Genomic DNA, 137,863 nt, shown 5'->3' with positions numbered 1-137,863 from the left:
GCAGCGATTTCTTTATTTCGTCCAAGGACAAACGAGTAGCAAAATTATGTAAAGAGGATGACAAAACGAAGAAGACGAGGGAGTTCTACACGCTACAGCCGTACATTTTCAACTTTATCCAGAAAGAAGAGGAAAACGTAAGGGACCCGATGGGCTGCACGATCTGAAACCTCTGGTAGCTTTTCTCAATATAAAATTAATAGGACTTGAGAGGAATCTCACATTTAGCACGCTGGGTTGACGGAACGGGGACCTCATAGATTCCGAACGGACAGGCGGTGGTGGTGGCTGTCATCAATTATCGCGGGCTCATCACGACTCTTCTAGGAAAGGAACTCGGAACTGTTTCAAACAGTTGCCCGAGTTCCTTTCCTCTTGTTCGTCGTGTAGGATATTTAATATCATGAATTTTTTAATAAAAATATACATAAAATCATTCTGCGTCTTCGTCTCCAACTACCCGAGTGAACAGTATTATTTCGTGTATCACAAAAGCTCGTCGATGACAATGATCAGACATAACCAGACCCTTTCTTATAGCCTCTTCACTATCAAAAGAGACTACCAAACCGAAGAAAACCATAAGGTTATAACCGCTAACCACCATCAATGGAAAATCGATGACCAGATCGTAAGGTTCGTGAACCGTCTAGGTGACAGTTCGTCAACCGTCTTATACTCTCCCACTTGATCCATACGCATACTTAATATATATCATTGATTATTGATATATCTTCAAGAATATTTTTCATAGATATAATATCCTTATACTCAAACAAAAAAGATTACATTACATGAATTGTGGCAGTAGGTCATTTAGAGCAAATATTACCTTCCACGTATTACAATGCAACTGTCTCATTTGAATGAGAACCTTATGCGGTATATTTCTTTATGAATGAACTTTCATAATGCTCATTCGGGATCATCTTATTTTATCATTCTCTAAACATTATGTACAACCAAATAAGAGAAGACACAAATGAACTTAATGGAGTTTTTCATTGACAAAATTGCGATACAAACATAAAGGAATCTCAATTATAGAAATTATTTAATAGAACTGAGTCTCATATGTTCAACATGTCCCTTATAAACAACAGGTGGTGGACCTTTTGTCAACGGATCAACGATCATTAATCTAGTCCTGATGTGTTCCACAACCACATTGTTTGTTTTGACATGTTCTCGAATAGCTAAAAACTTTATGTCAATATGCTTACTATGACTTCCGCTCTTATTGTTCTTGGCCAAAAACACTGCTGCGGAATTGTCGCAATAAATCCTTAATGGCTTATAAATTGTATTAACAATTTCAAACCCTGAAATAAAACTCTTCAACCATATTGCTTGTGATGACGCTGCAAAACATGTTACAAACTCTGCTTCAGTGGTAGAAGTAGCAATCAAATATTGTTTTGCACTTCTCCAAAAAATGGTACCTCCAGCTAATAAGAAGACGTATCCCGATGTTGACTTTCTCGAATCATGGCAACCAACAAAATCAGAGTCTAAATATTCAATCACTTCCAGATGATCAGATCATCTATATGTAAGTTTGTAGCATTTAGTCCCCTGAAGGTATCACATGACTTTCTTTTTAGCTTTCCAATGGTCCAAACCGGGATTAATTTAATATCTACCCAACATTCCCACTGCGTATGCTATGTCAGGTCTTGTGCAAACCTGAGCATACATTAAATTCCCAACTACGGAAGCATATAGTATATTGTTCATTTGTTCCCTCTCTAAATTATTTCGTGGACCTTGTTCCAAACTTAATTTGTTATCTTTGACAATAGGTGCAACACCAGATGTGCAATTATTTATACGATATCTCTAGAATTTTGTTGATATAGGCTTCTTGAGACAATCCTAATGTCCCTTGGGATCTGTCTCTATCAATCTTTTTGTCTATGACATAAGCAGTTTCGCCCATATCCTTCATATCAAATTTCATCAAGAGAAATCGTTTAGCCTCATGAAGTAATCCTAAATCACTTGAAGCAAGTAGAATATCATCTACATATAGGACTAAGAAAATTATTTTGCTCTCACTGACCTTATGGTATATACATTGATCCATGATATTCTCCGTAAAACCAAATGAAGAAATAACATCATGAAATTTTAAACACCACTAACGGGAGACTTGTTTTAGTCCATATATAAATTTCTTAAGCCTACAAACCAAATGATCATTCCCCTCTGAAATGAAACATTCAGGTTGTTTCATGTAAACCTCTTCTTCTAGGTCTCCATTAAGGAAAACCGTTTTCATATCCATTTGATGTAACTTCATATCAAAATGAGCTACTAATGCCATGATTATTCAAAATGAATCCTTCTTTGAAATAGGAGAGAAGGTATCGTAATTCCTTCTTGTTGAGTAAATCCTTTGGTTACAAGTTTTACCTTATATCTTTCAATATTGCCTAAAGAGTTTCTTTTGGTTTTAAAAACTCATTTACAACCAATGGCCTTCCCCCCTTTAGGCAATTCAACAAGATCTCAGACTTGGTTTTTAGTCATTGAATTCAACTCTTCCTTCATGGCATCATTCCATAATGTGGATTTTTGTCCACTCATGGCATGTGAAAATGTAATAGAATCATCTTCAGTACAAATGTCCATGTCAGTCTCTTAAAAGTATACTTCATATTCTGAAAAGATTGCAGGTTTCCTAACTCTTGAAGATTTTTTTAATGGTACTTCAACATTTTTAGGTTAAAAATGTGGAGTAATTTGATCTATAGGAGTATCCTTATGATGAGACGATTCTTCAACTATTGGTTGTACTGTAATAATTGAATCCTGATGATTATCATGAACAACAACCAATCCATGAAAAGTTGTAGAAGCAGGTTGAGAACTTGTATGCTCCTCAAAAACTAAGTTTTGAGGTTGGCTACTACCACTAATCTCATCATTCCCAAGGAACCTTGCATTATTAGATTCGACAATTCTTGTCGAACAAGATGGACAATAATATTTGTATCCCTTAGACTTTTTCGCATAGGCAATGAAATGTCTATTGATTGTTCTAAAGTCTAACTTTGTCTCATGTGGATTTAAAAGTTGAACTTCAATTGGATAGCCCCAAACATATACATGCCTTAAACTAGGTTTCCAAACTTTCCATAACTCAAATGACATTTTTATGAACCGCCTTGGTTGGAACTAGGGGTGGCTTCAAACCGATCCGGCTCGTGAGCGGCTCGAGTTCGGCTCGGTTCGATTCGTTATCTCTCGAGGTCCAAAATCGGCTCGTTTAAATTAACGAGCCGAGCTCGACCGAAGCCAGGTTTGGTTCGTTGGCTCGCGAACCAGCTTGAGGTGAGTCGGGATTGGGGTCGGGATCGGGGTCGGGATCGGGATCGGGATCGGGATTGAGAGCGAGAGCGAGGGGGGGGGGGGGGCAATTTTTTCCTCCCCTTTTCACCGTCGAGCTCCTCCCGTTGACTGTTGTCGCCGCCTCTATTGCCGTCGATAGCTGCTCGTCGACCGCCTCTGTGGCCTTCCGTTCGATTTCTTCCTCTCCTCGTTGTCGTGTTTTCTTCGCCGCCGCGTCCGTCGTCGTCGCCTCAGTTTTTTGTAAACATTTTTCTAATTGAAAATTCTTATTAAAAAATCATATAATTTTCTAAGTAAGATTTTCATGCCAAGATGGGGTATAAAATTGTATAGAAAATTTTTGAATAAGTATTTAACAGTTGATACTGTAATACTTTTAGCATGAAGTAATTTTCATTGCAATTTTGTGTTTGACATTTTATTTGATTAAAAATGCATTGATAAGTATAATAATATATTAGATTGATTATTAATTTTTATTTATTTCCCTAAAAGAGGCAATAAGAGGTCCATTTAACTTTCGTAAGAAAAATTTAAAATATTTCTTGTAATTTTCTAATAAGTCACTAATAGTAATAGGTTTTTATTTAAAGGATTTATAGTTTTTACTTGGGTGATTGTAAATTGATATTGATATTTCATTTAATTTTGTTGCGTTTGATTATTGTATGGAGTTTCTTCATAATGTTATGCAGTGTATGGAGTATTCAGACTATTTTATGGAGTGTATGGAGTGTATAAACAATTTCATGGAGTGTTTATGGAATGTATAGGCAATTTTATGGAGTGTTTATGGAGTGTTTATGTAGGTATTATGTATATAGATTATGCCCAATTTTAAGTAGAGGTCATGCCGAATTTTATATAGGTATTATATACATAGATTATGCTCAATTTTAAGTAGAGGTCATGCCCAATCTTATACATTTATTATATATATAGGTTATGCCCAATTTTATGTAGAGGTCATGCCCAATTTTATGTAAAATGTATACATAATTTTATATATAATTTTTTTTATATATATTTTTTGAAAAATTTTAAATGTATGTTGAAGCTCGAGCTCGGCTCGAACTCGGTTAAAATTTTTGAGGTCGAGCTCGATAACAATTTTAGGATCGAGACGAGGTTCGGCTCGAAGCTCGATTCAAAATATTTAAATCAACCTCGGCTCGAACATAGGCAGGTTCAGGCTCGGCTCGGCTCGATGCCACCCCTAGATGGAACCTATTGAGTACATAGACTGCAGTTTTGAGAACTTCACTCCACAAAGACAATGAGATGTTAGAGTTATTTATCATACTCCTTACCATGTCCATTAATGTTTGGTTTCTTCTTTAAGCCACACCATTTTGAGACGGTGAGCCAAACATTGTGTATTATGGCACAATACATTGTTCCTCAAGAAACCTTGCAAAAGGACCAGACAATTATCCTCTTTAAGTGTACCTTCCATAATATTCATGACATCTATCTGACCTCACGATTTTGATTTGTTTGCTTAATTATTTTTCTACTTCTGCTTTATAGACCTTAAAAGCACTTAGTGCTTCACTTCTATCATAAGCCATATAGAGATATATATATCGTGCATGGTCATCAATAAAGGTAATGAAATACTTCTGACCATTGAAACATGCATTATAAGGACTTGAAATATCAGTGTGTATGATTTCTAAGACATCAGAAGTCTTCCTGACACCTTTCTTGTACTTATCGGTTTACTTGCCTTTGATGCAATCCACACATGTACCAAAATCAGTAAAATCAAGAGCCTCAAGGACTTCATCATTAACTAATCTTTTAATTCTATCAATGGAGATATGACTTAATCTCTTGTGCCATAACATGGAGGATTTCTCATTTATAAGATTCTCTTAATGCCAACTTTAATACCATGTATAGTTGTAAGATTGCAATTACATGTAGGTTTAAAAGAAGTTTGAACAATCCTTCTTCCAAAATGTCATTTCCAACAAGAAAATAGTCTTTATACAAATGAAGGAAATTTCCAAGGAAATTAAAACTGAATCCAAAGGGTGAAAGTCTGGAAACTGAGATAAGGTTTCTAGAAAAAGATGGAACATAGAATGTCCTTTCAAGGTGTAAGACAAAGCTAGTATTTAGGACAAGTCTGAAAGTTCCAACCGCCTCCACATGTGAACCCATCTTGTTTCCTGAATAAATTGAGCATTCACTTGGCATCGGTTTTCGTTGGTTCAAGAAATCCTATATGGTGTTGGCAACATGGATTATAGTACCAGAATCAATCCACCAAGTGTTATAAGAAGCATGAGTCATATTAGATTCAAAACACACTAAGGAACACATTTGGGTTATCAGGGTGTTTGCTAATGCCTTATCGGAATTCTCAAACTTTTCCTGAATAGCATGAAGATAATCCTTGGCTTTGGCACATTCAGGAACAGATCCACGAATAGTCTTCTCAATATGAGACTTAATAAACATCACAATCGATTGGATCTCTCTCAAAGTTCAAATGATGTTTTCTCAATTTGGGTACTGGATTCAGTGGGTTTCAGAAGTTCATCAATTCTAAGTGCCAAGTCAAGATCCATGCACTTTAATGATAGGAGAAGTTTCTCCTTCCACTCAATATAATTTTCTCTATTTAGGGGAACAATAGAGGAATCAAATTTTGGGACAGACAAAGTTTGAAGAGCTGCAAAAAGTAGACAACAAGTTTACTAAACATGTAATGAAGCCAAATTCTGAATATTTACCCATGTAAATAATCCAAACAAATAAATCAACTGATCATTATAATATTTCCTGTGGGCTTAGATTATAAAACAGATACGATTTATGTCTCTTTATGATGGAACCAAGAAATTTGTTTGTAAAAGAATATTCTAGGCTGGTAGGGAATCTAGAAATTTTTTTTAAATATTTCTTTCCCATCCTGATTAATCACGTAAATATAACATTTACCCTATCAGGCGTTAAATTATTATATCCCCATGATTAATCATAATTTTTTATGCCATTAACTTTATGTGACTAAACTTAATGTCACGAGATATTTGTATAATTAAGAATGTTGTGGTAATTATTTAATTATCTAAATATGTACTAAAAATATGACATAAAAATAATTGACTAAAATGAATGTTAATTAATAATTCCTATATTTATTCAAATGTATACCAACAATGGAAAATTGTCGACGGATGGGTCACTTAGGGTTCAAGTCCTTGTTTGAGTTTTATGAGAGAAGAACATTTTATTTTCTTCGTGTAAAAATCCGACCACAGTTTTCATTTTTCCTGGCAATTTATCTATCAACCGAAGTTGCTTCTATTACGGTCCCAGATCTGACACATGGATTCTTTGGGAGGATCTACAATCTGCCACGGGTTATGGGTCTTCCAGGCATTACCTCAGGGATAATAGGAAGACATGGAGAAGACGAAAACGAAAGATCAAACCTAAGGGAAGCTTGAAAACCCTAAAGCTCGTTGAGGAGAACTATAAGCCTCTTTACTCTAGATTTAACCTAATTCTTAATACTTCAATGCTTCTGTTTCTCATTAGTCTTACCCCTTAAATAGGGTTCACCCGGTTAGGGTTTACAATAAAATATTCCAAAAATACCCTATGACCTAAAACTGAAATAAAATAAAGTAAATTAAATAAAACAACTAAAATAATAATATTATTGCATGCATAACATTACACCCCCCTGGAAGAACGAGCTTGTCCTCAAGCTCGAAAGTAGGGTTTCTATGTCGCATCTCCACCTATGCCCAATTAGCATCCACAATCGCTATGTTTGCTCTCTGGACGCCCAAAAACTGGTCCATTTCCTCTAGGATTTTTTTTTCAATTGTAGGAAGGCGTGCCGAACGTCGCTACATCTCGCCCTACAACAAAGTTGTCCTCCCTCAGTCCTAGACTGGTGTACAACAATCCCTCACGGCGGCCCCCCATTGGCGAAGTGGCACTGCCTAGCCATTGCCAGCATGGCAGCAATAACATCATGACCAGCCCCTTGGGAAGGAGTAGACTCAGCCCCACATACCCCCTCCAGTGGCTGCACCTGGACACACTCAGAGGCCTGAAACCATAACAGACAACAGGATCAGCACGGTGACGTGGTATGGTTGGGAGAACTGAATCGGCAAGTAACTTTACTGCACTAGGAAGACGGCATGGGTTTCCCTCATCCCCAACATCAGCAGAAACCCCAACATTGCATGAATCTAACCAGGTTGTCCTCAAAATTCCAGACAGCCCAAGTTGTTGTTCACTGTCCTGAATTACAGCGAACAACTCATCATACGTACAGTCCATGGTATTTGAGATCTCTACCGCTGCTATTGGAAGCAATTTCTGATGAAATTGGTTATGAAGTTCCAAAGTCATAGCGGAGTGATGAAAGGAGACCACCATGTTGCCTGCAACAGCAGCAGCAATTTGAAATTGCATCATTCTCTCACAAGACCCTAACCCATTAAGCACTGTATCAGCGGAAGGACCTTGGCCATAAAATAGTTGCTGTCCCAAACCTAGAGCACGAGCAGCAACTGTAGGTGGAATAGCAACTGCATCATCTTCATCCTCATCCCCATCAATATCCTCAAACTCGTCACCCTTCTGGCTTGCTTGTTCTTCTACAGCTGGAATATTTGTGGCGTTTTCTAAAAGTGTTTCGTACTGCTTTTTGCTATTGGCTATGAGGTCACTCACTTCATTTTCTGAAGGCATCCTTATCTGAATCACCTTTCCATCAGTGCCCAGTGCATCAAGCTTGGCACCTCCACCTAGCAATAAACATACATGTAAGTGCCTCTCGGGCCTTGTCCATGATCCTTCAACTTTGGAAACCTTTACTGTGACAACTAAGGATTGTAGGTCAGCAACATAATATGTGAAGACATATTCTCCTTTACTAAATCCATATCCATCCCCATCATCTTCAAAGAGACCTTCTGTTCTCCCAGTTTCATCTTGCAACTGTAGAGTGGGTAAGTCAGGATGTGGGTCATCAAAATCAAAACTCATCCAAATGCCCCTAGGAAACTGCTGTAGGAGTTGATGCGATCCTTTCTCAGGTGTAGTGCTGGAACATATTAAAAGTGGACTAAGTAGAAAGGAATTTTCAATTTTCCTCAAATTTGGATCTATTGGATCTGCAAAGAATGTAGGAGTTGGAACGGGATTACCCTTGGTATGCGCCATAAAAAAAAGAGTATATAAGTGTGGCAGGAAGCGGTAGCGTCTCAGTAATGCCAGATGACATACTTTTGCACATTCTTCTCCAAAAGACCAGGGCTCATCACTTTCAGAAATGCCCACAACAGAAAGGAAACAAAGCACCTAAGCCCATCCATCTTCCAAATAATTTAGGTGTTGCATTCGCAGCAAAACCACCAATATCGGGTCCTGATAATGGTTGACCACTGAGACACAACAAAAGTACCATGGATAAACTCATATGTAAGTGGTCCCAGTGTGACAGATTGTCTCTAGTCCATGTTGTAGCATACCTTTGTCTACCTACAAATCCAGCTCTAGTGAGAACAAAGGGACGCTTTTCACTTGTAACAATCTTCATTCCTTCATATGTTCACCTTGCCATCAACAAACCATAAACATTATGATGATGTGAGTGATCTTGAAAACCACCAAGATCAACATCTCCTCTGTGAACGTTACTCTCAAGCATTGTTTTAGTGACAGTCTTAAAAATAGCAGGCTCATTCATATCATTCCATATACCATCAACACCATTTGCAATGAAGTCTTTAACCAACTTTGCCCACCATGAACAAAATTTTTCTTGTGTAAAATCAGAGAAAACACCTTGTCCAGGCCATACTTCCCCAATATATGGTCAGCAGTCAGCTTGTTGAACCCACACATTATTCTCTGTACCACTATCATATACAAAATAACCTTCCTCATGTTTTATTCCTGGGTCCAACATCCAGATTGCTTTGAAGCCATCACTGCTAAGGTCATTCACCAAAGTCTCTTGGATCCAAATCACTGCTTAGCAACTTCAGGTACCCACCACCACAATCCAGCCTCTGCTCATGCTTAACAAAAAATTGAACATTTTTGTGCTCCTCCACAGAAAAACAAAGTCCCCCCCAAAAAATTTTCTGAGCCACACTGAGGTTCACGGCAACAGAAAAATAAAACAGCCACTATTCAATTTTTATTCTCCTTCCAGTAATCCCCCAAAAAAATGTCTCTTGCATTGCAGAGACTTCATCACACAGCAACACGAATTTGGTCTTCTGACCGCAAGATTGAATGGAAAAATGAGGTTGTCGAAACTTACCCCACCCAATTTGGAAATTGGGTTCCCTCTGTTTTGCCGAGAGGGGGATTGCCAGTGGGAAGTGGTGGCCGGAAGTCACATCCCACCGGACATGTTTCCAACGGCGCCGACGGAGCCTCCTCCGTGTCCGGTGGCGAATGGCAGCCCTTTGGGGTTTCACCGCTTGTGTCCCAGTCAAAATAGTCGCCGGAAGATATTCCTTCTCCAGTTCGGGATGGTGTTCTGCTTGCCGTGAGTCGTGTTGGTGTGATTTCGGATTTAAGGTCTCCCCCAATTTGACCAACGCCGACGATGTGGTAGCAGAAAACCCCCCCTATTTTCCCAAATCGTTGTTGTCGTTCGGCTTTGGATTTCCATGCGCGGAAATCTTGATTTTTTGTGATGCCAAGCGTCTCTGCTCATCCGGATCCGAGATTGTCCCCAAAACTTCCACAGAGGTTTCCGCTGGTAGACTGGACGAAGTGGTTAATTTGGTAGCCATTTTCCCGTCCGAGACTGTTTCTCGATCGACTACCTCTTGTTGCATCGTTGGAAAAAAATACTTCATCCAGTTCGTACGCCATTTTTGTATTCTTTCCGCTGCAATGCCTACTGCAGCCATTTCTCTGATTTGTCTCTGCATCGCCATCCATGGGTTTGCTTGGCTCATCGTCTTCCCGCTGTGATACCAGTTGTTACGGTCCCGGATCTGACACATGGATTCTTTGGGAGGATCTGCAATCTGCCACGGGTTATGGGTCTTCCAGGCATTACCGCAGGGATAATAGAAAGACATGGAGAAGACGAAAACGAAAGATCAAGCCTAAGGGAAGCTTGAAAACCCTAAAGCTCGTTATGGAGAACTCTAAGCATCTTTACTCTAGATTTAACCTAATTCTTAATACTTCAATGCTTCTGTTTCTCATTAGTCTTACCCCTTAAATAGGGTTCACCCGGTTAGGGTTTATAATAAAATATTCCAAAAATACTCCTATAAATAAAATATTCTAAAAATACCCTATGACCTAAAACTGAAATAAAATAAAATAAATTAAATAAAACAACTAAAATAATAATATTATTACGTGCATAATAGCTTCATGATTCGGAATTGTTCTTTAACTGTTTATTTTTAAGCAATTAAAAGGAAATAAAAAGTAAAGAACTTCGTTCGAAACTAAAAAACAAGGGGAGTTAGCGAAATATAAAATGAGAAAATGAAAATGAATATTTTTTTTATGAAAGTGCATTTTCATGTCTACGTGTTGAGAGAATTCCGTCACAAATACGATTCGTGTATTCTCCATGAGACAGATGCGAGGGCGATGGATAAAAGCAGAGGTTTGCCAAAGATCGATGAAATCGGGAGAGAGGGTGTGTCGGAAACGTCGAGACAGAGTAAATGAAAGTGAACCTACACTCGTTTTACACGGACTGAGTGAACTTTCACTTTCGCATCCACTAACAGACCCAAAAGTCTTCGGCTCTGTGAAGTGCCGGTGAGTAATTAAATACTAGTTTCTCCTGTCTGTACTCGCCTCTCCACCAGGCAAACGGGATTTTCTCTCTTCAGTGGGATTTTCTTCTTTGAAACTTCCTGGATTTGCTTTGAGTTATTGAGATTGCTGAGATGTTACCAGCTCGGCCACCTCTCTGCAAATCAGAGACTACTCCTGCTCTTCAGTTCAGCATTTGTATACGTACCCACGACAAAAATGGGGGGATCAAGCCGACCCAAGAGACACGATTCCGATCCCGGCGACAAACAGCTCGACCAATCCGAGCAGTTATCAGCAGCGGCGACCAAAGCGTAGGAGCGACCACCACCACCACCTTGTCCGGCTCCGGCGTATCCCGAACATCGCCATCGGATATCAATGTCAAGGTGGTGATCACAATCAGGAAAAAGATGAAGGAGAAACTGAATGACAAGATTGAGGAAAGCTGGGAGTCATTCGTTAATGGAATTGGTCAGGGGATCATGGTCCAGCTTGTCAGCGAGGAGATTGATCCAGGTTAATGTGCCAATAGTAAATAATAACTTATTCAAAGGATTCGTTTTGTCTCACTTTTTTGCGCTTAGAGGGTCTTCAAATTTCATCACTTTTTGTTTTCTGTAGCAATTAAATACAAATTCTTTTTCAGCTTTCAGTAGTTTATTGAAGATAGTTTGCTTTTCTGGAAGATACTGAATCACTGATTTGTTTGTTTCCGTTGCACACAAGTTTATTTTATCTGAAAATTTACTTCTTTTCTATTTTTCTTTTTCCTTCTAGCTTCACTCTCCTCGTCTGGTTTTCTGTCGGACCTTTTCTGTCAGCTAAAATTTATGTAATTCTTTGAATTTGTGAATTATGATATCTTATTTTAGTTGTAGGCTGTAGAATAACTTATCTTGCTGTTCTATTTCAGTAACCAAAGTAGGGAAAAAAAGCGCAGAAACTGCTGTCAGAGGTTGGTTTTCAACTTCACCAAACCATCGATATATTGTCATGTATACGGCAAATCTCACAGTTCCATCTGGTTTTGGTCGACCTGGGGCCATTATAGTCACTAATCTGCAACCCAAGGAGTTTTACTTAATGGAAATTGTATCATATGGCTTTAGTGACGGGCCAGTCTTCTTCCCTGCAAATTCATGGATCCACTCACGGAATGATAACCCTGACAGTAGGGTTATATACAGCAATCAGGTAAAAAGAAGGATGAGAAACACTTCGAATGTTTTCTACTCAAGAGATTATTATCAGTCCTGTTGCTGAGCTTCTTATTCCTGCTTTCTGTAGTCATATCTACCCTCCCAAACTCCAAGTGGTTTAAAAGAACTCCGTGCTGCTGAGCTGGTTAGCCTTCGTGGGAATGGAAGAGGTGAACGCAAAAAATTTGACAGAATTTATGATTATGCTTGTTATAATGACTTGGGCAATCCGGACAAGGATGAAGATCTTGCAAGGCCAGTTCTGGGTGGCGAAGAGCGGCCTTATCCTAGGCGGTGTCGTACTGGTAGACGTCCATGCAATTCAGGTTTGTAAAGTCTGATCTCATGAAACCCTCAATTTCATTCCTGTCTTTCATTGTGCAAAACAACTAAAGATTGTGAGGTAGCAAGTCAACAGTATGGGAGCTTTTTGTTCTCAACCATTAATGCCTTATTTGGTTACAATTTAAAGCGCTTTTGTTGCGTATTCTTGACCAACCAGCCTTGTAAATAGTGAAACAGGGCCTCAAAATTTTCCAGAGCTTACTTATTTCAATCTGTATCATTTTTGTATAGGTTCATATAATGTAATACATTTCAATTGTTTTCTCTCTTTCTTGAAGAAATTTCAAATTGATATGTTTAGACAAATATCATGTTCAAAGATATCTAGAGCTGATCACAGCTTTCTTCACAACTCTCTGTTTCTACTGTTTGCAGATCCTTTTTCAGAGAGTAGACTAAACAAGCCTCATCCAGTATATGTCCCTCGGGATGAAACATTTGAGGAAACCAAGCAGGCCACCTTCTCGGCTGGAGCCTTTAAAGCATTGCTCCATAATTTAGTGCCTTCTCTTGTTGCTGCCCTCTCCAGTTCTGACAATCCATTTCAGTGTTTCACTGAAATCGACCAACTGTACAAGGATGGTGTTGCTTTGAAGCTTGAAGAATCCAAGAATATTTTTAGCAACATGTTGCTGCCGGCCATGATGAAAAAAGTTGTCAGTGCAGGCGAAAGTATGCTCAAGTATGAAACTCCTGCCATAATATCAAGTATGCAACCTGGGCTTAGCTTTTAAATTTCAAATTTTTTTGTACTGCAATTTGAATTGTTTGGGGTTCACTGATCCACCCTTATTGGACATCAATTAATAGGAGATAGATTTGCATGGTTGCGTGACAATGAATTCGCCAGACAGACTTTGGCTGGTGTCAACCCAGTGAACATTGAGAGACTGCGGGTACTTAACTGTGATTTTTCTTTGTCAGTTGATCCATACTCTGCTTCTGCAAGTATTTGATCATTATTATGTTGCCTGGATTTTGCAGGAATTCCCAATTCGTAGCAAATTGGATCGTTCTGTTTCTGGATCTCCAGAGTCTGCTTTAACAAAGGAATGCATCGAGCAAGAATTGAATGGGATGAGTGTTGAAGAGGTACAACTTAATGCATGTCTAACATCATTTCTCTGTAATGCATACTGTTTGTATGTGTATCTGTGCCGAATCACCTTCTGGCCTTTAACTTTGTGATACATCGATGATGCATGCAGGCAATTCAGAATGGAAGGCTATACATTCTAGATTACCATGACTTGCTCCTGCCTTTTATCAAGAAGATGAATGCCTTGAAAGGGAGGAAGGCTTATGCTTCCAGGACAATCTTCTTCCTTCCACAAAACTCGGATTCTCTCAGGCCAATTGCTATTGAGCTCAGTCTTCCACCAACTCCTTCATCACCAGAGTCCAAACGCGTGTACACTCACGGCCATGATGCAACATCATACTGGACTTGGAAGCTCGCTAAGGCTCATGTTTGTTCAAACGATGTCGGGGTCCATCAGCTAGTCAACCACTGGTAACTGAACTCAAATAATCAAATATTGCCAATATGGTCTAGGGTACCCCTCCTGGACTGTCCATGACCCATAATTCGTTTGACTGACAATCTCAATACAATTTCTTCATCCAATGGACTTTCTGAAAATTGGCTACTTGTTTCTTCTCAGGTTGCGAACTCATGCTTGTATGGAGCCTTACATTATCGCCAGTCACAGACAGCTAAGCTGCATGCATCCTATCTACAAGTTGCTTCATCCACATATGCGGTACACCATGGAAATAAATGCTCTGGCACGACAGAGCTTGATAAACGGTGGGGGAATAATTGAGTCATGTTTCAGCCCAGGAAAGTATTCTTTGGAGGTGAGCTCTGCTGCATACAAGAGTAACTGGCGATTTGACATGGAGGCACTACCAACTGATCTGATTCGGAGGTAATCTTCCAGCTTACTGCCTGGATTGTGTTTGAAGAGCCAGTACCTAAACCCATCTTTTCATTAACAACGTATATCCATGTTTAGAGTTGCAAATAATCTTTTTCATTGCTTCAAAAAAATTGGCCCCAAAACAACACTGTTCTATTCATATACAGGGGAATGGCAGTGGAAGATCCTTCGAAGCCTGGCGGCGTGAGACTCCTGATACAGGACTACCCATACGCAGCAGATGGACTTCTCATCTGGGAAGCCATTAAAGACTGGGTGGAATTCTATGTGAACCGTTTCTACGAAGAACCCAACAGTGTGGCATCAGACCACGAGCTTCAAGCATGGTGGGACGAGATAAAAAACAAAGGACACCCCGATAAGAGGAACGAACCTTGGTGGCCTAAACTTAAGACCAAGGAAGATTTATCGGACATTTTAACCATCATGATCTGGACTGCATCTGGGCAGCATGCCGCCATTAACTTCGGCCAGTACCCATTTGGAGGGTACGTGCCAAATCGCCCAGCTCTGATGAGGAAGTTCATTCCACGGGAAGGCGAACCAGATTACGCCAAGTTTTTACAAAATCCGCAGCAGACTTTTCTATCTTCAATCGCAACCCAGCTCCAGGCGACCAAAGTGATGGCAGTGCAAGACACCCTGTCGACCCATGCGCCGGACGAAGAGTACCTGGGTCAGCTCCACCTAACGCACGCACGGTGGACTGATGATCAGGAAATTCAGCAGGCGTTCAAGAGGTTCTCTTCGAGATTGGAAGAAATAGAAGAGATTATAAATGAGAGGAATAGAGACACTCGTTTGAAGAATAGAACTGGGGCAGGTGTTCCTCCCTATGAGTTGCTTCTTCCTTCTTCGGGACCTGGGGTGACTGGCCGAGGGATACCAAACAGCATTTCCATTTGAAATTGTGGCAAGGTTGCTCAGAGATGTCTGTAGTCTCACTCGAACATCTCATCTCATCAAGGGTAAGTTTAATTTAGTGAAAAAAATATATATTAATTGTGAGCAAAAATTTTTTTTAGTAAACTGCGCAAAAAAAAAAAAAAAAAAAAAAAATCATTTGACAGTTTAAATCATTTAGTAAATAAATTGGAATGAACTATGACGCCCGCTGTCTTGGCATTCATGATTCATCCTCGGTTTTTTTGGTACAAGATACAGAAGATGAAGATGAGATCATCTCACGTTGTTTCACTTTAAATCATTAGTCAAGTAGGTTTGGCTTAATGCCATCCCTACTCACGGTTGCCCCTAGACACTCGCATATTTGCAACCAGGTAACCAACAGATAAAAAATGTTTAATCCCTTAGTTTTCAGCACTCTGGCTTGACCTAACCTCAGATATCTGTTCTCCAAGTCATCCCAACAGCAAATTCCATTGCATTGGCCATCATTGTCTTCAACTCTCCCTATTCACAGCTGCCCTACCCCTGCCTCCGGCGACGTTCCCCTCTCAGCGGCCTCACAGACTCTCTCCCTTTCCACAAATCTTCCCCCATCGACACCTCTACCACCCGCCCTCATCCAACTTTGATACCACCTTTCGCCTCTCCTACGCCAAATTCTTCAATCGCTCCGAATGTCTAATGGTGTCTCTCCGAAACCTGAGGCCTTCCCACTCCAATACCGGTTATGTGGCCTTTGTTCTCTCTCTTTTCCTTTTATCTCCCTGTTCTTTACTTCTCTTCTCTCCCTCCAATCCTCGCGCCACTTCTGTCGACATTTCCTGCCAAATCCATCTAACGAAACCCGCCATCTAACTAATATTAGCTGTGATTAATAGTATGTGGTTGCTCGCACCAACGAATTTCAAAATTCATCGAAAATTTTTTTCCTGTTTTTTCAATTTGAAATTGGGAGAAAACATTTTTCAGCCAAATATGAAATTTGTTGGGAAAGGCCTTTCCCAGCAAATTGCAAATGACTAGAAACCCAAAGTGATATTCTTTCTATCAATGGCACCAGATTTTTTATTTTCGGAAGGCGTTTTTTAGCACCGTAAAAAGCCCACACTAGGCTGGAGGATGTGCGGAGTACCTCCTGTATACTAATCACACTCCGAATAGGAAACTTCATCGGAGTTTATAGTTTCTACTGATTTACAGTAAAAGTGGATCTTCATTAATAGTAAGTCATGTTGGATTGCGAGTATGAGAGACTGACACGAAGGAAGAAGATGACTCCTCAGAGTAAGCTTCTTCGTTAACAACTAGGAAACTCAAATTAGGAAAGCAGGTCAGAGGTTCGTGGTTATAAGTATAGGTGACATCATCGGCTTCTTCCTCCATGTACAATCCATCTGTTCGGTACACAAATCATGGCTGCTTCAAAGTTTGGATTAGTTCCACTGTTGCTACTACTTGTCATCTCCTTCTCCAAGATCCCTCTCCCGGCTTGCAGTCGCCCTGCTCCGGGGCCTTGGCCTTCTCAAAGATATTCTCGCATTGACCTTCCTCCGGGAGTGACTGGCCCTGAGACCGCAGCTTTTGACACCGCGGGAGGCGGTCCTTACACCGGCGTCTCCGACGGAAGAATCCTCAAATTCGTCCCTAATAGCGGCTGGGTGGACTTCGCCACCACTACTCAGAACAGGTTCGTAGACTCGAAGATTCCGCGTGTTTTTTCCTTTCCTGTGGGTCGCGCACAGGCATCTGTACTTACGTACTGATGGGTTCCTTCTTTATCTTTGATCAGGACGAAGCAAGTTTGCGACGGGAACCATGATCCTCAACTGGAAGCGACGTGTGGAAGACCACTGGGTCTTCGGTTCAACAGCGATACTGGCCGTCTCTTCATCGCTGATGCCTATCACGGTCTTCTTGAGGTTGGACCCAGTGGTGGATTAGCCACCCAGGTTGCAAGAGAAGCTGAAGGGGAACACTTCCGCTTTACCAATGGCTTGGACATCGACCAACAGAACGGCATCGTTTACTTCACAGATTCAAGCACTCAGTACCAAAGATGGTATGTACAGTCTCCTCTTCCCCTCGCCACCATTAATCCCTTCCTCACTCTTTGTCGAGAAGAACTAACGAGCTTCCTTTATTACAGGGAGAACCAGTTGATCGCAGTAACAAGTGACAAGACGGGGAGATTGCTGTCGTACAACCCAAGAACGAGAGCCGTGAGGGTGTTACTCAGAGGCCTCGCCTTCGCCAATGGGGTGGCTCTCAGCGGAGACAACTCCTTCCTTCTTGTAGCCGAGACCAGCCTTTTCCGAATCGTCCGTTACTGGCTTTCCGGTCCCAGAGCAGGGACTCACGAAGTCTTCGTTAACGTGCCTGGATCTCCTGACAACCTCAAGAGAAACTCGAGAGGCGAGTTCTGGATCACCACCTCCTGGGGTTGGGAGCAGAAATGGGCGATGCCCTCGCCGCCCTCAACATTTGAGTCGTCTCCTACAGGCCGCATCGTTGCAATGAAGTTCAGTGAAGACGCAAGGCTTCTAGGGGTGATCGGCGACAATGATTTGGGAGGCATGGTGGAGGTCAGTGAAGTCGAAGAAAGAAATAATATGCTCTGGATTGGCTCCGTCGTCGTCCCTTACGTCGGACTAGTTACGCCCTAGAGATGAGAGTTGAAGTGTTCTTTGCTATCAGCAGCTGTAGCTTTTGATTTGATTTTGCTTTACTGCTTGTGTTTGTGAATATTAAAATTGAAGCGATTGATAAAGATTCAAATTCCAGTCTATTCGACTGGTCATTCATTCCATCGACTCAAATCTACCGAAATCAAATGTTCTTAGATTTATGCAACTAGCCTTTATGGGTAAACATTTCAACAATATTGATTGATTATTTGTGTCGATCATTCCACGCACATGAAGTTAATCGGTGATAACTCAGAGAATTCAATTTTACTTTCGTCTTCTTACCAGTTCTTCTGGAAAAAAATCGGAAGCCATTTTCCCTGTTTTCTTATAAGACTGGAGTTGATATATATAATTTGTTTCCTTATCAATGATAAGCAGACTTTAACCTTGCAAGTAGCATCCTAGAGAAAGCAAACCTAGCCATGGAACCAGCAAAAAAAGTAACGATGGACAAGGCTACGATGCTGGTGAAGAGGATAGAAATTCTGATTTCTTGCCACTTATCTCTCATATCAGATTATATTTGCTCTATCATAGAAATAGCTGCTTCTCTTATCTCTCTTCAATAAGCTGCCTCTTTTTGTTTAATTTATGACCACTGATTCCAATTTGTAAAGTGTAGACGTAGTAAATTGAGCTTGTCATGCACATCAGATTATGCTTTCACCTTCTCACTATTTTCTAGTTGCTTGGGATTGTAGGGTTTGGTGAATACACATAAACTGATATGGCCACATGAAGAAGACCACGAAGGTAGAGCCGGACATGGCTAAGGCCGTTGGGTAGTGGGATAGTGGTTTAACAGTTATTAATTAGTGTTTATTCAGTTAATTTTAATGGGTTAATCAGTTCTTTGATCGTGGGAGGTTATTTCCTTTTTCAGAGTCGTGGGTAGTTTCTTGTATATATAGCCGGGATGAAATGTAATAGAGATATATGTGATTAATCCTAAAATTTATCTTCCTTACTCCGTCTTATCCTTCTCCGTTCATATATTCTTCTTCATCTTAAATTTTTGTATTAGTGGTATCAGAGCTGTTACGACTCTGGGATTCCAATCTGTAAGTTCCTTCCTCTGTCTCTACGTCTCTCTCTGTCAACGCTCTTCAATTTTCCTAACTCTCCTTCCATTCTTCCCGTCTTTCCAAAACTCGGAATAATCTTCCCTAATTCTCCTTCCGCTCTTTCCGTTTTTCCAAACTGTTGTCGCTGCTTCCTTTCAAACCTCTCTGTTCCAAAATTTGTTTTTTTTTTGTTTTGGTGCCCTCCGACGCAGCTTCTCTTCCAAGTCGTATTGACCTCTGCAGTGAATCTTCCCTTCGATCTCGCTGTCAATAACCGTCGCCGAGAACAATTCCGAAAATCGAAGTTACAGCAGCCTTCCCTCTGTCGTTGGAAAGAAATTCCGAAATCAGAGAAAATCTCTGCTCGAGAAGAAATTTCGAAATCAGAGGAAATCTCTGTTCGGGAAGAACTTTCAAAATCAGAGGAAATCTCTGTTTGGGAAGAAAATTTGCAACCACCGACTTCCTCAACGCTGTCGTTGCCGCTGCTGGGACTCGAGCTCTGCGACTGAAGAGTCATCGCCTCTTCGCTGCTACCGTTGCTTCTGAGAATCAGACCCATAGATCTTCCTCAACGCTACCGAAATCGTCGTTGCCTCCTCGTTGTTGCCGTTGCCGTTACCGTTGTCAGTACTAGAGCTGGCCACAACCGAGATGCATCCAATTACAGAACTAAGGTACCGAAGCTGAGAACTTAGGTAAAAAAAAAAAATTATTGCTGATATTGGCGTTGCCGCAAACCAAAGCAAAAAAAAATAAAAATAAAAAAATCTCTGGTCTCAACCATGGATACTCGCAGCAAAACGCATGCAGAATTCCGCAACGAGGTCAATGAAATTTTGGCATGGCACGAGTCAAGTTTTGATTAGGTGAACACCACCTTAGAAACGATGTTAACCGAATTCCAAGCTCTTTGAGCCTTCCGCAGCCCAAACACTAGCTCTTCTGACATCAATCCCTTTGCACGTGATGAATCTTTTCACCCACATACTTCTCGTCCAAACACTCGAAATGACCATTCGCATCAAAACCTTAAGTTATCCTTCCCGAAATTTAACGAAGACGACCCAATTGGATGGATTTACAAGGCAGAACAATACTTTGACTTCAAAAACAATGCACCAGAAGTCCAGGTTCAGCTCGCCTCTTTCCACTTAGTAGGCGTCGCCCTGCAATGGCACAGGTGGTTAACGAAGTTTCGCTGACCACTCACATGGGAGGAGTTCACCAAAGTTGTACAACTTCAATTTGGTCCAACCGATTATGAGGACCCATCCGAAGCTCTGAATCTGCTTAAACAAACCACAACCGTAGCAGCTTATCAAGAAGTTTTTGAAAAGCTTTCTCACCAGGTGGACGGTCTGCCCGAAAGGTTCCTTATAGGTTGTTTTATTGCAGTACTGTGAGACGATATTCGCATAGATGTTAAGATTAAACAACCTCGCACCTTGGCAGATACAATAGGAGTAGCTCTGCTAATCAAGGAACGAAACCAGCTACAGAGGAGACCAAACTAGCAACTCCGGTCTCAGTCAACTTTTACACCAAAGGCCTCACCAAATTCAATCATTGGTGTGTTAGGACCTCCACCGACCCAGCGCATACACCAAAGCTCCAATCCTCATCCGACAACCTTCCGTTGTATCACTAACCAAGAAGCCCGAGAACTTCGAGAGAAGGGGTTATGCTATTATTATGACGAGAAGTTCGTTCCAGGCCGAACGACCACAATTATTTATGATCGAGGATTCACCCCATACGGGCATCAAAGATGTGGAGGACGATCAACCAGAACCAGACTCTCATGAAGTTTTACCTGAAATTTCTTTTCATGCTATTGCAGGTACCGAACACCCACAAACGTTACACGTCCTTGGAAAATTGAAAAACAAAAATGTAACGGTGTTGATAGATGGTGGCAGCACTCATAACTTCATTGATCAGGCCATTGTCTTGAAGTTTGGGTTACCGGTATTGCAAGATAAGAAACTCCAAGTCATGGTTGCTAATCGAGAGAAGAAAGAATGTATTGGCCAATGTCGAGTGCTCACTCTCACCATTCAAGGATTTTTCGTCACCACCAACTATTATATTCTTCCGGTCGCGGCATGCCAGTTGGTATTGGGAGTACAATGGCTTGCAACTCTTGGACCCATCCAGACAGACTACAAGCAGTTCACCATGCAATTCAACATGGCGGGAACCTTCCACACATTTCAAGGATTGAGACGGACTGGCATAGAAGCCTTAATCAACAAAGAATTCAATGGGTTACAAGGCACGGGAATATTTTTTCAAATAATTCCTTCAAACGGCGGCAACAACCAATCAACTTCTTACCCTCCTGAGATGGGCCGCCTACTCGCTCAATACTCTCAAGTGTTTGAAATACCATCCAACTTACCTCCAAGGCGCTCACATGACCATCATATTCCATTGCATCCGACAGCGGGACCAGTCAGTGTGCGGCCATATCAGTACCCTTATTACCAGAAAATTGAGATAGAGAAAATGGTAAAAGAGCTTTTGCACTCTGGTCTGATACGACCAAGCCACAGCTCATACTCGTCTCCAGTTCTGTTAGTAAAGAAAGCAGATGGCACTTGGCGATTTTGTGTGGATTACCGTGCTCTCAACGACATCACGGTTAAAGATAAGTATTCAATTCATATCATTGATGAATTATTAGATGAGCTTTACGGCGCGAAATTTTACTCTAAATTAGATTTACAGTCTGAATATCATCAATTTCACGTGCGAGAAGAAGATATTCCTAAAACCGCCTTTCGAACACAAGAAGGGCATTATGAGTTTGTGGTTATGCCATTTGGACTCACCAACGCCCCAGCAACCTTCAAAGGTCTCATGAATGATTTATTTCGTGTTTATCTCCGGCAATTTATTTTGGTTTTCTTTGATGATATCCTCGTATATTCGAAGTCATGGGAAAAACACCTTACACATCTGCAAATTGTTCTACAAATATTATCAACTAACAGTTTCTTTGCAAAGGAGTCGAAATGCCAATTCGGAGTTTCACAGGTCGACTACTTGGGTCATGTAATCTCTGAGCAAGGAGTATCGGTGGATCCAGCCAAAATTCAAGCTGTCTTGGAATGGCCAACACCAACTACAGCCAAAGGGGTCCGGGGGTTTCTCGGGTTAGCAAGTTACTACCGGAAATTTATCCACCATTTCGGAAGTATAGTTGCTCCTTTTACCCGTCTCTTGGGCAAGGATGAATTTCAATGGAATGATGACGTAAAGATAGCTTTCCAATTATTAAAAGAAGCATTGACGTCACCCCCAACTCTACGTCTTTCTGATTTTACTCAACGATTTGTCATTGAATGTGATGCCAGCGGAATAGGACTCGGTGCAATTCTGACTCAACATAATCAACCAGTGGCATATTTTAGCGAAGCATTAAAAGGTTCGGCCTTGGCACTGTCCACCTATGAGAAAGAAATGTTGGCAATTGTTAAAGCTATAAAAAAATGGCGACCATACTTGCTGGGGAAACCATTTACAGTCCGCACCAACCAACAGAGTCTCAAGTACTTACTGGAGCAACGAATTACTACACCAACACAGACTCGTTGGCTGCCCAAAATACTTGGATAGGATTATGAAATTGAGTATAAACGTGGGCCTGAAAATCAAGGTGCGGATTTTTTATCACGTGTAGCTGAATTCCATTTTTTATCTATTTCTCAACCACGTGCAGATTGGTAGCCAATGCTTCAAAAGGAAGTCCAACAGGATTCCTTTTATAAAGACTTATTACAGAAAGGGCCATCTCAAGCAAGACCCAAGTTACTCCAACGTGACGGTGTGTGGTTTATAAAAAACAATTTATTTGAGCCCCACCTCATTCTTGATTCCAAAGATCATGGCTGATTGCCATTCATTGCCTATAGGTGGGCACTTTGGGTTTCATAAAACTCTCTCCCGTATCAAACAGAGTTTCTTCTGGTCTAAAATGCGCCATAAGGTAAAGGATTTTTTGCAACAATGTGATATTTTCCAGCGGTTTAAAACCGATTGTATGAAACCCGCAGGAATGCCTCAACCATTACCCATACCGACTCAAATGTGGACTGATGTCTCGATGGATTTTATTTGAAGGGTTACCCTCTTCCCATGGGTATACTGTTATCATGGTAGTCGTCGTCCGATTGACAAAATATGCTCATTTCGTAGCATTGAAACACCCATTTACGATTGTCATAGTTGCCAAGGCATTTGTTGCCCAAGTGGTTCGCTTGCACGGAATTCCGCAATCAATCGTTAGTGATCGAGAGAAGGTGTTTATCAGCTCCTTTTGGCGAGCATTGTTCCAGCTGCAGGGAACCAAGTTATGTATGAGCTCAAACTACCATCCTCAAACTGACGGCCAAATGGAAGTTGTCAATCAAACTTTGGAACAATATTTACGTTGTTTTGCAGGGGACCAGTTTGCGGAAATGGATCGAATGGGTTCCCTGGGCCGAGTTCAGTTACAATACTTCCATTCACTCTTCTACCAAGATGACACCTTTTGAAGCTGTTTACCACCTCAAAGTTTACTGGCTTATATACCAGGCACTTCTCGTGTACAAGCAGTAGATGAGTACCTATGTGACCGCGATGTCATCCTACATGAACTACGATGTAACCTTCTATTGGCTCAAGAACGGATGAAATGTCAAGCAAACCAACACATACAAGAGGTATCATTCCTGGTGAGCGATTATGTGTATTTGAAACTCCAACCCTATAAACTGACTTCTGTGGTTTTTAGGGCCTCCATGAAGTTTGCCCCACGTTTCTTTGGGCCCTACAAAATTATTAAGAAGGTTGGTCCAGTGGCTTATAAACTGGCTTTTCCTCCTGGTTCTCAAATTCATGATGCGTTTCATGTCAGTTTGTTACGGAGGCATTTGGGTCGAGTTACTCCAACATCTACCCAACTTCCCCCTGTTTCAGACACGACAACGGTTCTTCCACAATCTGAGAAGGTCTTAGATCGACGTGTGATCCAAAAGGGTAAATATCGCCCAAAATCTGAAATCTTAGTGAATTGGGTGGGGGCACCGGCAGAAGATGCAACTTGGGAGAATGAATGGCGTTTCACCAAGTCCTATCCTGGTTTCATCCTTGTGGACAAGGATTCTTAAGGGGTGGGGAATGATATGGCCACATGAAGAAGACCATGAAGGTAGAGCCGGACATGGCTAAGGCCGTTGGGTAGTGGGTTAGTGGTTTAACAGTTATTAATTAGTATTTATTCAGTTAATTTTAATGGGTTAATCAGTTTTTGATCATGGGAGGTTATTTCCTTTTTCAGAGTCGTGGGTAGTTTCTTGTATGGCTATATATAGCCGAGATGAAGTGTAACAGAGATATATGTGATTAATCCTGAAATCTATCTTCCTTACTCTGTCTTCTTCTTCTCCGTTCATATATTCTTCTTCATCTTACATTTCTGTATCATAAACCACCTGAATATCAGTGTAAAATATACTTCTAAGTATCTACCAAAGTCTAAGTATGACAATGGTTCTGCAGTTATGTGTGTTTATTGTGGACTTTTCATGAAGTTTGCATGGATGGTGCACACACGCAACTACATGTTTCATGCTTGTCATGTCTCTAATGAGACAGCCGTTGGGCAAGGAAGGAGGGGTTAGGCTCTTGAATTAAATTTAGTTAAGAGTGTCTTTGGATTTACTTTTGGTTGCTAGATGAGATTCTGGCATCTGCATTTTCAATGCTTCATTACTTCATGGAGTATATAAATGTTTGAGAGAAGTGAGTTGTATCATGTGCATATATATATATATATAATGTGTGTGTACACACAATTACACACACGACTGATCCAATACAAAAAAACTATTTGGACATTTGGCATAGTCGCACAACTAATCCAATACGAAAAACTATTTGGACATTTGGGATAGTCCTTGATCATGATCGGACAACTGAAATATAGCCGTTTCACACCAATTCAATGCTTCATTGCTTCATGGAGTCTATAAATGTTTGAGAGAAGCGAGTTGTATCATGTGCATATATATATATACACACACACACACACACACACACATATATATATATATATATATATATATATATATATATATATATATATATATATACACACACATATATACACACACACATGACTGATCCAATATGAAAAGCTATTTAGACAATTGAGATAGTCATTAATCATGATAAGACGACTGCGATAGCCGTTGATCGGACGGTTGAGATAGTTGTTTCGCATGTTTTGCACCAAATAGATTTTCGTATTGGATCAACCCTTTATACACACACACACAGTTTGAGAGAAGCGAGTTGTATCATGTGCATGTATATATATATATATATATATACTTATCTTTTTTAGCCATTTCTAAAGTTGATGGAACTTGAGCTAGGGTGATCGTTAGAAAATATTTTTGGTAATTTTACCCTTATGTTATTTACCACTAGTGGTTAGACTACAATATAGGAAGTTATTTACCCTCATGTTTGTCTCTCTTTTACTTAAGTAATATAAAGTTTGAGGGGTCAAGTTCAACCCCTAACATGGAGTACCCTCTCTCACAATGTTTTTTCGTATCTATATTCAGTGTATTATAGATACATATATGGTTTCAATTTATCTGTATATGGTTTCAATTTATCTATATTGACAAAGACCAATATAGAGATGATATGTCAGCCAATACACTCAATATGTATCGGCTTTTGAGGTTGCCCAATATGTTCTAGGAATCTTATACGTGCATCACTGGCAAAACTTTCACATATGCAAGTGTTTTAATCTTGTGCTTTTTATCATATAAATGTTCATTAAATAGTTTAATAGGCAATGACTTTGTGAGTGAATAAGAGAGCATATGTTTAGATGATATGTGATGGATATAATTTTCTTTCCTCAGACTTTTTCTCTCATATAATTATACTTAGGGGGGGTAGTGCACTTTGAAAGTGAATTTCCTAGTGAAAGTGAATTATTTTTTTGTGTTAGTGTGCGCAATGGAAAGTATAGTAAAAAACTTTTTTTTTTGTTAGTGTATAGTGAAAAGTTTAGTGGAAAGTACATAAGAATTTATAATAAAATAATCTAATAAATTTATATTTTATAAGATATTTTTAATTTAACTTTCCTTTTAATAAGTTACGATAGATTTTAACTTGTCTGAATTAATAAATAATTAAAAATTTTAAGTTCATTTTATTTAATTAACTAAATATATAAAAATGTAATACATAAACAAATTTTATTTTTATAATATCCAAATTTTTAATCAAATTGTTACTGTTTAATATCTAAATTCTCACTCTTAAAATAGAAATTAAAAATATTATTAAAATCATAAATTTTTGTAAATAAAAAATAGGGTATTTTATTATAAAAATACTTTTAAATATTTATTTTTAAAATATAGTTTTATTTAACTACACTAAAATATATTTTTACTTTATTTTAATTAATAAATAATTTAAAAGTATTTATTTAATTAAATATATAAAAAATTGATTCGAAAAATCCGTACTTTTATAATATCCAAATTTTAATCAAATTGTTACTTTAAGATATCTAAATTCTCACTTTAAGATAGTTATTAAATATGTTATTAAAAATAAATAATTTATATAATTAAAAAGGGTATTTTATTATGTAATATTACTTAAGTGACATATTTAAAAAATATATATTTATTTAAGTGGATAAAAATAAAATGATAAAAAAAACTTACTTTTTTAATATCCAAATACTTAATCAAATTTTTATTTTTGTAATATATTTAAATTCTCACTCTGAATTTATAAATCAAATATAATATCAAAATCATAAATTTATATAAATAAAAAGAGTCTTATATTACATAAAATATTCTATAGATTTAATTTTATATGATTATTTTATTTTACTATTCTTTTGATAAACTAAGATAAATTTCAAATTTTTTAAATTATTAAAAAACTAAATATATTTTTTAATTTAATAAAATATATAAAATAAAATACTTAAACAAATATTTTATTTTATTTTATCCAAATGCAAGAGGCAGAATGAGCAGAACATGGAACTTCCCTTCCAGCGCATATACAAACGGAAACCACAAAAAACGACAATCTGAATATGGAAAACAGAGAACGAATGGAAAATGAAATAAATCAATTTTTTAGTACTTCACCTGTTACCCTTGTCTTCAGCGAGAACAGCTGTGAGAGAAACAGAGAAATAAGAGAGATTTGATAAGAACAAAACAAAACAAAAAGGAATAATTCCGTGAGAGAGGGGACCGAGCCCTTTCCCGTCGTCTTCTGGTGTACTAGTTAAGCTGATAAACCTGATCGGATCATTCGACTTTTTACCCATTTTTAACTCTTAAATCAGGTTAACTTAGAGACAAGACAGGTTAGTTAAACATGGTTCTGGGGATTCAATTTTATGATACTCGTTAAGGGAATGATGCAGGACTCGGATTATCGGGTTGCAACACTACTTTTTTAATAGACAGCCGTGAAGCAGTGGCTCTTCTCTGCCTGTCGTCTGCAATTCTAAATCTCCAACCGCTCATCCGTCTTCTCATCTCATGAGCTGAAGGTTCAAGCCCGGAAGGTGGAGTATTGATATGACAGTACTACCCTTCTTTTGGAGCATGTCCATTTGATTGATAGGAGAAGTGGCCTTTTTAATAGTAGGCGGCTACGGTTGGTGCACGTTATCAACTTCTGCTGCTTAGGAGGTACGACTTTTGTTTAAGATACATGATTTTTCGCGTCGATGGAAATTTCGTGTTAAAGATTTTGTGATCCATCTTGTTGTAGTCTCTTGTTGTTCCTGAGACTCTATCTGTGGTGCCGAAAACATATTTAAGAAAAAGTAGACTATTCTGTTGAATTTGTTTGTTTCCAGTTGCGAGTAGTAGATTTTTTGCTTCCTTGTGTATTTTCTCTTCAAAGAGTCCTTACTTCTTATTACCTATTGGCGCTTTAAGGTGGGTTTTAATCCTTTTGGGTGTTCAAATGTTCGAAATTCATGTTTTATTTATGTTTCTATTTTTTTGCGATTTTTCTCTTGTAGGCGGTTTCTTGTCGTATTTCTTACCAGAGTTTTCCGTAACACTGGATAGAAGATGAACAACGTTGAAGAGTTTAATAGCAAACCTCACTGCAGAGTTTTTTGCTTGTATAGGCTAAAATATGCATAACCTGACGAAGTGATTGTACAGGTTCATGCATTATCAATACCTCTTTCTTATCTCCATTAGTTCAAATGAACAAAAAATAAATAAGATCGATACCTCTTTCTACTTTCTAGTTTCCCTTTACTCAGCCCACACTTCTCTTGTTGATTTGAATGCATTCAGGATGCTTCATCAATAAATTAAATTTATAGTTGGTTTATGACATCTTTTTTTGCTCAGATACGTCAGGAAACAATTGGCGATGGCATCCTTTCGAGCTTTCTTGAACAGTCCCGTTGGTCCAAAAACAACCCATTTTTGGGGCCCTGTTGCAAACTGGGGCATCATTACTGCGGTATTACTATCCTTTCAGCTGTTTCTTAGAGTGCATAATCTTTGTATCATTATCGTGTTTTCTTCTCTTGCTGCATTGCTACTTTTGGATGAAGGACGGTCTAATGCATTATACATGACTAACTCCTGTATTTTTTTAGAAGTGCAAAAGATGAGTGTCGGCTCTCACCCTTCCATATGATACCTTTTACTAGACAACTCATCCATCTTGCATCCAAAATAAAGTATAGCTTCTCATTTATCCTGTCTATTGTTGAATATTTTGTTCTTTTAATCTAACAAACCATTGTTAAAAAAAGAATGATAATATTTCTCTTTCCCACGTCTGAGCTAAGAGTTCCTCTGTATCCTTCCTAACCTTTTCAACAAATTCACCTGCAACTGTATAATGTGTGGGAGAACCTGAAATGGTCATTCAATTTGTAAAAGTACTCTACACTTCTAAGGTTTGCTAGGGCCGAATATTCAATCCTTTCAAGCATTCAAATTCCACCATAAATTTGATTCTATGTGTTTCTGTTTCCTAAATTTTTTTGAGATAACATGTGGGACTATCTACCGAGGCAAGTTAAGAACATGGTGGTCTGTGTGCAGCAAAACCTGAAAAGAGGAAATTAGAATGAGCATCATGAAACAGCTAGTCCTGTCAAGAAAGAAGTTGTTGAGGTTGATCTCGCAGATTTGACATAGACCTGGTAACGACTGGTTAGAAAGGTTCTGTTTTGTTGGAGGAACTGGCAAGACGTAGAAGAAAGCAAAACAACATGGATAAACCTGGCAAGTAGCGACCTGAAAAAGGCAAACCTAGAATGGAACTAGCAACTGTCTGAGCAGAATGAATCATGAGTATGACTATGATGATGATGATGATGATGATGAAAATAGAAATTGTTTTTGCTTCTTAGAATCTCATATCAGATTATATTTGCTCTATCATAGCAATAGCTGCTTCTCTTTTCTCTCTTGAGTATCTTGCCTCTTTTTGTTTGATTTATGAATGCTGAATCCAATTTGTGACCCGTACACTTGGTGAATAGAACTTGTCACGCACTGAGGTTTTAGTGGCTGTTATCAAGATTAATTATATAGTTTTGTTTCTCCACATTTTAAGTGTATATAAAGATGGTGGTAGTTGATCATGCTTTCACCTTCTCACTATACACTTGGTGGATATAACTTAATCACGCATTGAGGTTTTATTGGCTGTAGCAAGATTACGTATATAGTGTTGTTTCTCCACATTTTAAGTGTATATAAAGTTGGTGTAGTTGATCATGCTTTCACCTTCTCACCCTTTGCTAGCTGCTTGGGCTTGCAGGGTTTGGTGGACACACAAAAACCGCCAGAACTAATATCTGGCAACATGACCGCAGGTTAAAATACCAGTGCGAAATATACTTCAGTAAATAATTGCTGAGGCTATATTGGAATCTAACTATGACAATTGTTCTGCAGTATTGTGTGTTTATTCTGGACTTTTCATGAGGTTTGCGTGGATGGTGCAACCACGCAACTACCTGCTTCTTGCTACTCATGTCTCCAATGAGACAGTACAACTCTATCAGCTACAACGCTGGGCAAGGAGTCAGGGGTAAGTCTCATGAATTAATTTAGTAAAGACTGTCTTCAGATGAAATTCTGGCACCTGCATTTTTTATGCTTCAGTGCTTCATGGAATCTCTATATGTTTGAGAGATAAGTGAGTTATATCAATCGTGTGCATATACATTTGCAAATATTTAGTGGAAATGTGTTTTTTGCGTTCATAAAGTTTTTGGAACCTGGGCCATGGTGACCGGCCGCTGCATAAACTAAAGCTATCCATGAAGGGGCATTATGATGACCCCTGTGAACCAACTTCAATGGAGAGCCTATGACTAACTGAAGTTGACACTACTATAAATATAGATAATGACTTTCTCCACCCTGAATGTCCACTTTGGGAATAGCTATTATTATTTTCTCTCTAAGTAGGGCAAGAATCCTGCCCTCTCCAACATCATGCAAAGAGAAGGCAAGGGTGTCTTCCCTGCCCTCCAAGGGGACACGCTGAGAGAGGGTGGAAGCCCCTCTACCAGCTCTACAAAGAAAGGCGGAGGGGGCTGTGTAAGCCTTAAACACGATTAATGAGAAAACCGTTTCTCATAAAAACGGTTAACAGGCTGTGCCCCTCCTTTCTCCCTATCTATCTGTAATTGAGAGGATGGGGCAAGTATAGACTCCCTAGCTCCCAACGGGCTTTTCTTTAAAATAACATCTGATGAATCATCAATGGATCAAAACCGGATTTGACTTCCAGTTGACCTGGTTTCAACTGGACTCAATCACTGTTAGAAAATACATTTGGGGGTACTTTAGTCATTTTACCCTCCAGGGGTATTTCTGTTATTTCACCACCTCTGTCGTTAAATTTCTTTATGTAATCTTGTTCTACATATTAAGTTATCTTAGTTGTTAAATTTTCATGTACATCGAATACATAGTTAGGGAGATATAAGGAGGATAAGGTTTATTAAGTGTATAAGGGCATTTCTGTAATTATATCCCAAATCAGTTATTTAAGAGAGCTCGGGATTGTGCATGACCCCAATGAGCCTGGCTCTTCTCAAATTCTCTCATCGGCAGCCAACAACTTTGGCTCCTGACAGTAAATCACGGTCACCTTTTGGTGACAAGTCAGATTTTATAATATTGATGTTCCCTGTTTAATTGTTACAAAGAGTTGTGATTGAAAAAAAAAAGAAATTCATTATCTTCATTAGTATAGACTGTGTTTTTATGTCTGCTCAAAAGTGTTTATTGATCAGTTCGTTCTTGATGTCTCGCCTACACATGGTTAGATCGAAGTACTGAGTACACATTACTACCCCTCGCCAAGTGCCTTGTGACATATGTATTGTTTATTTTTTCTGTAGTACGTTGTGATCTGAAGGATTATTTGTTGTCAAATTTCTTGATCTATCACAAGTGAATCTACAGGGACCAGAATATTGATTTCTCCTAATGGCATTGTATTATCTGGAAATGAAACTTGCATTATTTTTCACCTGTTTTGAAATATATTTCTCACTTTTGAAACAGTTACTTGAAGATGGAAGAATCTGAAAAGGAAAACAGTGACTCTTCCACCACCAGCTGAGAAGAAAATTTAATCACAAGTTATACAGTGTAAGCAACTAGCTTCTGAAAAGCCATTACCATGCAGTCCATTGTTCATTCCAGAATTTCAAACCTGGATTGCCTTTTGATATGCACTGAAATATTGTTGCTAAAACATGATTTTTATAAATTTGATGCTTGCATGATACCAGTGAGCAGTTAATGTTTGTGTAACCTTGACACCACATCACAATTGGAAGATCTTTTTCTTCGTCTTGGAAATTGCGGTGACCATTAGATCTAAAAAAAATTGTGTATTACAATTAAGATGGTAAATAGTAGATCGCTGGTAATGGGTACCAGCTACTGGCAATTCTTGTTTTCTGCTGGTGTCCTGTAAATGAGACCGACATAGGATATGTAATCAATCACAAATGGATCTATGGGAAGTTCGAATGCTTCAAAGGACAGTGTTTTCTACACATCCTTTCTTGTCAAGAGAACACATATGGAGGATGAAAAGGGTCTATGACATGTGGAAATTCTCCTATTCAGTTGCTGAATCTTTCCTGGTTACTTGCCATAGGTAAATAAAGTCCTTCATCCCATTGCTGAGGTGGGTTCATTGAAGTATAGGCAAAAGGGCATTGCCTTGTAAGAGACTGACACCCTTTCAGAATATGAAACCAAATCTTCAATTGATGGTACTTGAGTGCAACCTTCTGGAGAAGTTATATGTAGTTGCATCTTCAGAGATGACCAAATATCACTGATACACAAGACAAAGGCATCAGGTAGCACCACAAACTTTTACATACCCTTGTACTTAGTAGCAACTTAAACATGTAAACATAATAATTAAACGGAATTTGCAGACAGCCAGAATCTCTGGATAGCCGTTTGAGCTATCAATTTAACAACTAATACACAGGTTTGAGAAAAAATTTTAAAGTTTTAGCAACAGTAAATGTACAGCCTAAGAACAGAGCGGGATGGAACTCAAAACAAGAGCAACCAAAATATAAGAACTCCGCTGGATGTCTAATCCAAGTGATAAGCTTGTCTGTGTTAATAATGGCATCAATAAGCATTATATTATGAACTAACTTTTGTAATTCTAATAACTAGGATCATCATCATCTTCATATTCAGTCACCACAGCATCATTCAGCCTTCTATTTAGGAAATTCTGTCAGAATTAGATTTTCTTGTTCTTACACTATATATGTAACTAGTTGTTACTGAGAGCTAAAAGGGTGCTGGTTGGTTGGTCTGGTTCAATTATAAACTGGACAAGTTACAGGACTGGTTAAATCAGGTCCATTTAGAAAGGTGATCGCTCACCGGGCTCGACAAACCAGAAACTTGGACGAGATTTTTTTTATTTTTTGGCTCTCTCTACATAGTTTTAATTTCGACCAAAAAGCCGCTGAACGAGGAGGTCAGAGGTGGAGGTTGAAGCTCACAAAAGGAGGACGAGGAGGGACGAACTACGCTGGAGGTGGGGCACGATATTTTGAAACTGAAAGAGGGGAGAGGGGAGACATCTGTTTAAGGGCAGGTTCGTGGTTGAGTTGGAGTCGACAAGAAAAGGGCATTTTCATTTCAATGTTAGGAAAACAAAATTCAAGTCCCCTACTATTGATTATAGTTGGTTGATACATTGTAAATTTTTTAAGTCTCAAGTACCGAGTAATTGAAAAAAATTCAAAAAAAAAAAAATCATATGACAGTTTATATCTTTCAGTACATAAATTAGAATAATCAATGAAAATAACAAAAATGTTGCTAAACTGTTTTGGCATTCATTGGTTCATCCTTGTTTGTTTCATATAAGATATAAAAGGTACCATATCAAAATGAGTTACTAATGTTATGATTATCCAAAATAAATCTTTTTTTTGAAACAAGAGATAAGGTATCGTGATAATCAATTCATTCTTGTTGATTAAATTATGGTGGCTACAAGTTTTGCCGATAGCTTTCTCCCATTTAGGCACTCGAACAAGATTTTAAACTTGGGTTTTAGCTATTGAATCCAACTCTTTCTTCATGGCATCATTCTCTAATTTGGATTTATTTTCACTCACAACCTGTGAAAACATAATATGATCATCTTTAGTACGTACCAATGTCCATGTCAGATTCTTGAAATTACATTTCATACTTTGAAGAAATTGTAGGTTTCCTAACATTGAAGATCTTCTTAATGGTACTTCAACAGTTTTAGGTTGAGAATGTTGAGTAACTAGATTTATAGGAATATCCTCGTGATGATATTGTTCTTCAATTATTGGTTGTTACACTATGTATTGTTCCATAATACCTTGATCCTCGAGAAACCTTACAAATAGACCTGGTAATTGTCCTTTTTTTCGTGTACCTCCCATAATATTCACCAACTTTATCTGATTTCACGATCTTAATATATTTTCCTAATTGTTCCTCTACCTCTGCTTACCTTAAAAACATCTAGTGCTTCACTTTTATTATAAAACAAATAGAAATACATATATAATGTAAAGTCATCAATAAAAGTAATGAAATATTTCTAACTATTAAAACATGCATCATAAAGACATGAAAGACATTTTTTTTGTATTTTTTAGTTTGCTTTCACTTTATGCAATCCGCATAAATACCTAAAATCAGTAAAGTCAAGAACCTTAAAGACTCCATTTATTAATCTTTTAATTCTATCAATGAAGATATGATTTAATCTCTTGTGTCACAACATTGAGGATTTCTCATTTATAATACTAAGCTTATGCCAATATTTGATCCATGCACAGTTGTAAAACTACAATCGAGGGTAGAAGATAAAATGAGTTTAAACAACCCATCATCCAAAAGGCCATTTCCAACAAGCATATTGTCTTTATACAATTAAAGGAAATTTTCAAGAAAATTAAAACTTAATCCAAAAAAGTGAAAATCTGGAAATCCTTTAATTGATTCATCTATACCACCAGAGTTTTTTATTCTTGAAAGGCGTTTTTAGGCACAGTAAAAAGCCCACACTAGGCTGGAGGAACTAATCACATTCCGAATAGGAGACTTCACCGGAGTTTCTAGTTTTACTGATTTACAGTAAAAGTGAAACTTCATTCGAGTATCTCTTCATTTTTATAGTAAGTCGTGTTGGATTGCGAGTATGAGAGACTGACACGAAGGAAGAAGATGACTAGGAAACTCAAATTAGGAAAGCAGGTCAGAGGTTCGTGGTTATAAGTATAGGTGACATCATTGGCTTCTTCTCCATGTACAATCCATCTGTTCGGTACACAAATCATGGCTGCTTCAAAGTTTGGATTAGTTCCACTGTTGCTACTACTTGTCATCTCCTTCTCCAAGATCCCTCTCCCGGCTTGCAGTCGCCCTGCTCCGGGGCCTTGGCCTTCTCAAAGATATTCTCGCATTGACCTTCCTCCGGGAGTGACTGGCCCTGAGACCGCAGCTTTTGACACCGCAGGAGGCGGCCCTTACACCGGCGTCTCCGACGGAAGAATCCTCAAATTCGTCCCTAAGAACGGCTGGGTGGACTTCGCCACCACTACTCAGAACAGGTTCGTAGACTTGAAGATACCGCGTGTTTTTTCCTTTCCTGTGAGTCGCGCACGGCATCTGTACTTACGTACTGATGGGTTCTTTCTTTATCTTTGATCAGGACGAAGCAAGTTTGCGACCGGAACCATGATCCTCAACTGGAAGCGACGTGTGGAAGACCACTGGGTCTTCGGTTCAACAGCGCTACTGGCCGTCTTTTCATTGCTGATGCCTATCACGGTCTTCTTGAGGTTGGACCCGGTGGTGGATTAGCCACCCAGGTTGCAGGAGAAGCTGAAGGAGAACACTTTCGCTTTACCAATGGCTTGGACATCGACCAACAGAACGGCATCGTTTACTTCACAGATTCAAGCACTCAGTACCAAAGATGGTATGTACAGTCTCCTGTTCCCCTCGCCACCATTAATCCCTTCTTCCCTTTTTGTCGAGAAGAACTAACGAGCTTCCTTTATTACAGGGAGAACCAGTTGATCGCAGTAACAAGTGACAAGACGGGGAGATTGCTGTCGTACAACCCAAGAACGAGAGCCGTGAGGGTGTTACTCAGAGGCCTCGCCTTCGCCAATGGGGTGGCTCTCAGCGGAGACAACTCCTTCCTTCTTGTAGCCGAGACCAGCCTTTTCCGAGTCGTCCGTTACTGGCTTTCCGGTCCCAGAGCAGGGACTCACGAAGTCTTCGTTAACGTGCCTGGATCTCCTGACAATCTCAAGAGAAACTCGAGAGGCGAGTTCTGGATCACCACCTCCTGGGGTTGGGAGCAGAAATCGGCGATGCCCTCGCCGCCCTCAACATTTGAGTCGTCTCCGACTGGCCACATCGTTGCAATGAAGTTCAGTGAAGACGCAAGGCTTCTAGGGGTGATCGGCGACAATGATTTGGGAGGCATGGTGGAGGTCAGTGAAGTCGAAGAAAGAAACAATATGCTCTGGATTGGCTCCGTCGTCGTCCCATACGTCGGTCTAGTCAGGCCCTAGAGATGATAGGTAGAAGTAATTAGTGTTTTAAGAGTTAGAGAGTTGGCAAGTATTCTTTCTGCTATGAGCAGCTGTAGCTTTTGATTTGGTTTTGTTTTACTTGTGTTGTGAAGATTAAAATTGACGCGATTGATAAAGATTCAAATTCCAGTATCTTCGACTGGTCATTCGTTCCATCGATTCAATCTACGGAAATCAAAATCTTCTTAGATTTATGCAACCAGCCATCAGGGGTAAACATTTCAACAATATTGATTGATTATTTGTGTCGATCACTCCGCGGACATGAAGTTAATGGTTTATAACTCGGAGAATTCAATTTTAGTTTCATCTTCTTACCAGTTCTTATGGAAAAAGATCGGAAGCCATTTTCCCTGTTTTCTTATAAGACTGGAGTTGATATAATTTGTTGCCACATCAATGAGAAGCAGGCAAGTAGCATCGTAGAGAAAGCAAACCTAGCAATGGAACCAGCAAAAAGAGTAATGATGGACAAGGCTACGATGCTGGTGAAGAGGATAGAAATTCTGATTTCTTGCCACTGATCTCTCATATCAGATTATAATTAGTTCTATCATAGAAATTGCTGCTTCTCTTTTCTTTCTTCAATAGCTGCCTCTTTTTGTTTAATTTATGACGACTGATTCCAATTTGTAAATAGAGCTTGCCATGCATTGATTGTTTTACTGGCTCATCTCTCTCTTGAAATTCTCGGTTATATGTTTTCACCATTTCACTCAGGCACATAACACCTTGTCTATTCCTTTCACTGTCATTTGGTGGAGGCATCCTGCCTGCTGTTAATACTTTATAAAGTTGGTGATAATTGATAATGCTTTCACCTTCTTACTCATTTCTAGCTGCTTGTGGGTTTGTAGGGTTTGGTGAATACATAAAAACCACCTAAATATCAGTGTAAAATATACTTCTAAGTAGGGGTAGCATCGACCCGAGCCGAGCCCGAACCAGTTATCGAGATTGAGTCTAATAATTTTAATCGAATTTGAGCCGAGCTCGAGCTTCAAGATTCATTTAAATATTTTCAAAAAATTCATGTCTCGAATTCGTGCTCCAACATACTTTTAAAATTTTTCAAAAAATACATGTCAAATAAATTGTATATAAAATTATGCACATATTTTACATAAAATTGAGAATGACCTCTACTTAAAATTGGGCATAAGGGTAGCATCGAATGAACCTTGTTCAAGCCGAGCTTGATTTAAATATTTCGAACTCGAGCTCGAGCTTAACCTACATTTAATACTCTATATTAAATATATGTCAAATAAATTATAAATAAAATTATAAATACATTTAAAAAAAAGAATGATAGGGGAGGTTTAGGATTGAATTTTAATAATGAATTAAAACACACCAATATTAATTTTTTTTACTCCAAATGTTGTCTAGCTTATTTTGTAAATTTTGAATCTGGGCCATAAATTTACTATGGCCACCTTACTGCCCCTAGTTGAAAATTTATATTCTAGGAAAAACATTTATGATACATATTTCCAAAAAAAAACTTTAAATAAAATCCTATTACTATTAGTAACTTATTAAAAAATTACAAGAAATATTTTAAAATTTTCTCAGGAAAGTTAAGTGGACCTCTTATTGCCTCTTCTAGGGAAATAAATAAAAATTAATAATCAATCTAATATATTACTATACTTATTGATAAATTTTTAATCAAATAAAATGTCAAACACAAAATTGCAATGAAAATTGCCTCATGCTAAAAGTATTACAACATCAACTGTCAAATACTTATTCAAAAAATTTCTATACGGTTTTCTTGCCCATCTTGGCAGAAAAATCTTACTTAGAAAATTATATGATTTTTTAATAAGAATTTTCAATTAAACAAATATTTACAAAAAACATGAGACACTAATAGTCCCAAGAAACTTATTTCTACTAAAATGTATTTTCAATTTTTTCAAGAGCCATGAGGAAGGAGAGCTTAAGGTCAATCGAGACGACATGGAGGGAAGGGGATAATGGCGCCAGCGAGGACATGTCATTGGGGATGACGGCCGTGACAGCGACGGAAACAGAAGCAAAGGCAAGGGGAGGAAGAAATCGAACGGACGGCTACCAAGGTGGCGACAATAGCGGACGGGAGGGGCTCGGCGATGACGAGGGGAGGAAAAAAATTTCCTGCCCTCGCTCTCGCTCCCGCTCCCACGCTCTCGGTTCCAACTCGGCTCGTTAACGAGCCGGCACGAGAGCTGTCGAGCAGAACCTGGATTTGGTCGAGCTTGGCTCGTTAATTTAAATGAGCCGATCCTGGATCTCAAGCTAGACTCAAAATCCAGGGATACTGAATCGAACCGAGCTAAGCTCGAGTTGTTCGCGAGCTGGCTCGGTTCTAAGCCACCCTTACTTCTAAGTATCCACCAAAGTCTTAGTATGACAATGGTTTTGTAGTATTGTGTATTTATTCTAGACTTTTCATGAGGTTTGCATGGATGGTGCACCCATGCAACTACCTACTTCTTGCTTGTCATGTCTCTAATGAGACTGTGCAACTCTATTGGCTAAAGTCTCTTGGATTAACTTAGTTAAGACTGTCTTTGGCTTTACCTTTGGCTGCTAGATGAGATTATGGCATATGCAAGTTCAATGCTTCATTGCTTCATGGATTCTATAAATGTTCGAGTGAAGTGAGTTATATCATATCTATATCTATATATATATATATATATATATACACACACACATATATCTTTTTAAGTCATTTCTAAAGTTGATGGAACTTGAACCATGGTGATTGTTAGAAAATATTTTTAGGGGTATTTTGGTAATTTTACCCTTATGTTATTTATCCCCAGTGGTTAGACTACAGTATAAGAAGTTAATCTATAAGTCTATCTTTTTTTACTTAGTATATGACACTATATTCAGTGTATTACTGATACATGTACTATAGGGTATTTATGTCCTTTTTGTCCCTCTTTTACTTTTATACTATAAAGCTGAGAGATCAAGTTCAACCCCTAACATGGAGTTGTTATGAAAAATCGATGATGACAATAAAGTAATCGCGCATAACACAAAATTTACGTGGTTCGGAATATTGCCTACATCCACGGGTGCTGCAGAGGATTTTATTAAAATGGAAGAATCACAATACAATAGGGAGGCTTCTTAGTTACAGCTGCAGCATTGTCCCACAGTCTTTCACAACAACAACGAGTCCTACTGTCTCTCACAGAAATGACACTGTCTCTCACAACAACATCTTCATGCGAGTCCAAAGAATCTCTCTGTAGCGTCGAATTGCAAGAGAGTCTCAAGCTTCGCTCTGTTACAGCAACAACGAGAGTCCCACGGCCTCTCTCTTTCGACAACGGCGAGCCTTCTCGAGCCATCTCTCTTCCGGCAACGGCGAGCCTTCTCGAGCTCTTTCTCTCTTCTGTATTTGAGTCCCGAGCTTACTATGTTTCTCTTGCTCACTCTCTGTCAGTCCCAAAGAGAGAAATATTGACATAAATGAAAGGCCCTTCCTTTCTTTGATTTAGTGCAACACACGCAACAGAGAACATAAGAATGGTCCTCCGGGTCCCTTGGGCCCACCTCTCTGACAATGGCCCAGCTACTCAAGCGTTGTGGACCAAACTCCATAGTACTTAACAATTCTCCCACTTGGAGACAGGTACACCCATTGCATCGCCCCATTCCTCAAACATGATATCCTCTACCTCTACAATTCACTGCCCCTGTCTTCATGCTAGAAGACCAACTGAAGTTGAGCACAACTTCAGTTTTTCAAGTGTAACACCCTTTGTCAACATATCAGCAGGGTTCTTACGTCCACAAATTTTCTCAAGTAACAATTGTCCGTCATCTAACAATGATCGTATAAAATGATACCTGATCTGAATGTGCTTAGTCCTGGAATGAAATGTTGGGTTCTTGGCAAGGAATATGACATTTTGACTATCGCTGTAGAGAGTGCCCTTTTGATTCTTTTTGCCCAATTCCTCCAAGAAACCCTGTAGCCAGATCATCTCCTTTGTAGCTTCTGATACTGCAATGTACTCAGCTTCTGTAGTAGACAAAGAAACTGTTTTCTTTAGATTAGAACCTCATGAAATTGCAGTACCACCCAGAGTGTAAACAAACCCTGTGGTACTTTTTCCGCTATCAATATCTCCAGCTAGATCAACATTAACATAGCCCCTCACCTCTAAGCTCTCTCCTGAGAAACACAAGCACGTTTCTGAGGAGCCTTTTAAGTACCTCAAAATCCACTTCACTGCTTCCCAATGTTGTTTTCTTGGGTTACTCATGTATCTACTTCACTGCTCTAATACTCATGTATCATATCATATCATATCATATATATACACACACACACACACACATATACATATATCTTTTTAAGTCATTTCTAAAGTTAATGGAACTTGAGCCATGGTGATTGTTAGAAAATATTTTTAGGGGTATTTTGGTAATTTTATCCTTACGTTATTTATTTCCAGTGGTCAGACTACAGTATATGAAGTTAGTCTATAAGTCTATCTTTTTTCACTTAGTAGCCTCTCTTAGATTGCTTTCTCTCTCTCTCCTCTTTATCTCTTTTCTCCCGAATTTCAATATCATCCATTTACATGGTATTAGAGCTATATAGTTCAAGTTTAGGAAACTCTTTTCGCAATTTTTTTCTTCTCTCTTCTCGAGGTTCCATTTACATAAGAGGATTTTCTACTGATTAGATAAAAGGTTAGATCTTTTCCCCTCAATTTTTACTATAACCAGTTGGTTGATGGCCTCTATTGCCGATTGAATAATTTAATATACTACTTCTAACCATAGAGGGTCATCTAATGGTTCTATATTGAAAAAACTACCTATATCATCTATCATATACTTGAGTCATCCCTATATCGGTAGTCAAATAAACGCATTGCGTCAGCACTTTATGTCAGTGTACCTTTTTTTCTCATTTTCTTTTTATTATTAATTTAAGTTCTTTTATAATTTTAAAAATATTTTAAAACATAAATTTCAGGTTTTAAAAATCTTACACATTTCAATACCTTCTATTTAATATAATAAAATATAAATTTGTTTATTAATTAATTAAAAATATTTTCTAACGTAATTAATACCTTACATTATTGATTTAAAATGTTTAAATTTAAAAAAAATTATAACTTTTTTTTTAAAAAAATCTTATCGTTGGTACTTATTTTATTACCTTCTTTTTTATAATAACGAAATACAGAATTTATATTAATTAATTAAAAATTCATATTCTTACCTATTTAACACCTTTCATTATCAATTTAAGATTTTTTTTAATTTAAAAAATAGTTTGAAATTTTTTAGTTAAAAAAAATCTTATTTATTGGTATGTGTTTCATTACCTGCTATTTATTGTAATAAAATATTAATTTTTATATTATTTATTTATTTTTAAAATATAATTAACACCTTTCATTATCGATTTAAGATACTTTCTAATTTAAAAATATATTATAAAAATTATTTTAGTTTTATAAAATCTTATTTGTCTATACATGTTTTAATACCTTCTATTTATAATAATAGAATATAAAATTAGTATAGTAATTAATTAAAAAATCTTCTTCTAATCTGTTTATCACATTTTATAATTTAAAAAATTATTTTTAAAAAGTTATTTAAGGTTTTAAAAATATTATTTGTTGGAATAGTTTTCATTCCCTTCTATTTATTGAAATAATATAAAATTTTTGCATATTAATTATTAAAAAAATCATCTTCAAATCTGATTAACACCTTTACTTATCAATTTAAGATATTTTCAATTTAAAAAAATAGTTTTTAAAATCTTATATATCGATACATTATTATAAAGGTGTTAAATAGGAAAAATATGATTGTTTAATTAATATAAAAATTTTATATTTAGTTTTTTTATAAAAATAAGGTAATAAAATATGTACCAACAAATATTTTTTTGAAATTAATTTTTATTTGTTATTATAAAAAAGACGGTAAGAAAATATGTACCAACAAATAATTTTTTTTAAAATTAATTATTTTTTACAAAATATCGTATTAAATTAAATGATATCTTAAATCGATAGTGTATTAATTACATTAGATAAATATTTTTTAAATAATTAGTAGCTAAATTTTTTTATTATTTTAAATAGAAGGTAATGAAATATGTAAGATTTTTAAAACCTAAAAATAATGTTTTAAAAATATTTTTAAAGTTATAAAAGAACTTAAATCAGTAATAAAAGAAATAAAAGAGAAAAAAAGTATGCCCATATGGAGTGCTCATGCTGCCGTTGATAACGTTTCTTATGACACGTAGATGTAATGACGTGTTATGTGACATGCATTATGGATGTGACATGATGATGTAGCACTACATTCTCCGTCAAAGCTGATGTATTATTAATGCGTAATTTAGTAAAATTTCCTTCAGAAAAAGTAGACGGTTTGTTTCCGGTTGCTTCTGGTCCATAAGCGAGTGACAGATTTTTTGCTTCCTGGTGTATTTTCTCTTCAAAGAGTCCTCACGTCTTATTACTTTTGGCGCTTTAAGGTGGGTTTTAATCCTTTTGGGTGTTCAAATGTTTGAAATTCACGTTTTATTTATGTTTCTGTTTTTGCGATTTTGCGATTGTAGGCGGTTTCTTGTCGTATTTCTTACCAGAGTTTTCCGTAAAACTGGATTGAAGATGAACAACGTTGAAGAGTTTAATACCAAACATCACTGCAGAGTTTTTTGCTTGTATAGGCTTTATATGCATAACCTGACGAAGTGATTTGTACAGGTTCATGCATTATCAATACCTCTTTCTTATCTCCATTAGTTCAAAAAAAAAAAAAATCGATACCTCTTTCTGCTTTCTAGTTTCCCTTTACTCAGCTCACACTTCTCTTGTTGATTTGAACGCATTCAGGATGGTTCATCAATAAATTAAATCTATAGTTGGTTTATGACATCTTTTTTTGCTCAGATACGTCAGGAAACAGTTGGCGATGGTATCCTTTCGAGCTTTCTTGAACAGTCCCGTTGGTCCAAAAACAACCCATTTTTGGGGCCCTGTCGCAAACTGGGGCTTCATTGTTGCGGTATTAACTATCCTTTTAGCTGTTTTTTAGAGTGTATAATCTTTGTAACATTATCTTGTTTTCTTCTTTTGCTGCATTGCTACTTTTGGTAGAAGGATGGTCTAATGCATTATACATGACTAACTCCTGTGTTTTCTTAGAAGTGGAAAAGAGAGTGTCAGCTCTCACCCTTCCATATGATACCTTTTACTAGACAACTCATCTATCTTGCATCCAAAATAAAGTATAGCTTCTCATTTATCCTGTCTATTGTTGTATATTTTTGTTAGTTCTTTTAAACTGACAAACCTTCGTCAAAAAAAGAATGATATAATTTCTCTTTCCCACTTCTGAGCTAAGAGTTCCTCTGTATCCTTCCTAACCTTTTCAACAAATTCACCCGCAACTGTAGAATGTGTGGGAAAATCTTAAATGGTCATTCAATTTGTAAAAGTACTCTAACACTTCTAAGGTTTGCTAGCGCCGAACATTCCATCCTTTTAAGCCTTCAAATTCCACCACAAGTTTGATTCTATTCGTACTTCCGTTTCCTAAATTTTTTTGAGATAACACGTGGGACTATCTACCGAGGTTTACAGCATCTAAGTTAAGAACATTGGGGCCTGTGTGCAGAAAAACCTGAAAAGAGGAAATTAGAATCAGCATCATGAAACAGTTAGTCCTGTCACCCATAAACAAGAAAGAAGTTGTTGAGGTTGATCTCACAGATTTGACAAAGACCTGATAATGACTGGTTAGAAAGGTTCTGTTTTGTTGGAGGAACTGGCAAGACGTAGAAGAAAGCAAAACAACATGGATAAACCTACAATCGCAGGTTATCAGGGATATGTTCTCTCTTCTGTAATTTCTCTTGTTAATATAAACACATCTTTTAAAAAAAAAAAAAAACTGTCTGAGCATAATGAATCATGAGTAAGGCTATGATGATGATGATGATGAAAATAGAAATTGTTTTTTGCCTCTTAGAATTTTCCATATCAGATAATGTTTGCTCTATCATAGAAATAGCTGCTTCTCTTCTGTCCCTTGAGTATCCTTCCTCTTTTTACTTGATTTATGACTGATGAATCCAATTTGTGAGCCGTAACACTTGGTGAATAGAACTTGTCATGCACTGAGGTTTTGGTGGCTGTATCAAGATTAATTATTAGTGTTGTTTCTCCACATTTGAAGTGTATATAAAGATGGTGGTAGTTGATCATGCTTTCACCTTCTCACTATAAACTTGGTGGATATAATTTAGGCACGCACTGAGGTTTTACTGGCTGTGGCAAGATTACTTATTTAGTGTTTTTTCTCCACATTTTAAGTGTATATAAAGTTGGTGTAGTTGATGATGCTTTCACCTTCTCACTCTTTGCGCTTGGGCTTGCAGGGTTTGGTGGATACACAAAAACCGCCAGAACTAATATCTGGCAACATGACCACAGGTTAAAATATCAGTGTGAAATATACTTCTGTAAATAATTGCTGAGGCTATATTGGAATCTAACTATGACAATTGTTCTGCAGTATTGTGTGTTTATTCTGTACTTGTCATGAGGTTTGCGTGGATGGTGCAGCCACGCAACTACCTGCTTCTTGCTTCTCATGTCTCCAATGAGACGGTACAACTCTATCAGCTACAACGCTGGGCAAGGAGTCAGGGGTAAGTCTCGTGAATGAATTTAGTAAAGACTGTCTTTGCCTTTACTTTTGGCTCCAGATGAGATTCTGGCATCTGCATTTTTAATGCTTCAGTGCACATGGAATCTCTATATGTTTGAGAGATAAGTGAGTTAGATCAATCATGTGCATATACATTTGAAAATATTTAGTGGAAATGTGTTTTTTGCGGATTACTATGTACACCCTTTGGAGTCATTCATAAAGTTTTTGGAACCTGGGCCATGGTGACCGCAGCATAAACTAAAGCTATCCATGAAGGGGCATTATGATGACCCCTGTGAACCAACTTCAATGGAGAACCTATGACTGACTGCAGTTGACACTAATATACATATGGATAATGACTTTCTCCACCCTGAATGTCCACTTTGGGAATAGCTATTATTATTTTCTCTCTTAGTGAGGCAAGAACTTCTGCCCTCTCCAACGTCATGCAAAGAGAAGGCAAGGGTGTCTTCCCTGCCCTCCTTGGGGACATGCTGAGAGAGGGTGGAAGCCCCTCTACCAGCTCTAGAAAGAAAGACAGAGGGGGCTGTGCCCCTCCTTTCCCCCTATCTCTCTGTAATTGAGAGGATGGGGCAAGTATAGACTCACTGGTTCCCAACAGGCTTTTCTTTAAATATTTTTTTTTAAAATGACATCTAATGAATCATCAGTGGATCAACCGGGTTTGACTTCCAGTTGACCTGGTTTCAACTGGACTCAATCACTGTTAGAAAGTACATCCAGGGGTACTTTGGTCATTTTATCCTACAGGGTATTTTGGTTATTTTAGCACCTCTGTGGTTAAATTTCTTTATGTAATCTTGTTAGAACATGTTAAGTCATGTTTGTAGTTATATTTTCATGTACATATGATACATAGTTTGGGAGATATAAGGAGGATAAGGTTTATCAAGTGTATAGGGTCATTTCTGTAATTATCTGCCCGAATCAGTTATTTAGGGGGGGGGGGGGGGGGGGGGGGGGGGGTTAGTCAACAAACTGGAAATTTGATCTTCATCTTCATCTTCATCTCATGTATCTACATGATCTTCATCTTCAAAATGGGAAATTTGATCTTCATCTTCATCTTCATCTCATGTATCTACATGATCTTCATCTTCAAAATGGGTGTTAGTGTAGACAAGTTCATGATCGAAATCTTCGAAATAGGGTGTTAGTGTGGACAAGTTCATCTTCATCTTCATCTTCGAAATTTGAAACTATTAATTTTATTAATTATAAAAATAAGTTAATTAAACCAAGTGTTTGAGTTAACAATATTTTAATTACCACTATTAAATCACTAATACAATAGAGTAAATTAAAAATAAATATGATTACTGAATAAAAAATATTATATTAATAACATAAGATAGATTTTTTACATGGTATTAATTAATAATATATTTTCACAAAATTGAAAGTAATTAATTAATCAAATGCATACTTTAATTCTATTTTATTTACCAGAGACTTAAATATGAAGTTTAATATAGTAACAAAATTGATATAGTGCTGGGTTGCGTCAGGCGCTGAACCAGTGCCACATTAAGAGAGCTAAGGGTACAAGCCTTCTCTGGTTCTTCTCAAATTCTCTCTGTTTTTTTTTTTCTCGTTTCTCTCTTCTTCCTCCATCATATCTAAACTTTTACATTGTACTGGAGCCAGGTTCCGATCCTGGGACCTGTGGGTTATGGGTCCATCATGCTTCCACTGCGCCACTCTGATAATTATGGAGATCATGTCCCTCTTCCATTGGTGTATCAGTTGGCTTTACTCCCAACAAGTCGTACTCCTGAAGTATATTTGTTATATATTTGCGTTGTATCATTACAACTCCTTTACTTTTCTCCACTTCAATGCCCAAAAAATATTTCAACGGCCTCAAGTCTTTAGTTTGAACATGTGCAAACAAACGAGATTTGGTATCCTCTATGCTAGAAATATCACTCCCAGATAATATAATATCAACTACATAAATCAATTGCACCATGATTCCAAATGACCTCTTTATTACAAACAAAGAAAGACAACATCTTCATTACAAACAAAGAATGATCACTTTGACTTCTCAAAAATCCCATAGATATCACAACCTGGCTGAATTTTTAAAACCAAGCACACGGATTCTGCTTTAGCCCATAAATTGCCTTCTTGAGTTTGCATCCTCTATGTGTCTCTCCCAAAGTAACATATCCCGAAGGTTGCTTCATATACACCTTTTCTTTCAGATCACCATATAAGAAGGCATTTTTTTTATGTCTAGCTAACGTAGGGGCTACCCTTGATTCACTTCAACTGAGATAACAATACGAATAGACGATAAACGAGCAATAGACGAAAAAGTTTAAAACACATTAATGCCAAATGTTTGAATATAACCCTTTGCAACCAACCGAGTTTTATATTGCTCAATATAATCATTTGCATTACACTTGATGGTATAAATCCATCGTCAGCTAACAACTTTGGCTCTTAACAGTAAATCACTCAATCACCTTTTGGTGACTTAAGTCAGATTCTATGATATTGATTTTCCTGTTTAATTGTTACAAAGAGTCATGATTGAAAAAAAAAAAACTCTTTATCTTCGTTAGTATAGAATGTGTTTTTATGTCTGTTGAAAAGTGTTTATTGATCAGTTCGCTCTTGATATCTCGCCTACACATGGTTATATCGAAGTACTGAGTACACATTACTACCCCTAGCCAAGTGCCTTGTGACATTTGTATTGTTTATTTTTTCTGTAGTACGTTGTGATCTGAAGGATTATTTGTTGTCAAACATCTTGATCTATCACAAGTGAATCTACAGGGACCTGAATATTGATTTCTCCTAATGGCATTGTATTATCCGGAAATGAAACTTGCATTATTTTTCACCTGCTTTGAAATATATTTCTCACTTTTGAAACAGTTTCTTGAAGATGGAAGAATCTGAAAAGGAAAACAGTGACTCTTCCACCACCAGCTGAGAAGAAAATTTAATCCCAAGTTCATACTGTGTAAGCAACTAGCTTCTGAAAAACCATTACCATACAGTCCATTGTTCATTCCGGATTGCCTTCTGATATGCACTGAACTATTGTTGCTAAAACATGACTTTTATAAATTTGATGCTTGCATGATAGCAGTGAGCACTTAATGTTTGCGTAACCTTGACATCACATCACAATGTGGATGATCTTTTTCTTCGTCTATTAGTAAAAAGCAGGTTGCTTGTGGAAATTGTGGTAGCCATCACATCCTTCTCCCAGTCATCTATTTCTTAATTCGGATACGGAAAAAGCTACCATGACCCCTATCCTATCCGAAGAAGTGTGCTAGGCCATAGTTCTTCTTCTACTTGGTCCTTTTCTCTGTCATTTTTTCTTCTGTACATAATAAAAAGCTTAATTAAATAAATTCACGAATATTTTTCGCTGAGCTTAAAGCAAGATGAAGCAAAAAAAATTGAACTGGAAGCTACTTTGTCAATTTGTGTCCACCTACCCAACCTTCTGCTCGATTCGTGAAACGAAATTGCAGAGGTGTTATTTTGTTTCATTAACCATCTCAACAATCTCTGGAACTATTTACCTGAAAATATTTTAACTATAATTTTTATTTTCAATTTTATTCATATGAAACTTGCAAAGCGCTTACCTCAATCTTATTATCCTTGAAACTGGTATCACCCTTGATAACCAACTGGAATTGAAAGAAAAAGGGTAGAAGCTTCCCTATTAGATCACCATATGAAGGACCCTTTTCACCGTTTTCTATTATATGATTATAAGATTACTGTGGAGAATGGTGGGATGGCCCCACCTTATTTTTTTCCTATTGAGTCGGCCTCTTTCAGTTTTAGATATAAAAGAGATAAGGAAAGATAAAAGAGTAGGTGGAAGGAACAGCAGGAATGAAAAGTTGAGCAAAGATAGAAGAAGGAGAAAATGGGATGAAGAGATGGAGAGATATGGAGAGGAGAAAGGGAAGGAAAGGAAAGAAGAACAAAAGAAAGCGCAGCATCAGAAACAGTCACGAGAAAGAGCTACACAGAAGGGGGAAAGCAAACAAAGGGAGAAAAAGAAACATCTGTTTCACTGATGTAGTGTGCCATATAGTGCCACATCACGATTGGAGTTAGCGGTCCCCTCTAGGACAGCATCAGTGCAATGAGATATACCAGTCAGACTTGAGATCAATTTGAACAGCCCAGCAATTTCCAGATTAGTGCTAGGAGATATGCCAATCGGATTTTAGATCAGTTTGAACACTCAAACGATTTATTTGTCAAAATGCCAAACTTGTGCCGGTTAACAGCAAACCAGGGTTCAGAAACTTGACATAGCTTCTTCCAAGACCAATTAGATGATTAACCAATTTATGAAGAAAACCTATGCAGGAGCAGAGAGCCTGTGCTTTATATATCATTTCCTTTAAATAAATATAGACTTAGACCTTTAGCATTACTTATTATGATTAAGATCTCTGGTTTTTCAAGTTAACAAAGCTAAAAAAACACAGTTGAAGATTTTGAAGTTATCACCTTCTTCTATCCACAATCAACACAAGGATCGTTTTGTACCCAATAATAAAAAAAGAAAAAAGAAAAGAGACGAGAACCATGAAAGAAAATTAAGAGAATATCATTTAGCTCCAGCACCAAACCCAATTCATTGACAAATTTACTTCAAGCATAGATAAAAAAATCAACAACACTGTTTTGGAAGCCCACAAAAAGCCATTGTTCCAATCAAGAGAAGATCATTTCTCACCTTCTTCTTGTGCCTTGCCATACCGACGGTTAAACTTTGCAATTTGGCCAACGCTTTGGGCCATCTGACGCCTAGCTCTAAAATGGTAAACTTTACCTGTATGATGTATTCTTGTCATCATTACCTGAATCAATCTTCCACTTTGAGTCACATAAGAGATCCATTGCATTTGTGGGTGTATGCCTTTCCTCATCTCTATATCTGGTAAACCATGCAGCAGAAAACTATCAATATTATACTCCAGCAAAAGCCAGCTAGACGACAGCAGCAATGAATTCTACTTGTCCTTACAAAATTGACATGAGCAGCATAGCTCTTGATCACGGTGTCTCCAGATTAAGGAAAGGAAACTAGGGATGTCAACAATCATTTTTTTCTTCTTCAAGATAGTGTCTACTACAGATTGTTTGTAAAAGCAATGAACAACTAGACTTCATACATGCAGACATTAGTCTTTAGCCAAGAATTAAGTGAATGTATTCAGCAGAATCAGCAGTGAGATAAGAAATAACTCAGGCTGAGGTAGCAACCCTGAATCCAGGGCCCTCCTCAATAATTTTCTTTTTTGAAAGTTCAACTTGTATCTGGTAAACACATTATAAACTTATATGACAAGCACAAACAATCCAACTATATGAATCTAGGAAGCTGATAAAGAAAACAGTTATAAACTAGTGTAGTACATACTACAGAAATCACTGATAACACAATACTAAATATTGTAATGCATCAGAATGCTGGAAGGTTTAAATAGGTTATATTTAGTTATTTATTTTCTAGGAAAGTCGTTTCCCGTAGTTTTCAACGGTTTTTAAGGAGCAATGACATGATTGTAGTTTTTATTTTGTTGAAGTCATAAATAGGGGAGAGGCATCAAATACAAATACAAACCTTCGACCAACGCATCACTACGATGAACATATTAACATAAAAATGAAAATAAAAAAAATTCCAACTTTCGAGTTGAATATAGTCTATACCAGCTAGTTCTGATTCATGCGTAACCAAGTCACATTTTAAGCTCATTTTGACTATCTTAAAATACCACAAAAAAAAAAACAGAAGCAAACCTAAGAGCACCAAAACAGAAAGGTGGTTTAAGAGAGAGAGAGAGAGATCCGCCTAATTTCCTGCTAGGGAAGAACAAAACGGGGAAATGGAGAACAAGGGAGAGGGGGAGGCGCATTCCGCCCTCCCATTCCATCGCGGAGAGCGAGAGGCCGGGGAAGCTCCTTCCCCTTTCCCCTTTCCCTCACCGGGAAGCTCTGTCCGGCTGAAAGGTAAAGAAAAAAAAATGAAGCGACATGATAAGGGTGGGAGAGAAACGCACCTGGTGGGCAAAGAATTCGACTCGCAGGTAGCACGATTGCAGACTTGGGATGGGAGTGAGGCGGAGGATGGAGCGGCTTCGTCGCGAGGGGATTTCGAGAAAATAAAGCCGGGTGAATTTATAGTGAAATTACCAAAAAAATTTTTTAGAGAAAATAAGTATCTGTTAGGTATCTGTAAACGGACCCACCTTAGTTGTCAAGTACCACACTATGGTTGCATTTGGCATGGTTTTTTAAAGCTTAAAAGTAGCTTTTGGATTGAAGGGGCTACTTCTAGTTCTCAATAATATGTCACATAACACTTTTAATAGGTGACACATAGAAGCTTCAAATCAAGGCCTAAACTGCTCTTTAAGTGCTTCGGTGGACCGCAACCAACATGGCAAAGCTCTCTTCGCTCGACCGCCACGTTCCATGCTCTAGTCCAGCTCTGTCTCTACTTGGGTGACTCCAAGACAACAGTGCCGGTTTCTTTCAATCGGACGCTGAGAAAAAAAAAAAATCGTTTTTCTTTCCTCTCGCATTCGCCAATGGATTCCATCGACGCTCTCATTGCTCAGATTCAAGGCCTTTCGAGCAGTCCCGAGGACATCAACGCTTTACATACGCACTTAAATCATGCTGAAGAGCTTCTTCTTTCTCATGTGAATCGGTTAGCCAATTCTCTCGAGCAGCTAGATCCTTCCAAGCATTCTCTCGGATATTTGTATCTCCTGTAAGTTTCTCAAATTCTCTTTGGTACCATCCTCGTCGCCTCTCTTTCATGCTCAATGGTAGTTTTTGGTGCTATTCTGAGAATCGTGTTTTGGGTTTTATTACTCGGATCATTTGAGCCGTGTTATCTAATCATGTGCTCGTCTAACCGCTTGATTCTATCTGTCGTCTTTTTTGTTGTTTTCCATTTCTTGTTCGTGTCTAAGCGTGTGTCTCCTTAGGGTTCTAGGCTGGGGCTTTCTCACTGTTTATCAGTTTCTGTAAATAAAACACCTACAGATAGGCGGTTCTCTTCAATTATTTCCCATACTGCTTTTAAGTGATGGTTGTAGAGGGTTTTGGTTATTCGCAGAGTTACGTATGTCGCTAGGAAGTATTCTCCAGTAGGAGTTCTCCACATTGTTTGTAGGATATCAACGATGTTTAGACTTTTTATGCTTTGGTTAGTTTTACCCCTCAATTGAATATTTTACTGTTTAGACATGTACGATCTCTTTGAGTAGGCAGTTTAACCATGTTTCGGTTTTATATCTTCCAGTTGTTAAACTCTTGCTCCAAACATCATGGGAGGAAAAAGGAGTTTTAATTTAGAAATAAGAAACTTTTGTATCACCCATTATATGTACAATTGGCTGCAAACCAGTTAGAGGTTGTCCCTTTTGTATTCAAGTGTTCTAATATTATGTATACAATTAGTACATCTTGGACAGTTATGCATGTCGCAATCGTGAACAAAATGTAATACAACTTCAGTTTTCTCTTCCTAGTGTTTTCATGTTATCAGATTACAACAACAACAAGTATCATAAGATCAGCTTTACATGTTTTCTGAGCTTTGGAGTTAATATTTGTACTTGAGTGATTTTGGAGCTGGAAAGGGGTTGAGTTGAGCAACTTTTGGTTCCTTTTACTGCTTAGAGCTGGTTGTTTAAGCTGAGTTTTCGGCTTTGCTTTTGATCATGTATATGAGCAGCTGCATGATTTAGTCTCTCGTCTTATCGTACTTTTTTTTTTATTATTATTATTGTTATTATAAATGAATTATAGCATCTTATCATACTCAGAATTGCCTTAAATGATGCTTACGAACTGTAGTATAGTTAGCATTTGCATGTCACTGTTTCTGTAATGTTTTTGGTATATAACTGATGCAATGGGGTAATCGAGAAAATCAGTAGGATATTCTCTGTGTTGAAGAGAAGAAGTAAGATATTTCTAGTACTGACCTTGGTCCTTGTATCTTCTTTTTCTAGTGCCTCTAGATCTGGCATATGCTCATTTTCTTTGCATTTTTTATGTAATGAAAACATAGTGTGTACAAAAAAGGAAAAAAAATCTAGTATAGAGTGAACTCCAGGAACTTAGAATACAAATTTGGACATCTTGTGCTCCTTCAACCTAGACTGGAAGGTTCTCATTGTTGGGAAGTCATGATGCAAAATAACTACTAATTGGACAGCACTAGCAGTGCGGTTGATGGTTAACACCATTTGGAGTTGCAATAATTGTCAGTTGTTCTTTTCATAAACTGATTGGGTTGTTGAATCATCTGGCTAATTTGTTTGTCAGCATTCAGGGCCCACAGATATAGGCTTTTGAAATGTGCTCTTTTTGTTAAGATGATCATATAGTCATGCTTTTCTTCCTCTAAATGGAGACCTGCTTTTTGACAGAGAAGCATACACATCTGGTCCAATCTCGATGGAGCAAGCTGGTGAAATTGTTCGGTGTATTGCAAGATTTATCATGACCTGTGAGGCAGAGCAGATACGTTTGGCACCTGAAAAATGTATAAACTGTGTTTTTCAGTGACAAACATCAGATTTGTCTTACCCAAAATATAAGCCTCTTGTGCATGCCATGGTTCTGAAGTTTTCAGTTCGACTGATTTCTTCACTTTAAAAGAAAAAAAAACGTTCTCTTATTTACATGTTTTCTTTTCCCCTAAGAAAATCATACTTGACTTATACTTTGCAGTTATATCTGTCTGTAAGAGGTTGAAGGATCAAGTTATGCTTCTTCAAGTGCCCATTCAAGGCATTTCGCCTATGGGAGGGGCTGTTCGTAAACTCCAATCTTCACCAGAACATTTAACTTCTCTACACCCTGATTTTCTTCTTCTTTGTTTGCTGGCAAAGTGCTACAAAGCTGGTTTAAGTGTTTTGGAGGATGATATTATTGAGGTTGACCAGCCAAAGGACTTCTTTCTTTACTGCTATTATGGGTGAGTGGTTGATTATATCAGCTGCTTTCATCGAGCATGATAGTATGAACTCCATAACTTGGAGCTTAGCAATGTGTCATATCTGCTTGTCATTATTTATGATTTGATATCCATGGTTTCTCTAGCACTTTCATATTATTTTTTTTCTGTTGAGGGGGGGGGGGGGGGGGGGGGGTTGCAGATAAGCAGTCACCAGGTGGAAATTGATTCATATAACTCACGTTTTTAAAGGTTTAAGGTTTAATTACCTGTCTTTTTTTAATTCAGTTACTTATCTCTAACCATGGCATGAAAAAAGACATTCCCATCATCAAAATGATGTAATGACTCTTCTACAATATGTGCATAGGAAATAAGCATTTCATATGAGCCCAGTCAACTGTTGTGGGCTGACTTAATAATCATGTCTGAGAATATATTTTTCTATTCAATTAGGATTTATAAGTGGGTTTCACATCTATTGTGGGGCCTATAGTGAATCTGCAACTCATAGGCCCGTGTTATTGAGAACCGGCAGTATTGTTTATGGTATTTTATGATGGTAACTTTTTTTTTATCCCATGGCTAGAGTTGGCTGACAAAAATTAATACAAGGGTACATATGTATTGTTGGTGAATTTGCAGGATATGTAACTATTAGTCCGAAGCACCTAACATCTATGGGTATATGTCATATGTCAGGGTTATGTGGGTAATTCAGTCTTTCATTAATTACAGTTTCTTAAAGGTGAGTTATGTTTGAGAAAAAAACTGGCAGTGAATTGAGCAGCATTCAAGTAAATGAGGGATAATCCTGTCCAAAAAAAAGTGAATCAGAAATAAGGATATCTTTAAAGCCTTCATTGTCCTTACACTGCAAACTGTCTCGATACATGTCTAGGAAAAGGAGAACTGATTTCCATATGTATTTGATGACTTCAGCTCATTATGTTAAGTCATTCATCCTAAAACATATCCGAAGAGGTATTGCAAATATTGCCGAGTTCCTCATTTGGCTATATTAACTTGTTCCATCTTATTTTGAATGTTAGGAAATTCTTGTGTTTTTCTCTTAATTTTTTTCCATTGTAATGCACCTTAGGGAGTTTCATGTATTTTCTCTTGTCTGTTTTTTTTTTTTTTGAAAAAATTGGCTCCTTTATTATATGGGCAAGCTGAAATTGTTAAAGAATTTGTACAGTAGGTGATATCAATTCTTTTGCAACCAGGGGAAGGGATCTTCCAGCTCCAAGAGAGGGGCAGGAAACCTCCTCCTTAGCCAGTGAGTTCACAATGCTGTTAGCTTCTCCGAGAGTGTGCTGCCATTTCCCAGTAGTTTTTTCTCTTCTTTATAAAAGTTTGCTTCTCACTATCTTTATAAGAGAAAGAAAGAAGAAATTCATTCAATTTTAGCAACATTTCCTCTACTAGACTTGAGTCTAACTTTGTCAACAATAACATAAATTATTGGCGTCTAACCCATTGTATGATAAATGACAGCCATGCATTAATTTTGTGTCTTTAAGATGGTCATATTCTGAATCAGATTATTTTGCCCCCTAAGGGTATGTATGAGCTCTATTTGTTTTTACTTATATTTTCTGTTATAACTCAAAAAAATTCATTCTTAATTTGAAACAAGTTGCTATTTTAAGAAAAAAGATGGATCAGAGAAGCAGATGAAACCTGAACGACATTCTCCTGCTACTTTCATTGTCTAGGTCTTCCTAGGTGTCATATTTGGAAGCCTTTAGTGGAAAAAGAAATATCGTAAATTAGACAGTTTACAAAACTCAAGCAAGCAAAAAAAAAAAAAGATATTTGTGGAGGTTGATCAGTTACACTACTCTGCCTTAACTTTACTGAAAGTTGACTTTTAAACTAACTGAAGGTTGGGTGATGTCGTGCCCTTAGTAAACTATGTTCTGGTTGTAATCCCTGAATTAACCAAAATCTCTTCTCATAACAACTTTTTGTTTGTTAAATGAAATCCTTTGTTTTCAATGTACTGTAATTTCCTAATTAGGAGAATCTTATAGTTCTCGACTGTTCATTGCATTCTGTGATGTCAGCCATACTTTGTTGCTCTTTGGAGTTAGGAAGGCTACCCTAATTGGCACATAGAGCACAATAACACGTCATATTATAGTGCGCAGGCATCAAAAAGTAAAGTAAATACAGTTATTTGTCTATTAAGACCATTTGGAAAGCTCTGCGACTTTCAGTTACTTCAGATTAATGTATGGAAAACTCTTCTAGGCAGTTTATCACATTTAGTTTACTATATTCCAATCATGAAGATATGGAAGGAAAAAAATAAAAAATAAAAAATAAAAAGAATGATCCTAACCATATTTTTGTCTTATTTTTACAGGGGAATGATAAATGTAGGACTAAAGAATTTCCGTAAAGCCTTGGAGTATTTGCATAATGTCTGTGAACAAATTAAACTCGTTGGTTTCTCTTTCTTTTATCCACTATTCCTATATATCAACTGTCTATGGAATTAGATTAACAAAAGTAATTACGTTCACTTCAGGTTGTCACCGCACCCATGACATCTTTGAATGCTATTGCTATTGAAGCATATAAGAAATACATTCTCGTGTCACTTATTCATAATGGGCAGGTGTGTTTGATTCTTCTGTTGTTCTTTCACTTTCTTGGTTAGGGTCCAAAATGACTTTTAGAAAGGCTCATCTCTTGAAACACGCAAAGAAATTATTTGTTAGCACTTGTTTAAATGACATTTAATTGTACTGCAAACTGTATAGTTAGTTCTAGTTTAAAAGGTTTTAAGCCAAATATTTCTATGCTGTTTTCTGAGATCCATTTGTTTAGTTAGTAAAGTCTTGGAACTTTTTGGTACAGGTTCCTGCATTCCCTAAATATACATCTTCTGTGGCTCATAGGAATCTGAAGAGCTACTCCCAAGTAATTTTTGCAGAAAAAAAGTTGTTCAACATCCAGCTTACTGAAATTTCAAGTTGAACAATCAAGTAAATGCTTCTTTTTATTTTGCAGCCTTACATTGACTTGGCGACCAGCTATGCCACTGGTAAAATTTTGGAATTGGAGACTTGCTTTGAAGTGAATATGGAGAAATACAAAAGTGTGAGTGTTTTTCCCCGTCTTCTGCATTCATTTATTCATATGGTATGTTGCTCCAAGGGCACATTGTGGCTTTACAACTACGTTCTTTTTTCATCTGAACTACTGAAACTGGGTGGTAAATTGCTATATTTTTTATGACGGGCCTTGGATTATGTGTGTCTGAGTTTCTGGAAAAGTTAAAAACTTATTTTTTCATCTGAACTACTGAAATTGGGTGGTAAATTGCTATATTTTTTATGACGGGCCTTGGATTATGTGTGTCGAGTTTCTGGAAAAGTTAAAAACTTCATTGACTTAATGTAATTTGAGTACAATGAACCTCTATTTATAATAGAGGAAACGAGTAGAATACAATTACAATTAAATTACCCTTATCCCAATTACACTTAAAGTTAAACACTATAAGATAAGTCCTAGTACAATTGAACAACTGGACATAAATAGAAGACTAACATCACTAAAACACCTTTAATTGAGACTCTTCTGTGAGACCTCCTCCTATGAGACTCTTGTAAGACTCCACCATATTAATTCTGGCTTTGTGAGACTTGTTGTGAGACTCATGTAAGACTCTTTCATATTTTCTCTTCAATACTCCCCCTCAAACTGGAGTTTATAATTTCAACTTGTAATTAAAAGGATTCTTGGTCTACAATCTTCATTGGCTAAATTTTTTTCATAGGTGTTAAATCTTCATCATTTGTTTTCCCCCTTTCTTGAATATTTTGGTCACATAAAAATTACCACAACATGTGGAACAAAATACTTTTTTCTTGTACTTCTTCTTCTACTTCTCCCACTCAAGCTGGGGATAAAAAGAATATAAAGACCCAGCTTGGACAAAACACAATGTGGGAGAAAAAAATCACTTCTAGCCATACAGCAAAGCTTTATACACCAGCCAAAATGGTCATAGTTTGAAACACACTCTGCTTAATTTTAAAGGCGAAAAAACTGCCCAACTCTAGGGCTTAACAAAGAGACTACTTACTTTTTAAGGGCAGTTCAAACACAAATCACCTCTTGGGTAAATAATAAAAGACTTGACTCAAGCTGGATGTTGGGCACACTCCTATATTTTTTAGGTAGTGGGTCTATGTATTGCTCTAAAGTGATGATAACACAAGAAGATAAACTGAAGAAATACTAGATAAAATAACTTTAACCGGAAGGAGCAACTATGCAATACTTATACTTCTAAATGAATCTAGAATATGACCTTCTTTTTTTAAAAAAAAAAACTAGGGGAGACTATAATGGTAAAACTTAATAAATTTGACCTAATTTTTTTGGGGATGACCACAATTTTTGAAGTTGACGATGTGTAAGATATACAACCAAGTAACAAAAATCCAAAACTTGAAAACAATATCGAAGTAGGAAATTTTTGCATACCTTGAACAAGCACATCATGGAGTGATTAATTCTGGCCAAAACTCTCTAATTAGAGAGAGATTTGGCTAAAAAACTAAAATTCTAGGAGAAAAGGAAACTTAATTCACGCCAATACATGGAGAGATAATAGAAGAGAAAATAGGAAAAAGGAGAGATTTTTGGCAGACCTGACCTTTAGTACTTTTGATATCAATATATCCCTCAATATAGATCAGAATAAAAAATTGTTTGCTGTTTAAGAAACTAGACTCAAAGAGCTGTAATTTGAAAACTAATTTGACATAAAAAGCTTCATTCTTGAATATGTTATGACATCTTTATTTTCTTCATTCTGTAGCTTGACAGCTGCCGACTCTAATGTGAATATCTCCTTACACATAGATTAGATTCACATGAATTTTTCTCCTTTTGAAACTAGACTTCGACACCTTTCATTCATGTATTTATTTCCATAAAATACACTTCTTTTGAGAGAAATAATTTGATAGATTTCAGACTTCGTAATCTTGCCAAACTGAGTACTCTTTCTTCTTTGGTGAGCATGACCATTGACTCTTTCGATATTGATATCATTCTCTAGAAAACTCAGATTGAGAATTGGTTTAATAGGTAAAAAATAGACTTAAAGATCTATCTTTTGATAGATAATTCTCTATTCGAAAGTTGAAGCTTTCTGCTGCTACTCGTACCTCTTTTGCAATTTGACTTTTGTTGCTTCAAATATCGATTTCTCTTTGTTGAAAACTCTGACTGTCAAACTTTTGTTTGCGTTGGAAAGGAGACTCGAAGATCTTTTTGTGAATATGTAATTTACAATATGAAAAGTTCATTATGGAGGTGCGAACGCAAAGAAAACAACGGGTATTGGGACAAGAAAAGAAAGAAAAACTATAGAATGCGAACTTAAACTACTAGAGATGATGGATCAGAAAAGAATCACATTATCTTTGTGGGTTGACCGAGTCAACTCACATAATCCGCTCTGATACCATGTTGATTTTTTGGAAAACTGGACTCGATGTAAGTTAGGTACAATGTGCCTCTATTTATAATCGGGGAACCCAGTTACACCCAGAGTTAAACACTAAAAGATAAGGCCTAGCACAATTGAACATATGAACATAAATAGAAGACTAACATAACTAAAACACCTTAATTGAGACTCTTCTATGAGACTTCCTCCCATGAGACTCCTGTAAGACTCCACTATATTAATTTTGGCTTTGTGAGACTTCTTGTTGTGAGAATCATGTAAGACTTTTCCATATTTACTTTTCAACAATGTGGAATCTTCACAACATCATTGCTCAAGACAAACATTAAGACAAGGTTACAAGTCATACTATAGAAAGAGAACAATCTGGTTTGTCTTGTTTATGTGTTAAGGAATAGTTCCACATGGATTACTGAGTACAAAAATCTTGAGTTTATTAGCTAGAAAAGAGGTTCCTAAGTTGGCAAGTCATTTTTGGATGGGCCTTGGACCCAACTTAACATGGTATCAGAGCAAGTACTCATTTGTGGGCCTGCACCTAAAAACTATCTACTTGTAGAGCCACAAAAGATGGCCTACGCCTAAACTATCCACATGTAGAACCACAAAAGAAGGCCTATATCTAGCTGTCTACTCCTAAATTATCCACTTGTAGAGCCACAAAAGAGGGTCTACACATGAGGGGGAGTGTTAAGGAATAGTCCCACATGGGTTACTGAGTAGAAAGATCTTGAGTTTATTAGTTGGAAAAGAGGTTTCCTAAGTTGGTTAGTCATTTTGGGATGGGCCTTGGACCCAACTTAACAATATGCAAGTTGGAATTCAATATGGCAATGAACTTATCTCAGTATCTCTCCTCATAGCTGTTCAACCTAATACATATTTGAACTTTCATGTCATGCAAAATTAATAAAAGAAAAGATTTGATCATTGTAACTTTCATGACTGGATGTGACTCTTGTAAAGAACTCTCATTCCGACTCATGAAATTTTTCTGAGCACTCAGGTCAACAAAAAATTTGAAAAGTTTCTTGGCCACTGTGTACTCACTAAGTGTTTAGGGATGACAACCCGGCCTTTCATCCTGACTTGAGCCAGAGTCATTTTTTGATAAACCTGAGTTATAAATGGGTCAGACTTAGGTTTTATATACCTGAGCCAATTATTAATCAGGTTGGGTTCAGGTCTGAGGCCAGGATCGGATGGGTACCCGTTTAATTGCTCAAAATTGTATGAACTGGACAGTCTGTTCTGTTCTATATATTTGAATCGGGCCAAACTACCAATTCTTTTATTTTTCAATGCTTGAAGCAATTTGTATGCCAGTATTTTTTACAAAAATTCGTATTCTTATTTTTCATTATTTTCATAAATTTTTTATTTTATATTTTTTTAACTTTTAGATTTTTAAATGGCTTGATCCAAAGCCAACAAGAACCTGGATGGTTTGGGTTTGGGTCCACATTTCTGACCTGTTCAATGAGCTGGTCGTGTTTGGATTACCCATTTAACAACTAGTTCAAATCAATTTGAGCTGGATCTAACTGTTAAGTTACAGGAGAGTTGACATTTTATGTGGCTTCTGTTTTTTTATGTTTGTTAATTATTCCTGTCTGGCCAATTAATGGCAGGTACATTCATTTTCTCTTTTTCTCAACCAAGTGATGTTGGTCCGATTGACTTCAGCTCAGCTAAGCCTTCTTCTCTTATGGTGCTTATTTCTAGGCCTCAAATGAAATATACAGAAATGTACTATCTGGTTTATTAATAACCTTATCAAGGAGTTGGAGCGTAGGTTTTTATTGCCTTTCAATCACTTTTTTTTTTTTGAGAGGGCGTGGCGCGATTCAAAGTCGCGACCTGATGCTCCTGGTTGTAAAGAGAATACCATCAGACCACACGGCCTTAGGTGACTTTCAATCACTTTGATGCTGTAGATGGGAGTTTTTGGCCTCATCCTTGATGGGAAGTTTCATAGTTGGACCTTTAGGGTTTTTTAAGTTACGGACCTATTAATCCCAAACAATTTCATTAAAGTTGGGCCATTTCTTTCCAAATGTCTAGCTTGTAGTTAAGAGGCATCTTCTTAGCTAATAAGCACAATCTGAACTGAATCCTCTGTAGTCTTGTTTTATCACTGTCACTTATCTCACTCTCAGAAAGCTAGTTGGAGACGTGGAACACATGTACAACTATGGAATAGTAGGGCATATTTCCACCAAGGCTCCCTTTCATATCGTGCCAAAAACAGACTTCGCTCAAGACATGGAGAACATACACTAAACATAGGTCACATGGAACACACATTGGGTCGTTGAACAAACAAAAAGGGCTTTCATTCACTGTGATACTGTGTTTAAGTCGGACTGCTTCCTCCCGAATGACCAGTTGAAGTTAGGGGCCACTTGAACTAATAACCCACCTGATTTTTGCAAGCCTAAACTAAGTGGCACTATTCTCTGACATTTACTTCTCTTTTGCTCAGATTAGGGGTCATAATAGGATAAGTAAATGGGGAACCTGCCTTTCTTGCCTCTTTTAATGTGGAGATGCGTGGTGCTGCTTCACCTTGAAGGGTGGAGACTTGGTTTAGTGAAATCAGCCACCAGGGTTTGGTGTGGGGACAAGTTTCTGTCCAACCCGCGGGGACAGATCCCTGTGACAAAGAGTGAAACTGGGGGGGGAAGAGGAGGGAGGTAAGCCTCCCTGCCTTGTTTTCACTCATACAAAGAGTTCAACGCTGCTCCCTCCTTCCCTCTCTTGTAACAACAAAGCATCCGCAAGTTCAGAGGGGGAGGAACATTCCCCTTCCTCTACACTACTTTGTGCAAGCAGAAAGGGTGGAAAGGAGCTTCCCTCCCTTCCTTACTATGTGAATTCCCTCTGCTTGCTTCCTCTCTACAAGTGTGTGGAGAGGGAGGCAAGGAGAGCTCCCATGCTTCCTTGGCTCCCTTTGCACTTACCTTCTAACTCTCATCTCATGGACAGATGTGTGGAGATAGGGATGTCTTTCTCTTTTGAACAGGATGGGGGAGGCAATGTAGCTTTCTCCTCCTCTTTGCACGTGCTCAAATCAAGTAGGCTTCCTTATTCTCGCTTCACAGACTTGTACCTTTGCTGCTTTGCAGACATGTAGAGACGAGGGGAGGGAGTCTCCCTCTCCTTCTCCTATCTTGTCGTCTAGAAAAGAGGAGCTGGAGTAGAGAGGACAAAGCTCTCTCTCCATTCTGCAGTAAGTCACGGTTGGGGACACACATAGAGTGGGGTTGAGGATGTGGCAAGGCATCTTGAGGCACGGAAGGGTTAATTTCTCCACCCTGTTGCTAGGTGGGGTTAGGGGTGTAAATGGGTAACACACAAAACGAGTAATGTTACTCATTTCATTTAGCCTACATCTGTTATGTGGAGAAGCTATTTTGTTATTCAGTTGTTTACCCATTTACCCACAGTTAATCGGGTAAATAGGTAAATAAAAGGGTAAAGCAATTCTTAAAAAAATATTAAAAATCAAAGTATTCATAAAAACAAGTAATATTAATAAAAAGATAATGACAATAGACATAAAATTAAGTAATTCTTTCCTCCTCCCTTTACATAGTATCGTTTTTCTCCCTGATCTTTATATATAAAAAAAAAATTGTGAGAAAGAGGGGTGGGGCTTCCCCCTTCCCCTCATATGATAGAAGGGGGAAGGCCCACTCATTTTCTTTTCTCTCCGATTGGCCATCTGAAGGAGGATAGGTCCCACCTAGGGGTGGCTTCGAACCGAGCCAGCTCGCGAGCGGCTCGAGCTTGGCTCGGTTCCAGCTTGGTTCGATTCGGTATACCTGGATCTCGAGCCAAGTTCGAGATCCGGGATCGGCTTTTTTTAAATTAACAAGCCGAGCTCGACTGAATCAAGGTTCGACTCAAAAGCTCGCGAGCCGGCTCGTTAATTTAACGAGCAACGCGTGATTCGGGACCGAGGAGCGGGACCAAGAGCTGGAGCACTGAGCGGAGCGAGGGGGGAAAATTCTTCCTCCCCTCGTCACTGCCGAGCCCATCCCGTCCGTTGCTGTGGCCGGCTCTGTCATCGTCGACAGCTGCCTCACCGGCCTCCTTCTGCCTTTTTGTTGCCACCGATTCTGTGGCCGCCACTCGATTTCTTCCCCCTCGTCTGCCTTCGCCTTTGTTTCCATCGTCGCCCTCGCCTCCGTCGCAGCCGTTATCCCCGACAAAAGTTCCTCGCTGGCACCGCTAGATCGTCCCTCGTCCTCGGCTGAAACCAGAGGACAAGGAAAAATAATTTCCCTTCACGCAGAGACGAGTGTTAATTAGAAGGAGAGAAGAAAGAATGAGGCCGATTTTATCCACTTCCCGTCCTCGTACGACCTCTTGAGAAATCCGCCACTGCTCTTGAGTTCTCGACTAATGATAATAAACAAATATCAGGCGGGATGTGGGAACCATGGGGGAGTGTGTCCGAACGTTGCTGCCGTCCTCGTGCTATCTTACACGTTTCTCTTTAAAAATTCGACGTGTGTCAAAAAGCCCTCAGTGTCTTGTGGTCCGTCCAGCGAGAAAGTTTGTGTACCGGCCGAGACAAAACGAAACCGGATACGGGACGAGGCGACGGGGAGCCCAGCTGGCGGGTAGAGAGGACAAAAGGGGGGAGGGGCACATAGCCACGTCATCATTGTTGCTCAAGTGGATAGGTGAGTACCCAACTCCCAAAGAGATTGGACTTTTGGAGAATAGGACAGAGGGGATAGAAATATTGTAAAGAAATAAATGGAAGTAAAAATAAAGAGAGAAAAGGGAAAGGATAAGCATGAGAGGAGACAACAAAGAAAGGGACGGGAGAGGGGCGAAGGAGCCGACACGTGGGCGTCGGAAATCAGATTCCTGACATTTTATTTGATTAAAAATTTATATATAAGTATAGTAATATATTAGATTAATTATTAATTTTTATTTATTTCCCTAGAAGAGGCAATAAGAGGTCCATTTAACTTTCCTAAGAAAATTTTAAAATATTTCTTGTAATTTTCTAATAAGTCACTAATAGTAATAAGATTTTATTTAAAGGTTTTTTTTTTTTAGAAATATGTATCCTAGGAAAAATATTTCTAGTATTTCCTAGAATATAAATTTTCAACCAGGGGCACTAAGGAGGCCATAGTAAATTTATGGCCAGATTCAAAAATTACAAAAGAAGCTAGACAATATTTGGGGTAAAAAAGATTAATATTAGTGTGTTCTAATCCATTATCGAGATTCAATCCCGAACCTCCCCTATCATTCTTTTTATAAAATGTATGCATAATTTTATATATAATTTATTTGACATATATTTTATGTAGAGTATTAAATGTAGGTTAAGCTCAAACTCGGCTAGAGCTCGAGGTTGAACTCGGTTAAAATTATTAGAATCGAGCTCGATTACAATTTTAGGCTCGAGGCTAGGGTCAGTTCGAGCTCTAGTTTGAAATATTTAAATCAAGCTCGGTATGTTCGAGCTCAATTCAATTCGATGTCACCTTTATGCCCAATTTTAAGTAGAGGACATGCTCAATTTTATGTAGAGGTCATGCCTAATTTTATGTAAAATGTATGCCCAATTTTATGTAAAATGTATGCCCAATTTTATGTAAAATGTATGCATAATTTTATATATAATTTATTTAACATGTATTTTTTAAAAGTTTTAAATGTATGTTGGAGCTCGAACTCGAGACATGTATTTTTTAAAACGTTTTAAATGAATGTTGAAGCTCGAGTTTGGCTCGAACTCGGTTAAAATTCTTGGGCTCGAGTTCGATAACGATTTTAGGCTTGAGCCGAGCTCGATGCTACCCCTAGTCCCTCCCTTCTTTTTTTCCCTCCTGATCTTTTTGAAAGATTTGAGAGGGAGAGGGCAGTGCCTCCCCCATGTTGGTCTATGTGTCTGACAGGGGGTGACACCACCCTCCCTCTTTCAAACCTTGTATAAAAAAAATTCAAATATTATTTCATACATGACATATACTGAGTTGTAGAATAAAAGTTGGCAAGGAGGGCAATAAGATTAGTTAAGGGATTAAGGAGAGAATGCAATGGTTTTGTAAGTTTCCATACTATTGAATTAAAATTACAAAATTCTCCTATAATTTTTGTGGATAATCAGGTAATCTGTATGGCTTAACCATTATCCATTTCCATTTCATTTAATAAGAGGTAAATGGGTAAAATTACTCGAATCTTCTAGTCACTAAGGATTTTTGTTCCATATCCATTTGTAAGTGGACAAAACACACAGTAATTAGATAATTGGATAAAATTATCACCCTTGGGTGGTCTCAGCTTATCTGAACCCACCCTTTTGCCATCCCTATTTTAGACAACTAACTTGTGACAGAGATCACATGTCCAACTATAGAATGGTAGAACTCTTTTTACCCCATCGACAAACTATTGTGCTTATTATTTATAAAATATCCAAAAAATGTTATGGCCTATTTAGTTAACAAGATTAGTTAAATTACTATTTCAAAAAAGAAAAAATCAAGGTCTAGACAAAATTCAGCTAAATTGGTGAAGAAACATTTGAAGGTAGCTGATCAAGAAGGAAGCTACCAAAAGATAGAGCATAATTGAGGAGGACGAGTCATGTTGTGACCAACGTAGTTGGAGAGAAAGCTGTGATGATAGTGATGATGCGACACTAACAACTCAAATTTTCAACATTTTCTCGTTTCTTTAAACATTAGTCTTTTGCATCAGAAGCTCTGCACACTTTGGATGTAAAATGTGTATTTTTATTTGAAACTTCATCAGTCAGAGAGAAGAGAGAGAACTGATCAAGATAGGAGACGAGAATATTCATAAAAAGAAAATCTAGTAAGCAATGCCTGCTTTCTTCTAGTGCATGTTTACCTAAAAATGATGTCATCAGAAATGTAGGTGTCATAAGTTTAATCCATAATATCTGACAATTATAAGTTAAACTCATGTCTTTACTCATAAACATTCTAGATACTCGTTTAAATGGGTATATAAAAGCCAAAAATTGTTACATAGAGCACCAGATTTGCCTTGTTTAGGAGCCTTTGTCCTATTCATGTATGTGATCCATATGATCCATATGTATGTGAGTAAAAATGATTTTTTTTCTAATTCAGTAGTATGGCTTGAATAATGTCGTAGTTGTTTATAAGTGTCCATTTCCATTACAGGCTGATACAAAGCTGTATCAGCCAAATGCTACATTTCTGTGTACCACAGTGACTTGTGAACCTATACTGACGATAGTTGTTACTGGCTGTAATTTTACTCCTTGATGGAAGAATAATGGAGGCAAATTAAGAAAAAGAGAGAGGGAGGTGGGGGGCGCTTGTTTTCCTATTGTTTTTAACGTTATCATTACTAAATATAGATACTTTGATTTGCAATTCTTCTTTCAGTTTGGTAAGAGTTTATTCATAGGAATGAACTTGTCTGGCATTTCCTTGACAGAGCCAATCACAGTACTAAAAAAGGTGTTTTTTTTCATGCAGGACAATAATGTCGGACTGGTCAAGCAAGTTTTGTCATCTTTATCCAAACGTAATATCCAGAGATTGACTCAAACTTACTTGACCCTGTCACTTCAAGATATAGCAAACTCGGTTCAACTAGAACACTCTAAGCAGGCGGAGATGCATGTTCTTGAAATGGTATAATTACTCTTAAGAAGATCTCAGGTTACAACATATTTTGCATTTGAATTCACTTGTTCTCTTGTTAATTTTAGATTCAAGATGGGGAGATCTTTGCTACTATCAACCAAAAAGATGGGATGGTTAGTTTTCAAGAGGATCCCGAGCAATACAAATCCTGTGAGATGATTGAACACATTGACTCGTCAATACAAAGGTACAGAATTTTGTTTTAGCACCTGTTCATCTAAGCGTGAAATCTGTAATTTTAATTGAGGAGAACCTGCAGGGTAATGGCACTGGCAAAGAAACTGAGTGCAATTGACGAAGGTATTTCATGTGATCCCGCATATCTGGCTAAGGTGAGTGTGAGAAAACTATCATCATATCTCCCTCCTTGCAACTGACTGAATCTCAAATCTTGTATAATGGCTCCTGTACAGATTGGAAGAGAAAGACCAAGGTTCGACTTGGATGATTTCGATTCAGTGCCTCAGAAATTCTTGTGAAATGCTGTCGCGAGAGTATTTGAATGTGTACTATTCGTGTTGTGATGGAACAGACTTGTTCAATCACATCATCATATTTTAAGTAGATGAGCTGTAATTCCCATTTTTGGTTATTGATTATGTCACCCTTCTTGATTGTAGTGATTGTTCCATCCTTTTGGGAGTTCCTGCCCAAGCATTGGATCATCATTTCAAATGGTAATAGAGAGGAGGTGGGTACAACTGATCCTTTCACGTATGAATTTTGAAAATGGAATTGCATCTTGTTTCGTTTGCAGTTTTATGTCTAAATCACCAGAATCCTCATTTCTCTGGAGTAAGGAGAAGGAATGCCTTGGTAGTGATTGGCAATGTGTATCAAATATCTTTTACTCATTCAGAATGAAACGAGTGATATCAAGGGTAGTTGTTTATTAAATTAGGACCGTCCCTTCGTAGCATTAAAGAATGAAAAAATCTCCTCTCCAGCGACTCGCTCATTCCCGCTTCTCTGACCTTCTCTCTCTTCCGAACCTTCTTTCCTCCGGGCTGACAGATCTTGTCTCCCCGTTTCTTTCTCTGAAATTCCTCTCCCTTACCTTTGCTTTTGATAAATTATATGTTTACCGGGTTTCGGATATCCGGAGAGTTTAAAACCTGATCGGATTCGGAAATGCTTTACTCGGTGCGTTGAGCCCTTTGCTTTTTCTGCCTGCTCAGTTGTTCCCATGATGGGCTGGTTAGTGGTTACAAATTGCTGATTACCAGAAAAGAGGAAAGCAGAAAAACAGAACGGTGGACGAAGAAATGGCGCTGTACCTCACTCCTACACTATCTCTGCAACGTCAAGCTTAAAACCCTGGAGCCTCCGAATTCGCCCTTCAACGTCGGTGCTCTTCTCCCCAATTTGTCCTTCGCAGCTTCTGACAAGTTGCCGCAGTTTGCCGTCTCCAAATGGACATCCTGTTCGCGCAGACCCAAGCGGATCTGCGCTCCAACGATGCCCTCAGGCAATCTGGTGCCCTCCTTCTAGCGCTTCAGCAGTCAGCCGCCGGCAAAGACATTTCCTCCATCGCAAAATCTGCGTGCGAAGAGATCGTTGCGTCTCCCGCCTCTGCCGTTTGTAAGAAGTTAGCGTTCGATCTAATACGTTCCACCCGCCTCACCGCCGACCTCTGGGAGATTGTATGCACTGGAATCCGTACTGACTTCGACTTCCCTGACCCCGACGTAACCGCCGCCGCCGTCTCCATCCTTGCTGCCATTCCCTCCCACCGCCTCGGAAAACTCATCTCAGACTGCAACAAAGAGATCTCCAGCTGCTTCGACTCTCCTAGTGATAATCTCCGCTTCTCCATCACCGAAACCCTTGGTTCCATTCTCGCCAGAGATGATCTCGTAATTCTGTGCGAAAACAATGTTAATTTGCTGGATCGCGTCACAAATTGGTGGAAACGCATTGGGCAGAATATGTTGGATCGATCCGATGCTGTCTCCAAAGTTGCGTTTGAATCGGTTGGAAGGTTGTTTCAGGAGTTCGATTCGAAAAGAATGAGCAGGTTGGCTGGCGATAAGCTTATTGATAGTGAAAATTCTTTAGCTATAAAATCGAATTGGGTTGCTTATATTGTGGATTTTGTTTGGAAGAAGAGGAATGCTTTAATGGCAAGGTCTTTGGTTCTTCCGATAGAGAGTTTTCGGGTCACTGTTTTTCCTATCGTTTATGCAACTAAGACTGTGGCTTCAGGTGCTGTGGAGGTCTATCGGAAGCTCTCTAGGAGTAATAGCAGTATTGGTAGTGTGCTCAACTCGGACAGTGCGGAGAGATTTGTGGGCGTTTCTGATGTGGTTTCACATCTGGTGCCTTTCCTGGGTTCAGTAGACCCTGCATTGATATTTGAAGTCGGCATTAATATGTTGTCTTTAGCTGATGTTCCGGGAGGGAAACCTGAATGGGCTTCAGCATCCATCATTGCCATTCTTACGTTGTGGGACCGTCAAGAATTCTCCTCTGCCAGAGAAAGCATTGTGAGGGCTGTTGCCATGAATCTCCATCTTCTTGATCTTCATATGCAGGCAAGTGTTCCTTTGATTTTGCTGTTAAATGTTCATATTCTAAATGCTTTTTTAAAAAAAGCAAATTATTTGAGAAAGTTCATGGTCTAAATGTTGGTTGATATTTTGTTTCAAAACATTCAATTATTTCTTCGAAAAATAGTCAGTTACTTTCTGCCTTTACCTGCAGTTTTTGTTCTATCGTCCTATTTAAGTGATTCTATATTAATGATATGATGGCATATTCACTGGAACTTTTTTTTTTTAAACAACTTGGCTAGGTTCAGCAGTGGAAATAAGATTATGAAACATGTGATGCTTCATATATTTACACTCTTCTTTGCATCACCAGATGCACTCTGTTCCTTAAAATTTATGTTTCTGTCATATTCGTTTGATTACTATGAGATAGATGGAAATGGTTAGTAAAGACTTAAAGAAGCCCAACCTAACAAATGAATCTACCAAAATGATTGGCTGAATGTAGGACCAATATTCTCCTATAACATTCCTGTTAAATGCTTACATGGTGATGATTTATTTGATCACAGTACTTCACATTTTATTTGTCAATCAAGAATTAGGTTGATCATTAAAAAAATGGTTGAGGTACGTCTCCATCAATCCCAGAATGAAAAATATTAGGTAGGTAGAATGCAGACCTGTACTGGTCCTGCAAAGTAATTTGTTCTGTTTTTTGCTAAACTCTGTTCTCCTTTTTGGAATCTTCTATCTCATGGCATTGAAGTTATTTATCTAATGTTTGACTCATATTTACAAAAATAGGAAATGGAAATGACAGACAAAATGAGAAACAGAAATATAAGGGGTGGCCAAAAAAATATTTTGAATGTAGAGTTAAGAAATGATAGGAAACATTTGAGAAACTATTACGGAATTTAAAGGAAAGAATTAAAAAAATTGTAAGAAACAGGTAACAAATGAACTAGAACTTCCTATGAATTTGGTGACAAATGATTTAAATAAGGAGTTAGTAGTCAATTCTTATTGACAATAATTTCCCAATAAATTTATGAAAATTAGTTAATAATGATAAATTTCACTTTATAAAATAAATTATTTAGATAAAATAATTTTCTTTTTTATTCTTGACCTTTTATTAAGGAAATATATAAATATATTTTTTGATAAATTTTCAAATAGAATTCAATAAATTTAAGTACAGGTTTCTTAAAATTTTTGGAATTGTTTTCAAAACATTTTCTTAAAATATCTACAAGAGTTTTCTATAAAACTTGAGATAAGTTTTGGTTTAGTTTGTGAAATGAGTTTCCGAACCTTATGAAGCGTTTCCAGTAACTATGGTTAATGAACCATTCATGTTTTGAATCTGCTGCCACATTTCTATATTCTGTTTCCTTGACCTCCAACGTTTGCCGATTTGTTCTTCAAACAAAAAAAATGTTGTGGTTAAACTGTTAATCTTGTGTATTCTCTTGATCACTTACTAAGTTGATTAAAATTTTTATAAATGTATTTGGTTTCATGACAATGACCAATAAAAAATTTATGACGTTTTATCTGCATTCGATATTTATATACAATATTAGATGCTTTTACTTCTTTCTATTTCATTTTTTTTCTAATTGTAATTCTTTTTTGAGAGCATTTCTAAATGTAACTCTACTGTCCTATTTTGTCGTAATCTTATGCAATCAAGTATGATACCCACCTTTGTTCATAGCATTATGCCATTAAGACATAATGCACAAGTTTCAATGATTTGTTTGCAGGTGTCCTTATTTAAGAGGTTGCTTCTCATGGTTAGAAACCTTAGGGCAGAGTCTGACCGCATGCATACGCTAGCGTGTATCTGTCGTACAGCTCTTTGTGTTGATCTTTTTGCAAAAGAAAGTGTAAGGAGGGGTCAGAAGCCTCTCCCTGGTACTGACATCGCTGCACTTTTTGAAGATGTAAGAATTAAAGATGATCTTAACAGTGTGACAAGTAAAAGCTTGTTCAGGGAGGAACTGGTTGCTTCATTGGTTGAAAGTTGCTTTCAGTTATCTCTTCCTCTACCAGAACAACAGAATTCTGGTACTGAGAGTAGGGTTATTGGAGCTCTAGCTTATGGAACTGGATATGGTGCACTGAATTGGACTGAGCCAGCTTTGGAGGTGGTGGAAGTTTGTAGACCTTGTGTCAAATGGGACTGTGAAGGACGAACATATGCTATAGATTGCTACTTAAAGTTGTTGGTTAGGCTTTGCCATATTTATGATACGAGAGGAGGTGTAAAGCGGGTGAAGGATGGAGCTTCTCAGGATCAGATTTTGAATGAAACTAGGTTACAGAATTTGCAGCGCCTACTCATCAGAGATCTGCTTGAGGTCTGACTCCTAATTTTCCTGTCCATTTGATGTAATATGTCATGTTAAAAATGTTCTTCAATGGTGCTTCTTCATATGCTTGTTGCTGCTGCTTTTTTTTTCTCTTGAATAATTTATTGTGTTGGCATTTGGGTCATTGGTAATCTGAGATTTGCTTGTAAATAACATGAGTTCATTGACACGATATTGTAACATTGGTTTGCATTTGAATCTGCTGAATCATTTTGTTGGATGTTAAGTTCTGCTTATTTGGGATTGACCTAGACTATTAACTAGCTTTTCCTCAATCTTCATTATATAGACCTTCATCTGGAACTTGCTCAATTTAACAAGGAATCATGGTTTTTATTTCTCAGTTTCTTAGTACCCATTTCATTTTTTTACAACAATTGAAACCGAGTTCTATTTTTTTTTTTCTAAATAACAAGAACAATCTTCACTTTATAACCATGGAGGCTGTGTTTTAACGATCAGTTTTGACTTTTGGGCACTTTAATGTGACTAACACCTTTTAGTTAACAGCAATGAGACTTTTGTTTCTTTCTATGTTATAAAAAGACTTTTTTTTTTCTTTCATTTTTGTTTGAACATAAGAATTTAGCCATGTTTCTTCAGAAATCATGAGATATTATGTATTTTGGGCATCATATAGCAAATTTAAGCTTGAAAACAATATAATATTCATTCTCTTCTTGTATTTCCGTTCAAAAAAATATTTACTTATTTCCCTAAAAAATTTACTTTTTTCTTAGTTCTCTTTGTCCTTTATTTCCTTAGTTTTTCTCTGTTTTGTGTTTTAGGTTTGCATGTATTATATTGAGACAACCTTGTGTACTTTTTTAGGTGAATACACCAAGAATTTGTGCACGTCTGCTGTGGGCTGTGGCAGAGCACTTTGATCTTGAGGGTCTTGATCCCCTTCTGGCAGATGACCCAGAAGATCCATTGAATATTATTATCTCAAATGTTCACAAAGTGTTGTTCAGCATGGATTCATCAGCAACATCTACAAATCGACTTCAAGATGTGGAAGCAGTTCTTCTGTGTGCACAACGCTTAGGGTCACGACACCCCAGATCTGGTCAGCTACTGACTAAGGAGCTTGAAGAGTTCAGGAATAATAGCTTAGCTGATTCTGTGAGCAAGCATCAATGTCGTCTTATATTGCAGATAATCAAATACATCACAGCTCACACTGACAATAGGTAAGTATTATGTGTCATTCATCTGTGTTCTTTTGCCATTCCCAGCTTAGTAGGAGGTTTGCATAGTTCAAAGACAGATCAGATCTCACAAATTCTTCTGTTTGTAAATTTAAATTGCTTTTACGAATGGCATAAATTTCTTGAACCTATGGATCTGACCCAAAGCTGGCCTGAGAATATATATTATAGGTTGATGTGTGCCAACCTGCTGTCAGGTTCTTGTTGAATTTTTTTTTTCTCAGCATTGCTCCCCTCTAATGCATCCCCATTGGGATGTTTCCTGAAAAGGTTGGAAAACAGGGTAAGATTTGAGATCTTTAATGCTAGAGAGGAGGTTCGAGGTGCCAATATATACAAATACATAAAATATTGTACTGAGGTTTACTACTAGTGTACTTGCTTGTGCCAATATATACAAATACATAAAATATTGTACTGAGGTTTACTACTAGTGTACTTGCTTTTCTTCTCTTATGCTGGCATTTCTTTGAAGCCTTTTCCAATCTATGTCACACAAATCCCAATGCTAGAGTTCGTGCCATGAGATGCCATAAAGGTTTAGGCCAGTTGTCAACCTACCTTATTTAACCTTCTTTTAGCAGTTTTTGGGACAGATAGTTAAAATATTGACTGGAGCCACACCTGTTTTCTCTCATTTTATAATTCACTCATGTTAAATTGTCTCCATTCATTAGAATTCATGTAATATGATCTAGGTCTTGTCAGGTCTGTGTTAGGTAAAATCTAGGATTTGTGTAGTTCATGGGAACCAGATTCATTCCATTTCATTGCACCCTTAAACTCCACTTGTTGGATGTTTGTGCTGTTGACCTACAAATCTCAGTCCTCTACTTCCTTCTGTAGTATTTTCATGTACAAGCATTTTTAACTTTTCTAATAGCCCCTAATCATCAGGTGGGTTGGGGTTGGTGAAGCCAGAGGAGATTATCCATTTAGTCACCACAAACTTACTGTTCAGTTTTCAGAGGCATCTGCAGCACAGGATAGGAAGTTGGAGGGTTTGGTTCACAAAGCCATTCAGGAACTTTGGAGGCCAGATCCTAGTGAACTAACTCTTTTGCTAACAAAGGGTATTGACTCTACTTTCCTGAAGGTGCCTCCAACTGCAATCACTTTGTCTGGTAGCAGTGATCCTTGTTATGTTGAAGCTTATCATCTTTCAGATTCAAGTGATGCAAGGATTACTTTGCATTTAAAGGTTCGTCTTTCTTGTACAGAAAAACCATTATATTCTATTGTTTATCCTTATGTCTGTGAAACTGGTGATTAGATTCGTTTTTACATAAATTTTGAGTTTTTTTGTTAGATCTTTATATTATCATGTTGCAGTCGAGTGAATGTTTGTGCCTATAGTGTTAAGTATTTCTAACTCTGTTTTAGGGCATAACTGTGAAATGTCGCAAGTGTACTTCTTGGTCACTGCACCTTTTTGTTTAGCCACTATTTACTTTTTTGGATCATCTTTTTCTTAACAGCTTCTCTAGCTCATGACTGGTAATCTTTCTTTTTCAGGAACTTGCATTAGTTTTTCTCCTCTTTTGACTACCTTATTTTTCTCTTATTTCAGCCTAAAGTGGGCATTTTATCATATTTGGCTGTGCCTTGTGTAGGTCATGAACTTTACAAACTTCTTCATGTTAGTTCCTGACTTTGTTGGTTTACCCAATAAGAAATTTGTTTCTATCACTGTGCAGTACCCAATAAAGGGGAGTCGACTTTTTTCTTTCTGGAACTCGCAATAGTTGTCTGCTGCTCTTCTGTGTATCTTTACTCTTGCTTGTCTCATTGAATTAACATGATTTTTTTTCTTTTAATGGTTAATGAGAATTTTATTAAGATGAGGGGAGACATGAGATGCACCAAATACGTTAGTATGTCACAATGTGATTACAACTTAAGGACAGAAAGAAAAACAAGAGATTGGAATGAGAGTATAATGTTGAATTGGGATACAATTAGTGGTCATATAAAGCTAAATCAATGAGAGTAGCACTATCTTTGGCCAGTGAATCAGCAGGCATGTTTGCTGATGTCGGGGTGTGAGGCCATGTGATAGTGATGGAGTCAGCTATGTTCAGGTTTTCTTTAACAACATGCAGAAGACGCCATGGGGGTGTTGTATCCTTGGTGCGCCAGCTGATAACAGTAGTGGAGTCTTCTTTGACAATGGGTGGGGATCTGAAACTGATGACAGCAATTCAGTGTTCATGAAGGAGAGCACTAGCTTAGACAATGAGTGGAGAATTGAAACAATTCAGAGTCCACGTAGGAGACCACTGGCTTAGGCAATGAGGGAATTGGATGTGCTGAGGGGACTGGTGTCAAGGTTTCAGCACTTGAATCATGGAAAATCCCCCCATATCTAGCAGTTCTTGGGTTGCCAAGTGAGCAATGAGACAAAAGGAGTTTATTTCATAATGCATTATGCAGCAATGATGAAGAGTATGCACCAAAAAGAGTTTGCCAAGGTGGGGGAGGGGGGTAAAGGCACATTGTGGTGATGAGATTTCTGGAGGAGTTGGGAAGACAGGTTGATCTTGAATAGCTAACGGATACAGCACATTTTGTGGCAAAGGGACAGAGAATGGGTTGGTGATTGGCAGTCTCTTCAGCATTGTTATAGAGCCTGCAGGAGTTTATTATTGTGGTTCCTCTATGGTCTAGCTTGTTCGCAGCGAGTTCCTGTTTTTTCACAGCACGCCAGTTGAAAAACAAAGCATTTAGGGGTTGAGGAGCTTCCAGGTCATTGCAGGGGCAGTGTCCATAATGAATAGCATGAAATTGTCAAAGCCTTCTGGTGCACAATGAATTGTATAGGAAACTAGTTTAATGTTATTAATTAGTGTCTCCCATTAAGAAATTTTAATTTATGTTCTAACTGCTTTCATCTACCCAATATAAGGGAAAGTAAGCTTCCCTTTTCTATAACTTGCTATGGTAGTTGATACTCGTCCTCACTTTTTACTTTTCATCTTGTATCTACCTAAATGAGATTAGCTTTGTGATGAATTATACAGATGAATACATTTTAGTGCTGATATAGTTGGTGTTCCACATCAAGAATTTCTCTAATCTCTTTCTGCTACAAATAAGAGGGAAATTGTTATTTGACCTTGTCTGGGTGTTGACTATCTTCGTATCAATTCACTTCTTTCACCCACTGCTTCTACGTTGCATTCAAACAAAGCTTAGATGTCACTGTATTCATGTGTTATAAGTTGAAATGCATGCTAATCTAACCAGAGGTTCTTTTGCAGATTCTAAATTTGACAGAATTGGAACTCAATAGGGTTGATATTCGAGTGGGGCTGTCTGGTTCCCTATATTTCATGGATGGGTCTCCTCAGGCAGTGCGCCAATTGCGGAACCTTGTTTCTCAGGTTTTTTTTTTTTTCCAAGACTGCTGTACTTTGAAGAGCATATATCTTCCATAAGCCTGAGACTTATCATTGAAATATCTCTGAAGCAGTTTTGTACTTTCTGAAGATATTGAACATCCTCATAATTCATATAATCTTCCTATTGTCAGGATCCAGTACCTTGCAGCATGACTGTTGGAGTTTCCCATTTTGAAAGATGTGTTCTTTGGGTTCAAGTGCTGTATTATCCTTTCAGTGGGAGTGGTGGAACAGGTGACTTTGAGGGGGATTACGCTGAAGATGATCCTCAGATTCTGAGACAGAAACGAAGCTTGAGACCAGAATTGGGAGAGCCTGTGGTTTTGAGATGTCAGCCATATAAGATTCCTCTGACTGACCTTCTCCTGCCTCATAAGATATCACCAGTTGAGTACTTCCGCCTATGGCCTAGTTTACCTGCAATTGTGGAGTGTACAGGTTCATACATTTATGAAGGAAGTGGCTTTAAGGCCACGGCTGCACTGCAAAGTGGAGCATCTCCCTTTCTTAGTGGACTCAAAGCACTATTCTCCAAACCCTTCCATCGTGTGTGCTCACACATCCTCAGAACAGTAGCGGGATTCCAGGTTAGTTGTAACGTCTGCTTCAAGAGTCTTGGTGTGGATAAAAAACTGAATTCTTTTTGGCTTTACATGTTGATCTGAAGGCAAAATGATGGTTTTTGTGCAGACTTCTTGCTAAACATATATTTTGCTTATACAACATTTGCTCACTTATTCTATTAAAACAGCTTTGCTACAGTGCCAAAACATGGTACGGGGGCTTTCTTGGCATGATGATATTTGGTGCCAGTGAAGTGAGCAGAAACGTGGATCTGGGAGATGAGACGACTACAATGATGTGCAAATTTGTCGTTCGAGGCTCTGATGCTTCAATCATCAAGGAAATAGGATCGGACTTACAAGGGTGGTTAGACGATATCACTGACGGTGGAGTTGAATACATGCCTGAAGAAGAAGTAAAAGTAGCTGCTGCAGAGAGGCTGAAGATATCGATGGAACGAGTAGCATTGCTAAAAGCAGCTCAGCAACCACCCCAAGTCCCAAAGGAGGAGGAGGTGGAAGGGGATTCAGAAGAATCTGATGATGAAGAAGAAAAGGAGAAGAAAAAGAAGAAAGAGAAGGATGAAGAGGGTATATCGAAGGGTCCTTCCACATTATCTGCTCCGACTGCAGAGGAGGCGGAGCACCGTGCTCTTCAGGCAGCTGTGCTGCAAGAATGGCATATGTTGCGCAAGGAGAAATCTTTAAGGGTTCGTTGAGACTTCAGGTTAGAATCATTCTTTTGTATTTTTTTTTTTTTTTTTTTTGTAATTTAATGTTCTTTTCTTTGGAGGAATTAATGCGGTAATTGTGTAAATGTTGTTTTTTTTTTTGTTTCTGTTTTGAATCCTTATAGAGATGTTGTTGTATACATACTATACGAGAGAAGTTGCCTAACCATTGCCTTTGTTCATCAAGCTTTCATTCAGTAGGAAAAAAAAAAAAGAGCTTAAATTGATTAACTTTCTGTTAGATACTGAATGTTGTAATTTTTTTTTTCATAAAGAGGTTGATTTGAATCGAATTCTCATTTACCTTTTATAATAATACTTATACAAGGAACTCCAGGTAAAAAAGTTTTAAAATATTTCTTTTAAGTTATAGGATTCAGATCAAATTTACATCTTTGAAACTCCAAGAAATGCTTCACAAAATTCATATTTGTTTGTTGGGAGTACCCCCAGAATAAGCACTAAAAAATTAACACATTTCATTACCTTTAATTTAGAAAATATTAATTATTAAAAAATCTTCAAATATGATTAACACCTATGATTATCGATTCTAAGAAACTTTCAAATTTTAATTTTTTAAAAGAGGTTGAAAATGACATGGCCGATGATAGTTGATCGATCAAAGTTAAAAAAATTAAATTATGCAAATAATATCTTATGCAAATAAATTAAAAAATTGTTTATTTTTATTATTACGCAAAAAAACAAAATGGCTAATATCCTTAAATTCCAATGATGTTATCGAGCAATTGCTTCGAGTGCGGTGTTCAGTGGCTGAAGACCTCCTTCGGCCTCTTGGCACCCTCTGCTTGTCATCTGTTTGTTTAATTTCATGAGGCTAGTTGGCAAACCGATTGATTCCAAGCTGAGAGAGAACACAAAGAATGGCGTTAAATCACAATCGAGTCTCATCGGTTCTTGCGTTTTACGTTATAAATAATCGACTTGGACACATGCGAAGGGAACCTTGGCAATGGAATCAGGGCCGTCCTCGGGGGATTTTGCCACTTATATAGTATCTTCTCCTCTTCTCCTTCCAGTCGTTGATTCCATTTGGCTTTGCTTTGTTTCTCTTTCAATGGCGGATGGGTTTCCTCCCTCTGTGGATGCCCGCACCGGGTTCGATTCAGGAACTAAGATATACCACAGCCTCCGCCCTTTCCTGACTCTCCCGCCCCTCCACCTCCCTCTCTCCGCCGCCGACTATGCCATTTCTCTGCTCTGCCCGTCTCCGGCGACTCCTCTACCGGACAAACCTGCTTTCATTAACGCCAGCACCGGGGTCAGCCTCACCTACTCGGAATTCTTTCGCCGGGTTCGAACTCTCTCCTCCTCCTTACGATCCATCGCCTCCCTCTCCAAAGGCGACGTGGCTTACGTCCTTGCTCCCACCTCCCTCGAAATCCCCGTCCTTTACTTCTCTCTCCTCTCCCTCGGCGTCGTCATCTCCCCCGCCAACCCCCTCAGCACTGCCTCCGAAATTTCCCGTCAAATCGCGCTCTCCCGACCCAAGATCGCCTTCGCAACCTCGGGTACGGCGGTGAAACTTCCTTCCCTCCCTGTTATACTCCTCGACTCTCCCGAGTTTGACTCAATGATGCGTGTTACCCCAAATGGACCTTATCCTGAACCAACTCAACCTGTCCGCCAGTTCGATCCAGCGGCCATTCTCTACTCCTCCGGTACCACCGGCAATTTCAAAGGTGTATATCTCTCTCATCAATTTCCCCTTTGGTGGATTTTTCCTCTCGTGATATTTATTTTCTCTTTCATTTGGTTTGTGGAAGCGAAGGAGTTGTACTGACTCACCGGAATGTTATCGCGGTTACGGCCGGGGTGACTACCGTTCGGGAGTCCGGGGAGCGGTTGCCGGGAGCGAATCTTTTCACGGTGCCACTATTCCACGTTTTTGGTTTCCTTGTGAGTGCACGATCCATGGCGATGGGTGATACGGTGATTTTAATGGAGAGATTCGACTTCGCGATGATGTTGAAGGCTATTGAGAAGTATAAAGTGATGTACATGCCAGTGTCCCCACCCTTGGTGGTGGGAATGGTGAAGTCGCCGGAGGTGGACAAGTACGATCTGAGCTCTCTCCAGGCGGTGGGCTGCGGCGGTGCTCCGCTCGGGAAGGAGATGGCGGAGAAGTTTACCCAGAGGTTTCCCAAAGTCACCCTTGGTCAGGTGATTTGGTATTTCACACTTTCGTCCGTTGACTTTGTACTTACCTGTCTTACAGTGAGACGCATTTGAGATAGCAATTAAATATTGTGGCATGCTCGTCCTCTCCCCAGGCGTATGGCCTTACAGAGACTTCCGGTGGAGTTGCGAGAACAATGGGGCCTGCAGAAAGCTATCGTTATGGAACTGCCGGCCGTCTGGTTGAGAACACAGAAGCCAAGATCGTCGATGCCGAAACTGGGGAAGCTCTGCCGCCTGGAAAACAGGGGGAATTATGGGTCCGAGGGCCTCTCATCATGAAAGGTAATATGCTAGCTGACCATACTGGTAATCGTATTTTGCTCTTCAAAAGCCCTGATTTCTGATTAGTGTGCAATCTGCTTCCTGTCATACTTGACGAATGTGGTTGTGCTGCCCTTCCAATCAGGTTATGTGGGGGACGACGAAGCGACTGCTGCTACCTTGAATTCAGTGGGATGGCTGAAGACTGGTGATCTTTGTTACTTTGATCAGGACGGCTTCCTCTTCGTTGTGGATAGACTGAAGGAATTGATAAAGTACAAGGCCTACCAGGTTCGATATCATGGACAATGGCTTGTGATTGTTTTCTTATTCAAACTTTGTCCATATCAATTTGGATATATGTTTCAGGTTGCCCCAGCGGAGTTGGAAGCATTGCTTCAATCTCACCCACAAATCGCTGATGCTGCAGTAATTCCGTAAGCATTTGAACAATCTTTTTCAGTTACCGAGTATAAAAAACGGATAGAGCAAGTAGAGGACGGCATTGCTTATCGAAATGAACGAAGCTCAAATCATTTTATTGGGCACTTGTAGTTTCCAAAATCGTGTTGTCTTGACTTGGTTACCTTTCAGATACCCAGATGAAGAAGCAGGGCAGATACCCATGGCGTATGTGGTCAGACAACCAGGCAGCAGCCTCAATGGATCACAAGTCGCTGATTTTGTTGCAAAACAGGTAAATGATATTGGGATCCTCCATTTTGTTGAAACTTGAAAGCATTGCTTTCAACTCCGCCGATCGACGGTTCTTGATGCAGGTGGCTCCATACAAGAAAATACGCCGAGTTGCATTCATTAACGCAATACCGAAGTCTGCTGCAGGAAAGATCCTGAGGAGGGAACTCGTGAAAATTTCCCAGACGAGCTCTATCTCTAAATTATGAAACTAGACGGATCAGACCGGGCATCATATATATCTAAAGAATCCTGCATGGAGTGAAGATTGTTGGAGGGTACACTACTTGTCCTTGTACCGAAGTTTCAGTTTCTTGTTGTTTCAAAAGCTACAGAGTTGTATTTCTCCATCAATCTAGTAATCATTGGGGCGTAAAGCAGCAGGGAAATTTTGCACGCAAGGCTCTAGTTGAAAAATCACCGTAATAGTTAGTTGATCAAATTTTAAGGTGCAGTCTTATCACTCCGCTAGATTGAGCTAGAAATAGAGAATAAGTAACTCTAAGCACAAATTTGAAGATATATACAAGTGATTTACAAAGACACTATTTATAGGCCAAAGCTGGATAAGTCTCTTTATCCCTTGTTCATATCCTTAACCAATAAAAATTATTACTGAGCAAATCTCAAGTTTATTTAAATTCAAATAAGTCATTATCCTACATTCCTAAAATCGTTCAAAAATCCTATGCAAATTTATCTGGATAGGCCCCTAATTTCAAATTTCAAATTTTAAACCCATCTGCTAGCAATCTAGATAGATCTGCACACATGGGCCACCTTGGGCCAAGCAAGAAACACTGATTGCTCCCTCCGTTGTTTGGCAAAATGCAAGTCAATTGGGCTCCTCCCAATCTTGCTCGAAAATGTGTCAAATGACACAATAGTCTGAAATCTCGCCACAAACACTTCATCCGCTGCATTCCACGAACATGCCCCGTTCATGTTTGCAACCTCCCTCTACAGAGACAAGCTCTTTGACAAATCTTTCGGCATGAAATCTTTTTTTAGGATTTCCTCCTCTTTAACTGGCATGGATCGACCTTCAATCCATTGTTCGTCACCTGCCAAAGAAACAAGAAGATTGGACTCTCCACCTTTAAGACCCCTTTTAAGTTGGAGGGTTGAAAGCATAGCCATTTCCCTTTACAAAGTGTCCTACACTAGAATTATACAAGGTCCTTTGTCGTCCATAATCCCTATCAGTCACATATAGGGCATTACAAAGGCCTTGATTTTACAAAGGAAATCCACTTCAAAGATTACATTAAAATCGTCCAAAGGAGTTACAACAAAAATTAAAAATCCAACCCATTTTTCAACAATGACACGAACATGCTTGGCCACCCCAAGCAAGACTTTGGCTTCATAATTAGCTGACCTTTATTCGATTGTCTCCTATTTCCCACCTTAAACATAACGTCTTACTTCCTCCTCTGAGATATTGTGGGTTGCTCCCAAATCAACAAGAGTTTTCACCTTGCCATCATTTAGCAACACATCATGAAAAATTAGTTTAGGCCTTACTGATTTCTTGACCATTGCACGGATTGGGTTGAGCAACATCAACGAACCAATTCGACGTTCTTCAACATGTTGATCGTCACTTGATTGCCTTACTTCATTGTCCGCTTTGATAGCACTTAAAAACTTTTTTTTTACTTGTCCAATCCTTCACCAAGTGATCTTTTTCACAAAGAAAACAAATAATCTTTCGATTTTTAGGATTACTTTTTTTTGTGTAGTTCTTTTTCTTTTCTCTATTTTTATGGTTCCTTACGTCTTTCTTAGAAGTTTATCTCCAGGAAGACTTCTTCTTATGGTTCTCATTGTTCCCGTTTCCATCCATAGATGTGGCAGCATTATCATCAGATTTTCTCTCAAAATTTGTCAACTTCTCTACGGTGGCTAAAGCAGTTGCAAGTGTCTTCACCTCCCAATGTCTTAACTTTTGCTCAGCCCAAGGACGAAGTTCCGCAAGAAAAGAAAACAACCCATCCTCATCAGTCATGTTAGAAATGTTAGAAAAAGTAAAGGACTGAATACTCATGAATTGCTTCAATGCACTCAATTCTTTTCGAGCTAGGTAATCAACATCTTTAGGAAAGAAATGGTGCTTCAACTCGCACTTGAAATCTTCCCAAGTGTTAATAGAGTTTTCACCATCTTTGGCATCTTCTCCACCACAAGATAGCGAAATCCATGAGAAACATAGATGGGGTACTAACATTTATGTTGGCAAATAGGACCCAAGCCCACACGACCAAGGAAGACTCACATATTCAAGTGTATTAGAAGATGGGTCAAAGCCCATTAGATCAAAGAAGACCCATGTATCCAAAAGATATAGAAGAGGGGCTCAAGGCCCACAGATCAAAGAGAAGGCCCATAAGCCCACATACAATGATAACAGGATGGTAAATGAAGAATCTCATAGAGATGACATTGATGTAATTAGGTTGAAGTTCCAGGGTTAAAACCCTTAACCCTAAACCCTAAGTTCAGGGGTATTATTGTAATACAGTAGTTTGGTTAATCTATAAATCGAACTTTAAGGTATTATTGTAATACAGGAGTTTGGTTAATCTATAAATTGAGCTTTGAGGGTATTATTGTAATACAGTAATTTGGTTAATCTATAAATTGAGCTTTAGGGGAAGGGTTAGGATCATCAAGTCCATAACTCTTCTCTTAAATCAGGACTCATAACTATGGTTTTCAAGATTCTAGAATTCTATTATATTTCTTTCGTTGTAGATGTTTGTTTTTTTTTTTCATAATTTTTTTGAAACTTAGTTTTTTTTATTTTTGTTGGTCATTTTTTTTGCTGCCCAGCATCACAGTGCCTTCCCATACTGCCCAGGAGCCTTCCTCCAGGTCGCGAACTTACCATTTTGCGGACCTCTCTACACGATCTTGTGCGTACCATTAGTGGCTTATAGAAAAAAGATTGAGCTACCATGAGCTAGTTATTCGTCTGCTTGCAAACATGATGAATGAAAACAAATTAAAGATAACCTACGGCTTTTGTATTGTGATTCAGTCCATCAGAATAAGCGTACGGGGGCGACACCCGGTCCACAATGGGTTGCAAATCTGCACCTCGATTGGCGTGCAGGCTCAGAAATGGTGCCACTCTGCAAGGAGCAAACCAGGCTCTGAACAGACTCTAAACAAAAATCATGCGTACTTGTTACTCAGTTGAAAAGTCCGTCCCAGGAACCAGGCAACGCGAATTGGCCGTCCGACGAGAGACACCTTGTTTCCTCTCTGCCGGCACTGATGCAACCAACGACGGTGAAGCGGAATCCAAGTTCCAAACAAAGCCCATCACAGGCAATTTCTTTCGAAGCACGTCTGTCGGTATTGCTATATGCTCTCGCGGTTGTCCCGCTCTGTTCGGAAGTGTGTGGGGAACAAGGAGCCATCGGCTCTCTGCTATTAAGCTGGTCAACAAAAGATTTCGTGTAAAATTCTTTATTTTCGATATGAAAAAATATATTCAGAATACGTTTACATATAAGGGAACGAATCCCGTTTGAAATTAAAATTACAAATCCGTTATTGTCGGATCATGACCAGTTAATCTCGAATCGTAAGACCCGTTAAGTTCGGATCTTCAACACTCCCCCTCAAGTTGGAATATATTTTAATGATACCCAACTTGCCGAGTAATGCCTCAAATTGGGACGAACTCAACGCCTTAGTAAATAAGTTTACAGTTTGGTCGTTGGTTCGTATGTGGGCTGTCTTAATCATCCTTGCTTGAATCTTTTCACAAACTAAGTGACAATCGATTTTCATGTGCTTGGTTCGCTCATGGAAGACCGGATTTGAAGCGATGTGTAGAACAACTTGGTTGTCACAATACAACATGGTTGGTTGAGTATGTGTGATTTTCAAGTCTTTTAAAATGTTTTTCAGCCAGGTAATTTCGCAACATGTAGCAGTCATGGAACGATATTCTGCCTCGGCAGTTGATCGAGCCACCGTTGTTTGCTTTTTTGTTTTCCACGAAATGGGTGATTGTCCAAGAAATATACAATACCCTATTACTGACCTTCTTGTGTCCCTGCAACGAGCCCAATCTACATCGCAAAATACATTTAATTGGAATGTACTTGTAGAGGATAATAGAATACCCTGTCCTAGAGTTTGTTTCAGGTATCGAAGAACTCTATGTGTTGCCTCAAGTTGTGGTGTACATGGTTTTTCCATAAATTGGCTTAAAACATGGACAACATAGACCATATCTGGCCTAGTGATGGTCAAGTAGATCAATCTTCCCACAAGACGCCTATATGATGAGGGATCATTTAGGAGTTTACCATCGGATTGTGTAATAACCAAATTTTGATCCATTGGGAACCTCGTAGGTTTTGCTCCTAGAAATCCAACATCTTCTAATATCTCCAATGCATATTTCCTTTGGGAGAGGGTAATCCCCTTTGAAGACCTTGCTACATCTATACCCAAGAAGTATTTGAGCTGACCAAGATCCTTAAGTTTGAATTGCTTGGATAATAACTGTTTCACATCTTCAATATGTTGCAGATTGTTACCTCCCAAAATCACGTCATCAACGTATACAACTATTGCTGTAAAACTGCCTTTATGGGATTGGACGAATAAAGAATAATCTGCCTTTGACTGATGAAACCCAGCAATCTTGAGGGCTGTGGAAAACTTCAAAAACCACTGTCTAGAAGCTTGTTTCAAGTCGTATAGGGCCTTGTTTAGTTTGCACACTCGAGTCTCCCCCTTTCGTCCAAAACCAGGTGGTAGTGACATATAGACATTTTCATCAAGATCACCATGTAGGAACGCATTGTTGACATCGAGTTGGTGAAGATGCCATTCTTGAATAGCAGAAACACTGAGTAGGACACAGACAGTAACCAGCTTGGCAATTGGGGCGAACGTCTCTTGATAGTCAAGTCCTTCAATCTGGTTGTATCTTTTGGCGACTAGGCGAGCTTTGTAACGTTCAACGGTGCCATCAGATTTTAGCTTGACTTTGTATACCCATTTACATCTAATGGGTTTCTTTCCAGGTGGAAGAGATGTGAGCGTCCATGTGTGGTTAGCCTGGAGGGCTTGAATTTCATCATGCATTGCTTGACACCATTTAGGATCCTTCATGGCCTGTAAGAAACTAGTTGGTTCTTGTGTAATGGTTATTGAAGTGGTAAAAATTTTATGAGATGGGGATAACCGGGCATAAGAAAGAACGTGAGAGAGGTCATAAGCTGTACCTGATGTGGTGACCAAGTTGGAGGCAGAAGATTGTTCAGGTCGTGACGGTAGGGTTGCTTCCACATGAAAATCCTAAAGGAAACTAGGTCGCTTAATGGGCCTAGTAGAGGGGCGACGAGTAGGAGGTGGTATGGTAGTAGAGAAGGTATTTGGGGGGGAAAAATATGATCAACATGGGAAATGTCAAGATTTGGTGACGGAGGAGGTGTGTCTGATAAAGGTATGTCTGGTAGAGCGTCATCATAAATAGCAGACATTGTAGGAGGATGAAACATGATACTCTTATTTGCAGCGAAAAAATGTTTAAGAGGGAATTCATTTTCAAAGAAGGTAACATCTCGGGAGATAAATACTTTATTGAGTTGGAGATCATCAACCCTATATCCCTTTTGTCCATAAGGGTACCCAAGAAAAATGCAACGAATGGCACGTGCATCAAATTTGGATGGTTTGTGGGCGTGAGAAGAGGCAAAACATAAACATCCAAAAACTCGTAAATGAGAGTAAGTGGGGATAATATGAAATAATTGTTCATAAGGTGTTTTACCTTGCAAGACTGGGGTAGGTGTCCGATTTATGAGATAAGCAGCTGTTAAAATGGCATCTCCCCAAAATCGTTTAAGAAGGTGTGCTTAAAAAATTAAGGCTCTGGACATGTTTAGAAGGTGTCGATGTTTGCGTTCGGCTATCCCGTTTTTTTGTGGGGTGTGAACACAACTGGTTTGGTGGATAATGCCTTTGGACAAGTAGTAAGTGGCAAGAGTGAATTCAAGGCCATTATCACTACGCACAATTTTCACCTTGGAAGCAAATTGGGTTTCTACCATACTAATAAAATTAGTTAGGTGAGTTTGAGTTTCAGATTTGTGACGCATCAAATAAATTCATGTGCATCTAGTAAAGTCATCAACTATAGTAAGGAAATATCGGACCCCAGAAATTGATGCAATATGGTAACCCCCCCAGATATCAACATGCAATTTTTCAAAAGATGATGTGCTAGAAATTGTGCTCAAAGGAAATGACAATCTAGTTTGTTTAGCCAAGGGGCAAACTAGACAATTGTTTGAACTACAAGAATTTTTATTCAAAAATGGAAATGAGACAGATACTTGATGTGATGGATGTCTGAGACATTGATGCCAAATACCAGATGGAGAATGTACGGAATAACATGATGATGGTTTTGGACGATCAAGGTAGTAGAGACCCTGCCGTTCAGTTCCCGTCCCAATCATCTTCCCCGAGCCTAGGTCCTGTATGGCAAAAAAATGGGTGAGGAACACTGTGATGCAAAGAGAATGATGAAGAAGCTTGCTGATAGAAATGAGGTTTAATTGGAAAATTGGGACACATAAAACATTGTGAAGAACCAAACTAGAAGAGAAAACGACTTGACCAACATGCATGACATTAGAATGAGAACCATCTGGTAATTCCACTATTTTGTTCGTAACAACTTGCCAAGATGTAAGCAATGTATGACAGCAAACAATATGGTCAGTGGCACCACTATCTAGGATCCATGTGGCTTGCTTATTGGGAGAGGAGAAGTAAAGTGCTTCACCTAAAAGTTCGTCATGAGTAGAGGAATTACCCACATGATTTGCCATTGATGGCTTGTTATGACTGAGCATTTGTTATATTTGTTGGCATTGTTCCTGAGTAAAAGGAAAGGAGTTGGATATGTTCTTCTTCTCTATGGGCTTAGTGGATTCTGCAAACTTGAGTCTTCGATAGAAATCAACGGTGTGACCCTTCAAATTGCAATAAGTGCATTTCAAATGTGCCCGCCAATTTCCAGCATGGTGACCGTCTTTGTGACATTTTGTACAGGTGGAGAAGCCACCTTTCTTGAATGAATTTCTGACAGTGAAAGTTGCTGCCTCAGGTTGAATGATGCTCCGTTTATCAGATACATCTTTTTGTCGTTCATGTCTGAGTACTAGAGAATAAACCTTGCCAATCTTAGGCAAAGAGTCCATTATCAATATTTGTCCACGTACAGTAGTAAAAGATTCACTTAATTCTATGAGAAACTTGATGATTTTCTGTGTTTCTCGATAGGATAGTTCTTCTTTCATAGAGCCACAACGACAGTGTGAGATAGGACAAATAGAATCTCTCTCATCCCACAGTTCTTTGAGTTTTGTAAAATATGAGTTAACAGACATATTATTCTGTACGCAATCATGTATTTCATTCTCAATGTGAAATAATTGGACGTTGTTTACCTGAGAAAAGCGGTCGCACAACTCATTCCAAATTGTTTGTGCTCCATCACAATAAAATACGCTTGCTGCAATATCTCTAGAGATTGAACTCAATAACCAAGTTTTGACAAAATTATCAAAACGAATCCACTGTTGTAATTCATTGTCGGTATTGTTGTCTGGTCGTTGGAGAGATCCATCAACAAAATCAAATTTGTTTTTTACTGTGAGGGCCACAGTCATGGAATGACGCCATGTGTTGTAATTATCCTCAGTGAGAAGTTGCGGTACGAGAACCAACCCAGGCTAATCTGAATGGTGAAGATACAGTGGGTGATTCGGATTAGTAAAATTGGATGTCATACTAGCGATATCCTTGTTAGAAGCTGGTGTGCGCCGACTGGGACTCTAGCTTCGGCTCGGGACTTCCAGCTAGACTCCTTAGGTCCGAGTTGACTCGGCAGAAAACTGGTTCCGCTCGGCTCAGTATATTGGCTCGGCTTGGCTCGGCTCGGCTCAAGCTTTGGCTCGGACCATAAAGCTTTGATTTAATTCAACGCATCAGCTATAAATATTTTTCTCGTTTCTGCAGACAGAGAGCGAGGGAAAATAAATCAGCCGTCGAAAGGCGCAGTAGCGGGACGGCGCAAGACGTCGGAGAGCGGTTTGCGAGCGTAGTCTGCGGCAGAGGAAGGCCGGAAGGCGGTGGCGGGGACGGCGCAATGGCCGGATCTGGGAGACCTTTGGTGGAGAATAAAAGAGCTCATGTTGCGTCTCTTGAAGATCGTCGCAAGTTTATCTCCGTACGTCGAACGAGGGTTTGGGCATCGACGGAAACGTCGTCGAAATCGGAAGCGGCAACGAGACAGACGGGAAAAAAAATAGAAAGAGCGATCTCAAGATCGTCGCTCTGATACCATGTAAAATTCTTTCTTTCCGATATGAAAAAATACATTCAGAATACGTTTACATATAAGGGAACAAATCCCGTTTGAAATTAAAATTAAAGATCTGTAATTATCGGATCATGACCAGTTAATCTCGGATCGTAAGACCCGTTAAGTTCGGATCTTCAACACTTCGGAAACTCTTTTCTGCTTCCATTGGATTTCCATACCGAGATACAAAATCCGTTAGCTTCCAAAAAATTTTATCTTCCTTCTTGGATTGATTTTATTGATGTTTATTCGGATGAGTTTATTTTGGAAGCCGTATTACTCTGCTCCGTAAATTCGGTTGGAGCTTGATTAGCTTACTTCCCGGGATTTTTGTCGCTATCTCAGGTTTTTCGGCGTCATGGGAAGAAGACACTGTTGGAAAATTTGATTTTCCTAACTTAACAAACAAACTTAATCAAGCGCCGGTTAAGCGCTTTCCGACCCAACCTGGACTGGTTCGGGTCAATCTGACTCGGGCCACTTATGTTTTCTACCTCGATATACATGTCTGGTCCAAAACTGATACATATTTCTGCCACGACTCGGATATATTGATCTATTATTTGACTTAGTGCGACTCGATAAATTTTTCTCTGGCTAGATTATTCTTTGGAAGAATTGACGGATTATTCCTTGATCTGCATATTATTTGATAGATATATGTGTATTAGATTATTTCATGGGTCAATTTTACAAGGATTATTTTGGTTCGTGTTATATGGGCCCAAACCCATTACAATTGTTGTTATTATGTCTCATTGGATGAGACATTATTATTGAAGAAGAGGTGGCCTCAGTATATGTTACATCAACGTGACAAAGGAGCTTATTACTATATTCACTACCCGTAAGGACATCTATGTTATTTCACCGTGATGGAAGAGTTTATTACTAACTCTATGTTATACCCCCATGAATTGACATTTATTACTCCTACCACTTGAGAGTCATTGTCCTATGTAGGGACACGATGATGGAGTTTTTTTATTACACTTTTGAACAACGTATAGATCCACTACCTACATTGAAAGGAGTGTGCCGAACATCTAGCATGAGTTATTTGACTGGATTAAAGAGCAATGTCATACGACTTGAAGTGATTTTACTCTCACTTTTCTTATGCCAATTGGGCCTCCTGAACTAGAGCACTAGCGTGAGGGGGAGTGTTGGAAGATGTGCCACATTATATAAAAAAAAAGATTTTATACATCATATGTAGCAAGGTGGGAGTTTATGCTATTCTCTCACTCCCAGCTTGAGGGGGAGTGTTGGAAGATAGGGCCCAAGCTCACACGACCAAGGAAGACTTACATATTCAAGTATATTAGAAGATGGGCTCAAACCCATAAGACCAAGGAAGACCCATGTATACAAGAGATATAGAAGACGAGTTCAAGGCCCACAGATCAAAGAGAAGGCCCATAGACCCACATACAATGATGGCAGGATGGTAAATAAAGAGTCATTTCATAGAGATGGCATTGATGTAATTAGGTTGAAGTTCCAGGGTTAAAATCCTAAACCCTAAGTGTAGGGGTATTATTGTAATATGGTAGTTTGGTTAATCTATAAATTGAGTTTTAGGGGAAGGGTTAGGATCATCAAGTCCATAACCTCTTCTCCTCCAGTTTTCTCCCAATGGTGTCTCTCTCATTTTTCTCCATGACCTAAATTCATGGAGTCCTGAAAATCAACAATCTACTTTCTCGTCCATAAGATTTAAAAGTTTGAAGTATTGCTCAATTTCCCATAAGTTCTTGATCGCCTTCAAATCTTGTATGCCCCCGTATTGTTTAGGCTCAGAAACCTTGATCTTCATGTGTGTAGGAACCCTTTGTCCAGTTAAAATGGCTCGCTTGAGAATTGCCATCCTCGTTCACATCTCTTCCAACTCCATTCGCATCTCGTTAAGATCGTTGTGGGTATCCCCGCCTTTAAAATTACAATGACGACATGCACAATGTTCTCTAGCCCTTGAACAACTTCAAGGTTACGTTCTCGAAAGTCCACCATCTTTTGAATCTTCTCCTCCTAACTCGAGCATTGGTGCTCCACCTTCTCAAGCCTAGATTCAAATAAAATTAAACGAGATTTCGTTTCAAAGACTTTCTTCTAACCTTTCTTTGGTTGAACCTCCAACACCAATTTCGAGGAAACCAAGGTTGGAACGTCTCAGTTCAGATACCAACTGTGAGAACTGAACCTTTGCTCTGATACCAACTGTCACGCTGCTAGATCAAACTAGAAAAAGCTCCTAGTCCCTTAACGTGTGACCTAACTTACTTCAGGTGAAAAGTAAGCAGTCGCACCGTCCTACCTATTTAAAGTTTGAGAATAGGTCGAGGGCGTTGCGCCCCCGATGCCTCTAATCATTGGCTTTACCCGATAGAACTCGCACGCTATCCTGAGGGAAACTTCGGAGGGAACCAGCTACTAGATGGTTCGATTAGTCTTTCTCCCCTATACCCAAGTCAGACGAACGATTTGCACGTCAGTATCGCGGCGGGCCTCCACCAGAGTTTCCTCTGGCTTCGCCCCGCTCAGGCATAGTTCACCATCTTTCGGGTCCCGACAGGTATGCTCACACTCGAACCCTTCTCAGAAGATCTAGGTCGGTCGACGGTGCAACCCGCTAGGGGGATCCCGCCAGTCAGCTTCCTTGCGCCCTACGGGTTTGGTCACCCGCTGACTCGCACACATGTCAGACTCTTTGGTCCGCGTTTCAAGACGGGTCGAATGGGGAGCCCGCAGGCCGACGCCGAGAGCACGCAAGCGCCTAGAGGGCGCGTCCGATCGGACGCGTGCCACCCACCTCGGTCACAGAGACGACGTATCCGCAGGCGGGATCAACCGCCTGGGCTTGGGTCGCCCCCGTGACCCGCGACGGTCCATGCCCCGAGTCGAGCGGCGGACCGGCTCTCGCCGTCCCGCATACGACCGAGGCGCATCGCCGGCCCCCATCCGCTTCCCTCCCGACAATTTCAAGCACTCTTTGACTCTCTTTTCAAAGTCCTTTTCATCTTTCCCTCGCGGTACTTGTTCGCTATCGGTCTCTTGCCGCTATTTAGCCTTGGACGGAATTTACCGCCCTATTTGGGCTGCATTCCCAAACAACCCGACTCGCCGACAACGCCTCGTGATGCGACAGGGTAGGAATTTGAAAATATTTACAAAGTAATTTACAAGGCCCTATTTATAGGCCAAAAAGGGATAAACAACCTTATCCCTTATTCAAACTCTAACCAATGAGAAATTACCACCTAAGCAATTGTAAATCTCAAATTTATTCAAATTTAAATAAGTCATTATCCCACATGCCTAAAATTCCTCAAAAATCATATTCCCCAACTTCAAATTTTGAATTTTAAACCCATTAGCCAGCCATCTGGATAGACCCACGTGCATGGGCCACCCTGGGTCGTGTGTATGCCTGGGATGTGCGTAGAGCCACGCATATGTGTATCAACTATCATGTCTTTCCAAAATTGAAACGTATTAAATGCCATGAATTGGTTAGCACTGACACATCCACCGTTTTATCTACTGGTATCACATGATTTTGTCCATCTCTACCTTATTAATTTAATTTACCATTAAGAAAGTGTAATATCTGAGTTAAATAATTATTGGATTAAAAATTAAGTTAAACTAAGTAACACAAAAAATCAATATCTTTTTTTCTTTCTCTCCAATGGTATCTCATGCTATGATGGCCATTTTCTTCTTCCAAATGTACGATTTCTTACAATTTTTATTGTTTGAATAGGCCTCCAACTTTAAATTTTGAATTTTGAATCTATCAGCCAACCATCTGGATAGATTCGGGTGCATGGGCCACCCTGGGCCGCGCGCTCGCGTATCAACTGTCATGTCTTTCCAAGATTGAAACGTATTAAATGCCATGAATTGGTTAGCATTGACACACCCACCCTATGATATGTTGGTATCACATGATTTTGTCCATCTCTACCTTATTAATTTAATTTACCGTTAAGAAATTGTAGCATCTAAGTTAAACTAAGTAACACAAAAAATCAATATCTTTTTTTCTTTCTCTCCAATGGTATCTCATGCTATGATGGCCATTTTCTTCTTCCAAATGTACGATTTCTTACAATTTTTATTGTTTGAATAAGCCTCCAACTTTAAATATTTAATTTTGAATCCATTAGCCAACCATCTGGATAGACTCGGGTGCATGGGCCACCCTGGGCTGCGCGCTCGCGTATCAACTGTCATGTCTTTCCAAGATTGAAACGTATTAAATGCCATGAATTGGTTAGCATTGACACACCCACCCTATGATATGTTGGTATCACATGATTTTGTCCATCTCTACCTTATTAATTTAATTTACCGTTAAGAAATTGTATCATCTAAGTTAAACTAAATAACACAAAAAATCAATATCTTTTTTTCTTTCTCTCTAATGGTATCTCATGCTATGATGGCCATTTTCTTCTTCCAAATGTATGATTTCTTACAATTTTTATTATTTGAATAGGCCTCCAACTTTAAATTTTGAATTTTGAATCCATCAGCCAACCATCTGGATAGACCCGAGTGCATGGGCAACCCTGGGCCGCGCGCTCGCGTATCAACTGTCATGTCTTTCCAAGATTGAAACGTATTAAATGTCATGAATTGGTTAACATTGACACAACCATCCTTTGAAATGTTGGTATCACATGATTTTGTCCATCTCTACCTTATTAATTTAATTTACCATTAAGAAATTGTAGCATCTAACGTCAAACTAAGTAACACAAAAAATCAATATCCTTTTTTCTTTCTCTCCAATGGTATCTCATGCTATGATGGTCATTTTCTTCTTCCAAATGTACGATTTCTTACAATTTTTATTTTTATTTTGGACCACTTCATTTTCCTTTATAGGAGATAAATAAAATGATAGCCATTTAATCACTCCCCATATATTCACCGTTATCCAAAGAAGATAAATTGTTTGTTATCTTTTTATGCAATGTTTGGGAAGAATTAACAAAAACACAATGTATTAGAGAAAAAAAAGATTAATTAATATTATATGCTTGTTATTTAAGTATGTACATAGCAATAATTGAACACTCAAATATAAAAATAGATATATGCATAAATTTCAATAATAAAACATCAAAATAAATTTAACATATGATTTTTTAAAATAAATTTTAAAATTAAAACAAAAATAAATAAATAACTAAACATAAAAGCAATAGTATTGCATCAAATACTCAGTAAGTGATGTATAAAAGGGATAACTTAATTTTTGAAAGTATTAAATAATTAAATTATATAAAAATAAAATTATTTCTAAAACCTATAATCTATTGGTCTCAAGACCCATCGAGATAAATTTAATGATAATAAATACTCAAATTATTAAAGATGTATATCATGATTGAACCATTACGAAAAAACCATTTGACCGGACGACTGAGATAATTGTTTTATCAGATGGTTAAGATAGCCGTTGATCATGATCAAATGACTGAGATAGCCCTTTCGCATGTTTTACACCAAAATGGTTTTTCATATTGGTTTAACAGGTACCAAAAATCGAACATCAGTTAAAAGTGGAAAAGACTCAGTTTGGGGCTCAAATCGGTCCACGAGTTTTTTTGTTTTTCTTCCCTCAGCTTAGTAATTAAGAAGAAGCTCTGGAAGCCTGCAACAAGGCGCGACTCTTCTTCAGTTCGCGATGCCTGTCTGATTCAAAACCTGTGGCGAAGATAAAATCCTAGACCTTCCCTAGCAACTTCCACATTTTCCCTTTATAATTTCTTCGTCAACATCTGTCACGTCTTCTGCTCTGCCACAATTTTCGTCTCCAATTCTAATGGCGGAAGCGGACTCTCCTCCTCGCTCGGTGGATCCTCGAAGTGGGTTCGACTCTCGGACCAAAATTTTCCACAGCCTCCGTCCGTCCGTTCCTCTCCCTCCTCTTGACCTTCCTCTCTCCGCCGCCGACCATGCCATTTCTCTCCTCTCCCCGTCGCCCGCGACTTCATACCCTGACAAGCTCGCTTTCATCAACTCCACTACCGGCATCTGTCTCTCCTTCTCGGAGTTCATCACTCAGTTTCGTAATCTAGTCACCTCCCTTCAGACCTCCACCTCCCTCTCCAAAGGCGACGTGGCTTTTATCCTCGCACCCACCTCCCTCCAAATCCCCGTCCTTTATTTCTCGCTCCTCTCCCTCGGCATCGTCATTTCTCCCGCTAATCCTCTCAGCACTCCCACAGAAATTTCCCACCAATTGAATCTCTCCCGTCCCAAGATCGCATTCGCCACCTCCGCCACCGCATCCAAGCTTTCTTCTCTCCCTGTCATCCTCCTCGACTCTCCCGAGTTTCTCTCCATGATGATTGGCACGGATCGCAGGCCCATTGCTCCTAAAATTGTACACCAGCTCGATCCTGCAGCCATTCTGTACTCCTCCGGCACCACCGGAAGCGTCAAAGGTGTATATGAATTTTCCCTTTTTTTTTAGTAATATTGTTGTTATCTGTTCAAATCTTCGGTTGACGACGAGTTCTATACCTGGAACTAAATTTTGAGGCCTATTTCGTAGCAAAGGCGTGCTTCTGACTCACCGGAACATGATTGCCATCACGGCCGGACTGCACGGCCTTCGCCAGTTGGACGGGGAGGTGCCGGGGGTGAGCCTTTTCACGGTGCCATTGTTTCACGTGTTTGGGCTCTTTATGTGTGTGAGAGCGGTAGCGACGGAGGAAACTGTGGTTCTGTTGGAAAAGTTCGATTTCGTAAGTATGTTGAAGGCGATCGAGACGTACAAGGTGACTTACATGCCGGTTTCGCCGCCCTTGGTGGTGGCCATGGCGAAGTCGCCTGAGGTGGATAAGTATGACCTGAGCTCCCTGATTGGAGTGGGATGCGGTGGGGCGCCTCTCAGCAAGGAAGTGACTGAGAAATTCTCCAGAAGGTTTCCTAACGTTATGGTTGCTCAGGTGATTTCTCTCTTCCCCATCCATCTCGTCGGTATCGGGATTATCGATATGAGTGATTTCAGCAGTTCTCATACGTGTATCGAGGCTTCAACACTTGAATTTGGTCTTCTCGAATCTCGATTCGGAGTAGACTGACTCGAGGAATTTCTGGTTAGAGAATTCTGTCGATTGATCTGTAAATTAGCCAGCTAAAGTATGAAAGTTTCAGACCATCAAGGCCTGGTCCAGTGCTCCATTCCTATCAGTCAGCTTCTTACTCATCTATTCTGTCCAGGGGTATGGTTTGACAGAAACTTGTGGCGTCGTCAGTAGAACGGCAGGACCTGAAGAGATCCAACGCTATGGGTCTACAGGACGTTTGGCCGAGAACCTTGAAGCCAAGATAGTGGATCCTGAAACAGGTGAACCTCTGCCGCCTGGAAAACAGGGGGAATTGTGGCTGAGAGGACCTAGCATCATGAGAGGTAATGACTCTACACTTATCTGATCTTATATCTGCTATAGTGAATTGGACCTTACATGTAAAGGCCTTAACTGCAGGTTATGTTGGAGATGATGAGTCCACTGCTGCTACTTTGAACTCAGAAGGCTGGTTGAAGACTGGTGACCTTTGCTATGTTGACGAGGATGGTTTCCTTTATATTGTGGATAGACTAAAAGAATTGATAAAATACAAAGCATACCAGGTAGTTAAAGCAAGAAGAAAAGATTTAGATCTTCTGATTTGTTTGCTTTTATTCACATTTACCAAAGGTAATTTGCCTACGTTTTGCAGGTTCCCCCTGCAGAATTAGAGGCATTACTTCAATCTCATCCTGAAATTGCTGATGCTGCTGTGATTCCGTATGTTATGATCTGCTGATTATCTTTGCTTACATTTTCAGTTTTTAAGTCTAAAAGGCTACCATAACAAGGGTGGAAACATTTTTAGTGACAAAAATAAAAAAATGAGATAGATTTTGGCTCCTGCTGATCAAGGTCAGGATTACTTGAGAGAGTTCATGCATATTGTTTGGACTTAATTATATACTCTCTTTTTTCATGGTAATTCTAGTCTATGAGGAACTCAAAATAGTAGAAAAGTTGCCAAGAAATCTAGAATTGTACTAGAAGGCCTATTCGATTCGTGCAATTTGGTGCTTTTTTCTCTCCTTGGCTTTTCCATAATGAGAATCTTGAGCGGTACAATCCTTTTAAGTCAGTATTGAGGGATCTAAAGCTTAGATCTCATATAGATTTGTCTTTGATGCAGGTATCCTGATGAAGAAGCAGGGCAGATACCCATGGCTTATGTGGTCAGACAACCAGGCAGCGACCTTAACGAATCACAAATCATTGATTATATTGCAAAACAGGCATGTATAGTCGCTTTTTTTTTATTGCAAACCAAGCATGTCTGTCATGGATGTCTTGTCACAGAATGCCTACGCCAAATTTCATCTTCCAAACTTGAAATAATCTGAAAACGAACCATACAAGGGAAGCACTGAAATAGCTTCACCAAATCTCACCTTCCAAACATAAGAAACAGTCTGAAAACGGTGCCACACTCATTTTAGCTCGGCAAACTACCATCTAAGATGAGATCCCTCTTGTGTTCTGTTGTTATTTTAAAAGGGTCAGAACAGGCCAGTGGAGTGATGCCAAGGATGATCAGTTAATGAAGCAAAAGACACTTTAAATCAAGTATTGATTGTTGTTATTCGTATCCAGATTATATTCTGGAAATGGGAGTGGAAGTCTTGGAAATCTTTCATGCCAGATGTTCTAGAGTGCCAAAAAAAAGAGAAATTTCCTTCTGGTTCCAACATAATTCAGTTTATTGATTACATCTGTCAACATGAACTCTTAACAAACCATTGTTTTTGCAGGTGGCTCCATACAAGAAAATAAGGCGGGTTGCGTTTATAAATGCAATACCAAAATCACCTGCAGGGAAGATCTTGAGAAAGGAGCTAATTAAGCATTCTGGCACCGGATCTCTGTCCAAATTATGATCATTGTTGATTTTTCAAATCAGTAAAGCTACTGAAAAATCCTTCTCAATAACTTAAATGTTTTGATTTGTTTCCTCTCAAAATTGTCTGTTCATAAATAAGTGGTTGGGTGGGAGACCTAATTTTCAGCCTGAAATCCGAAGAGAAAAATGAAAATGGAAGGCGCGCTTAGCTTTCCTTAGTTTGCATACTAGGGATCAAATTCAGTTAAACAAACTTAAATGGTTGTTCCAATCCAATTTTGATTTGGGTAAGAGCATTTCTGGAGCTGAATGAACAAAATGAAAGTTCAGATGCTGGGAAAATAAAATCTGCAAAGTCCTTTGATCCTTACCTGGGGTCTGATCTTCTGCTCACATAAAATCAACGCTGGAGAATTATGGTCCAAGGCAAAGGGCGGGCCGATTTTTGTTCTTGCTACTGTCTATTAACAGCCACCTCTTCCGATCAAAAGAAATATTCGCTTCCCCAACCCTTTTTTCTACTGTGGACAAGTGTTGGGTTTACGATTCCAAGTCCAGAGATCCAAAATGGTTGATACGAGTCCAGAGGTCGTCGTTCCGCTGCCTGCAGCATAAGACTGAAATCGTATGGGTAAGACTAGCTCTGGCTGCTTCCTCCTGCTTTAGAGTCAGGAACGAGTTCGTGTCTCTTTTACTTTGTGAATTCTCTTTGAAAAAAAAAACAAAGAACTTCCTTACTAAGGAAGATGAAACTAAGATTAGATGCATTCAGTGTCGTCATCTTCCCCATTTAAAAAGACAATATAAACAAAGTAATCATCTCGCGTCTATGAACGTAGCAGACGAAGTAGAGCAGAGGAACAATGACTCGATACACAGAGTGCCCTCGCACATTTGTGATCTGAACAAAAAAGCCTACCAGCCACAGCTTGTGTCCTTCGTGATCGAAAATCAGCTTCCTCTGCGGCTTCTGCTGAAGTTGGTTGCTACCCAAACTGGGGAAGAAGAGGTGATCAAATCTTCAGTTTCTTAGTTTGTGCATTTGTATCGACTGACATTGATTCATCTTTAATTAGTTTCTTTTGATCGATTCATGATCTTCTTCTGCAATTTCATGCACGGGTGCAGAGTGAGGATTAGAAAATCCAAGTGAATACCAAGATCCTGAATTTTTAGCCGCGAAATGCTGGATCCTCCCATAGTTAATTGTCTTCACGTTCTGGACTTGTTCAGAACGAGCATGATCCAGGAGCCGCTGCCTCCCCGTTCGGGAGTCCCCAAGGGCGTGGGGATTCCTATCAGTTAGTCGTTGCTCAGGAGTAACGAGTACCAGACCTACTACTCCAACTCGCTCGGGATCATTAGATCAGCGACGGAGCTTCACGAAACCGGGGTCCGCTTCAAGAAGAGCAAAACCGACTGCCTCATGTACATCACATTCCGCAACGGGGTGCTTCGTCTCCCTCCGATCTCCGTCAACGACGAGACGGAGTGCAGCCTTCTCAACCTCATGGCCCTGGAGCGACTCCACAACGGGACGGGCTATGAGATAACCTCTTACGTCTTCTTCATGGACAACATCCTCGACTCGCCCAGAGACGTGAACCTCCTCCGGTACCGAGGTATCCTAAAGAGGGCGCTGGGGAGCGACGAAGCTCTGGCGAAGCTCTTCAACAGACTGTCCAAGGACATAGCACCAGATATCGACCCCAATTTTCCATTGTTGATGATTCATCGTGACCTGAACAAGTACTGCAAGAACAGCTGGAACAAGTGGAAGGCGAATCTCAGGCACAACTATTTGTTTAATCCCTGGGTAACGTCGTCGGTCGCCGCAGCCGTTCTTCTGCTGCTTCTCGGAATATCTCAGACCGTATACACTATCCTTGGCTACCACAAGCCACCGGGCTGACGTAAATGGATTCTCTTCATTTCCTGAACGCCGTAAGCTATTTCATGGGCAGATTTCGTGGGGTGGTCGATGATTTTTAAATTTCTGTGGTTTCAGAAGTCTGCAAAGCGAGAAAGAACTGTAGGGATTACAGGTTCAAAGAATGGAAATACAAAAAATTTCTTGTTCAATCAGAGTACACAGATTCATGCAAACGCTTGCATGGATTCAGTGCTAATCCATGAACAGAGTATTTGACCTCTGACCTATTGTAAATGTTGAAGCAACTGAGATCAAAACTGCATCATAACAGACGAGGGGAGGGGATGAAAATATGCAAAGACGGCTCTAGTTCATGGTTTCCTCGGAAGGGATTGGGTTTGTCCATTATTTGGATTTAAATTCAAATCCATATCATTAGGAAAGGGAGGTGGTCTAATTAGATGTCCTTCACAATTGTATGTCAATTATCAAAATTAGAGTTTGATTACTGAGATCCCCCGACCAAGATTAAATTAAAAGAGAAGGTCACCAGAGATGTCACCTAAGCATCGTCTGAGTGCTACATAAGCAAAGAAGTTGGCATATGGTACCGTAAGAGAACTCCACCCGAGCAAACAAGGTCACACTTAGGCGACACATGGTGGTGTAAGAAAGTTTTACCTAAAAGAAAAATGTGACATTATTTCAAATGGATAAGATGAGGTTCTACACTCTTAGAGATAGTCTTATCATGCGTCTATCTCCCCTTGTTTGTGTACCTATAATCAATAGAAGCATCTTTTAGGTGCGAGGAGGACCTTTTGGAAGAAGAAAATTGTTGAAAAATTCTCCAAATCTTTTGTGAGAAAGCTTTAAGTCTATCAAATTCGTAGCAGTAGACAATTATCTTTACCACTACTTTGTTACTATCCTTGGAGTTGTCACATACAATACGGGATCAAAACCTTCTTATCAAACACCTAGTGGACACTAGCTACAAAACTGAAGGTAGTCAACCAAGGAAGTTCTGATACATCAAAGTTAGAATCAAGTTCATCTTAGAGATTGGATTTTACCTTACTTGAAACCTTGTAACTTTCCTTGTTATGTAAAATCATCATCTATCTTCACCCTCGAACTCTACATGTAAGGGGAGAAAAAGAAAAAGAATACCATGTAAAGCACCGAGTCCCTGCTGCAAATACATCAAAGCATTGCCCTTGAAGTATTCAAATTCACCTTCGATCAAACATATTCCACTTATGAACAAGTCTACAGTCATGAATTTTACAAGAATTTAAGCAAAAAGAAGAATATACAGAAGAATCCATTTGCAGCACCACCGATACATTTACAAAAAGAATCAACTCATACCACAACCACTCATTTTCTCGTTCCACAAGAATTTAAAAGAATTTTTACTAGGTAGCAAAAGAAGGAAGAACGGCAAAAAAAAAAAAAAAAACAACAACAACAACAACCTGTGCACCGAAAGCCTGCAATGATCAGTCAAGGTCTCAATAGAGTTTTATTCTTTTCACGATGGGACTTCTGCAGATGGGGCACAATTGGAGATCCGGTCCACACTCGGAGCATGTCTGTACAACAAACAAGTTACAAATGCTTAATGTTTTATCCATAAACCAACTTCTCAAAAGGAGGACAATTAGGGAGGGAAGAGTGCAAAGAGTACCTGATGCCCACACCCAAAAGCCATATCTTTGGGGTTAGAAAGGCAGATGGGGCAATCCTGCATGAATGATTCAAGGTAATCATGTTCAGTCCAACTGACAAATAATAATAGCCATGACAAGTAAAAAAAGTACTAAAAAGTGAAATAATATGCAAAAACCAAATTAAACAAGAAACAAGACGGGATAGACCAACCTGGTTATTCCCTGCAGAACTTGCAGGAGCAGTGCCAACAGGCGTGTATGGATTATAAGGAGGTGCACTTTTCTGGAAACTGCTCGATTGAGAAAACCTTTGTGCTGTAGAAGGTATTCCATTATTTCTGAGTTGTGGGGGAAGAGGGACTCTCTCTGGAGATTCCCCTCTTGAACGTCTGCAACAAGTACTCAGAAAAATAAACAGTAATAAGTATGTGTTCGAAAGAAAGTTTAAAGTATGAGAAAAATATCCACAAACTCTTAAATTTATCCAGGAGAGTATTCAGATACTTTAAAGTCAATGGAAGAGAAAAATAAACTTCAAGGTAAAAATGAGACACATTAAAGAACCCAGAAAATGGAGTAAAGTATATACCCTAATAACTTAAGTTCTATTGTTGCTTTATACTGTGAAGGAATTTCCATCAGGGCTGACAGTGCAAACTCCGTCTCTTTCTTTGACCGGGGGACATTCTTTGACATGATCTCTGTGAAATTCACAAACTGCACAGACAATAAAATTTTCTTACATTAACATTATTTTCGAACAATATGTCCCAACATTTTTTATTTTTTTTGAAGACAATATATCCCAGCAAGTTGTTGAGAGAGCCGAAAGTGAACCCATGAAATTCCAGTTGTTGCAGGGAATATCCATTAAATAAGTTTTCAACTTTCAGTGGCCAGCCCAGGATCAAGGACCTAGATCATCCATGTTGGCATGAAAGGCCTGAGATAGGCACTTCAGCTGATTATTACCATGAGATTGTGAAACAAGAATTTATACCTGAAAATTGTCAAATGCTCTAGATGGTATATTATCATCAAATTCCCTCATCGTGTCCCAAGGGCCGTCCCCAACACCAACAACTATGATTGAGAGCGGATAGTTACTGCAAGATTACAAAAATGTTAGGAAACAGTAATTACAGACAAATATTGACCAAGTGAAGCTACCAACCTGGCTTTCACAATTGCATCAATAGTATCTTTTTCTTGGGGGCTCAAATGATGAGGTGGTGTATCGATACTTCTTGTAACCTGGGCACCGAAGAAGATAATAGAAGCATTAGCTTTACAGAAATAGATGGAACAAGGAGATGTATGTGTTTGGTGGTAGATTTCTTTTTCTTTTTTGAATGTTGAACCTCATATAACTAGGTCAGACTTGAACCAAAGACCTCACGCTAAAAACCTTGCCATATGGCTTCTGAATGAAAGGACCAATACATGCAGGTAGATATCTATCTCTATCATTTATGTATCGGCAAGCATTTTGTAGGGATGCATTCAAAATACCATAAGATAATTGAGCTCAAACATTGTTTGTCAACCTAATTCAGCACATGATACATATTTATGAAGTAATGTTTGACTGCAAAACTAATCTCGAGTGTTTGTTGGTGGCATAGAAAAAAAACTGCTCTCACGAAGATGATGGGAAACAAAACCTAAGACATTATCTGTCGAAAACAAAAAAAGCACCTGTCCATCTGCAATTATTAACAGAACATGGTACTGTCCACCACTTTGTTCAACAATTGTTATCGCCATTTCAATTATAGGAGCAAATGATGTAGGTCCTGCAACATGCAAAAGTCCATTCGAAGTCATAATTACGTAACTTGCTAGAAATAGTACAAGCCATAAAATAACAGTGCCAAACACTAATTGGTAATTTAAAAATAAATTAAAAGAAAATGATGATAATAGTAATAATAATACTGATGATGATGATAAATAATGACAATAAGAATAAATAATCACAATAACAAAAAAACTAACAACAAATATGTCCAAAAGAATAGTAGTAGTAGATAACAGAACAAGCTTAGGAGAAACCTGCTAGCCGGAGTTGTGGGACGATTTCTCTATAGCATGCCAAAGCTTCCTCAAAACCATTACACGACCTCTCATCTGGGTAAAAACTGAAGACATCTTTATCATGTGTATATGCTGCCACAGGAAAAATTTATTGTTTAAAATTCAGCCGCAACAATAACCTGGAATATATCTTGTAGTCTCTCTACTAGATAATAACCTACCATCACCAAAACCAAAACAAGGGATCAAATTATCCTCATCAAAAGCAGATAAAGTGCCACCTATAATAGAGATTGCCTGTTCATAAGGGTTCTGATGCTCTCCAATGTGGTGCAAGCTCCGGTTGTTAAATGATCTTTTACCTGATTTTAAGAATATACCACAAACACTTAAACAAGGTCAACAGAAGAAAATTTAATTGCTACAGAAAAGAGTATGGAATCTCTATCAATTGATGGCTAACCTGTCCACTCATTGCTCTTTGTGAAATCAATACCAACAATGAGATTTGAAGACTCAAGCCCTGCATGGGCAAGAGCCTCTGTTACCTGTTGAAGAAATGAGTTATTCTCACAATCTCATGATCAACCAAAAGCTGGGCTGTGGAATTATTCATCAAATCTATGCTTCAGAAACATCACAGCACTGTATAATGATCATACTCTTCATATATAAAATAAAAAAACTTTACTGATGAGAATAAACAAGTATACTTAATGCCAAAAATCAAGGAATGATTGAAACAATCACCCTTTCGATCAACATTGAGACTAAACAATCCCTCTGTATTTTGATATAATATGACAACTACCAGGTGACAACCCTTTGACAAATCCCAGTCAACTTGACACCCTTTCTATCCTGAAAGTTAAAGCATAAGATTAATGAATTGCAAATGCAACTTGCTTGTTAGACATAAAATCAGTAGCATAGCCGCAAATCACCCAATTATCACTTCGCCAATCAACCAATTATCACTTCTACAGCTTTAACCATCCTTTTAACAATAGACATGGAACACAAATCCTCATATGTGTAAGACTTCAGTCAAGACTACCCATTCACCCACATAATAAAGGAACAAATAAGGATAAAAGCTGCCAATTACCCAACTATCACTTCTACAGCTTTACCCATCCATTTATCAAGAAGTGTGGAAAATAAATCCTCATCCATGTAAAGCTTCAGTCAAAAATACCTATTCACCCACATGGTAATAGAACATATATGAATATATGACTTGAGATCAAGCATGTTAGTTTTGTAATTTTACTTTTCTACATAGATGGAAGATTAAAATAAAAGCATGTTTATCTAAATATGACATATTTATAATTTTACACATTATTCATATAGAAACTAGTCGTTTGTTTCACAAGTTTCTCCCGCTGAGTGTTATTCTGCAGTTCTTTTATAATTTTGTTATTTTATAGGTTATCTTGCCCTTTCACTACCCAATTATTTTGCATGTAAACTGTAAATATATGCATAAGAAAACACCCATTACCGTTCACAGTTTGGGGAATATGTAATATTGGTAATTGGAACTGGCAAAAGAATTATTCCAGCTGGTCTCTATTGTTACCTGTTTACAAACCTAAGTGTAGAAATCATTGAGCAGAGACTTGCTTTTAAAATCCACTAGTTTGGCAATTTCCTTCCTTTGTATGTAACTGAATGCTCCTTATTGTATCCCTTCACCTTTTGTTTATTTCATTATACTCTATGTTGTGAAGTTGGGTCCAAAACCAACACTAAAATGACTAGCCAAGTTAAGAAACCTCTTTTCCAGCTAACAAACCCAAGATCTTTCTACTCTTTGGTCTACGTGGGACTATTCTCTGACATATCTTTTCAGAAATTTGAGTGCAGCAATTAAAAAAGAGTAGAAAAGCTGCAACGAAACAAACATTCTTTGCTAGATGGTTTAAATTTTTACATGAAGAAGATGTGGCATCAATATAATGGTCACTCACTTAATGTTCACAAGTATTATCAACTATTATGTCGTCTTAGACAATATGACATTAAAGAAAATACCATGCCTCTTGCTGAAACTAGTTTGTTGTTCCTCCGACCAGTTACCAACACATCTTCATGTCAAGTAGACACCTCCAACCTCCAACCTCTATCACAACCCCTTCTCTTGGCGAGTTCGGTCCCATTTCCTTGAGAAGCTTGGCATTAGCCATTACATTCCTGAAAATTTTGATGAAATGTGCAAGCTCCATGCAGGGCTTCGAATCGCTGAATTTGGCAAGGTCCTCCTCTCAGTCTGCCTCACTCACATCCTTTGGGGACTCTAATCAGAGAGGAATGGCAGACGCTTCAGAGTTTGTAGATTTCTGGATGCCATCATTGATAGTATCTTCATATCAATCCTGGCTTGGGTCAACATCCAACTTATTTTTGAAAGCCTTCAAGGGGGTCTTCTCAGGAATAATTGGAGAGTGATTGCTCAGATGTCCTCCCCTTGCCACCTTTTAGGGAACTCTTGCCGTTGCGGATTCCACAACAACTGAAATCCAGGCGCTCCATCATGGCCTCCTCATTTTCCGATCCTTATCCAACAATCAGCTTTGGGTTGAGGGCAACTTCAAGGCGGTCATTAGCTGGTATTCCAAACCAATTGATCCCCTATGGTGTGACTGGCATGTTTTTCATGAAATCTTGGATGTTTTTTCCTCTCTTTCCTGTATTTGGAGTCATGTATCGAGGTCAACAAATCATCTTACCGACTCCATTGCTAAAAAAATTGATTTTCCCTCCAATATCTCATTGTAACTGAAACTGTCCCTGATGTTTTTTCTTTTACCATCGGGCCTTGAAATAAAAACCGCCATACTCCAAAAAAATACAAAAAACTGTGGTAGGCACCTTGTTGTAAAAATTGATCGAAATTCAAAATCAGGTTGCTCTAATTGGTTAAAATTGTCCAGCTCACTCTTTACATTTATTTGGTCTTAGAATATATCTGTTTTTTTTTCTAAAGTATTCCACCCATAATCATCATTTCTTTTCATTCATTCATGATTATAAATAGATCAAGCAACTGATAATCCTAATTATTCAAGTACTCACTATGCATTAGGATAAACTTGGAATTTTTTGCCTGAAAACAAGAGTTAATTTGACTCACAAATTATTTCTATTTTTTCGCAAAAGGGACAACGTTAAAATTTTTAAGCATTAACCAACTAAAGTATCTCCCTCTTACCATTAACTTGACTGACAACATGACTCTAAAGCAAATTCCATGTCACTTGCTGAAACTAGTTTGTTACTTCTCCAACCTATTACAAAAACATCACCATGTCTACTTTGGCAGCAATTGCACTTCCAATAATCTCTATGGCAGGAACCTTGTCATAGAAACTGATCAAAATTTAAAATTGATCAGCTCCCTCTATACATTAATTGATGTTGAATATGACTGCTGTTCTTTTGTAAATTAGTACTCCTATAATCATCATTTCTGTGCATTTCTTCATGATCATGGGTACACAAGCAACTAGCAATCCTAACAGTGTAAGTACCCGCAGTCCATTAGCAGAAACATTGAATTCTTTGCCTGAAAACAAGAGTTAATTTGACTTATAAGTGATTTCTATAGATAAATATCAGTAATAGTTTTTCAAAAAAAGGACGACATCAAAAATTTTAAGAGAAATTTCTGCTTCTCTTGTAATTAACTTGTACGACTTGTTATGAATGGATTCGTTTCCTCTTCCAAAAGCTACTGATGGATTTGACACTTCCAAAGAATCTGTATTCCATTCTTAAGTAGCTTAAAAAGCTGTAAGAGTTGTGTCAAGTCCTTCATGTCCACTAAATTAACCCAGAATTCTCTATCGCATGTTAATGGTTGAAGCCACGTGTAGAAGGACTATGACAGAGAGTAGACGGAGATAAGGCAGGAGAAAGGATAAGAATCAACTTTAAATTTTTTTATTTTTTATTTTAAAAGAAGAACGGAATCTTCAATTACGAGAAAGGCCGTAAACGAGAGGTCATCAACCATCGCCTACATGAGATTCTCCAATTATTTAAATAAAAGTATCGAACAAAGTAATCCATTTAATTAAAATAACGCCAAAAAATTAGTAAAGAGGGAAATTTAAAGGAAAAAACCGCGAACCTGATCCAAGGAATTGTAATTATCAGCAATCCTGGAATACCTCCTGTCCAGACGGCGAGTTGGTTGGACATTTGGAGGAGGATAACCTTGAGGTGGTTGAGATGCATAACTCTGGGAAGAAGGATTAGGAGATTGGGAGTAATTTTGGCCCCAGGAATCACCGTGGTTCTGATACGAAGAATATGAAGATTGCGAGCAGCTTTGCCCACAAGGTGAAGAAGATCTCGAGAAACTCCTCTTCGAATTTCCAGCCCCCATGAACACGTAAAATTTTGTTGATATTCTTCAATGTTCAACCTCTAATGACCACAAACGAGATTCAACAATCCAACAAGTCAGAAAGAAGCGCACTGGCTGCAAAACAAAACTCCAGCAAAAAAAAACAACAACTTGAAACATATATACAGCATCCATATTAGACTTGACAACGCCCAACGACAATTCAAATTTCAAAGAAAAACGATTTCAACCTGAATCAAAGCGAGCCGACTTAAGAGAAGATTCCCCCGACTAATACAAAATACCGACCGACAAGGCTTTAAAATCCTCCGCCAAAGCGGCTTCGAAGTTAATTGCCAAATGTCAGACGGAGACAGAACAGCGCACAAAGATAAGAAGCAAATGTGAACACGCGACCCTTTAAAAATAGAAGAAAGAGAGGGAGCGAGGGAAACTGGGAAGAAGAAGTGCAGTCAAAAACAACAACCCATTTCTCGTACCAAGATGGAGATGGTAGGAAAACTTCATTATCTCCATAAAACCGCGGCGAGAGACTGGGGAAAGATATCGCTAGACAGTTGCGATGTCTCAGCAGTACAGATGGAGAAAGGGGATAAAAAGTGGGATAGCTTTTTTTCTGTAATTTATAAAGGCAGACTCAAGGAAACTTCCGCCGGGAATCCAAGCCCAAACGATTCGGGATATGTCAGATGCGACTCAATTCATTCCGGAATTCCGGATGCGGACCGTAGAAGGATCAAACTCAGTAGGCTCAGACCCTTGTCTCGAATTTCTGGTTCCGGCTGTGGATCCGCCAGGTCCCTTACGGCCGCCCTGAACTGGTGTCGGTCGGATCGCTTGTCGTATCTGTTTCAAGGAGATGCTAAAAGCGGCGGCTCAGCATGCAGAGAAAGCACGTAAACGAGGGAATCTTTTAGTTTTAGCGACTCTTTTGAAAAGGACGGCAGATTTATCTATTAAAGCAGTTAACCCAGAAGAAAGGCCTTCAACACCGGCCGCTTGGCTCACCTACCATCGCTCAATCATACGGACCACTCCCCATGCCAGAACGAAGAAGCTTCTCTTGTTTTTCCAATTTCGATTTTGGATAACAGAGAAGATCCTTTTTGTTTCTACTTAATTAGGGATGATATTGAGAAATCATGGATGCAATGGGAGGGTAAATCTATAACTCAGTGTTATCCTCCTCAGATGGTGTAAATCTGAAATTCTCCCAGCCCGATCATTGAGTTGGGAAGCAGGTCGGAAAATCAAAAAGCCCCATTGACTAAAACAATTGGTGAGAAAATGTAATAAGTGCATAAGGGAGTTTTCAACTCTCAATGCATTAAGAGGGATCGGAGAATGATGGAAGATAAGGCCCCCTGAGGTGTTTTGGAGAAAGTCTAAGATTCCCATGCGCACTAAGGATTAAAACTTTGTTGAAGTTAATGGCAACAAATTGATTTCTTACTTAGAACCACATTGAAAAGAACGAAGGAGATAGGGATTCTGGTCAATTTTGCCTCTCTGGTATGACCGAGTTGGCCTACACCAACAACCGCAAAAGGGGTAAGTGGCTTCCTTGGTTTAGCAGGTTACTACCGAAAGTTTATTCGTAATTTTGGGTGTATAGCCGCTCCTTTTAACTGACTTTTGACCAAAGATGGATTTCAATGGAATGAGGCAACAGAGATGGCCTTCAAATAATTGAAAGAGGTATTTACTTCACCACCAATTCTATGCCTTCCCAATTTTTCGCAAAGATTTGTGATTGAATGTGATGTAAGTGGAATTGGCCTCGGTGCAATCCTTACCCAATACAATAGACCAGTGGCATATTTTAGTGAAGCACTGAAATGTTTAGCCTGATGTAAGCAGAATTAGTCTCAGTGCAATCCTTACCCAATACAATAGACCAGTGGCATATTTTAGTGAAGCATTGAAATGTTTGGCTTTGGCATTGTCCACCTATGAGAAGGAAATATTGGCCATTGTCAAGGCAATCAAGAAATAGCGTCCATATTTGCTTGGGAAACCATTTACAATCAGCACCTACCAAAAAAGTCTTTAAAACCTATTGGAGCAACGGATTATTACACCAACACAAACATGATGGCTGCCAAAGATACTTTGTTACAATTATGAAATTGAGTATAAACAAGACCCTGAAGGTGAAGATTCTTTATCACGTGTTGTTGAATTCTAATTTTTATCAATTTCTATACTACATGTCGATTGGTGGCCAATGCTTCAAAAGGAAGTCCAACAAGACTCATTTTATGAAGAATTGATAAAGAAAAGCTCCTCCCAATCAAATCACAAGTTGCTCCAACGAGATAGAGTGTGGTTCTTTTATTTGAGCCTCACTTCACCCTTGATTCCAAAGTTACTAACTGATTGCCATTCGTCACCAATTGGTGGGCATTTTGGGTTTCACAAAACCCTCTCCTGTATCAAACATAGTTTTTTTTTGTCTAATATGTGGTGGATGGTGAAGAAATTCTTGCAACAATATGACGTCAATCAACTGTTCAAAATCGATTGTATGAAGCCAACGAGGTTGCTTCAGCCACTTCCAGTCCCTACTCAAATGTGGATCAATGTCTTGTGGACTTTATTGAATTACCATCTTCTCATGGATATACTACTCTCATGGTAGTTGTAGATTGATCAACGAAATATGCTCACTTCATCGCTTTGAAACACCTGTTTACTACTGTAACTATTGCCAATGTGGTTCGACTAGACGGTATTATGACATTAATTGCTAGCGATCGGAACGAGGTGTTTATTAGCTTCTTTTGGAGAACATTGTTCCAGTTGTAGAGAACCAAGTTGTGTATGAGCTCGAGTTATCATCTCCAATTTGACGACCAAACAGGAGTTGTAATTCAAACTTTGGAGCAATATTTATGATGTTTTGCAGTTGACCAGCCGTAGAAATGGCTCGAATGGATTCCCTAGGCCAAGTTCAGCTACAACATATCCACTCACTCCTCTACCAATAAGACACCCTTTGAAGTTGTTTACGACATTCTACCTCCAAGTCTGTTGGCGTATGTACTTGGCACTTCTTGCGTCCAAGCATTAGATGAATACTTGCATGACCAAGATGCCATTTTGTGTGAGCTGTGACACAACCTTCTGTTGGCTTGAGATCAGATGAAATGTCAAGCGGACCAACACTGGCATGAGGCTTCGTTTGTTGTGGAAGATTATATGTATTTGAAACTAGAACACTATAGACAAACTTTTGTGACTTTTCAGGCCTCCATAAAGCTTGCCCTGCTTTTCTTTGGTCCTCAAAAATCCATTGAGAAAGTTGGTCATGTGGCTTATAGATTGGCTTTGCCTCTTGGTTATCAAATTCAAGATGTGTTTCATGTCAGTTTGTTAGGGAAAAATTTGAGACCAGTCACTCCCACACTTTCTCCTGTCTCGAATACTTCAACCGTCTTTCCACAACCCAAAGTCGTCTTAGATCGACGTGTGATCCATAAAGGTAAACACTGTCCAAAGTCTGAAATCTTAGTGAAATAGATAGGTGTACAAACAGAAGATACAACCTAGGAGAATGAGTGATGGTTTACTAAGTACTATCCTGATTTCATTCTTGTGGACAAGGATCCTTAAGCAGGGAGGAATGATACGAGCCATTTCACATACAGGACATGCACACACAAAACCATGAAGGGGCAGTGGCAAGGAGTGGCAACGTTTGGCTCAGTTTAATTTGTTTAGTCTTTGTTTGTTGAATCTATTATAGAATAAACTTTGGATGGCATAGTGGGTGCTATTCTTTTTCCGATATTTCAGCAATTCCTGTTCTTTAGCATTTATGATAGATAGTATAAAGTAATTCAATAAAGATATACAATTATTCACCCAATAGTTTTTTCCTTCTAGTTCTTCAAATTCCCTTATTTTCCTTGTTCCAAATTCATTTGTATCACACAAAATCTTTTGCTGCCTGTCCAATCGTAGTACCTTCAGGTAGTGAGATTCCCGAGGAAATTTGCCAATCCAATCCTACAATCCCTTCCCTCACTTTGGCATAAAGTATCTGCCAAATCGCTCACTGATTTTATTTGTACAACTTTTGCCTCTCCAGGTACCATGAGTCATGGAGCCGTAGATTAAAGGGTCAGATCAATCACTTTCTATTCCAAGATAAAAAAGACTAAGAATGGTTGAAAAGATCACGAAAGTAAACCAAATTCTATTCCAGCCATGAGAACAAGTTATGAATAAAAGAATAAAACATGATCCAGAGTCGTATTTAACCTGTTAGAGGCTTCACTTTGCGCTTGTGGCCCATACTGTTTACAAGATCTTTGCGAGTACACACTGGGAACATATTTATTTTAAGAACACCCAATTGCCGGAGCACGTATGGAAAACTTAGTTGATCTCTTGATGTAAACCGAACCACTTCATTAAACCAGAGACATGTAAACAGATTTGTCGATGGGGTATGCTCCCTTACAATGATAGAAGCTTCAGCTAGAGCTGCATAAACACGTTCCAACTTTTAGTTTTCCTATGGAGGTAAAACAGATAAGTGTAACAGAATAAGAAAAAACAATCCATCAGAAACATTTTTAACCCAAGATAGTCTGGGAAACTGTCCATTCTAGGACCTCTGATTAGTAAAAGAGATGAAAAGAGTAATACAACTGTTTTTCCTTTATAAAATGCCCAGAGAATGTCAGGTTTAACTGCAAAGAACTAATCTACTAAACCTTGTGTGTGTGTGTGTGTGTGAGAGAGAGAGCGAGAGAGAAAGAGAGAGAGAGAGACCTCTCTTGCCACGATATCTCTTGTCATCAGGAAAACCATCTCTGCGATATTGAGTCAACTGGATCTCAACTTCTTCAGGAGTTGCTTTGTGCTTTCTAACAATTGCATTTCCTTCATTGTACACATCACTACGGGCCCCATGTTCTGAGATTGCAAAGACAGAGTTTGTACGCCACAAAAGTGCTTCTAGAACACCCATTGGATCTCTTCGTAACTGGGATTTGGAATCCACCCAGATGGAATACCTTGCTTGAGGGAAGAGTCGATGGCTCAAGAGCTGATACGAACAGAAGAATGAAATATTGTAGTGGATGTTTCTTTTGAAACCATAATAGAGTCTCTATGGATTCTAAAATAGTATTCAAGACGCAGAAGTATGTAAACATGAATAAGAAATTCCAAAATAGCAGCACAGAATCTTTGCTTACCTTGGGAATTTTTCCATTTAGACGTTGGTCTGTGAAAGGAAGATCTCTCACAACTACAATGCGCCATTTACCAATCATTCGGTCCGCTCCAATTCTTTTTCCCTGTGCTTCCTGAGCTGATTTAGTTATTTCATCCCAAAACGCAACATAGCAAACCTGCATGACATACCTAATCATAAACATATAAGAAATCAACAGGATGACAAAGCTAAAAGATTCTTGGACCTTCATGTACGACAACTACCTTACTAAGTGATTCCTCCACCATTCCAATTGGTTGATACAGATCATCTCCACCACCAAATGCGCAAGTTGAGACAACAGCTTCACAAGTTCGCATAAAATGCTTGTCTTCCTCAGAGATCCTAAACCCTCCATTTTCACTGTAGAAACCACAATGCACCGCAGCAGTTTCACTCACCTGAAAACAGTCATTTTGCCCAAAAGACAAAATAAAATGAATTGAATAGGCAGATAAGAAAGAAGCAACCCATAACCAGTACTTGTTTATTCCATAATTAAGAACTTAATATGAATGCAGAAATGACCTTAAAACTTTCTTGTCTCTCAATAAACGTCTGGTTTCCAGTGAATTTGTTGAATCTTGTGCCATCTGTGTATTCTTGCAATGCATTGCCACTGCCACCAATACGAGTTTCATCAAAATCTCCTTTGTATATGATCCTTCTAATAGGGGAGTCAGGTGCTACAATAGGAGGGAACTCTAGATGCCGGAGCTCTTCTGCGGGGAGTAGCTTCAAGCAAGCTGATACCCAGGAAAAAAGTCTCAATTCATGAAGAACAAAATAAACCAGAACTCGTTATGACATTAGAAAAAATTATTAAGTCAACAAGAATACATGGGAAAAAGTGTAATTAGATTCACAGAATGTTTCTAGACCTCGTGCAGAAAACCATTTTTTCATATCAATTGAAAACCATCAGAGACACTGATATATGAACCATAGTGCATTTCTCGACCAGAACCCGTTATGACATTAGAAGAAAGTATTAGGTCAACAAGAATGTGGAGTTAAGTTACAAGGGAAAAAGTGTAATTAGATTCACAGAAGTGTTCTAGACCTCGTGCAGGACACCATTTTTGCATATCAATTGAAAACCATCAGAGACACTGATATATGAACCATGGTGCATTTCTCAACTTTAAAAACAAAATAGAAAGCAATCTCTAAGACTTTTGAAACCCATTCCTTCCATTGCAAGGAAAGACAAAAGAGCACATAGTAGAGCATGTCATATCCCATCAACTTTTTGAAGACGATGCACATCCATTAATGGCAGCCCCATGTATGAGGTACTATTAAAACCTATGCCATGAAAATTTTCATCAAATTGAAAAAAAAATCAGGAGTCCCTGGCTAGCTAACATATATGAAAAATGGAAAATCTATAACCTCAATTAAAATTGAGCCCAACCAAGAAGAATATCTGGTCCAGGGAAAATATTACAAAAGGGAAAAGACGAATATAAGTAATTCTTATCTCTGATCTTTTCCATTAGCTAGATGTGCCAACAGCTTATCCATAACAAAAGACACCACTCATTGAGAACAGAAAAGCTAGGAGAGTTCACAACTAATTGAATTGTTAAGAAATAAATCATGATTAATGCTGTGGACACAGTCACTGTTAAAGTTGGTTCCAGTTCCACCCTTAGATGACTAACCAAAGTTAGGATGCATTGCCCTGTTAATAATCATACCACTTTTCCTGACTTTAACTTACGTGAGATATTCCCCTCTAATACCCCTCGAGTGGCTAGCTTTAAACAAATGACCAATGTGCCTGAGGCATAGAAACATAAATGTGGTACATACCAAAGAGGGTACAAACTAAACGAGGCATAAAGTACAGCCAAAAGCAGAGATGCATTGTTTTGAAACAATGCTAAAGTTGGGTTTGGGTTCATCTCTTACTGACTAGCCAAACCTAAGAGTTTTTTCCTAACTAATAACCACAAAATTTTCACTGAATTTAACTTATGTGAGCTCATCACTACTAACAGTTACAACAGAAATTTTCAAAACTTCATTTTTCTCAATGAGAAAGAAGAGCTGGTGCTCTGAAATCAAATTTCAACATGTTGAGAAAGTAGCAAACAACTCAAAATCCCACTAGTCCCATTGCTATACTCGAAACATTGGTTATGACTGCAAATGCATTTACTATGTATGGCCACATCTTAATTAGCTTTTTAACCTTATCCACAATATCTCAATGATAATGACAAAAGGAAAAATTTTCAAGGAAGACAAAAAATTCTCATAATCCTAACCTCAGCTTTCAAACAAACTCTTAAGGGAAGCCTTATGCATCACAAAACTGATAACGACTTCCAACACACTCACATTAATAAAACATTTACCATGGAATTTGGTCCAGTTTGTCAGCCACAAAACCCTACCTGGTATTTATTTTGTGTGGAAAAAAAATGGGCAATTTGTTGCACTAGACATAAGTCCTCCTAAGCTAGTGAAAGGCTGCATTCTTTCAGATCAAAAGAGGAGAAATGAGCAGGTTAAGCGTCCACAGGAAGCTAAAGAGATGCAGTGAGCTCATTTGGCAGACCAGGTACATATAGTGCTGTCTTTTGGGTACAATATATAGCCCTAAAAATGGTTCTCTGCAAGACAAGATTGTAAGTTTTTTTGGAAAGTCGAAAATAGCTCCCTGTGAAAGCCCTATTCCAAAATTGGGTCAACAAATGCTGACCATGATTCCCAGGAGGACTTCTTAAACTCAGCCAGTCCTTATCATGAACATAGTGATTCTACCCATAATGGTCATCGACCTTGGTCTTCAACACACTCCGTCTGCTACTTTTTCATCTATTGAAGTCCATCATACTTCAGACTCATCATACGCCAAATTAAAGCAGGATCCATGGAGGATCAAAAGCATCTATGCGTTACAGAAGCACATAAACTAACTCGAAAACAACAACCGTTGAGTCACGACATGGTCAAACTCATGTGACTAGCAACATATATGGCTTACGTAAACTGAACAGTCAGAAACTGAGCGTATTAGTTTCAAACTCCAGCTCACTTTTCTAATTGCAAGAGCAATACACAAGAGCTATTATCTTTTTTCCTTTTCAATTAAGAGTCATTCTGAATCAGATGGCTAACATGAATACTTGCATTGTCCTCCAGACAAATGAAGCAAAGAAAGAACATGCTTACCATGACTTGACAACAAACCGCCTACCTTCAAGCTACTTAACCGCAAATAATTCTAAAGGGAAAAGCACATGAACACGGGTCACAGTCACTCGTAATCGAAAATTATAAACAGTTCATTGACAAAACAAACTGAAACTCACTTTTGAGTAGTCGGGATAAACTAAAACGATCATAAGAACCTAGAAATGCAATAACAGAACTGAGAAGAGATTTTACGTTCTCTAACACCGCTCACAACTCTGGTCACCTGATCAAGCCGATTGAGATTGCTTGGCTTTTCTGTTCCGCCAGCGACACTCAAATTGGTCAATTCACTTCCAACATCCAAGTCCGCCTTCCTCTCTTCCGTGGGCTTTACCCCAGTTCGTGGGAGCTGGAAGAGAATCAACGCCATGACAGAGAGGAAGAGCAATACCGACCACCATTTCTGCCCTATTCGGCGTATTTGCCTGAAAGTTTCGTTCTTGGCACGAAATCCTAGCCTCCTGCGTCTCCGCCTGACCCGCACTCTCATCCTCCCGATCAGATCATCAGAATCGTCATCCGAGACGGAGATCGAGAAGTTGTTATACATTGATGACGAAAATTACGATCCGAGCAAAGAAAGGCAGGCTAACGGGAAAACGCTTCGAGTGCTGAAACGAGTAATCACAAGAATGCTCGATCAGGTTCAGAAGAAGCGCTACGAAAACAAAAACGAATCTTGTGGCTCTGATGCTCTTGTATCTTTCAATTCCCTGAGCGACATCACCGATCTGGAGGAAATGCCGTCGTTATATTTACGACTATTTCAAGTTGCTCGAGCCCAACTCGCCTAACATTGAACTCCAGGTCGAGCCCAACTCGCCTAAAATTGAACTCCAGGTCGAGTCCAAAAATATTTATTAGTTCGAGTAAGCGAGTTCCAACTTATATTTAAATTTTTTTAAATAAAATAAAAAATAAAAAAATAAAGAGAATATTATCAAATAGATTATTAATATACCTAAAGAAATCAATAATATTTATTTTATTGATAGAAGGACCCAAAAGAGTTAAACAGGAATTAGAATTGATGAGAATAATTAAAATAAATAATATTTCATAAAAAAAAATTATATTAACGAGTTAACTCACGAGATAACAAATCGAGTTTAGAAAATCTTGAGTTTGGCATATTATACTTAACGAGTCATATTTCAAGTTTGAGTTCGAGCTGAACTCTAAATAAAAACTGAATTCAGCTCAAGACTTGATCTATCTCGAGATGGTTTGGTTCGGTGTCACCTATAGATATAGTTCAGAGTGTAAAGTGCCCTTGAGGTGGGTCCGTATCAAGTGATCGTGGATCTTTATCTGCTGGTTATGGTGGGCCCACCACTGATTTTTAACTTCTCGTTGCTATTGGGCATTCTGGTCATTTGCTGGCTCTCCTCATGTAGCTGTAAGAACTCGTGCTCCCACCTATCTCTGTCAGTGCTTCGAAAGAGGATCAGGGAGAAGATAGAGTGAAGAAAAAAGGTTCCGGAGTTTCGTTTCCGTAAATTTCTGTGGCTTCTAATGGAAGCACTGGGTTTGCCCTGTGTCAGTACTTCCGGTACTTTCCGGACTTTGCAACGGACAGCAAACACGAAGATAAGCTTAGGCGGAAAGTGCACCTCGTACTCATCTTCACAGAAGATTAAACCTTGCTACAGAACCCATTATTCTCGTGTAAGAAATTATTGTATTTACTTCCCCCTTTTTTTGAATGTTTCGGGTGTTTAATTATTCTACTAAATGGTATCCTGCTTTTGGTCAGCGATCAATCGTCAGTATGGTGGTAAATGAGAGCGAAGAAGTTGAAGTGAGGCAGATGAGGGAAATGTCTGAGGCTAGGAAGAGATGGGAAGCTCTGGTTAGATACTGCTTTTTTTAATATGTTCGTTTAGTGTTTCTTTGATTCTGATTCTTTGTAGGTTGTGTTTGGTAAACTATAATCATGTTGTGAATGGTTCGACTTTTTGTGGATATTCTAAAAACATCTGTTCCTTTATTTTGAAATTGTCATATCTCTTTATATTCTTTTATTTTCCCAGGATCTGATTGTTAAATAGAAATGATAAAAGGCTTCCTGAATTTTCACTGGCATGTATGACAAATGGCCTGAAGCAATCTAATTTCGGGAAACCAACACCTTCTTTGTAGTAATTTCTGTTTTGGATTAAGTCTTTTTGAATCATTTTATGGTAGTACAGAGCTCAAGTCAATAGCTACTTGAAAAGTAGAAGATGATTGCAAGAAAAAAAGAAAAAAGTAAACTAAAGACGAAAAAAGATGCATAAAATAGGTATCTTATTGTCTTATAACCTGAAGAAGATATAAGCATTATCTGAGTGATCTTGAGATAGTGTTAACTATTTCTTATATTTTTAAAGAACTTTCTCACATCTCAATTTTCGTACATTTGGAGGTATTTTCTGCTCTGTTTTCTTCTGGATGCCTTTTCTTATCCATGAAACTATTTAATCCCAGTTTATATTTCAAGATCAGAGATGAAAAAATTAAGGTCCTCACCCCAAAGGAAGCTGGATATGCCATTCAACTATCGAACACAACCCTCCTTGATGTCCGTCCTTCGACAGAGTACTCAAAGGTGAGACATATCTTATTTGTGTAGGCTTGAAATAAAATTTTCTTATTTTTATGTTTTCTCATTGAGAACTTCTCACCTGTCTATGGCACTATCTTTTTTTCTGATTCTTGATTACACATACACGCACCTTCCCCATCCCCTGGTGAGATTTGGACCTCACACTAGAACCCCCCCTGTGACCTGTCTATGGCACTATTGGAATTGGTTTAACCACGGAAAACTTTACGTTTTTGACAGGCACGGGTCAAAGGCTCCAAGTGGATTCCAATATTTGATGTTGATAATAGACTTGATGCTGGAAATATTTCAAAGAAAACAACAAGCTTCGTAATGGGTATTGGTCACTTATTTCTCTCTCTCTCTCTCTCTCTCTCTCTCTCTCTCTCTCTCTATATATATATATATATATATATATATATATTAAATCTTCTTTTCTATTTGTCAGTTCGTACATTGACATGGACAATTTTTCCTACCATTTATAGAATTTTACACTGGAACTGCCAAACTATCATCTCCTGGCAGTCATTTGTTTCACCTTTCTTACTTTTACATGTTTGGATCACTTGACCTGAAAAAAATGCACAATTGACACTACATAACAGAAAAAAAAAAAAAATACAACTGGTCCTTAGATCAAGTTCCTAAACTGGCAGCCCTCCTTGTCCTTTTTAACTTCCCTCATGTCAGAAAGTTAATCGATTGAAAACTAAGTTAATTAGGTTCAATTTAGAACCCTTGACCATTGACTTCATGGTCTCTACCCCTTCACCTTATCTTTGAAAAGGAAGACTGCTGTTTAAGACGGGAAGACTTGCCCTCCTTAATTCTTCCCTGGCTGGCCTTTCCTGCATGTCATATCTTCTTTATCCTTTGCTCCGTTAGTGTTGCTAATAGAATTTAGGTGCTAAAGCAAGGTGTCTTTGGTGGGACACCTCAAAGGGACTCATGCATCATTTGATCAAGTGGGATGAGGTTTGCTAGCCAAAAAAGTTGGGTGGCCTTGGAGTTGGAAGTGTGAGGGACAGGAATCATGCTATTCTTACAAAAAAATTGGCAGTTCAGTGTGTGCAGAAATTTGATTTGGAGGAGATCTCTTTCTGCTAAATTGAGCTTAAATGGAGTTAAGTGGTGACCTCTGGATGGTATTAGACATTGCTTATCTTTGAGCCATTGCTGGTTTACTCCCTAAATTTGAGGAGGGGATCAGATTCTATGGTAGGACTGCCACTTCAGTCAAGTTTGGCGAGATTTGACTGGTTCTGGAGCTCTGAAGGAATCTTAAATGCCAATTTACGATATTGTGGCTGAGCCTTTCATGTTTGTTGATGATGCCTGCCTGCTAGAGAGGGTAATCATTACTGGAATCTTCATTTGAGAAGAATCTTAATGATGCAGAATGGTTGGAACTTATCTTTCCTATCTTGTCCCTTGGAAGTCTTTATATTCACTGTCTTTCTAGTGACAACTCATTTGGATTAAATCATCCAGTGAAAGCTTTTATGTGGCCACTTGTTATGCTGCTATCAAGAGTTCTGATTCTCTTAAAATCCCCTAACCCTCCCCGCCCAAAAAAATTTGATGCATCTCTTGCCTGGACATTTTTTTGCTCCCCCTAAAGTTTTTCTCCCTTTGGAATGCTCTTCGTAGAGACATCCTTATGTTTGATAATTTGAGGAAGCAGACTATGGTGGTTGGGGCAGCATTGTTGAGAAAATTTCTCTCCAATGTTATCTCACGGGTTAGCACTCTCAAGAATTTCCAAGATCTTAACGGAGGTATAAGACAGAGTGATTGGAGGCTTTTGGCTTCTCTCTCTGTCTTAAAGGTTGAGGATGTGGTCGGTTGGATGCCCTCCCCTCACAGGCTTTATTAAATTAAATTCTGATGGGTGTTCTTTTGGGAATCCTGGCCTGCCTGGGTCTTGTGGGATTTTTGGTTGCATGATTTGACTGTTATTGCCTCTTTTGCGGCCCCTTGGCATCACAGATTCTACTTCTGCTAAGCTTCAAGCATGGCTATATGGGATCAGAATTTTCAACCCTCCATTGGTGGCTCTTTATTCATTAAGGACTTATCATTGGTTTTGTGCAAAAAGGAGTTGATTCTCTGTGGCATCTGGTATAATTTTCATGATATTTTGAACATTGCTTTAGATGTTTTTCTAGTTGGAATTCTGTTTCTGGAATGACAATTTTATAGCTGACCCTTTGGCTAAGGAAGGGATTAACACTCCGTTTCTCAATGTTAGGCCTCCTCCTCTGGTTTGCTGTTTATTTTACCTTAATAACATCGTCTTCTAAAATAAACTTATACATAAACTGTTTCTTTTTCTGATTTATTTTCTCAAATTTCCTCTCGCTGGAAGATGAAAATCATGTAATTTTAGCTTAATCAGTGAGAGGCTTGCCTGAACCTAATATTTACAAGTCAAACACACTTTTGAAGTAGTCATTACCAAACAGAGTTTGAAAATTTCCTGCACAACAAAGTTTAGGAGAGGATTAAGGGTTGAGAAGAAGAAGGATAGTTGTGGAGAGAATGTTTAGGAGTAGAAGAAGAAGAGTGACGAATTTGGAGAAGGAGAAAGAGGCCAGAGAATTAGGGTTGTGGAAGATATCCAAACCCTCCCCCTTAGCCTTTATTTATAGATTATAAGAGTACATAAATTACAAGTTTACCCTTCACCTTAGTAAGAGTGAAGAAGAGACAAAAATCATAAACTAGTTACGTCAATGATACTCTAATTACATCATATCTTTCAACACTCCCCCTCAAATTGGGAGGTAATGATAGTGATCCCAGCTTGAAACAAATAACATAGATGTAGTAATAATCTCCTCCATCACGGTGTCCCAATGATAGGTACGAAACCGGCCATAGACTCTCAAAGGGTAAAAATGAGTGATAAGTTGAAACCAACCTCAAACTATTTTGAACAAATATAGTGATAATAACCACTAAAGTGGGTAATGCCTGTCATTTACAAGACGGAAATAAAAAAAAACAAGGGTACCAATAAAAAGTCTCAAAGGACTTAAAAACAACCATATATATAAAAGGGATCAACCAAAGCAATGCTTCAAAAGGACTAGCCAAAGGAGTAAGTGAGAGTCAAATAAAGGACGGTAGGAGAAAGACTGTCAAATAATAAGAGGGTAATGGGTAATGAGGAAGATAAGATGAAGAGGCTGAGATCACCATGCGCTTTATTTTCCTAAATATTTCAAATCTCCAACTTATGAACCAATGCCGACAACAGTTAGCAAATAATGAACCCAAGACAAGTAACCGAGCCCTTCTTCAATAATAACGTCTCAATCAAAGAGACACAATAGCAATTGCGGTAATGAGCCAATACCCAAATGACACATTCCAAATATGTTGTTAGATAGTAGCGGATAACCAGTAAATAGTAAAAGTCCTTAAGAGTAATAAGGACACATGAGATGATCTGCTGTAAATCCATCCTTGAATAGGGAAAATGTGCACCAAATAATAAGTTGGAACCAAGTAATAAGTTGTCAATAAGTTGAACCGAGTGTTGTTAATCGGAACTGAGTACTACTGGTTCCAATAGTAGCTGCATGGTCTTCTAAAAAACAGAGAAGAGTGAATAAAACAGTAATGGATGTTGTTTGCATGCTTATTGCATCAATGATTAATCTAGACACCGAACCGAGAGCTAGCCATATTAAACCAACTAATTAGCAGCCAATAACATAAGTATACAATTATAACTTGACAGGATTTTACTGAGTGATAGGCTGAGCGACACTTATTGCATCAATGATTAATCTAGACACCAAACCAAGAGCCAGCCATATTAAACCAACTAATTAGCAGCCAATAACATAAGTATCCGATTATAGCTTGAAAGGATTTTACCGAGTGATAGGCTAAGCGAGGCTGCTCACTTCATAAGGGGATAAGTACACAGAGTGCTACTCTAACATGCTATTAATATGCTGCAAGGATTTCTCATAACCAGAGAAGAAAACACATTTTGATTCTGATCCTAGATCAAAATCTCCTTACATAGATACTTTTGTAATTTCTGCAGGGGGGTGGTGGAGTGGAGTCCCAGTTCTGTCCTATAATAGGTATGTACATTTTATGTATATTGAATCTATTATTTTTTAAGTTTGTTTAATTTCTCAAAGTTCTTTGTAAGATTGTGTTATGCTTTTTATTACTTTTGTCACAGCCAATTTGTACCGAAGGTTGAGGAGTTGTTTCCTAAAGATAGCGATCTTATTGTTGCATGCCAGAAAGGACTAAGGTTAGCATTTAGTCTTCTTCGTTTTTTAAAAAACTTTAATAGTTTTTTTCATGTCTTTATTGATGTTCATGGTTTTACACCTGCAATCTCTCTCTCTCTCTCTCTCTCTCTCTTACTGTTGATATATATGCAGAATGCAGAGGCATGTGCTTTATATGATCTTGTCTATTTAAGATATAAGAAGTTAGTGTCATATGCTTGTGCTGGTCTGCAGATCTCTAGCTGCTTGTGAACAACTGTACAATGCGGGTTACAGAAACCTCTTTTGGGTTCAGGGGGGTCTAGAGTCTGCAGAAGAAGGGGTAATTTTGTTCTATTACTGGATATTCTCTCTTAGTTTTGTTTTGTTGTTGAAATTTGGACCAACTGGTGTGAATATCTTTCATGAGTCAGGATTTTGTGAGGGAAGGTTCTCAACCTTTCTTGTTTGCTGGGATTGGTGGGCTTTCTGAGTTCCTTGGGTATGAAATCTTGTTATTGGATCCTGGAATACTCAAGAACATTTCATTGTATTAATTTATGCTGTTCTTTTGATATTGGTAGTTGGACTGATCAGCAAAGGGTTGCAGCAGCCAACGAAGGCTGGAGTTATCGGCTAGTTTTTTCTGCCCGTTTGGTATAAAAGCTTCTGGCTACTTTTACATTGTTGCAGAGCTTAATATTGTATATCCAACGAGTGCTAATCATGTCGTTTGGAACAGGCCGGGCTTGTTCTCCTCGCAGATGGTCTGTTTCTTGGTGCTCAACAAATTGGCCACTATCTTCAGGACTTGAAGTCTCCCTGAGAAGCTAACCTCAAAGCAAACCGAGTTGTTTGTGTCTTAGATGCTTGTACTGGTTCAATTTCTGTTAGATAGGTGAGTTTAAGCTGCCCAATGTGAATAGGCGTGTGGATGGTCAAGTCTTTCAGGTGTTGCTGCTTAGACCAAGAGTTTTGACTCTGTAAATCTCGATTGTGCTTGTCGAAAAGGTTTTCGTTTTTGAAATCTCAAAGTAATAAGAAATAATAATAATAAAATAAAACTATCAAATAAAAGAAATAAGAAAATATAAATGTAAATCACGACAAATTAAAAATAATAATAAACAAGGCTTAATGAAATTATGAATGATAAAAATTAAAAATTTCCATTTACTCTCTTGTACTTTTTACCTTTTCAAAATTGATTTAATTTTTCATAAATACCTTAAAAAATAAAAAATTATACAAAATAAATACTTTTATCTTATTGACAGGGGCATAAAAGGTATAAACATTGTTGGGCTTTTGAAACAACCCAAGACCCGTTCATCGAGTTTTTTTCTCGGGAAAGGTTAGGGTCTCCAAGCAATAACAAATTGTGATTAAATATTATATATTTAAATAGGTTATTAACTAGAAGAGAAGAGCGGGGATAGCTCAGTTGGGAGAGCGTCAGACTGAAGGTCGCGTGTTCGATCCACGCTCACCGCATGGTTTATTTATTTATTTATTTATTCTCATTTCTGTCATTCAAGTATCCTTGTCGGTCGTTGTACTCCATAATCTGTGTTTTAGTGCCAAAAAGGTTTTCAATTGTTCGTAGACGTTAAAATTTACTCACCTTGATTAACAATTAATTAATTAGCAATTGTAGTTATTATCGATGCTGCAAACAGCTTGAAACCAGTTTCATGTTCATCCTCTAATCTCTCTTGCCAGATACGCTAATTAGAAAATTTGTCAGGAACCAGTGCTTTGTTGGAAGCAATAGTGGGCAGACAACTCTAAGAAATATAAAGGAAAAAGAAAAATAAAGGAGAGACAAAAGAACAAGTAATTTCTTCACTACAATTGCTTATTTTCTTTACAAGAGTACATGGGTATTTATACTAATCAATATATGCATCTTATCACTCCAAAAGTCATTAATCAATAGATGTATCTTATCACATCAATGGATGCATCTTATCACATAAAAAGACATTAGTTAATGGATGCATCTTATCACATAAAAAGACATTAATCAATGGATGCATCTTATCACATCAAAAGACATTAGTCAATGGATGCATCTATTTTCGGTTTTGTTGAATAACCTATAGTAAATTGAAAATAACTTCTTCTAGAAAATATTAATTCATGAATGGTCTGATTCATTGGAACCTAGACAGGTATAGTTTTCCAATGACATATTATGTGCACCATTTAAATGAGAATAGACCCTTCAAATATTTCTTTGATTCCAGTCAAGTTTCATATCCAACATGCTCACATCGTCTGATAAAAAGATGAGAATCATGGTCTTGAGGTATTCTTTCGTTATCGAAAAGAAATAAATGAAAGATAAAAAGATTCGGAAATCTTTTAGTCTGTATATATATACTGCAAATCTTTAGTTAGTATAGGGAAAAGCGACATACTACTAATACTTGTAGTTTTTTAGTAATTTAATCGTTTTTTTCCCAATCGGTTGAAGATTAGTTTTTTTCCCTATAAATAGATGTTTTGGGTTCTCCGTTAGTTATCTATGGTAGGACGAGCTTCATTTATTCTACTCAAAATGCTCCTCACACTGACCATTACTTCTCTGTTCTTGACTCTTTTTGTGTACTTTGCTCTCAAACCCAACAGCCGGAAATCTAAATATCCACCTTCTCCACCCAAGCTTCCGTTCATCGGCAACCTTCACCAGCTGGGCTCCATTCCCCACCGTTCTCTTGGTGCACTCTCCAAGAAACATGGACCACTTATGCTTTTACACATTGGAAACTCACCTGCTCTCGTTGTATCATCCAAAGAATCGGCTGAAGAGATTATGAAAACTCAGGACTTGATCTTCGCGGATAGGCCGCCTTCTCTCGTCTTCGATGCGATCGGGTACCGTGGCAAGGATGTGGCTCTTGCCAGATATGGCGAGCATTGGCGTCAGGTGAAGAAGATCACGGTTCAACATCTGTTGAACATCAAATTGGTGGAGTCTTTTAGGGTGGTGAGGGAAGACGAAGTAGCTTCTCTGGTGGAGAAGATCTCTCGGGCCTCTGGTCCCGTCAACTTGAGTGAGCTCGTGATTTCTACTACAAGTAATATTATAAGCACAATAGCTTTAGGGAGAAAGTACTACGATGAAAAACAAAGCGAAGGAAACGGATTCAATGAATTCCTAGAAGAGTTCTTCCTTCTCTTGGGGGCCTTTCACATTGGTGACTACATCCCGTCCCTCGGGTGGATTGGCTGTTTAACTGGTCTTGATGCAAGACTGAAGAAGCACTCCCAGCAATGGAATAATTTTCTTGATCAGGTCATAGCTGAGCACATCGGGACGGGTAAGGACGTCGACAATGGAAGAAAAGACTTTGTTGATATGCTGCTTGAAGTTGAGGAGGGGGGCTCAGTAGGCGTTCCTTTCAACAAAGACCATATCAAAGCCGTACTCTTAGTATATATCAATATTCTCTATCCAATTTCGATCTGTGAAGATCAATTATATTCTATACATAAAACCTTTTCATTTACGAAAAAAACTTCACATGATTCACCATTTACGTTCTGTTCCAGGACACTTTTGCTGCAGGGACTGATTCAACGTACACGGCAATCAATTGGACACTGGCGGAGCTGGTCAGAAACCCTAGAGAGATGAAGAAAGTGCAGGAAGAGATACGGAGAACCGTCCGCGGGAATTCGAGGGTTACAGAAGATGATCTTCGACAAATGTCCTACTTGAAGTGTGTCATCAAGGAGAGTTTTAGGATGCACCCACCCTTCCCTCTACTGCTCCCACGGAACTGCATGCAGAATGCGGAGGTGATGGGGTATCAAGTACCTGCGAATTCAAGGGTGGTTGTCAATGCTTGGGCAATCGGAAGGGACCCCGAAGCATGGGACAACCCGGAGGAATTTCGCCCGGAGAGATTCATCAACTCGGGGGTAGATTTCAGAGGTCACGATTTTGGGCTCATTCCATTTGGGTCGGGGCGAAGGGCTTGTCCTGGCATCTCCTTCGCCGTGGCCAAGATGGAGCTGGTGTTGGCCAGTGTCTTGCATGGTTTTGATTGGGAGGTGCCCGGTGGTGCCTCACCGGAGGCTTTGGACATGACCGAAGTGCAAGGAGCGACTACACGCAAGAAAATTCCGCTTATCCTGGTTGCAAGGCCATATATATACTCCCCTTAGAGAGAAGCGAGGATCCTTAGTTATATCATATTATATATACTGGCCTTGGAATAACCTTTATACTAATCAACCTCTCCTTTTCTCTCAAAATCCATATGTTCCATTAACAAACACAGTGGGTGAACACCGATTTATAGATGGGAAGAAACCTAATGTAATGGACAATGAGGTAAAGTTGAATCTACTACATAATGTTACTTCCATGTAGATTTCAATATTTTTATATTTCTCATCACCATCGTTGTTTTCATATTACACATGAATTCTTTTGCAGTCCACCTTCTTCTACTAACTCTTATTGACAGACCCATTCACATTATCACTTTCCCTTTGTTCATTCAAATCCTAATGAAACCCATTTTCCTCAAGCAACAACTCACCACGCTCTACAATTTTTTGGGTATTTGAGAGGAGCTAGTTTGTAAATGCTTTGGAAGTTTTGAAGAAAGGAGGTTTGGAGGAAAGATCCCATTTCTGGGGAGAGAGAAGCAAAGCTGCTGTGGTCTTCGTTGAAGATGAGATAAGAACAAGCTATGAGACATGTGCGTATGGATGTGAGTTTGCCTAGTTGGACTTTGCAAAATCAGAGCTCAGTTAGTCTGAAACTGAAAATGAAAATTGACCTAGAATTCATTTCTCAAATTACAACAAAGGGCTCAAGCCTTAAACCTGAATTTTAGAAGGCCAAGAGCAGTGAGAGCAAATAAGTATAAAACAAAAACACAAAAACACGGAATCACAGAACATTCAGCATAGACAGGAAGCATGAAGCACGAAACTCCCCTTTTCCAAACCCCTGAAATTAATCCCAGATGGCACTCTTGCAAAATCACCAAATACAATTGTAAGAAAAAGAAGGATTTCAAAGAATTTTTCGATGTATTATTCTCCGTTTAGGAGGCTATTTATAAGATATTACATGCTGATTTTAGGTCCAATTTAGATCCTAAAATCAAGGTACAGAATCAATCACAGATTGATGGAAACAATCTGTTTCCTACAATCACGCTAACAGACTTTTTCATTTTGATTCTACGGAAGATTTCCTCTTCTGAAAGGAAGCTCAGACAGCTCACGCCAACACTCCCGCTCAAGTTGGTGCATACAGATATCGGATGCCCAACTTGCTAAGTGAGTTGTATAAGTTCTTGCTGTATACTATGCTTGGTCTGAGACAAAATATGTCATATATCCGCTCTTCTTGAGCACTCCATCGGGTGCGATCAGCGGAAGTCTATTTGTGCGATCCGATTCGGATATTCAATTCGGTTCGGTTCGGTTCGATCAAGTCTGGTCCGAGTCAAATTTGGTCTCCTCGTCGATAGAGCGTCTTCGACGATGGGTGACGACAGAGCATCTTTGGTTTTGTAGTCACGACAGAGCGTTTTTGATGATGATAGAGCGTCTTCAATTTTGTGGTCACGACAGAGCGTCTTCGGTAATATGGTGACGACAGAGCGTCTTTGGTAATATGGAGCATCTTCGGTGATGACAGAGTGTCTTCGGTCATGGTGACGACACAGGGAGAAAATAGGTGGCTCGAGTCAGGTTGACCCGGACTGGGTTGGTCCGGACCGAGTTTATCTGGGTTGACTCGGTCTGGCTGGTGCAGAAACAGTACCTTGGGTTGCTGGTACGCTAGCTCGCTGGTCCAAGTTGACTCGGGCGATTCGAGTCCGGTGCGTTGAACCCGGCGCTGAAATAATAAAATTTCTTAACTTAGGACAATCTTTAATCGGGAAACAATGCTTCTTCCTAACTTCTTTGGCAATGACAACTTCGGTAACAGCAACTTTCCAAACAAAGATTCCTTAAATCGAAACGGAATCATCGTTGAGAAAAGGTAACTCTTCTTCTTCCCCATGGCGACAATCCCTACTTCCGAACAGAGCGGAACAACAATGGGAAATTTTTTGACAGCAACAAGAACGGCAGAATTTAGCAGTGTCATCGTCTCTGGCAACGACGAAGTCATCTTCGGCAAAACAAACCTTGGCTTAACGGCAATATTCTTCTTCTTTGGCAACAGTGGGTCGTCTTCCCCCGCGACCGAACAAAGGACGACGAAACCTGGACCTCGCCAGAAGCTTCTCAGCCTCTCTAATTTCGCCATCTGGTCGATCGTGTCCACCACGCTCAGGTAGGTTCGACACTGCACCGCGAGCAGGCGTCCGTCAGCTTGCATCTACACATTCTCAAAGTATTTCGGGTTTCACTCACGACTCAAAGCTTTTGCCACTTCAGCTCCCCAACCGACACAATCTCCTTCGTGGTCTTCTCTTCGTCTGCCCCTTTATAGCCATCAAAGACAACGTCTATCTTCGGGAGGACAAGATCATCGTTATCGGGAAAAACAAGGTCATTTTTAGGTTCCTGGAAGCATTCCTGCAGCCTATAGTCACAGTTGGGTTATGATCCGGTTCGGTTCTGGTGCGGTTCGGATATGTTGAGTTGACCTGCCGGTCTGGGTTGGTTCTGGTACGGTTCGGGTCCGATTCTGGGTCCGGAATAGGCGCAGGCCGGCGCTCGATTAAATTTTCCTTAACTGAGGAAAAAATTTAATTGGAGTTAGCGTCATCTTCTTCGGCAGCGGCAACGTCGGCTTCCTTCGGCGTGGTGGTCGGCAGCAACAACGGGGCCGGTGGTGTAGTCATTGGCGATGAGGTTTCGGCGTTGCCTTCGTCTTCGGCTATGGCCTACATTTTTCCATGACAGCAGAGGAGACAGTCGTGCGCCTCCTTACTCACCGGCTAACGATGCGATTGTCGGTGACGGAAGTTCCGCCGGAGTGGGTGGTGGACGAAGACGAGGATACAACGACGACAGAGCGTCTTCAGTGATGCGGTTGTCAGCGGCAACGTTCGGGCTGATGATGCGATCGTCGTTGTTGAAATGTATAGCTATATAGCGTGATCGGAGGAAACTGTATAGCGTGATTGTTTCCTCCGATCCCGTGATTATATTCTTGATTCTATTCCTTGATTTTAGGATCTAAATTGATCCAAAAATCAACTTGTAATGTATTATAAATAGCCTCCTAACGGAGAAGAATAAACTCATCGGAAAACCATTCGTTCAATCTCTGTTATTATTTTCGGTTCTCTGTTTTACATGGTATCAGAGCAGGAGAATTATCCTCTCTTTTCCATTGCAGAAAGTCGGAGCTAAGTGCTCCTGTAATCGCCGAAGGAAGAAAAAATCCGTCGGAGTTGCAGAACTCTGTTTTTTTTCTGCAACTCCACATTCCGGCTGTCCCGACGCCAAAAGAACGTCACCGACGCCGACGACGACACCACCACCCTGTTCCAACTGAAGCCGACACTCCGCTGCCGTTGCCGAAGATGAAGGTTGCCGTTGCCAACGACGAAGACTGCCGTTGCCAAAGACGAAGGTTGTCGTTGCCGAAGACGAAGCGTTTTACGTAGTCGGAATCACGTCGCCGACGATTGCCGACGAGCGCCGACAACGGCACCACCACCTTGTTCCGACTGAAGCCGACGCTCCGCTGCCGTTGTCGAAGACGACGGTATTTATGTTTTAACTTAGGAACTGTTCATTTATTTTTCCTGTCGACCCAGACCGGCGGGTCGACCGAACCGGTCTAAACTCGAACCGGATCGGACCAGCACTGGGGCGGACCAGAATTGAATCCGCCCAGATCGTACCGAACCGGACCAGACTAAACCGAACCGGACAGGATTAGAAAAAAAAAAAAATCAGATCGATGGCCACCACTACAGGCGCATCCACCGACCTTATCCCATCACCACAGATTATAGTCCACCAAGATAATTCTACGTTTCCAACTAGAATTATCCTCGATGAGATCAATTATTCATTATGGTCCCAACTCATGGAGATGCGAATTGGCACACACAACAAAGCTGGATACCTCACCGGCGAAACAAAAAAATCAGCATCTGGTGATGCTAATCTTGGAGCATGGATTACTGAAAATCAAAGAGTCAAAAGTTGGCTTATTGACTCCATGAGTCCATTGCTCATGCAGCGATTTATTCGCCTCTCCACTGCCAAGGAGATATGGGAAGCAGTATCAAAAACATTCTATGATGGATCCGATGAAACTTGTATATTTGAGCTGAACCAGAGATCTTTTTCTACCAAACAAAATGGTAGACCGTTATCCACATACTACAATGAACTGGTTGCTATTTTCCAAGAGATTGATCATCGAACTATATCTCAGGAAGGAACAGTCGAAGGGCTAATCCAGTTGCACTTTGCAATGGCTAGGCTTCGGGTTCATATTTTTCTCAGTGGGCTTGATTCCGAATTTGATCAAGTTCGTGGAGAAATTTTGCGAAAAGATCCCAAACTTGATTTGGAAAGTACATATGCCTATGTCAGACGCAAATATCAACAGAGACAGACAATGGGGAGCTATCGCCCAGTCTCCGAGAACTCGGCGATGTTGGTCAACCAAAACCGACAAGGATCATCAAGCAGTCGGAACCCTCAATCCTCTGGCAAAGGTAACAATCGTGTATGTATTCACTGCGAAAAAAAAGGACATTCACAACACCGGTGTTATGAGATTATTGGCTATCTGGAGTGGTGGGATTTCTCGAAAAATCCCCGTAACAAGACTGCTGGGAAAGCTATGGTGACATCCATGGAAGAGAATCAGGAGCTACCTACTGCAAATGTTGCCCATCCAGGTATTCTCGATAATGCATTAGTATTTTCTGTACATTCTAATAATAGACCTTGGATTAATGATACAGGTGCATCCGATCATATGACAAGGGATCCCAGTCAGTTACAATCCATCCTACCTTCTCCACAATCTGTTATTTCAACAGCCAATGGTAGTATCTCTCCTATTACTGGGGAAGGATCTGTTATCTTATCCAATAATCTGACATTAGATACTGTCCTTGTGGTTCCCTCTCTTGAATATAACCTTTTGTCTGTTAGCCAAATTACTTTCACTCTTGCTTGTATTGTAACTTTTTGGCCCTCATTTTGTGTCTTTCAGGACATTCTAACCCGGAAGATTCTTGGTTATGGTGTTAGACGGGGCAAACTCTACTATTTGGAGTTGACAGAGAACGGGGGATCGAAAATCAGTCAGACAAATCAAGCTAGCAGTGAAGATAATGCTCAAACAACTGTATGGTTATGGCACTGACGATTAGGCCACCTTTCCTTTGGTTATCTTAAGAAATTGCGACCTCAACTTTTTTCAGGTTTGACTGATGTGCATTTTCATTGTGATACATGTGAATTGGCTAAAAGCCACCGTATTGCTTATTTCCTGAGTTTGAATAAAATTTTCGAACCTTTTGCGGTTATTCATTCTGATGTTTGGGGTCCAGCAAAGATTCCCTCTATTTTTAGAGCTCGTTACTTTGTGACATTTATTGATGAATGCACTAGAATGACTTGGGTATCTCTGCTTATCCACAAAAGTGATGTGTGTCTAGCCTTTCAGAAATTCCATACAATGATACATACTCAATACCAAAAGCAGATTCGTGTTTTGCAATCTGACAATGGTACTGAGTTTGTTAATGCTTCTCTCGAAACTTTTCTGACCACTCATGGAATTCATCACCAGACTTCTTGCACCTATACTCCCCAACAGAATGGATTGGCAGAAAGAAAGAATAGACAACTTTTGGAAGTAGTACGTGCCTCTCTCTTTGGCATGAACATGTCTCGATTTTATTGGGGTGAAGCTATCACATCTGCTGCCTACCTCATCAATCGAACACCTTCTAGAGTACTGGATTTTCAAACTCCTCTACATAAGCTGCAATCCCTGATTTCAATTCCCCATCTTCCGAATCTTGAACCCCGAATTTTTGGGTGTACCGCTTATGTTCATATCCCAAATATCTTGCGAAATAAACTTGATCCATGTGCCAAGCGATGTGTATTTGTTGGCTACTCTGATCTTCAAAAAGGATATCGGTGTTATGATCCACACACCAACAAGCTCCATGTAACTTTAGATGTCTCCTTCCATGAATCAATCCCTTATTATTCAGGGGGAGTTTCTTGGACATCTCTTCAGGGGGAGAGTTCAAATGAAGAGAATGTTCCACATGAAACTAACGGAGATGTTGAAAGAGGTGCCGAATTTATTGAGTTAGAAGCGGTGAATAAATTTTTTAAGTGTCATGATGTGCAACAAGACTGTGATTCAGTAATTTCACCTGAAGAACCCCCAGAGTTGCCCCCGTCTGCACCAACAACTGAAGAATCAACCCAGAATGTTCCTCCTCAGGTAAATACGAATCATGTGTTTGATGAGTCTACTGAAACATGTCTTCCTACAGAAAACATAACCTCTAGATATCCACAAAGATTGAATAGGGGAGTTCCAAAAAAACAGTATGAACCTGATCTTGAAGCAAAGACCAAATACTCAATCAATAACTATGTGTCCTCCCATAGGTTGACTAAATAATATGCATTTACTGTTGATCAATTATCCAGGGTTTCTATTCCTAGTAATGTGCAGGATGCATTAGCTGATCCAAAATGGAAAAAAACGATGAACGAAGAGATGGAGGCTCTACGAAAAAATGCCACTTGGGAACTTGTTCCCCAACCTAAAGGAGTAAAAACAATTGGATGTCGATGGGTGTTCACATTGAAACTCAAACCGGATGGAAGCATTGACAGATATAAAGCTCGGCTAGTTGCAAAAGGATATATGCAAAGGTATGGGATAGACTATCAGGATACTTTTGCACCAGTAGCTAAGATCAATACAATTCGTATTCTTATATCTACAGCAGCAAATCGAGACTGGCCTCTGCAACAATTTGACGTTAAAAATGCCTTCCTCAATGGAGACTTAGAAGAAGAAGTCTACATGGAACTACCACCAGGTGTAAAAAGTGGTTCTTTGTCTCAAGGTAAAGTTTGTAAATTGAAGAAGTCATTGTATGGGCTGAAACAGTCACCTAAAGCATGGTTTGGGAGATTCTCGGCTACAATGAAGGAGTTTGGTTATAAACAAAGTAACTCAGATCATACTTTGTTTATAAAACACATAGAAGGAAATGTAACAGCATTAATTGTATATGTTGATGATATGGTCGTGACAGGAGATGACCCAGGTGAAATGCAAGCTTTACAGGGGTATTTAACTACTAAATTCGAAATGAAGGATCTAGGACAACTTAAATATTTTTTGGGGATTGAAGTTGCAAGATCGAAACATGGAGTCTTCCTTTCACAGCGAAAATATGTGTTGGATCTTCTAGCCGAAACCGGAATGCTTGACTGTAAACCAATAGAGACGCCGATGGAAATGCATCATAAACTCGGAATTCTTCTAGATCAAATTCCAGCAGACAAAGGGCGTTATTAGCGATTAGTTGGAAGATTAATCTTCCTATCCCACACAAGGCCCGATGTAGCATATGCAGTAAGCGTTGTGAGCCAGTTCATGCATGCACCAAGTGAAGAACATATGGAAGCAGTTTATCGGATCTTGAGATACTTAAAGAGTGCTCTAGGAAAATGTTTGTTATTCTCAAAAAATGGTATCTCTAGTATTGAAGGGTATACAGACTCTGATTGGGCAGGTGATCAGACAACCAGAAGATCCACGTCGGGTTACTTTACTTTTGTGGAAGGGAATCTTGTCACTTGGAAAAGCAAAAAACAGAAGGTAGTATCAAGATCAAGTGCTGAAGCTGAATTTCGAGGTATGGCTCATGGTATATGCGAGTCGTTATGGATACGGAATATACTGAGAGACTTAGAGATTGAATACGACAAACCTATGAATCTTCACTGTGATAACAAGGCAGCTATCGCAATTACACAAAATCCAGTTCAACATGATCGCACTAAACATGTTGAAGTTGATCGTCATTTCATCAAAGAGAAACTCGATGCAAAGATTATACAATTCCCCTTTATTCAATCTGCGAGTCAGATGGCTAATATGCTCACGAAGGCAGTATCAGGGAAAGCATTTCATGGTATAATTGACAAGTTGGGTTTGACTGATATCTATGCACCAACTTGAGGGGGAGTGTTGAAATGTATAGATGTATAGCGTGATCGGAGGAAACTGTATAGCGTGATTGTTTCCTCCGATCCCGTGATTATATTCTTGATTCTATTCCTTGATTTTAGGATCTAAATTGATCCTAAAATCAACTTGTAATGTATTATAAATAGCCTCCTAACGGAGAAGAATAAACTCATCGGAAAACCATTCGTTCAATCTCTGTTATTATTTTCGGTTGTCTATTTTATAGTCGTCAACGTCGTCGGCGACGTTCGGAAGCCGGTTTTAAACTAGCTTTTCGTTCACTTCGGCTACGAGGCAGAACTTCTACTCTATTCTTCGGCTACAATGTCTTCGGCGACGGGGCAACTTCTTCGTTCACGGCGATGGCAGAAAACTTTCTCCCGCTCTAATACAATGTAAGAAAATGAAGGATTTCAAAGAATTTTTTTTATTTATTCTTCTCTGTTTAGGAGGCTATTTATAAGATATTACATGCTGATTTTAGGTCCAATTTAGATCCTAAAATCAAGGTACAGAATCAATCATGGATTAATGGAAACAATCCGTTTCCTACAATCACACTAATAGACTTTTTCATTTTGATTATACGGAAGATTTCCTCTTCTGAAAGGAAGCTCAGACAACTGACGCCAACAACAATTTATTATTCTTGATAGATTATTGCAGTTGGAGTTTTCTCCATGGCTGAATAAAATATATAATACGGAATTAGATGTGGGAAGACAAACAATGGAAGCACATAAAATAAAAAACTTGGGGCACTTGTACCATGTGAGACCAATGATTTATTCTTTTTTCCTTCATTTCTTCTCATTTTTTGGTTTTCTTCCTTTGTCCTTACACATTTCTTCATTTGTATTGGGAGAAGGGTGGGAGAGAGGAGGTACCTAAAGGGTATGATTATGAAGCTATGAAGGTCTCAACAAATTTTTTTTTCCTTTACTTCAATTCCTAGTCATTAGCTTTGGTATACATCACTCACTTTAGGTGAGAAATGCAAGGGAGTCAATTGCTTTTGTAAGCCTTAGAAGTGTTTGGAATAATGCAATTCATTTCAACCTTTGCTTTATCTCTAGTCTCTTTTGTCCTTACTCTACTTCCATATACATTTCATATCTTTCACTCTAGTGGTATTAGAGTCATGTCTTTTATTTTAGGCATAGTGAGAGTGCCACAAATCAAAATAATATGGCACCCAAAGAAAGTTCAATGATCCTTTGACAACCTTTACTTCCCATTTTTAAAGGAGGTCATTTTGAATACTGGAACATCAAGATGAAGATGTTAAGTCTCATGATCTCTAGGATCTGGTGGAGAATGGCTTTGATGACACCGTTAAGAATAACAATTGGCTAATAGAAAACAAGAAGAAGGATTCTGAAGCCTTTTTTTCAAAAATTGCAACACTAACTACAAAAGGTATTGCACAAATACTTTCAAGTTTCACTAAAGGTATTCATTGAGAAACTTTAGCCTCGTCATTGTGATTTTGAAACATTGTTCATTCAAAGGTTGCTACCTTTTATCACCATTTTCTCCATCAAAATCAGTTTCTATTTGTTGTTTAACATTGTTTTCATCCCATATCCAGAACCTTTCTTCATCAAAGATCACATCACAACTAATGACAATTTTCTTGGTGATAGGATCGTACAATTTGTATGCTTTTGACTGCTCACTAACACCAAGAAATATGCATTTCTCACCTTTTTAATAAAGCTTTCTTCTATTCT

The 137,863-nt window shown here is 38.8% G+C and overlaps 16 protein-coding genes and 1 pseudogene across 24 annotated transcripts; 13 read left to right on the top strand and 4 right to left on the bottom strand.

Moving 5' to 3' along the window:
• Nucleotides 1-6,901: 6,901 nt before the first annotated feature.
• Nucleotides 6,902-10,227, bottom strand: LOC137945451 (uncharacterized; annotated as a pseudogene).
• Nucleotides 10,228-11,036: 809 nt separating this feature from the next.
• On the top strand, nucleotides 11,037-15,923 carry LOC137944301 (lipoxygenase 6, chloroplastic). Its single transcript, XM_068789949.1, has 9 exons — nucleotides 11,037-11,658; nucleotides 12,056-12,336; nucleotides 12,430-12,667; nucleotides 13,062-13,394; nucleotides 13,497-13,582; nucleotides 13,671-13,778; nucleotides 13,895-14,199; nucleotides 14,351-14,617; nucleotides 14,776-15,923. Exons 1-9 carry the CDS (start codon nucleotides 11,274-11,276, stop codon nucleotides 15,533-15,535), a joined length of 2,763 nt encoding a protein of 920 aa, XP_068646050.1. The 5' UTR covers nucleotides 11,037-11,273; the 3' UTR covers nucleotides 15,536-15,923.
• Nucleotides 15,924-16,950: 1,027 nt separating this feature from the next.
• LOC137945442 (protein STRICTOSIDINE SYNTHASE-LIKE 10-like) lies at nucleotides 16,951-18,201 on the top strand. The gene is made up of 3 exons (XM_068791339.1): nucleotides 16,951-17,225; nucleotides 17,328-17,597; nucleotides 17,685-18,201. The coding sequence occupies exons 1-3, from the start codon at nucleotides 16,951-16,953 to the stop codon at nucleotides 18,199-18,201; spliced, it is 1,062 nt and encodes a 353-aa protein (XP_068647440.1).
• Nucleotides 18,202-23,449: 5,248 nt separating this feature from the next.
• LOC137945425 (uncharacterized) lies at nucleotides 23,450-24,448 on the top strand. The gene is made up of 3 exons (XM_068791317.1): nucleotides 23,450-23,596; nucleotides 23,739-23,884; nucleotides 24,073-24,448. Exons 1-3 carry the CDS (start codon nucleotides 23,450-23,452, stop codon nucleotides 24,446-24,448), a joined length of 669 nt encoding a protein of 222 aa, XP_068647418.1.
• A 3,318-nt stretch (nucleotides 24,449-27,766) lies between these two features.
• Nucleotides 27,767-33,438, top strand: LOC137957998 (mitochondrial pyruvate carrier 1-like). 4 transcript variants are annotated; one of them, XM_068805235.1, is made up of 6 exons: nucleotides 27,767-28,042; nucleotides 28,724-28,838; nucleotides 30,156-30,210; nucleotides 30,293-30,428; nucleotides 31,919-32,005; nucleotides 33,240-33,438. In XM_068805235.1, the coding sequence occupies exons 2-5, from the start codon at nucleotides 28,746-28,748 to the stop codon at nucleotides 31,974-31,976; spliced, it is 342 nt and encodes a 113-aa protein (XP_068661336.1). In that variant the 5' UTR covers nucleotides 27,767-28,042; nucleotides 28,724-28,745; the 3' UTR covers nucleotides 31,977-32,005; nucleotides 33,240-33,438. The 4 variants fall into 4 exon arrangements, with proteins under 4 accessions (XP_068661336.1, XP_068661335.1, XP_068661337.1 ...); XM_068805234.1 differs by lacking the exon at nucleotides 33,240-33,438 and having other exon boundaries at nucleotides 31,919-32,212; XM_068805236.1 differs by lacking the exons at nucleotides 27,767-28,042; nucleotides 33,240-33,438 and adding an exon at nucleotides 28,228-28,294 and having other exon boundaries at nucleotides 31,919-32,212.
• Nucleotides 33,439-35,227: 1,789 nt separating this feature from the next.
• On the top strand, nucleotides 35,228-36,477 carry LOC137945417 (protein STRICTOSIDINE SYNTHASE-LIKE 10-like). The gene is made up of 3 exons (XM_068791304.1): nucleotides 35,228-35,502; nucleotides 35,604-35,877; nucleotides 35,971-36,477. Exons 1-3 carry the CDS (start codon nucleotides 35,228-35,230, stop codon nucleotides 36,475-36,477), a joined length of 1,056 nt encoding a protein of 351 aa, XP_068647405.1.
• Nucleotides 36,478-42,931: 6,454 nt separating this feature from the next.
• Nucleotides 42,932-48,426, top strand: LOC137957983 (mitochondrial pyruvate carrier 1-like). 2 transcript variants are annotated; one of them, XM_068805229.1, is made up of 5 exons: nucleotides 42,932-43,033; nucleotides 43,452-43,566; nucleotides 44,942-44,996; nucleotides 45,079-45,214; nucleotides 48,136-48,426. In XM_068805229.1, exons 2-5 carry the CDS (start codon nucleotides 43,474-43,476, stop codon nucleotides 48,191-48,193), a joined length of 342 nt encoding a protein of 113 aa, XP_068661330.1. In that variant the 5' UTR covers nucleotides 42,932-43,033; nucleotides 43,452-43,473; the 3' UTR covers nucleotides 48,194-48,426. The 2 variants fall into 2 exon arrangements, with proteins under 2 accessions (XP_068661330.1, XP_068661331.1); XM_068805230.1 differs by lacking the exon at nucleotides 48,136-48,426 and having other exon boundaries at nucleotides 45,079-45,218.
• Nucleotides 47,442-51,406, bottom strand: LOC137957991 (uncharacterized). 2 transcript variants are annotated; one of them, XM_068805232.1, is made up of 3 exons: nucleotides 51,309-51,406; nucleotides 49,979-50,179; nucleotides 47,442-47,517 (listed from the first exon to the last, which is right to left on the bottom strand). In XM_068805232.1, exons 2-3 carry the CDS (start codon nucleotides 50,169-50,171, stop codon nucleotides 47,498-47,500), a joined length of 213 nt encoding a protein of 70 aa, XP_068661333.1. In that variant the 5' UTR covers nucleotides 50,172-50,179; nucleotides 51,309-51,406; the 3' UTR covers nucleotides 47,442-47,497. The 2 variants fall into 2 exon arrangements, with proteins under 2 accessions (XP_068661333.1, XP_068661332.1); XM_068805231.1 differs by lacking the exon at nucleotides 47,442-47,517 and adding an exon at nucleotides 48,505-48,592.
• A 312-nt stretch (nucleotides 51,407-51,718) lies between these two features.
• Nucleotides 51,719-68,033, top strand: LOC137944290 (COP9 signalosome complex subunit 3-like). Its single transcript, XM_068789937.1, has 11 exons — nucleotides 51,719-52,024; nucleotides 53,697-53,812; nucleotides 54,001-54,247; nucleotides 56,601-56,658; nucleotides 56,766-56,855; nucleotides 57,098-57,160; nucleotides 57,251-57,340; nucleotides 67,244-67,402; nucleotides 67,480-67,601; nucleotides 67,674-67,746; nucleotides 67,828-68,033. Exons 1-11 carry the CDS (start codon nucleotides 51,840-51,842, stop codon nucleotides 67,891-67,893), a joined length of 1,269 nt encoding a protein of 422 aa, XP_068646038.1. The 5' UTR covers nucleotides 51,719-51,839; the 3' UTR covers nucleotides 67,894-68,033.
• Nucleotides 68,034-68,139: 106 nt separating this feature from the next.
• Nucleotides 68,140-78,363, top strand: LOC137944283 (protein TPLATE-like). The gene is made up of 7 exons (XM_068789924.1): nucleotides 68,140-69,948; nucleotides 71,682-72,278; nucleotides 73,122-73,483; nucleotides 74,399-74,702; nucleotides 76,762-76,884; nucleotides 77,034-77,489; nucleotides 77,654-78,363. Exons 1-7 carry the CDS (start codon nucleotides 68,827-68,829, stop codon nucleotides 78,182-78,184), a joined length of 3,495 nt encoding a protein of 1,164 aa, XP_068646025.1. The 5' UTR covers nucleotides 68,140-68,826; the 3' UTR covers nucleotides 78,185-78,363.
• Nucleotides 78,364-79,149: 786 nt separating this feature from the next.
• On the top strand, nucleotides 79,150-81,720 carry LOC137957969 (4-coumarate--CoA ligase-like 9). The gene is made up of 7 exons (XM_068805227.1): nucleotides 79,150-79,902; nucleotides 79,992-80,383; nucleotides 80,494-80,683; nucleotides 80,808-80,953; nucleotides 81,032-81,099; nucleotides 81,257-81,359; nucleotides 81,442-81,720. The coding sequence occupies exons 1-7, from the start codon at nucleotides 79,173-79,175 to the stop codon at nucleotides 81,565-81,567; spliced, it is 1,755 nt and encodes a 584-aa protein (XP_068661328.1). The 5' UTR covers nucleotides 79,150-79,172; the 3' UTR covers nucleotides 81,568-81,720.
• A 13,735-nt stretch (nucleotides 81,721-95,455) lies between these two features.
• On the top strand, nucleotides 95,456-98,894 carry LOC137957953 (4-coumarate--CoA ligase-like 9). Its single transcript, XM_068805226.1, has 7 exons — nucleotides 95,456-96,229; nucleotides 96,345-96,736; nucleotides 97,011-97,200; nucleotides 97,277-97,422; nucleotides 97,512-97,579; nucleotides 97,989-98,091; nucleotides 98,608-98,894. Exons 1-7 carry the CDS (start codon nucleotides 95,605-95,607, stop codon nucleotides 98,731-98,733), a joined length of 1,650 nt encoding a protein of 549 aa, XP_068661327.1. The 5' UTR covers nucleotides 95,456-95,604; the 3' UTR covers nucleotides 98,734-98,894.
• A 631-nt stretch (nucleotides 98,895-99,525) lies between these two features.
• Nucleotides 99,526-100,608, top strand: LOC137945407 (UPF0481 protein At3g47200-like). The gene is made up of 2 exons (XM_068791293.1): nucleotides 99,526-99,705; nucleotides 100,030-100,608. Exons 1-2 carry the CDS (start codon nucleotides 99,526-99,528, stop codon nucleotides 100,606-100,608), a joined length of 759 nt encoding a protein of 252 aa, XP_068647394.1.
• Nucleotides 100,609-101,793: 1,185 nt separating this feature from the next.
• LOC137957906 (E3 ubiquitin-protein ligase RGLG2-like) lies at nucleotides 101,794-109,703 on the bottom strand. Of its 4 annotated transcripts, none has more exons than XM_068805225.1 (12): nucleotides 109,673-109,703; nucleotides 108,421-108,719; nucleotides 104,746-104,830; nucleotides 104,504-104,644; nucleotides 104,301-104,414; nucleotides 103,944-104,041; nucleotides 103,420-103,499; nucleotides 103,246-103,351; nucleotides 102,835-102,962; nucleotides 102,457-102,634; nucleotides 102,263-102,319; nucleotides 101,794-102,167 (listed from the first exon to the last, which is right to left on the bottom strand). In XM_068805225.1, exons 2-12 carry the CDS (start codon nucleotides 108,676-108,678, stop codon nucleotides 102,087-102,089), a joined length of 1,326 nt encoding a protein of 441 aa, XP_068661326.1. In that variant the 5' UTR covers nucleotides 108,679-108,719; nucleotides 109,673-109,703; the 3' UTR covers nucleotides 101,794-102,086. The 4 variants fall into 4 exon arrangements, with proteins under 4 accessions (XP_068661326.1, XP_068661324.1, XP_068661323.1 ...); XM_068805223.1 differs by lacking the exon at nucleotides 109,673-109,703 and adding an exon at nucleotides 108,891-109,403 and having other exon boundaries at nucleotides 108,421-108,774; XM_068805222.1 differs by lacking the exon at nucleotides 109,673-109,703 and adding an exon at nucleotides 108,891-109,403.
• Nucleotides 109,704-112,846: 3,143 nt separating this feature from the next.
• On the bottom strand, nucleotides 112,847-117,799 carry LOC137957890 (probable hexosyltransferase MUCI70). Its single transcript, XM_068805221.1, has 6 exons — nucleotides 117,293-117,799; nucleotides 114,419-114,636; nucleotides 114,115-114,291; nucleotides 113,871-114,026; nucleotides 113,443-113,719; nucleotides 112,847-113,151 (listed from the first exon to the last, which is right to left on the bottom strand). The coding sequence occupies exons 1-6, from the start codon at nucleotides 117,648-117,650 to the stop codon at nucleotides 112,922-112,924; spliced, it is 1,416 nt and encodes a 471-aa protein (XP_068661322.1). The 5' UTR covers nucleotides 117,651-117,799; the 3' UTR covers nucleotides 112,847-112,921.
• Nucleotides 117,800-118,539: 740 nt separating this feature from the next.
• Nucleotides 118,540-124,932, top strand: LOC137957874 (rhodanese-like domain-containing protein 11, chloroplastic). The gene is made up of 10 exons (XM_068805220.1): nucleotides 118,540-118,768; nucleotides 118,857-118,952; nucleotides 119,583-119,690; nucleotides 119,928-120,024; nucleotides 123,754-123,793; nucleotides 123,898-123,972; nucleotides 124,187-124,274; nucleotides 124,366-124,433; nucleotides 124,516-124,588; nucleotides 124,674-124,932. The coding sequence occupies exons 1-10, from the start codon at nucleotides 118,616-118,618 to the stop codon at nucleotides 124,755-124,757; spliced, it is 882 nt and encodes a 293-aa protein (XP_068661321.1). The 5' UTR covers nucleotides 118,540-118,615; the 3' UTR covers nucleotides 124,758-124,932.
• Nucleotides 124,933-126,476: 1,544 nt separating this feature from the next.
• LOC137958907 (cytochrome P450 736A117-like) lies at nucleotides 126,477-128,267 on the top strand. Its single transcript, XM_068806116.1, has 2 exons — nucleotides 126,477-127,370; nucleotides 127,490-128,267. The coding sequence occupies exons 1-2, from the start codon at nucleotides 126,495-126,497 to the stop codon at nucleotides 128,105-128,107; spliced, it is 1,494 nt and encodes a 497-aa protein (XP_068662217.1). The 5' UTR covers nucleotides 126,477-126,494; the 3' UTR covers nucleotides 128,108-128,267.
• Nucleotides 128,268-137,863: the final 9,596 nt, after the last annotated feature.

This window comes from Aristolochia californica, unplaced genomic scaffold, assembly GCF_029961685.1.
Source record: "Aristolochia californica isolate CCGP_79_NKW_82.1479 unplaced genomic scaffold, dmAriCali1.0.hap1 SCAF_1, whole genome shotgun sequence".
Taxonomy (NCBI): domain Eukaryota; kingdom Viridiplantae; phylum Streptophyta; class Magnoliopsida; order Piperales; family Aristolochiaceae; genus Aristolochia; species Aristolochia californica.
Note: the sequence above shows the minus strand (reverse complement) of the source record. Positions and strands in the feature narration are given on the sequence as shown.

Excerpts from the sequence above, each read along its gene's own strand:
- LOC137957874 (XM_068805220.1), top strand. The coding sequence starts at position 118,616 with ATGGAAGCACTGGGTTTGCCCTGTGTCAGTACTTCCGGTACTTTCCGG. Across the intron at positions 118,953-119,582 it reads GGAAGAGATGGGAAGCTCTG|ATCAGAGATGAAAAAATTAA; the intron begins GTTAGATACTGC and ends TTATATTTCAAG. Across the intron at positions 119,691-119,927 it reads CTTCGACAGAGTACTCAAAG|GCACGGGTCAAAGGCTCCAA; the intron begins GTGAGACATATC and ends CGTTTTTGACAG.
- LOC137957969 (XM_068805227.1), top strand. The coding sequence starts at position 79,173 with ATGGAATCAGGGCCGTCCTCGGGGGATTTTGCCACTTATATAGTATCT. Across the intron at positions 79,903-79,991 it reads TACCACCGGCAATTTCAAAG|GAGTTGTACTGACTCACCGG; the intron begins GTGTATATCTCT and ends GTGGAAGCGAAG. Across the intron at positions 80,384-80,493 it reads CCAAAGTCACCCTTGGTCAG|GCGTATGGCCTTACAGAGAC; the intron begins GTGATTTGGTAT and ends TCCTCTCCCCAG.
- LOC137945442 (XM_068791339.1), top strand. The coding sequence starts at position 16,951 with ATGGCTGCTTCAAAGTTTGGATTAGTTCCACTGTTGCTACTACTTGTC. Across the intron at positions 17,226-17,327 it reads GCCACCACTACTCAGAACAG|GACGAAGCAAGTTTGCGACG; the intron begins GTTCGTAGACTC and ends ATCTTTGATCAG. Across the intron at positions 17,598-17,684 it reads AGCACTCAGTACCAAAGATG|GGAGAACCAGTTGATCGCAG; the intron begins GTATGTACAGTC and ends CCTTTATTACAG.
- LOC137944290 (XM_068789937.1), top strand. The coding sequence starts at position 51,840 with ATGGATTCCATCGACGCTCTCATTGCTCAGATTCAAGGCCTTTCGAGC. Across the intron at positions 56,659-56,765 it reads CCTTGGAGTATTTGCATAAT|GTTGTCACCGCACCCATGAC; the intron begins GTCTGTGAACAA and ends CGTTCACTTCAG. Across the intron at positions 67,602-67,673 it reads ATTGACTCGTCAATACAAAG|GGTAATGGCACTGGCAAAGA; the intron begins GTACAGAATTTT and ends GAGAACCTGCAG.
- LOC137945417 (XM_068791304.1), top strand. The coding sequence starts at position 35,228 with ATGGCTGCTTCAAAGTTTGGATTAGTTCCACTGTTGCTACTACTTGTC. Across the intron at positions 35,503-35,603 it reads GCCACCACTACTCAGAACAG|GACGAAGCAAGTTTGCGACC; the intron begins GTTCGTAGACTT and ends ATCTTTGATCAG. Across the intron at positions 35,878-35,970 it reads CTCAGTACCAAAGATGGTAT|TTGATCGCAGTAACAAGTGA; the intron begins GTACAGTCTCCT and ends AGGGAGAACCAG.
- LOC137945407 (XM_068791293.1), top strand. The coding sequence starts at position 99,526 with ATGAACGTAGCAGACGAAGTAGAGCAGAGGAACAATGACTCGATACAC. Across the intron at positions 99,706-100,029 it reads CCCAAACTGGGGAAGAAGAG|ACCTACTACTCCAACTCGCT; the intron begins GTGATCAAATCT and ends AACGAGTACCAG.
- LOC137944301 (XM_068789949.1), top strand. The coding sequence starts at position 11,274 with ATGTTACCAGCTCGGCCACCTCTCTGCAAATCAGAGACTACTCCTGCT. Across the intron at positions 11,659-12,055 it reads CAGCGAGGAGATTGATCCAG|TAACCAAAGTAGGGAAAAAA; the intron begins GTTAATGTGCCA and ends GTTCTATTTCAG. Across the intron at positions 14,618-14,775 it reads CCAACTGATCTGATTCGGAG|GGGAATGGCAGTGGAAGATC; the intron begins GTAATCTTCCAG and ends ATTCATATACAG.
- LOC137957991 (XM_068805231.1), bottom strand. The coding sequence starts at position 50,171 with ATGAGGAAAGGCATACACCCACAAATGCAATGGATCTCTTATGTGACT. Across the intron at positions 48,593-49,978 it reads TGGCAAGGCACAAGAAGAAG|AAGAAAAAATGACAGAGAAA; the intron begins GTGAGAAATGAT and ends TATTATGTACAG.
- LOC137958907 (XM_068806116.1), top strand. The coding sequence starts at position 126,495 with ATGCTCCTCACACTGACCATTACTTCTCTGTTCTTGACTCTTTTTGTG. Across the intron at positions 127,371-127,489 it reads ATATCAAAGCCGTACTCTTA|GACACTTTTGCTGCAGGGAC; the intron begins GTATATATCAAT and ends GTTCTGTTCCAG.
- LOC137957890 (XM_068805221.1), bottom strand. The coding sequence starts at position 117,650 with ATGTATAACAACTTCTCGATCTCCGTCTCGGATGACGATTCTGATGAT. Across the intron at positions 114,292-114,418 it reads AGAGACAAGAAAGTTTTAAG|GTGAGTGAAACTGCTGCGGT; the intron begins GTCATTTCTGCA and ends GACTGTTTTCAG. Across the intron at positions 113,152-113,442 it reads GAGATATCGTGGCAAGAGAG|CTCTAGCTGAAGCTTCTATC; the intron begins GTCTCTCTCTCT and ends GTGTTTATGCAG.
- LOC137957906 (XM_068805225.1), bottom strand. The coding sequence starts at position 108,678 with ATGGGGGCTGGAAATTCGAAGAGGAGTTTCTCGAGATCTTCTTCACCT. Across the intron at positions 103,352-103,419 it reads GATGCAATTGTGAAAGCCAG|TAACTATCCGCTCTCAATCA; the intron begins GTTGGTAGCTTC and ends GTAATCTTGCAG. Across the intron at positions 102,635-102,834 it reads ATAGAACTTAAGTTATTAGG|ACGTTCAAGAGGGGAATCTC; the intron begins GTATATACTTTA and ends TACTTGTTGCAG.
- LOC137957998 (XM_068805235.1), top strand. The coding sequence starts at position 28,746 with ATGGCATCCTTTCGAGCTTTCTTGAACAGTCCCGTTGGTCCAAAAACA. Across the intron at positions 28,839-30,155 it reads ACTGGGGCATCATTACTGCG|GGTTTGGTGGACACACAAAA; the intron begins GTATTACTATCC and ends TTGGGCTTGCAG. Across the intron at positions 30,429-31,918 it reads CGCTGGGCAAGGAGTCAGGG|TTACTTGAAGATGGAAGAAT; the intron begins GTAAGTCTCATG and ends CTTTTGAAACAG.
- LOC137944283 (XM_068789924.1), top strand. The coding sequence starts at position 68,827 with ATGGACATCCTGTTCGCGCAGACCCAAGCGGATCTGCGCTCCAACGAT. Across the intron at positions 73,484-74,398 it reads ACAGCTCACACTGACAATAG|GTGGGTTGGGGTTGGTGAAG; the intron begins GTAAGTATTATG and ends CCTAATCATCAG. Across the intron at positions 77,490-77,653 it reads GAACAGTAGCGGGATTCCAG|CTTTGCTACAGTGCCAAAAC; the intron begins GTTAGTTGTAAC and ends CTATTAAAACAG.
- LOC137957953 (XM_068805226.1), top strand. The coding sequence starts at position 95,605 with ATGGCGGAAGCGGACTCTCCTCCTCGCTCGGTGGATCCTCGAAGTGGG. Across the intron at positions 96,737-97,010 it reads CTAACGTTATGGTTGCTCAG|GGGTATGGTTTGACAGAAAC; the intron begins GTGATTTCTCTC and ends TATTCTGTCCAG. Across the intron at positions 98,092-98,607 it reads TTGATTATATTGCAAAACAG|GTGGCTCCATACAAGAAAAT; the intron begins GCATGTATAGTC and ends TTGTTTTTGCAG.
- LOC137957983 (XM_068805229.1), top strand. The coding sequence starts at position 43,474 with ATGGTATCCTTTCGAGCTTTCTTGAACAGTCCCGTTGGTCCAAAAACA. Across the intron at positions 44,997-45,078 it reads ATCTGGCAACATGACCACAG|TATTGTGTGTTTATTCTGTA; the intron begins GTTAAAATATCA and ends ATTGTTCTGCAG. Across the intron at positions 45,215-48,135 it reads CGCTGGGCAAGGAGTCAGGG|TTTCTTGAAGATGGAAGAAT; the intron begins GTAAGTCTCGTG and ends CTTTTGAAACAG.
- LOC137945425 (XM_068791317.1), top strand. The coding sequence starts at position 23,450 with ATGGTAGTCGTCGTCCGATTGACAAAATATGCTCATTTCGTAGCATTG. Across the intron at positions 23,597-23,738 it reads TCGTTAGTGATCGAGAGAAG|GGGACCAGTTTGCGGAAATG; the intron begins GTGTTTATCAGC and ends GTTGTTTTGCAG. Across the intron at positions 23,885-24,072 it reads ATATACCAGGCACTTCTCGT|GGCCTCCATGAAGTTTGCCC; the intron begins GTACAAGCAGTA and ends TGTGGTTTTTAG.